The following is a 132,751-nucleotide window of genomic DNA, read 5'->3' on the forward strand; positions in this document are numbered from 1 at the left end:
GTCTAGATCTTCTCTTCTACAAAATAGATTTCTAATTCCACTGCCGCTGCACAGCGTGGTTTTGTGCAGCTTTTATCCCTGTCTCAGTCCGCCCTTCCCTCCTGTTCATTTCCTCATCTATCAGTGTGACTCATATATTATTGTAGTGTTAACGCAGGGAAGCACCCGTCAACCGGAAGATCTGCTTCTGGAGATTGAGCGAGTAACTAAATGACGCTTCCTGTCTCCCAACCCTTATTCCCCTACTAACGTTGCCTACAGAACCATTACATCAACATTAAAAGCATCATGCTATAGCCTTGCTAAATGATTTCTATCAATTTAAACTGTAGATTAGAGCTTTATGCTTATATAACTAACACTGAAAAACAATCATTCGTTATTCATGCTGTAGCAAATGTATTACACAGTCAACCAACTGTACCTGTAGAGTGGCTGGGATGGAAGAAATACTGATATTTTCCGTTGTGGGAACAGCCAAGGTTTGCATATTTTACTAAAAGAAATCATTTGCATGACGAACATTTGTCACATTCAAATGAATCATGACAAAATAAACAGTCGAGGGGAAAGTACAGACTTTGTGAACAGCAAACCTGACGTGAGACACCCTCCTCAGCTCTGCCAAAGACATTTTGCTTACTGACTTTGCCCGCCACTGTCCCTGCAGCAGAATGCCATATGAATCAGAGGTCATGGGTCACAGCAGGTTTGCATTTAAGCAAGCGCAAAATACACCCTAACACATGTTACAGATGTATCCTCCACTTCTCACCACCAATACATCTACATTTACGTCAAGGGATGGAGGAGAAATTCAAGTTTGGGCCAAACAGGGCGGATAATCACAACCAGGCTGGTTTTGTCTGAAAGAATGAGTGAAGGCTCAGACGATGAGGATCAAAGAAGGGGAACAATTGGAAGATGTTGGTCACTTGATATTAAATGGCGGGGTTAAGTGAACTGATGTGCGTGGATAAAAGGTTGGAGCAGCAAATCTGGACCCTTAGCGTTCGTCAGGGTGGGGTCGAGCAGGGGGCACAGGGGGAGCAGGTCTGCAGGATTGAGATAAATTCAGTGGGGAGTCGATAGGAAGTGCTCTCACATCACTTCCTCTCTTTGTTTTAGCCGCTATTTTCAAGGCTTGGAATGTAGTTCCTGTCGAGGTGAAGGAATTCAAAACAATTTCATTAACCTCTGCGTAGGGGAGCATTGAGGTGGGAAAGGACTCTGGGTGTGTGTATGTGTTGTTGTCTTTGTAAATTAACGAGTTTGTGAAGAGGGCATTGACGCGAATACATGTGTTTTCATTGTCTCTGTGGCATTTTAGGTACATTTTCTGTATCAAACTGAAGTGACCCACGTGTAGCTGATTTCTTCACAACCGTGTGTGTCGTATGTCCTGTATGTGTCCCAGGGTCTGTGGGAGAATGAGAAAACTCGAGCACCACACCCTCCTCACATCCTGTGGCAGGCCTGTCTCAGGCCAGGGTCCAGAGACATACCAAAGCCCTGCAGTCCCAGCACACTGACATAAACACTGGCCCTTAAAAGGAAGTCTGTGTGCATGTGCATTTATGTGTGTATTTGCAGAGTACAGTGCAATAAACTACTATCAACTTCACATGTAACATGTACAAGTAACATATTTGTTAACTTCATTCCCATTAAACTAAATCTCATTTGACTCTGGCACCTCAAACACCTGGCACGTCCATTGTGTTGCATCGGTAAAGGCAGGATGTCTGTCATGCTGTGCTCACCAACAGTATGTCTCCAGGCTTTTATTAGTAAGTGGGTAAATCTCTCCAGGGACATCGCAATGATGCCCAGTTCTCTGCACACAGACATCCGGAAATCCACCACTTTTCTCCAGCAAAGACCTCAGTCCCACTAATGACTCTCTAGGAAACTACAGTCAGCAGCAGAGGGATTTAAAGTGAAACACAGCAAACTTTTTCCAAATCCAGTCTAACGACCTCACAGAAATGTGCGCATGAATCCCCAATCTTTTGGGCTTAATACAAAGCAATGTGTACTTGCAACCCCTCATCACAGGTTGTATCAGTTTTGAGCAGTTTAGCTTTAGAAGTTCCAGATAGGCAAATTTGTTACCTTAGGACAGAATCAGGCTAGCTGTTTCCCCCTGCTTTCCGTCTTTATGCTAAGCTACGCTAATTGGCTGCTGGCTAAAGCTTCGTATTTAGCCTATAGACATGAGAGTGGCATCAATCCTCTCATTTAACTCTCAGCAAGAAAGCAAATAAGTGTATTTCCCAAAATGTCAAACTATTTCTTTACAAGACAAAATGGGACAGTAAAAAATAAACACAGGTATGTTGTGAGCCACTACATGTGGCTGCTTTTAGTCTGGCAGCGCTAGATGCATCAAGGGTTTGTACTAAAATCTTTTTATGGCAGAGGAACCCACTTGGAGAAAAAAAAAAACAATTGTTTTGCTGATGGCTTGTTTATCTTGCATGCGAGCTCTGCCTGCCTTCCCTTGTTTTATCACCCTCCCTTGCCTCCATTTATTTCTTCATGCCGTGCTGTTCTTACTTTTCCTCCATGCTCATCTCCTCCTAGTGCCATCAGTACTGTTGAACTGGAGACAGTTTGTTGATGGGGCAATGCCACTGGCACTTTGTGGGCACATTAGGGCCCCACTGCTAATGTCTTTGACATAGTTATGAGAGTGCCTTGCCTCATAAATCCCATGTGCAGCAGCGTGCAGTAGCTGTAAACCTCATCAGAGAGAGGCCCATTTGTCAGGCTTGTTTATTGAAGCATTTTGCTGCTGTGCATGCTGGGCTCATCGAAGGTGGAGAGGTCATGATTTCTATTTTCATGCTCTCTCATTAGAATGATTGACACCGTTAGGGGAGAAGCAAAAACCGTGGTTATATTTTTTGAGTGTTTCCGGTCTGTGGAGATACGGTATCTGATGCCCCTTGTGTTACCCCTCAGTTCAACAGGCACATTTATAGAAATGCTGAACAAACTGTCAGTTTTGATTTGCCTTGATTTGCTCTCCATAGCCACAGTGAAAAATCACATTTATACTAAATAGATGTCAAGGACAGTGAAGCTTTGGATCTCATGCAAAACTGGAGACACACAGGAGATCAAATAGCTGTAATGTTGAGACTGTTGCACAAGGTTCCCAAGTTCAGCTGTTGTTTGACATAAATTTTCTCCAGAGTCTCTGCCTGATATACCATAACTGCTTCTTGGCCATCTGTGCTTGGTTAGTGAGCTAGATACCTTTTTAATGAACCCATCAAGACTATGTAAGACTTTAGGAGAAAGTAACGGCATTGGGCTGGTATGCCCTCTCTGTGGTCCACTGATGGCTCCCCTAAATACAACAATTCAAACAGTACTGTACTTCATTATAGAGCTGCACTGCAAGACTGCGCCTTCCACACAAGCTGTGCTAGTCCATGCTAAGGGGGAAAAAAATCAATACACCACATCAATGAGAATCAAGTTATAACCTGACGGAAAGAGTAGGGTGGGGTCTCATACACACACAGAGCTGGATTCTTATAAACTCATCAGCACAAGGAGCCATGCTGCTCTTCTGACAGCAGTTCACTCTTAACTTACACTCCTGCATGTTTCATCAAATGTTCTCCCTTTTCTCTGAAACTACATGGACATCTGAGAGGAGGCTGAAAATAATCTGCTGCCTGCTGAAGGGAAAGTGTTAAAGCTGAGTAGGGGGAAATGCCTTCTTTTGAAAATTCTACTCTAAAATGCAGAATTACATGAATTTAAATATTTTAGTTATAAAAGTTGCAGATGAAGCAATGTGTAATACCAGAAATCACTGCGATGTAATAACTCAGAAGTTCAAAGCAAAATCCTATGGCCACTTTTATTCTACAATTATAAAGAAAATGTGTATGCACATATCTATTTATCTGTGCGTATCTGACCATGATGTATATAACATCTGAGATATGCAAAATTACAAGTCATGTAATTTACTGGTGCAACAATTAATTGATTAATGAATCAGTCAATCACCAGAGTTAATGGTCAATAATTTTGATAATTGAATATTTGTTTAAGTCATTTATAAAGACACAAGACTAAGAGTCTTCAGCCACCATGCTACCATGCTCATGATGACAATGCTAACATGCTGATGTTAAGCAGGTATAATGTTTACCATGTTCACCATCTTAGTTTAGCATGTAGCATGCTAACATTTGTTTTTTTTATAGCAGTAAACACAAAGAAAAGCTGAGGCTGAATGTTATTAGTTTTGCAGGTACTTGGTCATAAACCACAATTAAAATTTTGACCTGATGATGGCGCTAGAGGGAAAATCAGGCGATCACCAAAGTCAGTAGGACGCATCCTCTGTGCCAAATTTAATAGCAAAAGATGAGTTGAGATATGTCAGTCTGGCCCAAAGTTGTAGACCCACCAACATTGCCATCCCCAGAGCCATGCCACTAATGTGGCTAAGATCCAGTTTTGCAAATATGAAGATTTGCTGCTTTTCTCCGTTATATTTTGGTTGGACAAAACAATCTATTTGAAGACATCATCTTGGGCTCTGGGAAATTTTGCTGGGTGTTTTCCACTATTTTCTCACATTTAATACTGATTAATTGAAAAAACAATTGATAGAATAATTGATAATCAAATAATCGTTGAATGTTTCCCTAATTTAAATATGATCATTTTGTTGACAATTTTGTAAATAAAGCAAAATATGATTGAAGCATGCTTATAAATATCAGTTTTATTGCAAGTTAGTAAGAGGTTGAGTCTTACTTCTTGGGAAGAAGCTGTCGTTGTGTTGGGTGGTCTTGGCGGTACTCTCTCTCCCAGAGGACAGCTCTGGAACAGATGGCTACCTGGTGGAACAGAAACCTTCCTGCTCTCTGCTCCACCCTGATGTCACTCAGTCCCTTTTGATGTAGTATCCCTCTATTCAGCAGTGTGGACAACATACTTGTGGCTGTCATCAGAGCTGCTCCAGACTGGGATGCATCGACAATCTATAAAATTGACTGCTTGGGCTTCTTCATTTGCTGTAGACAGAGAAGCACTTATGTTGAGCCTTTTAGTTAAAGCAATAACAAAGACCTTGCAGGACAGACAAGTTTATGAGGGAATCTATGAGCAGTGAGGAGTTTGGTTAAGAGCTGAGAGGCCCGCATCTCCCACTATGGTTTATACACTGAAATATAAGAGCAGAACAAAACAGGATTGGAGGTAGCTTCGAAAACTAATACAATCAGAATGGAGTAGTAAGCCAAAAGAAGTTATTTTCATGTCCAATTTCAAGAAATGAGCAGTTGAAAATGATTGATTCTTAAGCAAGCATATCTTTAAAAGTCAACCTTAATTTGCTACAATTGCTTTGTAGATGTAGTATACTGACAGAAATGTTCTTAAAAATTCAAATGGAGCTTTGACAGTATTTTTAATTTACTATATACTGTATTTCTTGGCATTTCTGCCTTATTACATAGTAAATTCTGGAGAGTTACAGGAACACTAACATGACATTCAGCACTTTTCTAACTGACAACACTGCACAATTAGCTTGGAGAAACACCAAGAAGCTACATTCTAGCTCTAGAGATGGCAATGTCGAATTGTCAAATATTGAATTGACTGCTATGAAATTTTGACATTTATAGTCCTCACCGGATCCTATTGACTTTGATGATCCCCTGACTTTTCATCTAGCACCATCATCAGGTTAAAGTTTCACTTTGTTCATTACTTACTTATGACCAAATACCTGAAAAACTAATGACATTCCCAACAGCTACAGCTATATTTTGTGTTTAGTGTTAATTACCTATTGTTAGCATGCTAACACGCTAAACTAAGATGGTGAGCATGGTAAACATTATACCTGCTAAACATCAGCATGTTGGCATTGTTATTGAGGGCATGTACGCATGGTGTTGTTAGCATAGTGCTCAAAGCACTGCTGTGACTAAGTACAGCCTCACAGAACCGCTAGCATGGCTGTAGAATCTTGGTCTTGTTAGCTCTACGGATGGCGATTTCAATCTGTCGGTCCACCTCTTTGGTCTTAACTGAAATATCTTGACATGACATTTTGTGCCATTCATGTTCCCAAGATGATGAATCTTAATGAATTTGGTGATCCCCTGATGTTTCATCACAAAATGTGTCCTCAACATTCATGGTTCCAAGGTGATGTATCCTAATGACTTTGGTGATCCCCTGACTTTCCCTCTAGCACCATCATCAGGTCCCTTTTAAAAACTTAATCAGCACAGCACCTTTATATCAAATATATCCGATTTATCATTTATGAAACATACATTTGTTTCATGTCTTTTTAACCATTCTTGAAATGTATAAAGTTCTCATGCCAGCATCACTTCCCTGTTTAGTCTGCAAAAACTGGATAATAATCCACAGAGGAGATCTAAGGATACCCCTCATGGAAACAACACACAAAACAGTTGAATACTGCTGCTGACAAGCCATCATAAAAGTTGGCAACACTATGGTAAATTTCATAGCCAAGAAATATTATATATAAGAAATATTACTCTTCATGTAACAGCTTTCCTTGCTGCGACACCTCAGTGTCTAGGCAATGTATATTTGTGCGGGAACAGAACATTAAATCATTCTGAGACAGGCTGGAGAAAATATTTCAGGATTAGTGTGGCAGCGCGGTGAGTGTCCACACTTAACACTCTTGCAGTCTCAAAGAACAAATCTTGGGAGACGGTGGACCACAGTCGACACGGCCACTGTTCCAAACATTAGCCTCAGAGCAGGAGAATTTGATTACTATGGTAAATAAGCCAATCAGACTCACATGTGTTTCTGAGACGCAGAGTTTGGTGGAATGTGTATAAACTCCCTAATCTCTCCACAATGTTGATGACAGACTGACAAGGAGAGCTGGCAGCAGGAGGACGGAAATACTGTATGAAGGAGGGGAGGCCATTAAAAGGGACATTACAACATGTAGCCGCATACTAAATATGCACATAGGACAAAATTAGTCATGGATATTTTTTGGTTTGTTTGAGTCTCTAAGAATTCTAAAGCATCAGTTTTGAATTATGTATTTTGAAACTCTGGCTGTTGGAGTGGAGCACAGGAAGTGCCAGGACCACCAGCACAACGTAGTTTCAATTCCAGGAGGGCTTTGGATGAGTGCATGCCTCTTGCTTTGTCTAATGCTGAGGGTGACAAGGGAGTGATGCTATTGGTGGCAGGCCTTGGACAACAGGATGTCCTTTTTGGCTGCTCAGCATGGAAATCCTACAGAGCAGAGACACATGCTACACCCCTAGTCACGTCCCCAGGTCACGTGTGTATCAGCAGATCACAATGACACAATTGTAGTTTGGCATTTCAGCATTTATTGAGACAAAGTCTAAGACATTAGACATTAGAGTTCAACTTAATATGAATTCAAAATGAAGGAAATGTGAGGGAAATGTAGAAATATTGCTGCACAACTGCAGTGAGTCTCCATATAGTCATATCCATCTCTGCCTATTTTACAGTAAACCACAAACAAACTCACACAACATTACATCTGGCTTCACTTCTCTAGAAAGCAATGCACGTATAACCATATTAAAGTATCAAATCTCTAAAAGCTGCAGTTATGTAAAACATTGTTCATTCTGCTGACTTCCTCCATTAGTGGTGCTGACTAAATCTAAAACACAACGTAAAATACACACAACACTGATTCAAAACTTAAAGAGGGAAATGAAGGGAAAGAACAAAATTTTTTAAAGTCTAATTGAAACTTGAATTCTCCTCACTTTTTGTGGCAGAAAACTGTAATGATACTACAGGTACTGGGACATATTTGAGGAAACAGAGTGTAAGCTTCAAGCCTCTAGGTGGATGTTTCCCATGACAACGGTTGAGTGACAGCTTAAAGTTGCTAGGAGACACACTGTCAACTTCTGTCCTAAAAACATTGATACAAGTTATTTTTCCCCTTTTCCAAAGAGTCCACATAGCTATTAACCATTAACCATTTAAGCTGCATGTCCCAGCTAGCTAGCTGTCTCTCTTTCATGGGTCCAGACGTGGTGGTGGAAAATGAACAGTCAAATCTCACAGCAAATGGTGGTCCTGTGACTTCCGCGCTCCGTACATTATCTTTTGATTCGAACCATGACCTGGAGTAACATACGAAGTGCTCAAATCACTGATGTGGCTAATCAACGGCTAACAGTGTCGGTGCCCCAGCTGGTTAACTGCCTGTGTGGCCGTAGGAACTGAAGTGATATTACTAAGTATTTTTAGTGCCGGCCCACAGATATCGCACCAATTAAATTACATGACATCGTCAGTAGGTACCAAGCATTTACACTCACTGGCGGGGGCACTATTTCTGCAGAAACATAAACAATATCTAAATTTTAAATAAGTACATGAGTTAAAACAAACACCAAAGATATATACTGATTTCTTAGCAAAAGTGAATTTTAATTTCAGTGCAACTTTAATTTGTTTCTATCATGTGTAGTATATTACTTTTTGCTTTGTGAGGTTATATATATTAATGTTATTATATATTGAAATTTTACTATTTTATATATGACACTTATTGCATGTCTGTACATCCTGATAGAGGGATCCCTCATCTGTCGCTCTTCCTGAGGTTTCTCCCTTTTTTTCATCTTTAAAGGTTTTTTAAGGGAGTTTTTCCTTATCCGAAGCCATAGTCTAAGCATAGAGGGCATCACATGTTGTACAGATTGTGAAGCCCTTTAAGGCAAATCTGTGATTTTGTGGTTGGGAAAACTTGCAAAACAAATGCAGATGCTTCCTCACAAACACACACACACACACACACACACACACACACACACACACGTGCATTGTACAAATTCACGCAAAAACATACTAACAGACTGATGCAAGCGACAAAAACACTCCTTCATGTACATAGACTTCATAGAGACATTAAAAAACATTTAATCTGTATTTTGTCCTCTACCTTTCCCTCTCGCATTTATTATAAAGCTTTGGACGTTACTTATCTTCTGTGCATTCATACAGATGTATCCCTTACATACCTATCTACACAGTTATCTTGAAATCTATAAATTAAAATGTATTCCATGTACTCAAAATTTTTACTTTTTTAATGTTGTTGTTGGGCACAGCTGCCCTCTTGTTCATGCCCTATCCAGGGTCACTGCTACTGCCCTTTAGCAAAATTTGTCAGGCCCTCTTTGACGCAGATCCGTTTCCTGTCAAAGTGAGATTTTTATTGTTCCAAGGGAGCAGCCTCCAGAATCTTGCTCCCCCAGCCTTTTCCTGTTTCCTCTCAAAGAGGAAGTGCTACTTTGCTTCAGTTTTTTTCTCCCTCCCGCATCTTCTCTGGGACAAATCTGGAACACTGACTGCAAAACTTTGCTTGTGTCGGCCAAGTTTTGATTTCAAAGAATGAAAAGAGTTCTTTAAAAAGAGATACCCTCCCACTTCAGTCTCTCGTACACAAGCTTACACACATACAAATGCACACACACCAGCACATTCACAAACAAGCCCACACTGATTTTGCATCCTATATTCTAATGTGCCCCTTCTGAGCGATCAGCCTTGGTGGTGTGTGTTGGTGTGTGGTCACCTGCAACCCCAAAGTGAAGCGTTCCCATGGTGCCTCAGCACATGGGCTCTATGTTATTGCAGAGAAAATTGTTCTTTGTATGCAGGGAGGGTCAGATCATGCATTTAGTCAGTGTGCATGTCACATACTTAGAATGACATGTGTCCTGGTTCTGAGACTGATCTCAGTCAAGCTCAGCTTCAAGGCAGAGGAGGAGCAGCCTGGACATCGGACCATAAACTCTGACTGTGAAAGAAACAAAACAATCCTGCACACTGTGAGGGTCTCCGGACCGAAACGTGAATAAAGTGAGTACAAGTGGTCAACAGTGTGCAGGATGTTTTGGTTCTTTTACTAGTGAATCACTAAAATGTTCAAATTCTTCGTAGGGCCAAGGAATTTCAATGAAAAATTTGAGGTTTAAAGGTAATTCGTGAATTTGGAAACGACAGTTGAGAAAACAATCTCACCACAAGGTTCATTTAGCAGCTGTTCTGTTTTGTTTGAAAGCTCCAGAACAATACTGAACGGACCTCATTATTGATTTCTGAATTTTAAAATTGATTGGATTGGATTATCATGTTTTTTAAGAGTTATTCTAACCACATTATGAAATAAAAAAAATGTGTCACAGGCTAATATCAGGATCAACCCAAGCATATTTTAAAGCTTAATCATGGCTTTCCAATTCACCAAACTGTCTCATAGCCATTAATATAGCGAGGATGAGAGTGACAAAATTAATATTAGATAAGTCTTTTTTTGCGTACCACTCCTCCCACTGAGCTGTACTGAGCTACAATAGAAGCACACAAGCAGAAGGAGGAAAAAGAAACTTATTTCTTATCTTGCAACAATTTGGCTTCAACAAGCTGCAATTTGACAGATTTGATCTCACAGTGACCTTAACCACTGTAAACATGAGCCTATATGAGCTCCCATTGCGCCATCAGCTAAAATATTTTAAATACCAGTTAAGTGGTGTTATATTAAGCTAGGTGTAAGGGTCAGTAAATACAAATAACCTTACAGTACTAATGATTCCTGTGTTTTCCTCTGGACTGCAAAGGTAGCAGAAGGCCATGAGGTAAGAAGGCTGAAGGCACTTGCCCCCTTCAAGATGTCTGCACCACAATGGGGACAGAAAAGTGCTTCAAAATCAGATTCGCAAAGCGGTTTGAGCAGGATGGAGAGTGTTTGTGCAGGAGAGGGGTTTTATCAGCGGCAAACACTCACAGGAATTCCGGTTTGGGATTGTCCATCCAATTCCTGCGTTCCACAGGAAGCGCTGCATAAAAAGCAACTGAAAAACGCCCGAAGACATTTCATTTGGAGGCAGTCGACTCACAGGGAGCACCTTGAATTAACCGCGAGGTTTTTATTTGAAACCACCAACCCCAGCTTTAAAAGAAACTGGCACCATGGAAGAGTCCTCTAATCCACTGGTCCGGCGGCTCGTGCCCATGGCCGCCGCTCAGCCTGCGCGCGCACACGCACCTGATGACCCCATACTGCGAGGGTAAGATTTTTTTTTACACATTTCCAAAGGCCCGAGTGCATGTTCAAGCAAGTAGCTCCTGTACAACTGTGTTTTTAAAATTATTTTTCAGTTTGAATGTTTAATTTCATTTTAATTGTTGAAACTCGAAAGAATCGACTATATAGGCCAATGATGACACGTGCAAGGTAAAAGGATACAAATGCAGAAGTACAGCTAAACAAAGCTAACATGCTAAACAAATATAAACAAATGTAGACTAGACTTTATAACTATTATATACAGGCAAGAACTGGACAACAAACTATCCATATAGCTACGGTTTGGATTGTTACTGTTTGTTGGGGTTACAGGGTAGTGCAAAGAATGCTGTAATAAATACTGTAAGGAGAATAGTAGAGTTGGTTTTATGCGCATGTACTGAGAGTACAGTCAGACTTTTGTATGACAATGAAAGGATCATTATGTGCACAGTGTGTGTTACACTTTAACATATACAGTAGAACAATAAAATGTATCGCAGTGCCTTTCATACTGGGGATATTAGACTTTTTTTTCTTAAAACTCATGCCCATTAGTGATTTCCATACCTTTTTTTTTTAATTGGTAAATTGACAAAACAATAAAATATAGGGTCCATGGCCGTAATCATTTCTTAATGGACTGTCTGCATTACTAATTTAGAGCATGACCTAAACACAGGAATAATTCTTTTTTTTTTCTTTTGGGCTTAATATTATCTTTATTCATCATGTTAGGATAGTGAAATATTGACCTTACCTAGGACATAGCTTCAGAGGAAAGGGATCAGCGCGCTAGTGTTGACAGAATTTATTAAAAGAAAAAACACAATTAAAGTAATTACAATAATTTATGATTTAAAATTTGACACATTTGTTTCTTTTGCACATACAGGAAGGTTTTAAAGTTTTATATAATTTCTTATTTTAAATGAATGAATGAATTGAGTTGTACATTTTTTGCAAAAGCCACTAGGTAGAACGATTTGGGATTCACTAAAACTAGAAAACCTGACCTCAATCAACATTTTCTTTTCCTTATAACTTCCCACACAGCTGCAGTTCTCACGCTTCCTTCAGTTTTCCTTTGACAGTGAACGTCCTGCTTTGTGTTACAATCCTTCCACTGAAACTTATCAAGGAAACTGACTACATTTCGAAATTTCATACTAAAGAGACAGTAACTTTGGAAGATACCCATGATTTGACTAACTCAGACTGCTGAAGCCTCAGATTTTGATTACAGCACCCAGGATCTGTGCCAATGTTCATACTGATACCTGAATGTTATTTGAAGACAGACTTGGAAAAATTGTGAACCTATCCTTTAATTATACCAGCTACCTCTGCAGGGTCTCAACAGTCAGCCGATAAACCCAGTTCGGGAAGTGTATCAGTAGGTTATCTAGTTTAAATAGCCTGTGCCGTGACGTCACACACGGTAACCCAGTGCAGGCAGTCTGAGCTCCGGGACACCCAGCTGGAGGAGTGGGAGGAGGTCCTACCATCACCCCCCATGCTCTCTGACAGTCTTCAGCTCCAGGAGAAACCTGACTAGTAGCGGAGTTTTATCACTGGACTTTGAACTCACTGGCGGAATATAACGGGACTAACTTTTGTTCAAGCCGCGGGCGTTTCTCTACTTCCTGCAGTGTGGGACTGTTTTTTGGGGGGGATTAATCTTAGGAAAGCTGAGTGCACGGTTTGTGGTTATTTTTGTATCCATGCATGCGCCCTTTTTATTGGCTTGTAATGGATTGTGCGTGCATGTTCAGCATCCCCGCTTGTTGTTCAGTTGAGTGTTGAGTGTTGTTTTCTTTGCGTTTATTTCTTTATATGTGGAGTCATCCGTTTAATGTGTGAGCGTGGAACTCTGCATGCGTGTATGCGAGAGTATTACAGACAGAGACGGTGCTTTGAGTGAAGGATGTTGCTCTTAAAAACAGTGATCTCCACAACTGTACAGTGCTGTAAAACAGCGCCCTCTTATGGCGAACGTGAGAAATGTGTCTGCTCAAGTTACTCCTAATGTGTCAGTAGGCCAGAACTTATTACATTATGAAAATTTCACACAAGACACATGCAGATGCAGATACAAACACGTGCTCTGAGCCTTGGGATCACATATTGGATTATAAGCATCATTTTGTATGAATTGTATTTTATTCAAAGTGTTTTTTTGCAAAAACAAAATTAGGTGTATTCAGAATATTTTGGAGGGAATTTACATCTTGCTTGCATAATTAAGCTATCGATCACTTCATCTTTGCAGAGTGAATTGTATATCCCTTGTGTAGACATGGTGGAAATGTTCTTTATGCGGCCCAAAGGAGGAGTTTTTAATATTTTGATAGCTTTTCCTAACATCATAATAAAAAGCTATTATCCAGTCATATCCGACATTTTTGTAGGGACACTGCTATACCACACCCAACTAGTATAAACTTTTTGGACAAGCGTTTTGCTCTGCAGCACCTTCCTCATTGCCAATGTGATGATGCTTTTATTGTCACACGTGCGCACACACACACACACACACGCTGTCTTCAAAGTGGCCCCCTGCTGCGCTAACAGTCACACTCGCTGCCGTGACTTGTGAATGAACACAGGCTTTAGATGTGCGTGTCCTGTCTCTGGGCATCAAGCCAGCAGGGGATCAGAGAGACATGCAAGCTGTCAACCGAGGCTTAGCATCACCTCCAGGACAACTGAAGACTCTCCTGCAGGCTACAGTCCCATACACTGCGATCACAACTGTCTGGCTTTAATGCCCTGTTAAAAGATTTCCCAAGGGTTTAGTATCTGGTCTGTTTAAAAACGTGCCTGTAGGATAGCATCGCAGCAGGAGCAGGTCCAAGCTGACTGTCATGCACTCTGGAACTTCTTCATCATTCTTCCTTGCAAACGGATAGTCTTTCTTTTAATCCTGTACAGTATGTTATAATCCAATATGGTGTGAACGGATAAGTGCACATTTCTGTGAAGGGAGAGTTCTTTGTCCTTTTGCCCTGTCCTTTGTGTTAAAGTCTCAGAGTCCATGCAGGTCAGAGAGAGTTCAACCTGCACTGTCCACAAGAACTCAGAACTGTATATTCAGCACATAAGCACATGTAATGCATAAAAGCCTACAAATGTGGCTGCTTGTGTGGGTTCTATTTGGCTCAGTGAAGTCACTAAGTAAGTTCAGTCTGAGAACCATTAAAACCAGTCCAGTTCCACAGTTCAACTTCACTTTCCAGCAGAGTCCAACATCTATCAAAAAGGCTTTGTGTGTTGTCGGGAACATTAATTTAACATAGTCATGCGTATACACTTGAGATTAACACACAAATCCAAATCTGCAGCGAGAGCAAACTAACCCCTCAATTTAAAGCACAAACAATACATAGGTCGCGTCTTTACTGCTGGTCATAAAAATGTTTTAGGACTTCATCTACAACCCCCACTGCACTCTGTTTTCTGACCTTTAAAGTAACTCACCAGAGAAACACAGTCTATGAGAAAAATAATAGTCAGGAATGTTAATAATAAATATTTTAACATGTCAAACGTTTGAAAATGACAATGCAACAATAACAATGAAACAAAAAACGTCTCCCAGAACTAACATAATTCATTTGTTGGCTGACATTTTAAGGGAACTGTAGTGTAACAACAGAACAGCGTCTCTCCTTTTTTTTATAGACCCACACTGCTCGGCTCAAGAACAGTGCTGAATCTTAATACTTAATTATCTCCCTTCTGTACAGGTAGCTGGAGTCATCCTGCTGGAGGCAAACATACACATTCAGTGTGAGGAGGACTTTGGCTACGATCCACGACCCCCCCTCCCCTTCATCCTCTCCTCTTCCCTCCGACTGGCACAGAGAAGAGTGTGAGAGACCGAGCGAGGGAACGTGGGAAAGTGGAAGACAATGTACCAAACGCTGCTTCTTTCCTCCTCCCTTTTCATCCTTCATGTGATGGGCACTCCGCAGTTCTTCACTCACCATGGGTAACAGCTCACTTAATACTCTTCCTGTGTTTATTATGGCCTGTCATCTGGTCAGCGTGGTCCTTTAGCTACAGATCTCCACTTCAGCTGTCATCTAGACCTGTTTGTTTTAGCGACCTCCTCGCTCGATTTGACATTCTCACCCACTGCGAATGTATACAAATTGGTTAAATGACATTTAAACGTTTAAGAGTGCACTCTCTCAAGACCAAAGCTCTTCCCATATGTCCTAGACTATTAGACGCACACCATTATGAGGGAGTCTGCAGGCTCATCTTGTCATTTTCAGTTGATTTGTGCAAAGACCAAAATAAACTGAAAGCCAAACGAAAGATCAAGTGGAGCCAAAGAGGTCAAAGATCAACTCTTAACTCTGACACATTCAGGAGTGATTACACGGGTCAGTCAGGAGCAATTAGGCTGCACGCCAACTTTTGGTGACAAACAGAAACCTTGAGGCTCAAATCTGGAGTTTTTCAAGCTTTCTGAACCAGATGGGAGCCATTTAAGTCCTTAATATCTCTGTGGAAATTACTTACTAGCACTAAAACTTCTCATCTAAAACCAGCTCTGCTTCCGGTGCAGATGGTCTTTGAAGCTGAAAGTCTGTATTTCAGGCCAGTTTTAATGTTCAATCTCATGTCTCCCTTTTGCAGGAGGAGGGTGTGTGGCCGAGACCTCCGTCACAGCGTTGTCATGGCAACAGAGTCGTACGTCCAGCCGGTGCACAAGCCCTACATCACTCTGTGTCAGGGGCATCGCCTCTGCAGCACATACAAGTGAGTCTACGCGCACACAACAACACACTCCTCAGCGTTTGGTGGGCGAAACACCAGCTGAACCACACAGTCCAGCATTTACATGAGAACTCAGGTCATAGCTGTGTCGAAACAGCGTTCTAATTAAGCCATCACAAGATGTTTATTTCATGAAGGAGTAAACAATGCTTGACATGTTCAGGAATGGAAAGGGTTAGAAGTGCAGTCATAAATAGATCTAGACTTTCTCCCACACACAGACACAAATGCACGTTTTACACAGAACTGGGTCATGGTGGCACATATTTGGGTGGAATCTAAATATCGGGTACATTGTGAAACTACGGGAAATGAACTGCCTGCCCGCAGAGACTGCGGTCATGTTTATTTTGGACTGTGTCTCCCTCCATACTTGCACACTCTCAATCTCTCTCAAGCTCCGATGCTTTCGAGTCCCCCCTTACATTCCCTCCATTTTAATCTTTCTTTTAACTCTTCCCTCACCGCCAAAATTCAGTTTCACTTTTGGACTTTTTTCATTCTTTTTGTTCATTATGTGGGCAGGCCTCAGACAATTACAGGTATCTAACCCCATGGTGTTTCTCATTCATTAAAATGATTTGATCCGTCGCTTTCACTTTGTTTTTAGCCTTTGCCTCAGTTTATCATCTTGTATCGCTCCTTGCGAACCAAACATACCGGAGTCTCTGCAGACTACAGCGAAATCACAGTTTAGATCTGACTTTGCATCTCTTCTCCTGCCTGACCCTTTCTCCCTACCTCCATCCCTATCTCATCTCTGACATACACTTGGAAGTCAGTGGTCCGTGGTTTTAATATTCCACCAAATTCCCATTCTTTCATCAGCGTTCTTTCAGTCTGACAGCACATGAAAAAGACTGGACCGGCTCAACCACACATGAGGGCGACTACAGCATCATGAATAACCAGGAATCCCTGACTGTTTTGTCTCAACAGGACTGTGTACTCAGTGGCGTACCGGCAGGTGAGCAGAGCACCTCCAAAGCATTTATATCCAGAGTGCTGCCCAGGCTGGCGGAGATTTCACTCTCACAACTGCAACCAAGGTAACATGGAGGGTTTATGTGTTGATCAGTTCCTGTATTACCTGCATCTGTGGAAGTGAAAAGCATTTTTCAAATGTTAAAGGAATAGTTCATTTTGGGAAACATGCGTATTCACTTTCTTGCAAAGAGTTAGATGAGAAGATCAATACCGCTCTTCTTTGTGTACGCTATATATTAAGCGACAGCCAGGAGACGCTTAGCTTAGCTTAGCATAGCATAAAGACTGGAAGCAGGGGGAAATAGCTAACCTAGCTCTGTCGAAAAGATTAAGAAAAGTACCAAAACCAAGTGTAAAACAAGACAACTTGTGGTTTTATGGGTGTCTATTTGCTGGACTATTTCTTGGCCGGATGCGGCCAGGCAACCAGTGGAAAGATATATGTAATGTGTAAATTTGTGCTGGATGGCAGATTCTTTTTACCTTTAGACAACCAGGCTAAGCTAACCATCTCCTGGCTGTAGCTTCATATTTAGCGCTCAGGTATGAGAGTGGTATGGATGCCCTCATCTCTCAGCAAGAATGCGAATAAGCATATTTTCCAAAATGTGCATTCGGCCAAGAAATTGTCCAGCACATAACTCCCCATTAAACCACAACCACATTGTTTTTTGTACGGATTAAACAAACTAGATTTAATTTTCTTTAATTAACTCTTGACAAGAAAGCAAATAAGTGGATTTCCCCAAATGTTGAATTACTCCTTTAAATGTCTCTTACAGCTGTGTGTGGACAACCCTGTGTGAATGGAGGTACCTGCTTAAGACCCAACCAGTGTGCGTGTCCGTTAGGCTGGACGGGGCACCAATGCCAAACAGGTAAAAATGTACACACACACACGCACACATTTACCTGCACAACCACACAAATCTCTGTGAGCATATTCTCACACATTTAAACCCATTTCTTTGTCTTTCTTGTGTGTCAGATGTGGATGAGTGTAGCGAGCAGCGGCCGTGCGCTGAGGAGTGCGTGAACACAGCTGGCAGCTATCGATGTGTGTGCAGAGACGGCTTCAGGCTTGCCGGAGATGGCCGTTCCTGTCAAAGCCTCCTTCCTCCTCCTCCTCTTCCTCCTCCTGCCACTCCTCCCTCTCCCACCCAGACCAGCCAGGCAACAGTGGGTGGTCACACTGATGCAGGTAAATGAGCAGAATAGGAGTGTGTGCGTGCGTTCACATAGTATAATTTTGTGTCTTGCAGCAGCAAAGTGTCTGGAGCACAGAAGAAAAGAACATAGCCAGCTTCGCGGTCCATTATTACTTTTGGTACGCGCTATGCCACTCTCAACTCGTACCGTGAGTAATAATGCACTGCGACTGGTGCCGACTCCAGACAGATGTCTTGTGGTCTGGCCCCATGCGGTGAGACTGGGACCAGTTGGTCTTTGATAATGACTCAGTTGACTCCTATGAGTCCTGTGAGTGTAACAAACATCTGACTCTAATAGAGCTCCCATGCTAATACAGACATATCTTTATCCCGCACACTCCATTAGTTCCCTTAAAAATGTTGCAATGTTGTCTCTTACCATGAAAAAGTAGATTTTCGATTGTGTGTGCTTCCTGTATCTTAGCAACACAATAATACAACCCCCCTCCATGTCTACAAATGTGGTCGTTGACCCCAGGACCCTATTCTGTTTCAGCGTTATTGCTTTTTTGGGAATTAATGCAACATGAAACCTTAAAGAAGACTTTCCTTTTCCTGATTTCTCCCAAATCTTAACACCTTTGGGGATTTTTGTGAGTAACCAAACTGTATATCTAAAGGGGATAGTGTCTCATGTACTGTCAGAACATGAATATATATGAATGTGTAAATGTGAGATTGCCAAATTTCTCGGGCTCTGCTCAAAACTCCCTCCTATTTATCAGTGTTTCTGTAGAGAAGAAAGACCAAATTCACACAAAATGGAACTAAAATGAGACCGTTCACTCCCATGGCTCCACATGAGAGTCCTGCAAGTATTGACGAGTCAGCAAAAAGACATGAAGAAAGGTGGATAAAAAGACTAAATATGACTGATTTTTCTACTAGGTGAAAGCAACAGAGGGTTATTTGTGGGAGGGTGCTCAGTTTCACTGCTCAGCTCTCACATTGAAAAATGCAAGGCCAGCAGAGATGTTTTGCTTGAGACTGCATTCCATAATCTGTTCATATGCACACGTCAGAGGGATGTTGATGTAGATCACAGATATAAACACATGTTTAAATGCTCAAAAGGTAGACCATCGCTCTGACTCTGCCAAGCTGAGTGTTGGATTACATTTGTGTATCTCCATCTTCCTCTTTTTTTCCACCCCGTCTCCCCTTTACACTGTGTTCTTGGCCAACACTTTGTGTTCTCATTCCAGCTCCATCAACCCTGTCTGCTGGGGGTCATCGCCAACTCCCCCCTTTTCCTCCCCCACCTCCTCCTCATCCTCTGTCTGAACTCATTCTTGTCTCAGTAATGGACCACATCTGGGAGAAATTGAGCTGCTCTAGGTCTGTCTGCTAAAAGCAGAGCCAGAAAGCAGGGGGTCCCTAATTTTGCATCCCGATCTGGGTCCCACCTGCTCCAGGGACATTCCCCTCGGGTGGAGCCAGGCGGACACTTCCCCATAACGGATGCATGTTCAGAGGAGGGATGAATGAGAGCTCGTCTATTTCTTTTGACCTGTCTTTCAGCTCTTGTATTGGCTTTTTTGGCCGTTCCCATATCCATGATTCCCCCTTGTGCCCTAAATTCCCCCGGCCTCCCTGCAGCTCTGCGGTCCTCTTCCTGGTTTGTGGTTTAGAGACGTTGCTGTGGCCATGAATTATTCGAGGAGAGGGATTGATGAGGGGCAGGATGCTCGAAGTAATCGTCTCAGAAATAAACTTTAGATCTGAGAGAGACAAGACTAAACGCACATCATTCTTGTGGTTGATCTATTCCCTAACCCTTCTCTCCACCCCTCCTCACGTAGTTTCCACAAATTCAAACGCAGTAGCCGCCCCCCTCTGATGTATATTTTTGTATTTGTATGGTTTCTACAGGTGGAAGGTTCACCCTGGTGGAGAATGTGACAGAGGAGGTACAGATCCTGAGGAACAGAGTAGAGCTCCTCGAAAAGGTACAAGAAAAAAACCACATGAACACATGTTCAAACACAAGTGCACACAAATAAAAGCCACCTACCATGATACCTCCCAGCCTCGCTCACCAGGAACACCTCTGGTCCTTGTATGATGTTATGATATAAAATCCTAGTTGCTATTTAATCCCCAAACCACAGTGGCTTTTTAACTTTTTTACCAGTTTTATTAGAATCCTGCCTGTGTTTAGTGAAACAAGCAGAAAGGGTTAATGAAGATCAGCTATTGAAGTATTAATAATGCTGTAGGTCAAATAGATTTTTTGTTTACAAGGTGAGTAATAATCCTTTTGTGCAGCAATTTTCTCTTTTTCCTCATTTCCTCCTTTCTTTCTCTGTGCAGAAGTTGCAGTTGGTGTTGGCCCCCTTCAGCAGCTTCTTCCCACTGTCGCTGGACGAGGGCTTGTCGGAGAAAACTACCTTACTGTCCCACTCCTTCCAACAACTAGACCGCATCGACTCCCTTAGCGAGCAGATAGGCTTTCTGGAGGAGCGCCTCGGCACATGTGAGTGGCTACAGGCTGACCTTTGATTGTTCATAGTTGAAAGCATATGCACTTAGAGGGAAAATCCAATATTTAGTTGAACACCACTGGAACTTTGTGTCCAAGGAAAGCAGGAACAGTTTTGAAACTTCTTCAAAGAGATCAGAGAAAATGTAAAAGCCCAAATGTAACAATTGTCCATAATGTAATAAAATTAAATATATTACAGCTCATATTAACAAAAATCCAATAACATAATAAAATCTTGTGCCTGTAACACAAAAACCTTTTTGGCTATGACATAAGTTCAATGATACAATCAAAGTGGATCAAACTATAAGTGATATAAATGATACATTTTAACCTAATTAAGACATTAAAGATTAGAAAACGAGTCTAAGAGTACTTAAACACAGCAGTGGTTTGAGCTAAATGCAAACATCAGCATGCTAACATGCTGATGTTCAGGAGGTCATTTTTACAATGTTCATCAATGTTTAGCATGTTAGCATGCTAACATTTGCTAATTAGCACTAAACACCAAGTACAGCAGAGGCTGATGGGAATGTCAATAGTTTTACAGTGCTGGACAAATCAAAGTTTGACCTGATGATGGGATCACCAAATACTACAATTCATCCTGAGTGGAACATGAAGTCTGTGCTAAATTTCATGGCATTCCATCCTGTAGTTGTCGAGACATTTCGCTCAACACCACAAATGTCAACCTCATGGTGGTGCTAGAAGAAAAGTCAGGGGATCCATAGCATTCATCTGGGAACCATGAATGTCTATATAAAATGTTATGGCAGTCCATCCAATAATTGCATTTCAGTCTGGACCAAAATGGTCAACCGACCAACAGACCGACATTGCCATCCCTACAGCCACACCACTAGCATTGCTAAAACAATCCTAGTTTGATCAATATCTTTATCACATCTCTGTGCACCATTTATCATTTAGGTTGAGCATTTAAAGTTTAACATATGCACTGATTGCACTGATCAATCATAAGTCACACCTTGAACATATGCACTCTTTGATGTGTTCACCGCAAGCCCTTTATTGCTACATTGCAACTGGAAATCCACAAGACTACACTATTTATTTAAAAAAAAAAGTGTGCAATAAAGTATTATTTGGTAATAATTTTTCTTCATTACCTCTGTCAACAAACTTTCAACTCCCTGTGCTGACTGGAGCACAAACCTACAGTCTCTTGCACATGCCCAGTTGCGCTGTGGCCTTGGAGAGATTGCAGGTCACTGGGTGCATGGTCTTTGATTGACACACTGTCCAGCGCTCAACAGTGACTGCTTATTCCAGTGAAAATATGAATAATAAATAGCATGTACAGTGTAAAGAACAGTGACTATGTCTATCAAACCAAGCTTGTTTTTATCATATTTATTCTTGTCTATAAAATCAGGTTATAATTTTAAAGCACATTAATCAATGCAATTATACCTTCATAAACTTTGTTTTTAAGGGCAAAGGTATTAATTCAAATTTAATTTGAAAATTTCCATTTGCATATCAGACATCCCCACATGGAATCCTGACCGTAACTTTGATAAAGTTCACGTTGGAGATTTTTATTACATTTGGTTTTATTACATTATGGTCAGTGATTAAATTATGGGACTTAAGCTCATGAAGCTTCAACTATGAAAAACTTATGCAACAATCTTTAATTTGTGACTTTGCATCAATTAGGATTACAGTGGGTACAATGAAATCAAAGCCTGGTCTCATGGTATATAACTGATTTCATTAAATTTTAAAATCACTACCATAAAGTATGCAATTTATTTAAAAATGTGTGGACACTGGACAATACATTGTAGTAACTCATTCCACTCTTCTCCCCTGTAGGTTCTTGCCAGGAAAATTAGCCACCGAACATGACCCGCAACATTTCCAGACATCTCCAATGAAGTTAATAATGCCAGAGATTGTACGCACTAAGATGGCTGGCGTTTGTAAGAAAGGGATGAAAGCAGAAACAGCCTCAGTTCTTGTTACCCAATCGTCTGTGATTTCCACTATTCCCAACAGCTTAATTTACTTTTCTTGTTGTATTACTGTCAAATTCTTGATTTTGTAACAGTACCTGTGGCAGGGTCAGTGTCAGCATTGCATCATCCCTGTAACATCTAAATCACACACCCTGTGGGGTCAAAAAGGCCACATTGGCCACTTTGTTTCTGTGTTTGTTTTGCATCAGTGCAGCTGTGTCCTCTGTCAAAGCCCACACTGTCCTGAGGCAGACATGGACATCTGTATTTATCTATTTAAATTATGATTACTTTTAGTTATTTCTCAGTCAATAGACAGTTTTTTTTACCTAGTTTTGTAACATTTTGTAATAAAAAGTCTTAATCAAAAACCCCATGTGTGCTCATATGAAAGGATTACTGAATGTTTGCAGATACATTGTACACTGCTGATATAAGATTGGACAAACTCTCCATTAAGCTAACACAACAGCTCCTGTTGACCTCCTATATGTACTGTAATCAGTAATGGAGGAAGTATTCAGATGCTTTACTTAAGTAAAAGTATCGGTTCATCTTTCTGAAATACTCCATCAAAAGTAAAAGTCCTGCATTTAAAATGTTAAGGGACAGTTCACCCCAAAATCAAAAATACATATTTTTCCTCTTACCTGTCACCACAAGCCGAATGCCATATAGTTCCATTATATAAAAAAAAAAAGTAGACATCCTTACGGCCGATACCTCCAAAACTCTACAACTCACACCAAAACAATCTAGATGGATAAATAGCACTACAGGTGAGAGGAAAAATATATATATATATATGTATTTTTGATTTTTGGGGTGAACTGTCCCTTTTTAAGTAAAAGTGTAGACATATCAAAAGTACAAGTACTCATTATGCAGAATGGCCCTTTTCAAAGCTTTTTTCAAAGCTTTATTATGTTAAATTTTTATCACCTATGCATTAACTTGGAAGCAGCATTTTAATATTAGCTGATCATGGTGGAGCTGATTTTAACAGTGTTATATGATAATCACACTGTTTCTTAATTATTTCAACCCGTTTTTTTTTTGTTTGTTTTTTTTTACAGAAATCAACTTGTTTCAAGAACGTTTTCTAAATGAGTGTCAGAATCTTGAAAGATGACAGAATAAGGGATCACTGCTGTAAAAAATGCCACTTTTTTTCGCTTGTTTTAAGAAAATTTGACTTTTAGGACTTAACAATTGACACAAATTACTTGGTAAGATGAAGATTTTTGCAGTGTTTGCACTACAAAATGTTCATCTACAAAATACACTACAAATAAATGTAGTGGAGTAAAAAGTAGAATATTTCTCTCTGAAATGTAGTGACGTATGCAGAACAAAATGTAGCGTACAAGTACCACTAAAATGTACTTAAGTTACTTTCCACCACTGTACTATAAATCACAGGAGGAAGGCAAAGCAGGCATTTTAGTGCACAACCACGTAAGAAAAAAAAAAAATTTTTATTCTTTTGCAAGGCATTCACGTTTACCCAGAATAGGAGAAATCAAGAACACTACATCATCAATATTAACCAGATGCCATAATGGGCGTCTATACCATGTGTGCATATTTACACACAAATACAATAAGGGACCACACACATACAAGGCTCTGCAGGATGTCAGCTCTGTTCATCTAAAGCTACCACCAATTACACTTTAATAGCTTTGGTGAAAATCAGAGAAAACTTTAAGTCCTTCATTTTTCCACCCAAACTCAGCATGAAAAGTGCTTTATTAAGGTTCAGAATACTTTGAATCTTTTCCAACATCTTACAGTTCGTAAACAACTGCCCAAAACCAACCAGCAGGGTTTTTGCAGAGCCTATTAGCCACCAGGTCAAGCTCATGATACGAAGCTTACAATTCACACTTTTGTATACAAAATAACTGAGAACTGAACAGGAAATAAATGGACTAAACACTCCATTAGCAAAGTTTTTATGGTATAGTTCATATTTTGGAAGAAATAAATTTGGTAGAGTACTTCATAACATTCAAACCACTTGCTGCAAAAGGTAAAATCGGCTCTTACAGATAAGAAAACAGTCAATATTCAAACTAAAAAACAGAATTTGATCAATTAGTATGACTGTAGTAGGGGCATATAATTCCATACTGGCATTAAACATGAACAATGAAACCTTGACCATCACACATGTACTTAAAGCCGAGAGCCCAGCAGGTATCACTAAAACTACTGCTGCACTCAGCCAGCAGTGTACAGACTCAGTACCAAAGTATTGATAAATCCATTCACAAGATGATCTCTTCAGGTTTGTGTGCTCAATAAGTCAGTCTAAATTTAACATTTAATGGTGAAATAAATACATTTCCTAGATTTGATGCTAAGTGTATGCCAGACAACATCCCACTTTAATACAGTAACTAAAAATAAAACAATAAGATGCAATTAGTAGTACACAAATATCCTGCTGAAATACATTCTCAGATGGCGTTTGATGAGCGAAAGCGGCGAAATATGTGTCTTTGCAAACAGTGTAAAGGCAGTGAGCAATGTGAAATGTAAGACCTGGATGTAAACTAAAACAGTTCAGTCAGTTCTATATGGTTATAAGTCATTGTCAGCACATATTACAAAACATAAATTGATCATAAGCAAACTAGCCAAACAAGCCAATGTGCAACAACAACCACCAATCAAACTTAAGGCCAAAATTTCCACAACTTTTTAAATAATCTAATATTCTCCTGTGAGGTTAAGTAATAACTGAATCAGGACATCACAACAAAAACAATGTTATTCACTTTCATAGTGATTAAAAAACAGGGACAACCCTTAAACCCTTCTGAGATGTAGACTTGAGTATGCCAGGTTTGTCAGTAATTAGAGAATCTTCAAGTTAATCAGAACAAATAAAATCAGATCAACTCAAAAAATGCTTGATATAAGTTTAACCCTCTTTCCTACAGCAAGAACTACCTTATATCATTGGTAAAGGGAAATTATATCATTGGTAAAATTAAATCAGTCAGTGGATGACTGATTTAGCGGGCCAGTAAAATAATAATGACTTTTGTCATGGCACAGCAGGTAGCTTGCACTTTGGAACTAACACAGTTTGACATTGCACAATATGAAATCCCCTTTTTGACACATCTTAAAATAGGTTCACTTGTGAGTTCCGTCCGAGGGGCAAAAACGTGTGATCACTTCTAAAAAACAAACAAAAAAAACAAACAAAAAAACACATAAAAACAAGATGAACCGATGTAAAAATAAATAGAAAACAAAAATACAGAATACAGCGAGAAGACACTTGCTGCTCAATGCTGCACACAGGTTATTTCTAATCTTTTGGAGACAAACTGAAAGAATGCACCAACAATGCACAACATTGAAAACTGATCAGTCCACTTAAGTCCATTAATCAGTACAGACGGGTGCTATTGTTTTACACTGTATCTTGTAACCTTGAATTCCTTGCTTTCTGACATCATGGAGCTATTGGTCATTGAGTTGAAGAGCCAATATGGATAGAGTTGAATTCATAGCGTCAGAACTAAAGAAGTCCACGGTCACCCAGTGTCGACCTCTCACCTCCACACACTCCACCTCTCGTGGAGACCCCGCTCCTTTTGTCTTTAGGCAAGAGCCTGGAATGCAGAAAGGGGGAGAACACTCTAAAAGGAAAGAAAGGAAGGAGATGGGGTACTTTGAATATGTGTGTGCATAAGCGTCCAAAGATAATTAAAACAAAAGCAGCATGAGAGGAACACATGAATATCCACTGAAAACAGCAAAGAGAAAATACCAAGGAACAGAAGGCAGACGGAGAAAAAAGGGGAGGAAAAGCCCCCCCCCAAACAAAAAGGTACAAAATGGTGATAAAGTAAGACAATAACAAAGCCAGGCTTCCAAAGCCAAAGAACAAAGCAACGATGAAGGTGGACAGAGCCATCCTAAAGGCATGCATGAAGAACAACACACATCCATACTGTTCGGCTTGCCGTCCGTCACTCCGCTCACGGCGTGCAGAGCAGCGCTGCTGCTGGTGCTGCTGCAGACACAGTGAGGGTCGGGACTGACTGTGCTGTATGGTCAGGCCAGAGGCGGACTGGACCAGGCGTCAACTAGACAAGAAGAGATTTCATGACAAGAGACCTGTGTCATGTTGTTTCCTGGCCAGGTAATGGGACAACCTGGGGAGAGTGGGGAGGGCAGGGGGAGGAATGGGTCTCAGACAGGGACATCGGAGATAAAGAGGTGGGAGTATGGTAAATGTTCAGTGCCTCAACGGCCCGTTGCTCTGGGTTACGGAGTCAGAGATGTTCAGGAAGGCAGAGCGCATCAGGTTGAAGGATTTCTCAGAGAGGGATGATATGTCCTCTGACGTCATCCCCTTTGTCTCAATCTTTGGAAGGATCTTCAATCTGATGGTCCCTGCGGAGGCACAAAACTTCACTGTTACAAGTCTCATCAAGTAGCTTTTTGCATAGAGATACCGATGGCACACACAAGACTGTATAGACTGCTTTCAGCTGAAAAAATTAGGAAAATCGAGCCAAGTTACCTGATTTGAACTGTTTTTCTTTCCGTAGGTAGAAATTGCTGTAGGAGGAGAAAACGATGGGTATGATGGGTACCTGAAAAACAAGGGGAAGCAATCAAGAGAGGACCTAAGGTGAAGATCAAACACACTATTCCAAATATTATCATCAACTCTTAATTCTCCTGTTAAGCACACAAATCTAAAGTAATTTCACTCCTAAACTTTTCATTTGTCCATTTTATTTCTCCTAAGCATGCCAAAAGATGAGAAACAAAACAGACAGAAATGCTTGACTGAACCAACGTCTCACTCACTCACACACACACACACACACAAAAAAAAAAAAAAAAAAATCAGCACAACACTAGCGATTTCCATCTCCTCCACTGCTGCCAATAAAGGCTGCTCTCTTGAGGCACCGAGTGGATCACGGCTTTGCTGCTCTTGCCCACAGTTACCGGCTCATGTGACAGAATTTTAAACTCGGCGATCGGATGTTTCATGTCGAAGTGCACCGTGGGAGTCGTAGTTAACCTAGAAATTTCCCTCTAAGATTCCATCGTAGTATGCCTTGCATCGGCACAACTGCAGCCACAACCATTACCCAGCCCAGCAATGTCACGCTTAAAATCACTGGGTGCTACTGCCAACTGGTGGTATGTAGGCTGTATAGCTACTCAGGCACACAAATCTCCACACATATTTGCAAATCGCCACAGGCATTTGCAGATCTCTGCCACAGCTGAAGTGTAGCAAAAGTCCTGTGTAAAAAGAGCCAATTGAGAGGCCCGCCTGTGTTGTAACTGACGACTTGTCTGTATTTCCAGCTCTTGGAGCTTAATACTTTAATATCGATGTATGTGGTTACAGATTTGTCTACACATTTACAGATCTATGTACGCATTTACAGATTTGACTACGCATTTACAGATCTATGTAAGCATTTAAAAATGTGTCTACCCATTTACAGATCTATGTAAGCATTTAAAAATGTGTCTACACATTTACAGATCTACGTACACATTCACAGATCTGTATACACATTCACAGATCTATGTTCGCATTTACAGATTTGTCTACGCATTTAGAAATCTCGATACACTTGCAAATCTGAATACAGATTTGGAGATTTTTTTATTTTTATTTATTTATTTATTTACACATTTACAAATCTCTACAAATGCACATACCGATTCTGAATACACATTTGCAGATTCCTGTACACATTCACAAATCTCAGTACGCATTTAGAGATTCTCTTGCACATTTACAAATCTGATTACGCATTGAGATACAGTTACACAACCCTCCACTCACATTTGTAAGTAGTTCTGCTACAATAACGGCCCCATACGAGTGGCCCTTCAACAGGACTGGCTGAGCCAAACGTGGCTCCCCCTGGGGGCTGTCCTGCTTCCACTCAATCTGGCCGGCTGGGTACAAATGGAAAGGCTGTGCTATAACTCAGCAGAACCAAACACAGAGAGATAGAAATAGTCTATGTTCACACAGGAATTGTCTGAAGTGTAAAGCAAAGCCAACAGGGAAAACCAAAACACAGATTGTATTCTCCAGACCTCAAATGAAGTCATTCCGCCACCTCACACAGACACACACACACACACACACACACACCACAATGTCAAATCGAGTATGTCTATTAACATCCAAACACTATTGTTATAACATAAGCACATATAAGCAGGCTCTGAACTGTAGAGCTTACAGAAAATATGAATGTGTTTGTTAACAAGGAGCAGCAGGGCTTTATTTTTGTAGCCTCCCAGCCTCAGTGCATATCTGAACCAAACTGATATTAATCTTTAGCAGCAAGTAAAAAATGGGCTCACAGCTATAAACACATACACACACTGCAACAGTTTTGCCTGGGGTGAACCAAGTTGCGGTTTCTGGCTAGATCTTATTCATACAATGTTTTTTTAATTAGTTCCACCTGCCTGACCCGAGTGTGTGCTACGAAACATCAACTCAAGAACAGAGACCTCCCACCTGCATGCATGCAGAGATAAAGCTCATAAACACAATATACAAACTATCACAATTTAAGTGTTCATGTGTAAACAAACCAAACTATTCTGACCATTTCAAAGCATTCCTTGCTAATAACTCTGGCTGATTCAGTGCTGTCTATGCATGCCATCATCTGTATATTGGATATGGTTAAATCATAATGTTGCCTCGTGCCATATATGGTGGGTAGCTCCCCCATGTGTCTAGAATCAGCACATTGCTGGCAACATTACCCCTCACTCTTTTAGGAGACAAGCGTTGGCAGAAGTCTCCTGGAACACAGCCAGTATCATCAGAGCCAGCAGGGTTAAGTGAATGAACAAGATGAGGGTGTGCATTACGGTATGTGAAATGTTGACTGAATTTACATGTATACATAGGATATGAATAGGGTAGCTTACACTTGCTCTACTCAGTACACAGACACCCCGAAAAGAGAGTGAGTTTTAAAGGAGATAAGAGAATAAGTACTCACTTGTGCCTGCACTGCCAGGTGGAAAGCCCCTTTTTTGAAGGGCAGCAGGTCGCCTCTCTGGTTTCGCGTTCCCTCTGGGAACACCCACAGACGAATCTGTGGAGATAAAAGGACAAGGGTTGAAAGGGAAAACGGTGATTTAATCATCCCATGTCATCCCCAAGGTGTCAAAAACCAGAAATGTGACAAATTGCAAAAACAAAAACAAAGAAAACCCACCAAAAACTTCTGAAAAGAGTCAAATAATCTACCCTTAAAAACCAAAAGCATGAAGTACTAGTTCTTCAGGGAGGTAAACACTACAAACCATTTTTGACTGTAACTCAAACTCAGATTCACCGATAAAACGGTATCCTATGTCGACAAGACTCAGATTACCTGGTCGTCCAACATGGTTTTGGCAGCGTCAGTCATGACACTCTTGGCATCACTTGTCTTCTTGCGGTTGATAAAGACGATGCCGCCCAGCCAGCAAATGAGACCTACTGTGCCAGCGTAGATCAACTCCTTCTTGGCAATCATGGTGCAGCGGTCTGGTAAGATCTCCATCAGGCCTGAGAAACAGAGGATAAGAAACTTACTCATCGGTACACAGTATTTTATTTTAACAATGTGCGATAAATGAGACACAAATACTTCATAATTAAAATGTGCTGTAATCATTATCTCCAAGTTAATACATTATTTTAAATAAAGTCATGTCTGTCACTTATGTCTGAATGAGTACAGTATGTGACCACGAGCATGAGAAATAAGACTCAACTAATGAATAAGCTTAGTTTTATAGCATATGAATTCAAAGTAGCAGCAAAGGATAGACATTGAGGTGCTTAGTAATTGAAGATAATCCAAAATTTCTCACGTTACTCGAATAATGCCTAAATAAAAACTGCAAATCTAGGAACACTAACTAAAATATGGCTAAAAATAGTGCTACAAAACATGTGGGATTCACTTTTTTGGAGATTGCCTTTACATCCAAAGTTTATCTTCTATCCAGGTAGCGAAGTATGAATAGAAAATCTTAATTATCATTTTAAACTTTGTTGAGATTCACTTTGAAACTTAAATTATAACTTGGCATTTCTAAAGCAAACATAAGCACTAAAAACTCAAAAAGATGAATTATAAGAAAACCTGTACTTTTGTTCACATAAGCAGTTTTACTCTTTAAGTTTGAGAAATAAGACATTTTAATAGAAGACATTGGATAAATTGTCATCAGGTAGCCCCTATCCTAATATCCAGTTTGACTGCTTTACCATTGGCCATCAAGCCTGAATTATGTAATCATTTGTTTGTATTTTCCACTGAAGATTTGAAGGGGGGAAAAAAACAAAAAAAAACTAGCCCTGGTAAAATGCATAACAGTCAACAACTGAGACACCTTGTCTATAAGGGGGTGTGTTAAATGAAGTCTCTAACATATACAGTAGCAAAACAAATGACTAAATGCATCTTCCATGGGCTCAGTTTGGGATGAGTTTTGGCCTTTCCATCATATCTCTCTATGGGCTTATCAAAACCTGGATTTCATCAGGTATAAAGTCTGCTGATGTAATACATGTGATGATGGTAAAGACATTTCACTTTATTGATGGGAGTTAGCCCCATGAACAGCGCTTACATTATTATGAAACCAGACATGTTTGATTTACCTTCATGCAAAGACAGATGGTGCAGAAGATAGAGCAGTCCACACACACACACACACTATTAAAGAAAGGAAGTCAAAGTGTGTGAAATAAAGGATAGCAAACAGCAGACCATGTAGATGAGTCTATATTAGGGTGAGTAAAATGGAGCAGACAGAACCAAAATTACATCAGAAAGAGTGCTTGAAACCCAGCCCTAGCTATGGAGGTGTTCTTTACGGTCGTATCACATCAGCTCTAGGATGAGCAGCTATTAATGGCTGGGTGTAGCAGTTGGCATGGCAACTTGGACGCCAAATCAGACCCATGCTGAGTTTTCTCAGCACTAATTAGATGCCTAGTTCTCACCCTGGCCTCGAGCCTGCACTCATCACTCACCAGCACTGATGGAGAGAAAACATACCTCTGCTAAGCTAGTGCCTTCAACACCAAAAAGAATGAGGAAATGGTAAAATAAGACACACCCGCATATGCAAAGTCTTAGACAAACAGGAGAATCTGAATCAGAAGTTCAAGTAGATGAAACAACAAAACCTTTCTACAACGTGCTCTTCTGTTTACACTGATTTTTATTGGTATCTAGTAAATTTCTAACAAGCTTTTAATTCAGAGTGGGTCCTGTGAGGTGTGAGAATCAAAAACTTAAGCGAAGATTGCAAACAGGCTTACATTTATACAAAGAAACAGGGACATCAGAAAGAACATCATATACTGAGGACAGTATGTATTATAATAGCCATGAGAGGAGAAGCAGCAGTTGTGGGGAACGAAGCAGAGACTTTAGCAACTTACAAACAGAGGAAATGTAGGATTCCTCCCCTAGGGCGCTGTCACCTCAAGATGGGTGGAATCGTGTGCCAAGAGGCTGGGACCAGCCTGTGCACCAACAAGGGAAAGCCAAGTCTAAACCACGGCTCCCCCCTTTCTTTTTACAACCAGTCATAACTGCACATTTCTATTATAAAACCCTGTATAATGTTAAGAAGAGCACTCTTTCCTAGGATGTTGGCTACAGACTAACAGCTTGCTGACTGTGGTTTACTAAATAGAAAAGATCGTTGTACAAGATATGTTTTGATCCTCCAATACTTTAATAAAAGACAAATTGAGAAATAGACTCTCTCTGGACTGTTCTTCCACAAGCAAACGAACGTGCTGACAGAGGCCAGTGATGTATTTATTTTTTACTGGTGTATGTATTGATCAATGTGTTATTCTATGATTGTCTGTGCCAAATAAACTACAAAACATGATGTTAAAATACTTTCTGTGGTTACACAGTACTCTGCTGCAATTAATTCTCCATCTTGTCAAACACCCTTTGTCAGCACAAAGCTGACATAATCGTTTTAATCTTTTTTTTACATTTATCTAACTTTTAGCAGGACTATTGTTTCACCTACACTGCAATCTGTCTTAGCTACCACAACCAGGAAAGAATACGGAGGAGTTTGAAGTTTGGATGACAGGCATTAACATTTTGGTCAAATAAGTTGTGGCCCAGGTGTGCAAGGTCTGTGCTTACTTTCCCTTACTGAAGTGGGAGAGGTATTAAGTCCTGGAGGGTAGGCAGGGTGGCACCAATGTTGTCTTCAGCAGTCCCGATTGTTCATTGTTTGAGTCTGTTCTTATACTGTTTGGTGGCCGATCCAAACCAGACTGTGACTAACGACCAATACACAGAATCCAGCTGCATCACATTCTGGCTCCGTTGCAGCTTCCTCAGACATCCTGCTCTCTGTGAGCACAAATACTGTGTTTTAATGCAGCCGAATTTACAATACAGTTGTTCTCATTTACATATTTTTATGTTGTCAGACAACGGAACGAGTGTGACATAGCTGCAACTGAGCTGGAGCGCAGCCAGAACTCGACACAGACGGATGCTGTGTACATTCATCGTAATGAATAGACTGAAGGTTGAACTTCTGCTGAGCCTTTCTTTAATTATGGACCCCTCCCCTTGTTTTCCCTGATAGCTCTGAAATGAAGCACGGGGCAGCAGAGACGGAATAATACCTGTTAGTTCCATTGCGCAGAAGCAGCTTGTCCATTTTATTGGCCAAGGAGTCAAGATTTGCCACGTGTATACTTGGGAGTGGATTCAGAAATCCCCCCCGTTGGAGCTTAACCAGCGCAACAGTACACTCCTTTCATCCAGGACTGCTGCTCCTTCAACTTAAATGTCCAGAAAACTCCCCGAGTGTGTCAAATCTGGTGTCAAACTGCTTAGGGTGAACTGCTGCAAGTACATCACCTCTTCCCTGGTAAATCTGATCTTATTTGAGTCGAAGAAGACGAGAGATAAACACAAACAAAACAAAAACTAGTGCTGAGGAAAAGCTGCCATTTGCACAACCATCCTGCATCATTATTAATACGAACCAACAAAATATTTCAGTCAGTCTCAATATTGTTTCAGCCTCACTTTAATTATGCAGGAAAACATTTAATACAACAAGTTCCAATGTTGGCAGCTATCTAAACATCTGATAAGTGTTCAGTTTCAAGGGTATTTCAGGGTTCACACATACCGGGCATCATGGCCTTTTTATACTTAGTCCCTCCAGTGTTTGAACAGTGCAGCATGATAATGATAACAGAATATAGATGTTAACACCCTCAAATTAAAGCTGAAAGTCAGTACTTAGCACCATAGTCATTGTTTAATTTCAGAAATGTATCACTGTCCAAATATGTATGGACTGCATGCAATGTAAGTTTTCTGCAAGCTGACGAGAGGGAAAATTACACTGGTCGTTTTGAGAGTGAAATCAATGTCAAAAATATTTATCTTCATACATATTAGTAGTACTGTACCCACCCAAAACATCCAGGGAGCTCTGGTGGTTGGAGATGATGACATAGGGTCCCTGTGTCTGCAGATGCTCCCAACCGCTCACTTCAAATCGAAGACCCAGGAAATACTTCACATGACGAACCATGAAGCGGATAATCCTGAGAGGAAAAAGGTTAATTACATTCCTGGATAAGTATAGGTTACTGTTCACAGTCATGTGAGTGCAGTAGACTGCATATTCTTAACCAGAACCCTATGTTGAAAGGTTGGAGGTAACAGTGGAATGTATAAAGCCTGTTAAATACTAGGGGTAAGAATGCCAGCTCAGCTATTTAAAATTTGACCTAAATCAAGACAATAGACAATATAGGCCTGACCGTCTTAAAAATACAAGAGATCTGGTAGATTAACCATGTACAACATCCCCATTAGCGTCGCTTGTTTCTTGGTTGGTTAAATAATTGCATGTAGTAGGTACAACGGTCCAATAAGCTTTGAGAAAGAATGTCCTACCATCTGCCTGTCTGCCTCTAGGGAAAAAAAAAAAAAAAAAAAAAAACAAAAATCAAAGTTTACTCTAATTAATACTTTGATTTGTCAGGATCTATGCTCTTAAAAAGTGGGGTGACATTCCACAGCAGTGGATTGGCAAGGCACAATTTGGTTTCTTGTTCAGTCACTCACTTTCAGCTGAGTGGGGGTAAATGGTAAATGCATACTTTATTTTACCAAATAGCCTATTCAAAAAAGAGGCTTTGAACACTTTTTACTATTTTCCAAATACCTAAAATAAAATAATTATAAACAATATGTTAGACATTAGGGCTGAAACTAACAAAATGTTTCATCTATCTGCAAATTATTTTCTCTATTTATTTTTTGTCTAAAAAAATGTCACAAATGTGAAAATGCCATTAATAATTTGAACACCTCAAGGCAAATTTCTTGTTTTATTCAACCAATAGTTCAAATTCCAAAGATATTAAGTTTCCTATCTTATGGGCTATGACAAAGAAAAGCATAAAATCCTCACATTTGAGAGGATGGAACCAGTGAATATTTGTCATTTTTGCTTGAAAAAAGGAGGCAAACAATTGCCTACTTGCATTTAGCAGTTATGAAGCAACATTAGCATTAATTTGATGTATTTCCAGCCATCGGGCAAATCTAAGTCAAATATTCACCTTTCTAGCTCTGTTTAGGTCTCAATCAATGCCTGAAAAAAAAATATCAACCAGACAGTTGCTAACTTTCTGTGCTGTTTGCAGCTAGGAGAGTAGTGTACGGTGGATTTATCAGAGCTTGTTTGCTGACAATAGCTGTGTGCTGCTGCTGAAAACGGTGTTGACATGAACAGCTGACTCTCAACCTTACAGTTAATTGCATGGACCAGAACAACCAAAACAATATGCTTATAGAGGCTAAAAAGCTCTGTGGAGTTACACACTTGTTTATTCTCTGTAACTGTGGCACAATGATTGACACTTTCAGATTACATACAGTCATTTAATTTCATGTTAATGTCAAGTTACGTAATGATAACTGTGTTAAGTTAAATATTCCTAAACCTGATGAAACATAAAAACACATTTTGCCACACTGCCATTTCCTCTTTATACCCTTTCTGTTCAGGGTGTATCTTTTGGCACTTATAAAACTCGACCTTTGTAGAGACAAAGATGATAACAGTTCTGAACTCTGTTAAGACATATCCAAGGTGAACTCTGCCCTGACTTGGAAGTTTCAATGTTATTCTAAACAACCAGCTCCAGGGTGACGCCCATGTCACAATCTGATCACGCAGGTTCACATGCTTTTACTTCCATCAAATGGGATCCTTTTTCACCAGACACTCACACATCCTTGATATTTTCTCTTTGGCCCCTGTAACACTTTGAAAGCGTCAAAACACAATGAGTATGGCTGCCAATTTCAGATTTATCAGAAATCTGGTGTTGATGTGTAATGCTGGAAAAAGAGCCTTGGCCTTTATGTCCAGGCCAATTCCACACAACAATCAGCTACTTAGCTCTCCATTTCTAGCCATTATCTGATCATCATTCGATTCGGACTGATCTCTTTTCCCTCTTGGAGCCACATAATTTAACTCGTACATGAACAAAAATGAACATTTTTCTAATATCATGTCAATTTCTTCTGAACAAAAAATACTGACTACCCCTAAATAAATACATTTGGTGTTCTGTTCCTTCTATTCTAAACTCAATAAGTCTGAAATATCCCTGGACAAAGCAAAATATGAATCTATTTGAATAATATTAATCTTCCCAAACTTGCCCAGGAAGATGTTGATAAACTAAACAGATAACTCTGAATTAATTGAGTAAGGCATAAGTTGATATGAAGAAAGGGAAGTTGCCAGGATGGAATGGGATCCCCCCCCAAGTTCTACTTCAGCTTTTGGGACTAATTAGGGCAATAATTTTAGCCATGCTTTACTCATATTTCGACAGAGGGTCCTTTTCAATGATTTGAATACAGCTTTAATTGCCGTAATACCCAAACCTAATAAAAAGGACCCGACCAATTGTAGCAATTACAGTCTTGAACCACACACCAAAGCTTGTTCACAGTGACCAGACAGTATTCCTAAAATCTCAACTGTCGTCAGATAACATGCGTCAGCTGCTCCATGTGATTTATGCTGCAAAAGGACATCGTCTCTCTCTGTGCGGTATTAAGTCTGGAAGCAGAAAAGGCCTTTGACAGACTAGAATGAGAAACCCTGAAACGCTTTCAATTAGGTCCCAACTTCATCAAATACATTCAACTGTTATGTAATAATCCTTCTGCAATGATACAGAAATGGTATTATATCTGCAAATCTCGTTCCTGTAGTCAGGGCTGTCCCTTAAACCCCTCCCTGTTTATTTTATTATTAGAGCCTCTTTCACAAACAATTCACCAAAACCATCATCCACATCACTTTCAGTAACACCACTCACTCACTCCATATCACTTTTTGCAGACAACATTTTGTTGTTTTTCGATAAGGCAGTTGTCTCAATTCAACGTGTTTCACTTTTGCTACGTTTACATAAAACAGCAAAAACAGTTGATCATACAAAAAGGATGTTTGCCATCTACATCTAATTAATATCTGAATTTCCTTAAGCAGCAGCTAATTGTAGAATGTAGAGATGCTCGAAAGGCATGATGTAGGATTTCTCTAAGATCAGAAAGCTAAACAAAATGAACTGTAGTGATCCTGGAATAACAATTTTCTTTTAAAATTACTTTTCGGGGCGCCCCGTTAGCCTGATGATTATAGCACATACCACATAACCACAACGTCCATGGTTCGACTCCCAGCCAGGGGACCTTTGTTGTCATACCCCTCTCTCTCCCCATGTTTCTGGTCTCTCTATAGACTGACTGTCAAATATATATTAATATGAAATATTAATTAAGGATGCAAATAAACTGAGTGAGTCTGTAAGTGATTAAATGATAAATACTAAAAACAAGAACACACAAGAAAAAATTCCACTCTGCTACCATAGAAATGTCTTAATGATCACACATCTGCACTTGCATTTTAAAAAGGCAAGACAAACTAGCTATTTTTCCTGTGCAACACACCAAAGCTTCTGTTACACCACCAAGTTGAATGACCTTCCCTCTCAGGGAAAACAGAGTCACTCCCCATCTTCTGTCTCAGCCAGAGAAATGATCATGTCAAAAAATACCTCGTGTCCCTTCCTCATCAGTGAATCATATCCCCTCTCAAACTTCTTCCTCCTTTCGTTGTTCTAATATGATCTCATTTTAAAAATTTCAAAATTAACAATCTCCTTGTAATTTAGGGTCTACAGTCAAACTTTGCTTTTCTGTTTGTTATCTAGAGGCCCATGCCTTGCAACCTATGGGAGAAATTTGAGATGACTTAGGGGTTTATGGGTGCAATAGAATATATGGTACTTGGATCCAACAAATGGTTTTTACAAGGGAGAGATTAAGGCTGTGTGTTATTTTGGGTCAACAAGAGCCACCTGTCTGAGGTTGTAGATTAGATGGAAGAGAAGTCCCGGCCTCCTCCTGTTCTGATAGTTAGACACGAGTTAGACATCAGTTTCACAGTTGTCTCCTAATTTATGATATATTACGATGATTTTGCACTATAAGAGTTGAACGTATTTCCATGCAAAGTTAAGTACTGCGTCGGCTGTGCCCATGTGTACATGCTGTCTCAATGCTTCTCTGTCGACAGATCTCTTTGTAATAAATCCATATATTCATGTAACGACAACCGGGGCTCATAGTTATTCTTTTATTCAATTGAGGACATCTCTTCAGTACAAGTTTTTCTTCAACACAACCTTGCATTAATCTGAAGTTAGAGCATCGGGTAAATACCTAGAAAGTTACATGCATATAAACTGTAAATTAAATAAAGCCAACATGTAAAAAAAATTAGACAACTTCCAGCTTTAGTGCACAATGCATGCTGCTACCCCCCAAACAAAATGTTGGAAATAATGGGATCTATGTTTATTGACAGTGTGCAACAGTGAATGGATACAGTAATCAAACATTTCCAATCATCATTTCCAATATTCTGTTCCAAAGGAAAGGAAATTAAATGATCAAGGCTCTTACTGTGGTAATTCTCTGTGGTTACGCTCACTATTATGGGATTGAAAACAGCAAAGCCACTTAGTACATTATAATAGCCTTAATTTCACCCTGATGCCAGAGCTGATTTTTTTTTTTACCCATTCACTGAGGATTTACTGGACATCTTCTGGAAAGGCAGCTTAACTGCTGTAAATGAGGGGAGCAGGGCTTTGCAGTTTTTATGCCACTGTTTGGTCACATGAGTCTGATTTGTCACAAATGAACAAATGACTTTTTTTTTTTTAAACATAATATTTTTGTCTTGTTTTGATGTTTCTGAATTTGTGAAAATGTTTTGGAATATTATGGAAAATAAACAAATACAATTCAAACTGTAATTTCTACTACTACTACTACTACTACTAAGAGCTAACGGAGCTAACAGAGATGATACTAAGGTGTATGTACCAGAATTGTTCATCATAATACAGTAAGTACAGCAGGTAAAAAAGTTGAACCAGGGAGTAAGTTTACAGATTTTAATGGAAGTTTCAAACAGACACTTTGGGTTGGGTTAAAAAAAAAAAAAAAAATCACGTGCCTTAATTTTCCCTTCAAATATAGTAGATGACATGGTTAACTTTTTTCTTTTTTTTTTTTTTAAATGTGTCTGATTGGTTTTTGTTTGCAATGCCCAATGGAGCACATAGCTGAAGGTGTGTTGACTAGAGTCCTAAGAACATAATTTAGCAATTAGGCTAGGAAGTAAGATGTTGTCATAGGGGAAGAGGGGGGGTGACATGCAGCATGGTAAGGACTCAGCCTTGGTACATGGGGCGTACTAGGTGAGCTAACAGGGCGCCCCGATAACCTTGACCTTTAAACTGAAATACAGTCTTTGGGTTATCTTTCGACACAACAGTGCAGTGATAACACGCTACGTCTAGAGCAAAAGCAACTGGTTATGCAATCAGTGTTGCAGCAGTTGTAAGGCTGCTCTAGGGCTGCCATGAGTAGTTGACGTAATCGATGACGTAGACGCTGAAAATGTGTTGACATCAATATTTTTAACCAATGCATGGTTCTTCGTTGTTTTTCTTCAATATCACAAAGTAATTGCTGCGTCATGACAACAGTGTGCCGGTGCTTATTTGTGCCAAAGATACTCTTCAGACCGTAACTGCCGTTAAAAAATCTGATCTGTTATCAGCATAAATTCAATACAATGTGGCTCACAGATAAAAAGGCAAGCCTGACCTGTTATCCCTTTGTACGAACAAACAAAGATACCAGTGCCGAAGCTAATGCAGGTGCTAAAGGTCAGAGGGTTGTTCGAGACAGGGACATCGTCACAGGATCAGAATGACAAAGCAGAGGAGTAATTCATTCAGAAAGTCAAGGACAAGAAAATGAGTAGTTTAAACTATGCAGGCTTTAAAGGTCAGTCACTCAACAATCTAAGTGACAACATTACTGCTTAGTCAAAGAGACAGCTACACTGGTAGTCTCCCACGGATGTTAAAAGCCATTACACAGTATGGAACCTGAGCTCAAGTAACGGTAAGAGAGAAAGCTAAGCCTCTGTCCCTTTATCTGTTGTCATGAGAGCCTGCCTGATAATTAAAGTTGGACCCGTAGCCAAAAGTAGCCATTCACATATGTGACAGGTAAAACTGTGTGTCTGTAGATTCTGCACAAACACTAAAAATAAATTGAAAACCAACAAGAGTGTTTCAGGAAATGCAAGCACAACATTAAAGCTGCAAGCAGGGATGAACGGGGCCACTGCACCTTCCCACATACCTTCCCAATATCACTTCCTGTGTCCGCTATGTGGCACTAGAGAACCAATTACCCACTAATAATACATCATGTTCCAGTATATCAAGTGTAGACCACATCCTGAAATTTCACTTCCTGTTTCTTCGCAAAATATCAAAATTCTACACCACAGAAACACCCTTCAATGAAAACTTTGAAGTCGAGCCAATTAAATCTGTAGGAGGAGGAGGAGTTAAAGTATGGAGCCTGTAAATAGCAAAAAATAGCCTAAAAGTGCACAAATTCAAAACGGCTGACTTCATATTGGGTTGAGGGTATGGGTCCAAGAAGCTTTTTTGTGTCTTGGGGTGATACACGTACCACCCAAATTTCGTGCATGTAGGTGAAACGTGGGGTGGGGGCTGCTTTTTTAAAACAAACAACAACAAAAAAAAAACTTGTAGGGGGCGCTATGGAGCCATTTTTCCACATGCCCAAGACCCACATCAGATTTAGATTTTCGCCACCTCTGACAAGTGTGCAAAGTTTCATGAGTTTCTGAGCACCTTTAACCCCTCAAAAATGCAATTCATTTGGGGGTTGACAAAGAATAATAATTCCTTGCATTACACTAGGGCCTCCGCAGAAGTCGCTGCTCAGGCTCTAATTAACAGTAAAATGAGTTCTATGGATGCTTTTGACTGTGGAGGTCTGTTCTGGTCCACGATAGAGGACTTGAATGTAACACAGTAAACTAAGTTAACTGTGAAGCAAGTATTCAACCCCAGAATTCAGGCCTTTGTGTATCCGTCTGACAGCAAATGTCTGTGACATGACTGTTCTGTCTATGATGAATCATAGCTCTTTCTGCCAGAGCCTGCTAGTGTGTTAAACATGCATCCAAATCCATCGCTATTCACTCCCTGTGTTTTTGTATATTTAAAGGATCCCCATTGGCTGATGCCATGGCAATCAGCTAATCTTCCTGGAGTCCACACTGTGCAAGGTTTGTCATGTTGTCACAGTCAACTGGTCAAGATAACCTTTGAGCTGACATAATGGTACGCTGGTGCAACATGACACCACCAACATAGCCAACGTGACTGCAAAACGGTTATTCCTAGAGCAGCGAGGCAGTAAGGTCTGCTGTTGTAACCAAGAGGGCTGCTGTCAGATCAAGGCCAAGTGAGGTTGCATTGAGGATGGGCCTCATAACTATTCAGTAACCCAACTCTAATCGGGGAGAACTTGCCATCTGGCATCTGTCTTTTCAAGGTAATTACTGGAATGCAGTCATTTGTGTCCAGCAATCCATCCTCACCGTCTAGGTTTAACCACAACAACAAAAATCCCCATGCTACAAAGTGGACACTGACACTAAAGGCGTACTACATTTCTGTCATAACAGGTATCAGTTGACCCGGCATGTGTGTGTGTGTGTGTCCAGTATAAATATCATATTTCCTCCAGTGGTAAGGTTGAGGGGTCATTTCTACAGAGCCAATATCTGAACCTACAGTTTGTTACTGACCATTAGAGAGCTGTAGAGGTTCTGAGTGGTGCTGTATTAGACTGCATTGCATTTAAAGTTGTTTCTACTATTCAGCCCCCAACATGTATGTTAACAGAGGTGGATAAGATATGAGAAACACCTTTTAGTATAATGTTCAACACACTACCACCACCACCATCTATGGCCTCAAGAATTGAAGCACCTCATTTATGCACTTTCAGCAAAAACTTGACATTAAAAGCTTCATAAAGATAGGCTTTACTGCATGCTATTGTGCTGGACTGCATATTTAGAGTGCACAGGAAGCATACCTTAAACGTTCACACTGACAACTCAGTGGATATAGCTACACTTCATTTCAGATGCATTATCAAAATTGTTTCATCAAAAAAGGAGCTCTGATGCCAGAACAAGCGAAACAATGACAGCCCTGTGATGTCCAGAGGCCATGCTTAAGCTATGTGTCAGGCGTGTGCCTGGAGGGGAAGGTATGTGAGCAGAAAATATAATAAAGATAATTACCGTTATTTAAGGCTAACTTAATATTGCTTTACCCTCGGGAACAGTCAGAACATGGTGCACTTCGCTAAGCACTAGGTCAGCTAAACATGAACGTAACGTTAAATATTAATGCTAGCATTCTTGTTTTCAGCTAACGTTAACAAATTCCTACTGCCAATGTGTCAGCGGGGCTAATGTTAGCATGTTCATGATTAAAAATGCATCAAGTATGTATTCATTTTTTGTTTTGTTTTCCTTTCCAATATCAGACAAATTGGTAGACTAGAAGCTCCCTGGCGTTACAGCGCTGTTATGTTAACATAACCATTCGCTGCAATATGACCGGTAATGTTGCTAGCGAGCGTAATCTGAGTGTTTAACATCAACCACGGCTGCTGCTGCTGGAAAGCCAGCTAGCAAGCTAACGCTGGCTAGCTGACAGACGTCGCTGCGAGCGACATTTATTATGCAAACAAACTCACCTCATGTTTTCAACGTCTCTGCCTCCGCTTTTCAATATACACAGAGGAATCGTAATCAGGGCCAAACACATCATCCAGGCGACGTAAAAGCACTTTTTGAAATAAAAAACAAACGTGCTGCTGGTCCACATCAGGACTGGTATCAGCAGCAGCGGTATCATCCACAGCACATCCATAGCGATCCACCACAGAAAGTCACTGTCAGCTATAACACGCGCGGTTTTGATGAGGAAGCCGCTAAAACACTGCCCAGCTACGGTGCAAGGGGCGCGACCCTGACAAACATTACACAGTCAGAAGTATTCCTCCCGGCGATGGCAATGCTTGTCTCTGGCTGCCCAAAATGTAACGTTGCTCATCTGTTGCTAAATGGCACCATGAGGTGGAGTCAAGTCGTCATCGGTTGTGTTTTTTTTATTTCCGGGTGCTGGAGCACTATGTCTGATGCATGGATGTATGGTCTGATGTCACAAGCAACAGCCTAGCAATTCTGTCGGTGCATGTTTATTTTAAAGCCTGTATGAGATTAAATTAGTAAAAGTGTCAAAGGATTAGTTACTGTACAATCATTTCCCCCCACAATCAGAGCTCTTGTAGGATATTGAGTTTTATGTGGCCAAACATCCAAATTTCAGTCTGCTATAATAGGCCTGGGTCATTATACGAAAACGTGCCATTTTGTGTCCCTCAGAAAAAAAAAGCTCTGTAAATCTTAATAAACCATGAAACAAATAAAATATTTTATAATTTAGTTTCCATAATATGTCTCAAAATATAAGAATAAATTAATTTCTGTTTCTTTTGTTTTTAAAGGATTTTAATCACATTTTTGTGCAAAGCATCTTGCAGAAATGTTGAAAATGGCCTGTCCCTCTGTAGGATTTTTCTACTTCTACTTGCTATCGAGGCCAAAAAAGTCAAACTATCATAAAAAAACATATACTTCTATAAAGCCTTAAGTGTCAGTTCATTAGTCATGAATGGATTTTATTCTTAACATGTGTCAAATAAAAAAAAAAATACAATTTAGTCGGGTCCCTAGGTTCTCGTCAACCCTGTTACTTTTTATGAAAACCCCTCTTTAAAGATAATGGACTTTTCCAAAAGTTGCATCAGTTCCAGGAAGTGACATCATCTGCCTTTCATGAAGTTGATGGTAGAAGACAAGGAAGTGTTCTCTTCTTTTTAATGAATTTTCTTTGAGTTTATGTAATGTCTGAAAGACAGGGACACGCTCATTGTGTCAGCCCTGTTACCAGAAAAGCATACGTTAAAAAGTTATTTGTACATATTTAAAAATTTACATATATAACAACATTTAAGCCTCTCATTAAGGCACATAATGTGGTGTCATTACCTATACCTCATGGCTAGTAATGGCCGCCAATAACCTTTTTCGTCAACCCTGTTACCGTCAACCCTGTTACCATTCCAGGGTAACAGGGTTGACGCAAGTATGCTTTTTGTGTGTCTTACCCATGTTGTATACCCAAGAAGGATTAAATCAAGGGCAACTGGACTTGGTACTTCCATATTTGAAGATATTGCCTCTCATCCAAGGGTTTTCTTTAGTTCTAAATGACTGAAAAAGTACCGCATGCAGAAATATGGACAGAGTGCCATTGGTCTTCCAAGAAGAAGGTGGAAGACTTTAGATGGAAATACACTTTCTTTCTCTCGTAAAGAAAAGCTCCGCATTCCAACACATATAAAATCAAGTATCAGAGCATTCTATGACCGGGATGATGTCAGTCGGGTCACCACTGGGAGAAAACAGACAATAACGCTAAACAAAGTAAAAAAACAGAAGAGATTTCTTGTTGATACACTGTTAAACCTTCACAGAAAGCACGGCACGTAGAAATACGGAAAGACATCTGGTCAAAACTTGTTGGGTAGGCAGACAGGAATGTTACATTAAGTGATCATTAGTGATCATTGACTTTTGTTTATTCTGTTAAGGCCAAACATGTTCAACAGTTAGCTTTTCCTTTTGCTCCGGTCCTGAGCGCCAGTACTTAAAACGTTGTTGTGGACGTAGTTGAGGACTAACGACTGTCTACTGGGCGGGAATGGTTAACAAAAGAAATCACTGCATCACCATTCACCTTCAGGATAGAATCAGGAAATGGCCACTCTGAAATGTCGATATGTGTCTAATCTTGAAACCCAATTTCTCTAGACATAAGATTTTTCACCAGTTTACTTCCTCCATGTTACAACACACTTGATCTATGATCTGCATTTTGTTTTTTATACTTTATAGTGGCCTTTAGTAAGTGATCGTTAGTGGTTTTTGCTTATTCTGTTAAGGCCAAACATGTTCAATTGGTCATTTAATTGCAATGTAATGTTAATGTTTTAATGTTAATGTTTTAATAAAACAATTGATTTACATTTACATCCGCAGAATCATCATAATTTTTCATAATTTTTATGCTAAAATATCTCAATAGAGCATTCTACAAAATATGCTAATTAGTCATGTTGAATTAAAGGTTTATGAATGTCCAATTAAGACTCCATTACAACCATAACTGTAACCAATACAGTAACTGTTGTCAACCCTGTTACTGATGTGTCAACCCTGTTACTTGTATAATATTCTAATATCATTTAAAAAATGAAAATAAAAATGTAACCAACTAATTGTAAATGTTTAGTAAGGGAGACTAATAATCCACTCAAAATTGAATTGAGGCGTTTTATTTTTGTTTCCATACATTTTTCTTAAAACAGAAGATGCTGGGAGAGTGTCATTTGTAAATGAATATATTCATCCACTAAAAAAAGATAAAACTTTCAATATTCTCAATTCACAAACACTCTTAATGTAACAATGGGGGGATTGTCTTTCACAGTATATCAGATTTGTTCTATATATGTATTTAAAACCTTTTCAAAAAGTAATTAATATGTCGGTAACAGGGTTGACCAAACACACACATTTATGTTGGTTATATGAAAAAATTATAAAAAATAAGATAGCCTGAGATGGCACGGCACATTTCCCTGAGAGGTAAGGATCTACTTCATCCAAAAAGGGGCTTAAAGATTTTCAAAACAGTACTTTGAAAATCAAACATTAAAAGTGGGAAATGGCACGTTTTCGTATAATGACCCGCCTATGTGGGTCCACTCTCTCCACAGGGTTATCCATAGAATGACACCATTTTGACAGCCGATTACAGCACAACATGTGTAATTGGATTAGTAGTGATAATCCAATCCTTGGCTGTAATCTGACTGTCCAGCAGCCTTGACTATGAAGTTCCAGCCATGTTGAAGAGATCTACTTGACATGATTTGGAAGATTAGGATCAATCAGTCATTAATCCTGATTTAATATGTGCAGTGATCCTAATCATTGGCTGACTTTAAACTTGGCTTCAGTCTACTCGTTCAGAGGCAGTAATGAAATAAAAAATGTAAAATGCACGGAAGCAAAGGATAATATTCAGTGGTCTGTGTGTTGCCAGAATAGAAACCTCAGACTCAAAACAAGTTTTCTAGATTGCTCTTGATTAATGCCCATTTAAATCATGTAGAAGCTTCTTTGTTGGTTTGTCAATATGGGCTGGAATACAGAAAGGTGGACAATATTTTGTTCAGATCCAGGATTCCAATGATGACAGTGGGAGAAAATATGAACATAAGGCTTTTCTTAAAGACTGGAAATAATGCTGCTGCTGCTCCATCATATCCTACTTTAGCACCATCATTCTACTTCTAAAATACATGACATGAATATGCTCATGCAGTTTAAGCATACACTGTACAAAAATATGTTGGTAATGCACTTTTACAATTGATAACACTGTCATACTGACCAACCCGTGTGAAGGACAGTATAAGGGATGATCGAGTGGTTGGTTACATCAAACTGATATTATGTTTTTATTGTGTGATATATGTGATCTGATTTAAATGCCAAATTAACTGGAGGTTTCAGCACGTATGGTTGTGGGTGGGGGTATATTTAACCCTGGTGGTCGTAATTCAGCACTGTAAATTCTATTCTGTGGCGGCATTTGTTAAATGTACTGGTACACTTATTGGTATTGCAGGATAAACATATTCCATTTAAAACAGTGTTTTTATTGTGGATCCATAAAACTTAAATAATTTAACTGGGTTCACCTTTCAGACATGCAATAACCTTCCTCTAGAAGTCAAATCTTTTTGTCCACAGCTCTGAGTTAAGTCTAGCTTCAAGTTGCACCAACTGCAAGGGACTCAGACCAAACATCTGCAGCAGAAACCTCCTTTAATCAGGAACAGGTCAACATCAAGTTGAGAAAGTTTACCTTTGAACTAGTTCGGCATGATGGTATTTAATGTCAACAAAGTGGAGTCATGGGTGTTTGAAATATTTAGCACAACCCAATGGTTCAGTTTTTAGTGGCCTGATACATTCACTATAAGAGAAGCTAGAGGTACCAAGTATACAGATATCTGCACGTATTTATAAAAAAAGACAATGTTTGCTCCCCATTAGATATCTGTTTTGGAGCAAATGCCCCTGATGACCGGTCATCCACAGTCCCGGGTAATCTTTAATTATCTCTTTCCAAACAGTGACTTTACTTTTGTGGGTGGCACGCTGTCAGACCTAGCCATTTCCTAAATTTTTAGCTAGCTAAAGTGTTTATTTTTGAATGAAACAAATGCAAGAGGCATGTTTTGGGTTCTGCTGTTTAAAGACTACTGAGAAGTTGAGGGAGAGTTGATAGAGGGACGGCTGTTGCAGGGGGTTGGAAGATGTGCAGCTAGGAGCAAGCAGGACTGCAGGCTGTTATAGTGTTTGGTGGGACTGGACAGCCTACTCATTTCAAGTACTTGCTTGGGTCATATTGGAGGCCAGAATCCACTGATACTTGGCTTTTAGGACACGTTTTTTATTACTGCAACTTATTGTCAGAAATAAAATAAAACCTCTCTCTGCTTTATTGAAGATGGATTGGCAAAATTAGATGCTAAAGCTACTGTTCTGCTGCTTTGTCTAGAAAAGCAACATGGTTTCACAAATTATTTTGTCGATATCAAGTGCAGCCTGACACAAATGACACAAGTACCCAATAATGTAGGTACACAGTAAACACCCATTTGCTCTGGAGAGATGATAAAGTCTGTTTATTTAGTAACTCGCGTGTCATGACAAGATGTGATACATGGAGAATGGAAGACAGATACAGTACACTGAGTTCTAACAACCAACGCTGGAGATCAGTTGTTTGCATGAGTGTGTTTGTTTTATTGTTAGAGATATGGGTGTATTTTCAATAGTTCCGGTATGTGTGATTGTGATATGTTTGTACTTATGAATGTGTTTGTGTCTTTGGTTGGGGATATGATGCAAATTTAGGGAACAATGCATCCATTTGGTCTATATTCTGAACATTTGTATGTGACTTTTAGAGGATGTCACAAAAGGGCATGTTTAATGTTTAAGGCTGCCACACTGTTTCACTTCTGCTTAGTAAGAGCAAAACTACTACCAGCAAAAATGAAAGCTTGGGAAAGTAATCTTTTACAGGGAAAGTTTACTGAGGAAATTTAGGAGGTATGACTGTTAATGCTACATTTGTGATGTTGTCAATGTTACTCATCACATCAGCATTTCTGCATAAAGAATTCTAAAGTCTTCACCTCTCATGAGTCATTATCAGATCGCTTTGGGTGCCCATTAAAAAAGTGTAAATGTGCAGTTCACCTGGTAAACATGAAATCCCATTCATTTCAGCTGCACATCTTCAAACCATTAAGTCTCCTGACAACAATGTGTTTCAAATGATGATTAATCTCCACCAGTCAAAAGGTGTTCCACAGAGGAATCGGGATGAGGATGCAGAGCTATATGCAACAGTTATCTCTGTTGTGATGTTTGCGGATGACACTACCATTATCAGATTATCAAATAACAATGGGAATTCATATCGCAGAGAACAACCTACTGTTCAGCGTCAACAAAACAAAGGAGCTGATTGTTGATTTTAGAAAAAAGGAGATAAGGACTACATCAGTGGAGCTGAGGTGGAGCAGATAAACACTTTTATGTTTCTGGGAATCGGCATCACAGAGAACCCATCATGGACATCACACAGCTTCACACTGGTCATGAAAGTTCAGGAATTGGTGTATTTCTTAACGAAACTTCGAAAGGCAAAATGCCCGTGCCAAGCTCTTGTTAACTTTTACAGAGGAGCAATAGAGAGCATCCTGACTGGAAACATTATAAATTGGCATTGGATGTGCACGGCCCAGGACAGGAGGGCTCTGCAGCTGGTGATTAAAACCATCCAGAACATCATTCGTACCAACCGACCGAGCATCAGCGATATCGGAGAGGTGAGGTGCCTGCGCAGAGCCCAAAGGATACTAAAAGACAATACCACCTCAGCCACAACCTGTTCACCCTGCTGCCGTCTGGCAAGAGATACAGAAGTATCTGCTGCCGTAACACCAGACTACAGAGCAGCTTCGTTTCTCAGGCTGAGAGACTTCTCAACTCATCCTCTACACTCCACCATAAATAAGAGTTTTGTTTAGTTTTTTGTGTGTGTAGCATGAAGGGACCACAGCTTGGATTTCGTTGTACAACCCTGTGTTGTATAATGATAAATAAATTGTTTCAATTTGCAGAACTCAGTTGTTTTTCCTGCTTTGCTCTGTAGACCGAAGATTTACTAGCAAGGCTGTGTAGGAATAAACCAGTTGAGGCAGGAACGGCTCTGCATCCTGGCCTTGACTCACTTGAAACTTTTTGAAGCCCGTTGGCTCTGAATCAAACTCCTCCATCTGGAGAGTGTACAAACTTAACAGAGGTTTTGAGTACTGAGCAGCCTTCGATGCCCATGTTGGAAACAACTGAGAAACCTTGAGAAGAGAAACAGAGGTTCAGTTCTGTACATGCTTTGTTGTGATTGGACATCTGTGCGAGCCATGCATTGTTCAAGCTAAACATCATGTTCAAAAACACTAGAGGGTTCACAAATGTACATGGTATCAGAGAGCTTGGGCCAAAGGATGATGTTGAATTTGGAGTGGTTTCATCAGACCTGTGCACTTGGATGAATAAAAAGGCTGAGCTGTCAACTGATCACCATCTGGTGGTGTGTTGGATCAGAGGAAAAGCAGAGGCTCGTGATCTCATCTGGTAAACTGCAAGCAGGTGGTAAAAGCTGTTGATATGACCTAAAGTATCTCATGTGGCTGTACTCACTCTCCTTTTAAAGTTGAGACTGGAAGACCTCAGATTCTAGTCACTGCTTCCTCTACAATGAGAGGAGCCAGTACAAGTATTTTGGTATATGGGAAATGACTGGATGCATTAATATTATGATTACCGTTGTGTTGATTTATTGCTTAAGCTCTTAAAAATTGATTTCAGTAGTTTGTGATTTTGTGTATGTAGACTGGTGTCTGACACTGAAGGTCCTTGTGCACCCCCTGGTGGTGAAATTTTATTTCACATGATGTGATGTTTTTGCAGTTCTTTTTTTTTGTAAGGCACAATCCATTTATACAAATGTAAAAGTTGCCCTATTACCTTAGCTTAAAATCAGAAATGGAAACTGCTATGACTCTCAAATTGATTGACAGGTCTTTTAATACATGGACTAGACAGACAGCAGGAAAATCAAAGTTATTAATGGCTTCTAACTCTGTTAAAGGTTCTTTTTTGTTGTTTGTTAACACTATAGTAAAACATACCTATAATTTAAATCATTAACCGTTAAGACAATAACATTCTTAGCTTTCATCATGAAATTAAAATCTTCAATTATATATTGAAACACACCTGTGCTGTATACAATCCACAAAATACAAATACAGACTGAGCCTTTAATGAACATTACTGGTACTTCTGACTCCTTTTATTGTTCATGCACTGCACATGCATGTGCACTCCAGATGCTTTTATCTGGAGAAAGTGGCAGTAAGTCCGACAGTTAGGTACGTTTTTTGTCACCACAGTTAATACCATAGCTAGGTTGGTCATCATGGATAAACAGGCTCAATTGAATCCAGACACTTGTTATATACAATAGGTACAGTATGGTGCCAGCATTTGGCAGGAAGTAAAATCACAAGACACATGAGGAAGCAGAGTCTTTTAAAATAAAACAGGAAATAGCATACATAAACCCTCAAACCATGACAGGCACATTGAGTCCAGTCCAATACTGTGTAGTTTTTGCAGCACAAGCCAAGAAGAAACTGCACACATAACGAATGGTTTGGTCCTACTGAGTAATTATGACAGAACAGCCTACTTTGAACTACATTTCTGTAATATTCAACTAAAAGTGCATACCTTTATTCTATTTGGAGGCTGTCCAAGGATGCTGGGCATAAAATCTTCAAGAAATTCAATAAAAATGGACATCTAGCTGTCTCCCATTGATACATTTAGCTATAAATCACTCAAATACCTAACTTAAAATATTCCCAAATAATACTGGATACACGTGTTTTTAACCACTGCCATTTATATATGCTGCCAACAGATGAACTCAGGAATCTGCTATGTTCTCTAGACGTATTTCACTATAGACCTTTCTCACAGCAGACATTTTCACTTATCACAGTATGAAAAGCACATGTGTAACTAATAAAAGTGTCTCGGTAAGCCATGCAAAATTCCAGGGCCCTGGATCGGTACACCTGAAAAGAATCATGACGTCATTAATGTTATTCATTACACCTGTGTTGGACAAATTAAAACGTTAGTTAGGTCTGGACATTATGATCTGAATAGAATTTTTTGGCAAGCCTTCACTGAAAGGCCTTTACCTCTCTGCATGTCTTTCATCTGCACTTAGTGCCTCCAGTAGTGTCTCTCCATTGTGTATATTTCCAACCACTGGATGGCAGTGTTGTTGAAGCAATACTGGCCATAGCACTGACAACTTCACTTCATAATTTCTAGCTAAACACAAAGGAATTATTGTCATTAAACTTAATGCTTATTTAATGATTCACATAATTAATCACAGTGATCATGATGACCATGATAATGATAACTGCTGATACGGTGAATGTTTTATGTCTGAATGTGATCGGTCAGTATAAATAGAGTATATTGAGGTATCTGACTGGGCTTGCCACAAAATAAGTGTTTTTGTCTTTTTACAACTGTTTTGACTTCCCTTAATAACGAATAAGATTATTTGATGCCTTTAATACAGTTATTTACCTTTTTTAAATTACTAGTGTCAACAGCTGTTTTTACATGTGCTCTATAAATAAACTTTTTCAGGAGAGACCATGGCCAAGAGGGGAGCATCACAACACTATTACAACAATAAATACAAACAACTTAAACAGACTAAGACAACTGTCACACACTACAAAATAGTATACAAAATATCCGGTTAAAATGCAATAAAAGAGTATAGACAAAATCCACTTTTGTCTATTTTCCAGACCAAATCAACAGTCCCTGAGGACTATTGATGTAGAAATGCATTCTGAACTTAGCTGTCATTATAAAGTCAGGAAAGGAATATTATCAATAGGAACAAGATGGAGCCACTATAAGAAGGCAGGGATTGAAAAAAAAAATGTAAATGCACTGATCATTTGCAATCTTGGGATTAATTATGGGGATGCTGGGTGCCTCAAATTTATCCACAATTAGTTTTCCATATAGATTAATAGCTGATATCAGGTCATAATTATGTTAACAGAGCATCCAAAGGTCACCAGTAGGGCTCAAAGTTTTGAATAAACTCATAGTTAAGCTTGTGCAAGGGGCAGAAAGGCAGACTGCCATCACTACATATATTTTTTCCCCTTTTATGATGCTGCCTTCCACCAGCTGAGCAGCAGGTTTTTAGCAGCACTTTTCTATCTTCTGATTCTTTGTGCATCAAAGTTTATAAACCCTGCACCTCCAACACACATCCTGTGGGCAAAGTGGAAGCTTGTGGCTGCTGTGGGGTATGTGTAAAGTAAATCTAGGATGTTCAGCGACATGCATGATTACTTTACGTCTTATCAAAGACAAAGACAGAAAGAGAAAGTAGGGTCGGTTGCCCAGAAGTTTGTTTTAAACCCTCTAGGGGTATTCAATGAAACATCTGCCATGGGTGGTGACCTTTTTGACCCCCCTCCCCATGTTCCTTCAGCATTTAACGCATTTCAAAACATGGCTTCTCATCAGTTCAAACGCACAAGGAAGAGTGGGTGAGCACCGATATTTGTAAAGGCTTTACTGGACTGCCCTGCAGAGACACCCCCCACCATCCTTTTTTTCCCCTTCTTGCCTGTGCGCGCGCAGGAGCAGCTGTCATTGGGTCGAAGCGGGTGCCCGCGCGCTGCATATAGCGAGACTATCCTGTTTGAAGATTATGCTGCAGCTCCTGGCCATCTTGTATCCTTGACAGGATGAGACGTTGAAAAAAATAAATAAAACGAGTATAGGAGGCCCCTTTTTTCGTCGTTGACAGACGAATACCACAAACGCTAAAATCAGGTTTGTGTGTGCTGAAAACACCTCTTACGAGTTGTGGATTATTTCGAGGACATCGTACTGAAACCATGAGCTGGGGGTCAGAGCTATGGGTGAGTCTCACTGCACTTGTATCGTTTGTTCACGCTTTTTATTGAGCTTGTATGGACCTAACGGTTCTCAGATAAAATAAACGTGCGTGTGGCAAGGCGCAGTGGCTACATGTTTGCCGCTAAAACGACGTTTAGTATCCGCTGTTTTGCGCGTGTTCAGCCTCTGACGCTAGCCAACTAATTTGTAGCGGTGTTCACTGAAGCTTAATGTGTGTTTGTTCTGATGTCGGCAACGCTGACTTGTGTTACATTTCGTTTCAATATCAGTAACATGATGTAGCTAGTTGGCAAAGGAGGGTATCCGTGGAAAAGCTAGCTAACCATCCATTTTAGTTTACATTTGAGCATTTTGAACCACGCTTCGCACACACCCCCTCACAATATAACAGCTAACGTTATTCCTGCGGGGCTAAGTTGTTGAATCTGTTCGTGTTACAGTGACACTTGTTTTTTTTTTGTAACGGTTTCATAAATGTTTAACAAGCTGGTAAATTGCGTGCATTTTACAGGTTGTATAATCACTGTCAGTAGAGGAAGTAGATGAGGGTAAGTTCTCTTATTTATCTGCATAACGTTACAAAAGGGTGTTGAAGCACTGCTGTTTTGTAGCAAACAGTGGTGAAAAGTAACTGGTTAACTCACTAGTTATTGCACTGAAGTAACAATTAAATAACTACTTAAATAGCTTGCTAATTTTACTCCAGATACTTTTATCATCAAGATGATTAAAAAAAAGTTGACATTTATGGCAAACATCTTTTATATATATTTTTATTTTATTCACAACATTTGAAATTTAGCATTCAAATCTGGGACTAATAAACTATTTGCATGTCTGATAGGTTAGTCTTAGATGTAGTCTTGACACTAAATCAGGGGGATCTAGGATAACCTTATATCTTATTAATTTTTTGGTTCATCAGGCTACCAAAACGTTTGTGAGCAACAATAGAAGACAAAGTAGCAACCCAGTGACCTTACTACAGTACATTCCTGTGCAATGATGCCACTTTTCGTCCCACTTAAAGTCACCTTTAATGAGTGCCGAACTTGTTATAACCCTGTAGTAGCCCTTATTAAGCCAGTTACTGTATCAGTGTTATTTCCCCATATTCAGACACACAGATACTCAAGCATTCTGGGCAATGTGTTGTAAACAGCATGGGAATAATAAAGGACTGTGTCAAACTATCTTTACGACTTGATAATAAGCAGTTGTGGTGCGTGGAATTCCTGTTGTCAGGGTTTTGTTTCAGTGGCTCGTGGTCTTACTTTGTTGTGGAAAATGATCCACTGGAAAAGCAGTCATTCTGCTGTCCGTGTGCTGACAAACTGCCTGGCAGCGGTGTTGCCTTGTTGTTACAGGATTCATTGCACATTTAGTATGAATGGTGGTATGTTTTCAGTATGTGCGCTGGTGTGTCAGTGCAAGCATGCATGGATGTATGCAAGTTACTACATGGAGTTTCCATTTGAACCTGCAAGTAGGGTCACATTTTATTGACTTAAACTCACGTTGCACCGCTTATAGTGTAAGAATATGACAACAACAACCTTTTTATACATGGTTCAATTTAATGGATCTCTCTTTGCTCAATTTTGCACTGTAGGCCAACAATTCTGCACCTGATCATAATACTTGCAGTGTGGAGCATTTTTTTTCTCTGATAAAACTGCAGTTTTAGCAAAGTCAATATTATGAGTTAGATTTTCTTTTCTTTTCTACCAAGCAGCAAAGTGGTCTGGAGATAGTTAAAACAGGGATGTGTTTTCCTTTCTAAGAATAAAAGGAGGGGGAGGCACTCCCCTGAATTCTCCAGTAATTTACCTGGTCCAAAGTTCACAGAGAAAACCACTAGTACTCCACATTCTTTGCATTTTCCCAGTGATGTCAGTGTATTTTTACTTTACTACTGCAATGCTTGACCGAGAAACACTGCTGCCCATGTAGTCATGCAAAGCGAACATAGCCTGAAGGTATTCTACAGGCTTTTATATGTCTGGAAAACATTTGAAAGTTTTTTAAACAGAGACTGAGCTTTTGCAGAAAATAATGTATTACAACCAGATGCTCGCCTTTTCCCCCTTAGCTGGCTGAATGGAATCCAGACACTTGTTCCTTTAATTTAAGACCCTGCAATAGGACAGCAGACAGAGCACAGCAATACTCTACAGGTGGCTGTTGCCACTGGATAATGCACACAGCTTATTTACTTGTTGTCCCAAACTAGATCAAACAGCAAAACATACGGTCACACTAGCGCTGTTACTGATTCAGCACCCACTCTTGTAAATAGAGCAAGGGCAGGATGTTGTGGGTTAGGCTACAAGTAACCTAGTTATTTGTCCAAGGTGACATCTTCAACTGTCTTGTGTTGTCCAACTAACAGTCCAGGGCAAGATCCAGTATTCTGGACATCAGATTGATTTTTCTGTGTTTATGATCACTTTCTTTGAGGTTAGTTAGCTAAAAAAAATAATATGTTGCAACATGACAGATGAAGGATGAGGCACTACATGCACCACACATTTTGTCATGCTCATTCTCAGGAAGGTAAATGATATTTCAGGAAGTGAAGTCACAGTCGAGCAGCAGTTTCTCAACCTCTCAAGAACACGGCTGCTTTGGTGAGGTAGTGAGAAGCATGGAACTGAATCTTTATTCCAATGGAGACAAGAGAGAGGCTCAAATTATATTGATCAAGTAGTTTACTTGATTTGAAATTGTGAATGTTGAGCAGGTTATGGCTGGAATGGCTATTGTTTAAGCTTTGAGAGTAAAGCACCACAGTCAGTTGATAGACTCCAAAATGTCGAATGCCTTTGGTGCAGCATCATAGCACTGATTATAGTCTTCTTCACCATCCACTTAAAGACAGACTGAAAGAGGAATGTTTGCTGCCATGAAAATTATGAACATCACTGGCCTGTAACATTACCAAAAAGCTACCAACAGCAGTGTCACACAAATAGTATTTGCTTAAAGGTGGGGTATGCGATTCTGGATAAATCCAATACCATGACAAATACCATGATATAGAGCGAACAACGACACAACAAGTAATATAACTAACGTTAGCTAGGTTGTGGGTTAGCAAACTGTTGCTTCAGTTGCTGCTGCGACGCTAACAGCCAGAGAGGAGGAGATGATTTCCCAGAGCCAGCAAACCAGCTCCAGACAGCGATACTCACAACTCTCCTGCTACTGTAGCTAACATCACAACAGCAGCATATCTTGGCAAACTAGAAAGTAAGCTGAATGTCCGTGGGCAAGTCATTTAACGTTACCTGACACACAAATCATGGCTGGAATGGCTGCAGCAGTGTTGTGTGGCCCGGTCCGAGCTACTTTGTTTGTTTAGCATTTAAAGAGCCATGGCTGTGTACACACTGAACAGACAGCTAGCGGACCATGAGGAGCTATTCGCTGAATTTGACAAAAAGATGTGTATTGGATTAGAATCGCATACCCCACCTTTAAAGAGACTCTTGTGCTGCAGAGAAGAGACCAGCTGTGTGCTACGATATTGAATCCAGACAGGGTCCATCTTCCATTCGTAGAAATTTCAGTTGTTTTCTTTTTTGTGCAAGCAGAGAATGAACAAAAAAAAAAGAAGTGAATGGATCATGCACATTAAGGACCCCAAAGAGACATTATGTACAAATGCAACCAAGGAAGAAGGAAGTCAAATGTGGTGAAACGTGTGACTGTTTCTCAGTGGAACAGGGGTCAGAAAAGAAAAAAAAAACTATAAACAACTATTTTATAACGAACTATAGAGGCATTGCACTCTAAATAGCCATTCTAAATCATGTTAGCTGTGCTTGTCGAAAGTTCGAAGAAAGGGAGACCGCAGCATCACAGAAGTATTTCCTCTTGGGGTTCAGATGTCATAGCTAGGACTGGTACTGTTAGCAGCAGAGGTGTCACTAACCAGGCCAAAGTTATCTTGTCAAGGAAGATCAAACAGGCTGGTGGTTATACCACGTACACAACATTCGCTGACTAAATATCAGCAGTACATAAAATGAAAAAAAAAAGCTGAATCTTGTCCTATAGCTTTACATTAAACAAAGTGACTACTACACCTTTCCACAATGAAACACCTTGAATGTTTCACTTCTCTCGTGCTTTATTTAGGAACTGGATGTAAGCAACGTTTCTCACAGTTGAACACAGGAGTCCACTAAGTCTTCATAGTCTGTAGGATGTAAAAGTATCTTTTACTGTCCCACAACTTATTGATGAGACAACATGGACAAGGTTGAAACTCTACTCAAGGAGCAGCAGCTTAAGGTGAGTTGAACTGCATATGGCTTTAGAATAGCAGGCAAAATGTGTGGGCCCTGACTGAACCATGCTTTGCCAGTTACATTGTTCAAATGGTGCGTTACTTTGTTTATTCAATGTCAGTCAAGGCGTGAATATCTGTAGTTGTCTTGTCATTGGGGACAGCTTGAGAAATGAATGCTCTAGTTTGTCTTGTATTTTTAACTGTGGACACACGCGTATCTGTTAGCCATCGCCCCTAATGTAATTGAGAAGGGAAAGTGGTATTGTCTGGAGAGGCCTTTCAAACGTCACTTATTGTCTCACATGTCGTTAAGTGGTGCTCCAGACTTTGCCAGAGGGGCACAGACAGAAAAGTTCAATCAAAGCCTCATGGTCTTGTTTTTGTGGATTTCAGTCATGCATTCACAGCAGTGAGATACCAGGGCAGATCTCCTGGTAGTGTTGTTTTGAGTTCAAAACAGCCTGACGTTAGTCTGAGATTTCATCAGTGTTTTCTGCTGTTGTATCTCATCTTGGCTCCGACTCCCCCAGGGTCCAGCCTCATCCCCTGCTGTTCACTTGACATGCAGGGACTTCCAGGATTGAAACTTGAGCTAGTTTGTTTCCTTCTGTCAGTGTGCTGGAGTAAGGGGGGTCAGAGACTGAAACCTTTGGCAGACTACAACTGACATCCCTGCCCCCCATTAAATCTTATACTCATTGCCACCCACCTGCTGACTCAGTGATACCACCCCAAGCCCATTTTCTTTTCACCTCTTTCTTTGAACCTTCATGACAGTAAAATGGTGATGAATGGATCCACATCTAATCTGTAGCCCCCAGACTTCACCAAGGGGAGTGAGAAGCAGAAAGAAAGGAAGACAAGGGGTGAGGGTGTGTTCAAGCAGAGTAGGTTCACATTGACATATGTAATTTATTTGGCATATGGCATTTCTGTTTTGTCCAGCTCTTTGTTAGCCTATCCTTATAGACTACTTCTGCCTTTAAATTTGGCTAGAAATACATCCTATTGAACAAGGTTTGGTGGAGGTATAGGGGTTCACAAATTACAGTTTGGAATAGTTTTGTTTATTATCCTTTTGGAAATTATCTTTGTGTCTGTGGTAACTGTCAGACAACAACAACAACAAAAGACATTACAGTTAAAGACATCAATCAGCAGAGTGCTCCACAATGACCTCACCAATAATCCAGAATAAAGTACAACAAAATGCAAATGTCACCTATTGTATCACAAGGATTTGTATGAATGTACCTGGTTTTCAGTATATTTTTAGTAAACACACCTGTACATCATGGCTTTCTGTTTAACTAAACTGCATTCAATTAATTATCCACTGACGTTTCTATCTAGAGCTGCAACAATTAGTCGATTAATCGATAGACCATCGATAGAAAATTAATCTGCAATTATTTTTATAATCGATTAATCATTAAGTCATTTTTGAAAGCAAAAATGCCAAACATTTAATAGCCTCTCAAATGTAGGAATTTCAGACTGGGTTTACTTAGGCTCCAAGAAATTGTAACATTTTCACAGTTGTTTTATGTTTTATACACCAAAGGATTAATTGAGATGTTCTGTCTCGGGCGTTTTCTGACCACAAGTATAGTCCTTTCACTTATTCAGAACTGGATAGCAACAGTCTCTTTTGTCATCTTGTCCATGAAAAGGTGACTCAATCCTTCCCACCACAGGCTGTTGCAGCCTCTAATCTTTAGTCATTGCCTCTTCTGTTATTTGTAAAGTCAGCCTCTAATCACTGCTGTGAAATTATACTGCTGTTGGGTCTCAGTCACATGAGCTCTGACATATTGTCACCTGACCCTCATAGCCTTTCATGTTCTCCTAATTACTGCTATATTGTACTACATACTGTAAGTGCCATTTGTTCTTTAGGCTGTGACAGCTTTGAGTGTTGGAGTAACTCTAGCACCGAGACTGCCTGCACATTTAGCTGTTTTACGACTATTCAAGGTGAAGGATGGTGAACAAAGGGCCCAACCTCCTTTCTTTGCAACATCTCCATTGAAACTACAAATATGTTCAAGCCTAAATGTGCCTCTTTGTAGGCAAAACTATGTAGCTTATAAACAAGTAGTGATAGCAGTGATAGCATGCACATAGAAAGACAGAAGTATCTACTGTAAAGCTACCCAAAAGAGCCTTAGCAGGTGGCACATAATTAAAAGAGGTCTCTTGAAGAAAACATAAATAAATGTAATCATGCAATTTTACTTATTCTTTGATTTTTGTTTGAAAAATTATGTTGAATTCTTAAGAAATTCTACCATTGAGCTCTGTGTTATCACATATAACCACTAACTTGAAATGAGCTCATACCTACCTGTACAAAACAACTAATAAACAAGAGACATCACAGTGTGCTTCTGGAAATGATAAAAATATATGTTCTGACTGAATACAAAGAGAATTTTAATTTTCTTTTATTTGTGCAGATTTCACCTCTGGAATATTTTCACAGTCTGTGTTTATTATCCTCAAAGAGCAAAAGGATTTGACAGCACAGATGTTTGCTGCAGCTAACTAGCACCCACACCAACTGCATGTGTGTGTGTTAAAGTGCTAACGATGCTACTGTTAATTTTATCGGCTCTGTTTTCTCAGTTCTCCATCTGTCCTCTTTTGTGATCATGAAGTAGGGGGACATTTCTGAGGCCAAGAAACAGTGGGTTTGCTGCTTGAGGGACAGTAGTGGTCTGTTATTTTGCTTCCTGAAATCTCTTCCTTTTTAAGGGATACCAGATGTGGTCAGTAGACGCATGGTCGGACTCAGTACCATGTGAACCTTTTTAGCAGTTACTTTATGCCTGCTTAATGTGAAATGATTCAAAGCCATAATGAAAACTGGCTTGTACAGCCATGCAGTTACCACACGTTTGTCTTCCACTGCTTGCAAATATTCTAACTGCTGAAGAAAGGTCCAGCTTTCACTCCAGCCCACTCTTTCCTTTTTTTACATTTTTACATTTTCTCATTTGCTCTGTTGTTCTTTTCTTCTCTCTGCTTCCATCACACTGACTCACTGGCTTTCCCCTCTCCTGTAATTGCCTCTGTGAGACTGATGTTAATGGATAAAAATAAAATAAAATAAAGCTTGTTTGCAATGAACTTGGTTGTTCAATGTTTCTCATCTTAGATTGTTCCTCATACAGTGGAAGAACTAACCTCACATTTTTGTGATTATTGAGAGGCTGTGTGGGTTTGAGGAGGCTTCCTGTCATGATAGTACATCATTGCTCTCTTACTGCTCTCAGATCTGCAGGATGCTGTATCAAAACCTTTTTGCTTTAGCAAAAATTTTTAATTTAGTTATTTACAATAGTATGTGGGGGGCATGTGGAGATTTATTAATGTGCATGATGCCAGACAGAGAGGATGGAGGTCAAATGGTTTTGGCAATAAATGGCATTTGAAATTATATCCATCACTTCCTCTAGCGAGGTCTGGCTTCAGTCAATAGCAAAGACAGACTTCCTCCCAAACTTAATATATTTACATGTCTCCCAGAGTAGGTGTTACCTCTCAGTATGTTGTAGAAAACACTGGGTACTGTAACACATACTGGTGTATTACTGAGAGATCTGAGTCTTTCCGAGATGAGTAACCTCCATGCTGTGTCAGGCAGCCTCCTAAGAAGTGCCATCTTTACTCATATCCTAAGATGAGACATGTCAGGGTGGTGTGAAAGTGCTGCCACACTATTAAGAGAAACTGCACGAAAAACTGTTAGTAATGCAAGCAAAAAAAAGGACCACCCAGAGATTTCAGCTCATTTTGATGATACAGTTAAAGTACTTATGTATTCTAAGTCCTATGAGGCCTTTCTCCCCCCCCAAAAAATGATTGTAAATATTCTAGCATCAGCATAAAACCTTTTGTTGTGTGCAAGAGAGAATAAAGCTACTGTCTCAAAGTCCTTGTGGGCTGTTAGCAGGTTAAAGTGCTGTCTTTTCATCCAGTAGATGAGTTGTTTAGTAGGTAAATACTGTATCAGCAACACAAAGGGTGCCACACACTCGTGTTTACCTGGAGAGAAAAACAAGTGGTCTGAGACCCAAAAGAGAAATGTAATTCATTGTTGGCGCATAGCCAAATGGAGTCCTACTGTGGTATGATTTGATCTTGAAGGGAGAAATTTGACTCTTGTCATCTGAAGCTAATTTATTAAGCTATAGCTGTAGTGAGTGAAGAGCCATTGCAAGAAGAGAAACCTTACACGACACTGACAAAAAAGGACTGCACGTCACACAGATCTATTTATGAACTGAAAATCTAAGCAAGACTGACAGTTGGGTCTAAGTGTTAAACACATAAAATACAAATATGTTTAATCTAGTCTCTCATTTACCACCATGACGTTTGCCAGCAGACTTAATTATATGCTGGTGCTGTTTGTTTGTATGTCATTTTTTCCTCTCAATGTTAAGTTCCATGGCAGCTACAGTATAATTAAATTTAGAGACTGACACCTATTGGCAAGGAAATATAGTAATCATAAAGGTATTATTTTGACCCACTGCAAGAGAACATGTAGTTAATATATTCAAATCATGGTTGTTCTTTAGCGGAAAAGGTCTACATTGAGACATGTCCTGGCAGCACATAGCTTGAGTGCCTTTGCAAGAGATTCACCTGAACCATGTATAGCATCTGTACTATTAGTAGACAGCTGAGCAGGGGTGTCATTTACAGTAACACTGAAGTCAGTGTAACTTTCATGCCATGTGTTAACGTTTACCTACTGGACAACAAGAACATGGTATAGCCCGACCGATAACTGGATTTTTGAGGCCAATACTGATATTGCTATTTGGGAGTTTAAAAAATCCGATAATAATATATTGGCCAATAGTAATTATTATTATTATTTTTTTTACATAAACACATAACATAAACAGACAACCTTGATTCGGATCCCTAAGATTTGTTTTTCTAAAGAATTGTGACCAAGATACATATTGAGCAGGATGTTTTGCAGTTGAAAAATAAACTTGTCAGTGCTGTCTGGTGGATAAACTATGTAATGATGACACTGCTTCAAAATGACCTCAAACCCACTCTGGCATTGCAAATTCTTGTTACTTATCGGCCAACATATACACCGATACCAATATCTGCAATAAGCTAATATTGGCCAATATTAGCTTTAGAACATGGACTTGAAAACTAACTTTTTAGAAATTGTAGACTTTTGTGTACAAACACTCATCAAGTCAGTCAGTGCCATTGTGCTCACATGGATTAATTTCTCCATCAGTACCACACTTGCTTCAGCCGTCCATATCCATATAATGTTCTCAAGTTTATAGGCTAAGAGATGGCCTATCTCAGGCAAATGTGGATTGCTTCCAATTTGTTCACTGAATGAATCAGGGATTCAATTCAACTGAAGTCAACAGCTTGCTATGTTGTAGTGTCATTGCAGTTCTCTAATATTGGGCATATTCTAAAGTCCAAAGTTTTCCTTAAATTCCAGAGAATGTGTTATATAAGAGTTAAAGAGCTTTACCCTTCAGAACGAACAAAAACAGCTCAACAAGAACAATGGCTAATGTGTGTTTGCTGGCCTTGCATAATTAATCCACAGAACAGTGGCGGCCTATTGAGTGGTAATGGTAGTTAGAAGGGAGGTGTAGTAATAAGATTAATAACAACGTCATTTAATCAAGTTCTGTGCTGCTTACAACATTTCTGTTCCCTTTCATTATACTTTTTGCTCTGCCTGCATTTGGTGTGCTTCGATTGATGAATATGTTCTTGGATTAAGCATTACCAAGATATATGGTGTGTTTGGATCCAATCTTTGCATTACTATATGCAGGATCTTAAATCTATTAATGCTGTGCTTCTTGACCAAGACTTGTTCTTCTATCGTATTTTACTCCCCTGTGAAGGATTAACTTTGTTCGGGGCTCCTTTTTTCTACTTTGTTGTCGCATGAAAACCGCGACCATGTTGCGCAGAAGAAGTGAGTTTTTCGTTTTCCTGGACAGTGTTCGTTCTGTGAAATCGGAAAAAGAAGAGCAAAAGGAAGAGCCCCAGCTGAGCCCTTATGAAGAGTATCTGCAGGTGCTACTGAAGATGAAGATGACAAGTGATGTATGTGAGCAGAGAAGTAAAATGATTCTTGCAGAATTTTTCTTTCCATTTAAACATATAGTATCATTAGTTAAACAAGAGCAACAAAGGCTGTGTGCCATTCATAGAATGTCTGTGGTATATACCATTGTACTAGCCTGGGAACCAGATGAATCTGCCGAGCTCATGTTTCATTTGCTCTGGCCCCTCTCCCATTCAAACAGATTTCCACCCGTCCTGGATTCGGTCGGGGCAATCACAGCCATTCATCTAATATGCGGCCGGTTTGATATGATGACTGACAGAGTAGCATTACCGGTCCAGATTTGGAGTCACATGTTTCGTTGCTCTGATTGGTTGATAGAGTGCAAGGAACTAGGCTGACGAAACTCAGATCAACGTGTCAAACTAGGCAGTGCTGATCAAATATGAATCAAGATCGTGTTACTGCATTGCCTATTTCCCACCTCAAATATTTTCAGAAACACATTTTAGTGTACTGTTTAGCTGTAATTTGAGAAAGTTTGTGACCAGGCCTCCATTTTCTCCTGCTTGAGAACGGACCAAGCATCGCCCCAACTTGCATGTGTCGCTCAGCACGTTTCGTTGCTCTGATTGGTTGTAGGTCTTTCCAATTGCGTCCTGAGGCATTCTGGCATACCCCCATTGCTAACGCCCCTTGGAAATCGAAAATAAAGTGAGAGGTTCCAGACTAATATGCATTTGCGAATTAGTCTGATGATGCCAGGCTACCATTATGAGAAGAAAGATTTTCCGCCTTGTAAAATTAAGAACTTGTTAGATGCCAGTTTAGTGGACTTTTACAAGGGCAGAGCCTAGAAGAATGCTGCAGTAAAAGTTTCTTTTTGATGTCCATGAATGAGTTGACCACCCTTTCAGTTACTATGACTCAACTGAGAGGCAGCAATTTCCTGTTGCTTAACCGCCGCAATAAGGGTGGGTTTTTTTAATGGAGTGGAGTGACTACTCATACATCATACTGTTCACGACTGTTACGTGACATGGGCAGAGATAGAGTGATTAAATAGCAACTGGGATTGTGCACAGGCAGGCAAGGAGAAGAAATGTCTTATGAGCACGAAAGTATGATACACCAACACACATTCTTAAATTTCAGACCAGCAGAGGCGTTATTTCTATAAATATCTACATGGCATGCAAACAAGACCTATTACACATAAGTTCACCTACTGTGTCAAACAGCTGTTCATATTTTGCAGAAAGTTGGCGTGTGTAAGTCTGTACATTTGTGTATTTTCCTGTGGGCATGTGTTTTTTTTCCCTTCTTTCAGAGGAATATTTTGCCAACATTTAATCAACCAACATCAGGCAGTTGATGATCCTTAATAGTGATAGTGAAATTCTCTTCACAAATGTCAGTTCAGTTATTAGTTGTTGGCCTATATTTAGCAAAATTACAGTAATCCAGTCCTTAATTAGCGTATGAGACAGCAAAAACTGGAATCAAAAGGTTACTTAAAAATCCATGCAGGAAGATAGATTTATTTGCTGTATTGGCTTTTTTTGACAAATTGTCTGAGCCTGTCACATGAAGAGATAATTTGTTTGCATTCATGTGTTAAATCCTCATTTAGGGTGGGCAGGCAGGGGGCTGACAAACCATTCTCAACCTTTAATAACCCAAAGAGAAATAGCTGAGGGCAGCTATTCAGTGGTCGTGTCGAGCACATGATCATCAGTCTTTGTTTATGTGTGTGCACGAGCGTGTTTGTGTGTGTGAGGCTGCTGTCCCTTTTTTTGTGACTCCTCTGTGACACAGGGGTTACACCGGGCTATGGAGGCATTGTTCCGCCCTGCTTTCTTGTACAAAGCCTGGTGTGTGTTTGAGAGAGGGTTTGGCATCTCCCCCCAAATATTTGTTCTTGCTGCTGGACGCCCACTGTCGCGAGACACAGTGAAGTGCTGTATTGACCAACTCATGGACGACAGTAGAGTTCAGTGGCTCTGCTTTACTGAGCACACTGCTTCTCTGAGTCATCTCTCTGTTGTGTCTTGCCTGCTATGGTTTGTAAGAAGCAGTATAATTTTGGAACTTTGGATAATCACTAGAAGAACAACTCCAGAGCATCAGACATTTTCTACCACTTTGCTTTATTCGATAAGGCAGGGCTAGTTTTGCTAGAACAATTGGGCTATTTGTTTATTATTTGACTTGGCAGGACCGTCACAGCTTAATGAACAGTTTTGGATGAATGCAGTTCCTTCTTCATCCTTCTCATTCTCACTGCAGTTGGGGGTTTGTTAGCTAATGACTAATAGAGTATAAAAAACACACCAAAACCACCATCTCTTTTTTTTTTTTTTACTAATCAGACTAAATAGGAATACGGGTATGACTCAATCAGTACTTACAGTCATAGCTTCTAACACATCACTTTTTCTCCAATCTCAGACAACTAATCAGTATGGACTCCAGGTCAGTACATGCTCTCCATGGGACAGTGAGGTATATGGGGTTTCAGTCAGTCTTAGATGTTTTAAGCACACCCACCAACCTAATCTACTGTCCTTGCTCCTTGCTCAACAAATTGAACCATAAAAAAAAAGACAAAAGCATCTATAGGCCTCTTCTCCTATTGTCCTCCTTCCAGCAGAACATCTGTCCCCTCAGCCACTGTGGATTCCCCCCTACTCTGGTGTGACATCTGCTTTTCCTTGTCTCAACAGATTTCCTGTCAGGGGCTAAACTATAGACACCACTGACACAATCTGAAAGCCTGATGCTAAGTTTGGAAAGTATAAATTTAGTTGTGAGAACTCGAAGCCAAGTTTGAGAAGGTTAAAGTTGATTTTTTTTTTTAGCCCTTGCAGGAAATTCATACTACTGCATCCAATTTCATAGTTGCAATTAGGGCACAATATGGTAAAAACAATCATATTGCAATTATTTTGACAGAAATTGTGGTTGCGATATGATTCATGATTAGAGGGAATGATCATTTTTGCATCACACTTCTCATTTTCACTGAAAAAAAATCATGACGATGTGACATTTGTTGGGGTCTGTACCAAACATGTTTTCTTACATCTGGAGAACAAGATTTGTAGCCCAGGGCATCTCTGCAGCACTACAATATTTCATTGTAATGCTGTTTTGTCACACATTTTACCTTTATCAAAAAATTGCAGCTTCTACGATTTGAAAAATAAAGGTTATAAAATTTCTGATTACATTTAAAAAAAAAAATGTTTTGCTTTTTGCAGGCATCTTTTATGGGGACATGTGGAAACTTTTTTTATTTTAAAGTAGGGCTGGGTGATATATCGAATATATTCAAATATTAATTAATGTGCAATATAGTAGATAACCATATTATTTGAGTGTTTTCACTGGGTGCCGCTGAGGGTAGTTACATTACTTTAGTCAGTCATAAAGTCTGTAGATAAGCTCAGGTTGCAGTATAATGGTTACTGAAAGGCTGTGTGTTGTGTTTGCTAGCACAGAAAATAAATAAAAAGCCCCTGTTTATGTAATGTTATTACGGCATCTTCTACTTTTCGCACCATAGACTGTATATAAAGATGGACGACGTGTCACCACTTCCTGCCACTGTACAAAAATGAAGCCAAAGTATCCTGGATACAGGAGCTGCCATCTTGCACTTTTGATGTCATTTGGAGACAGAGTCTGCGCTGTAGCGATCGGGATTGGAGCCACGGTATCGAGGTCCCGCCCATACACCCGGGCGAATCAATCAGGAGCCGGCCTCAGCTGTTAATCATGACGTGAAACCCTGTTTTTATAGCATCAAATAACCAATTAAAACCAAACTTTTAAGAAAAACAAACACTTGAACATACATCAGTGTGGTAAGATCTACCTAAAATGATAGAAACCATCTTTAGGGAAAACATTTTTGACGTGTACTTAAGAGTTTTTAGTTTGGCTCGTGTCCCATCCGCTAACATGGAGGGGGTGGGGTTTATGACCTATACCACAGTCAGCCACCAGTGGGTAATCAAGATGTTTTGGTTTCACTTTTAGAGAGCTGACATGTCGTCCATCTTTATATATAGTCTGTGGTCCAGACTGTGAACAGCTAGCTAGTTAACAGCTAACTTTACGAGTGATTTTTTTCACTGTAATGGAAAAAAAGCACGAGATTACTCTACCCGCAGCTTCCAGCTCCAAAACTTAAACTCAAAACTTATTTGGGAGCTGCAGTTTTAGACTATTTTAATTGACTTTAGCCTGATTCCAAAGTCCAGACTGTGAACTAGATAGCTGTTCACAGTCTGGAGCAACTCCGCTGTGAAGAGTAACGTTACAAGAAGACTCCGTAGCACCGTTATATAAAGAGGGACTTTTTATTTATTTTCTGTGGCATCAAACACAACACACAGCTGTCCAGTAACAATTATACTGCAACCTGTGCTCATTTACGCACTTTATGGTTGACTAAATGAATGTAAGGGTAAGGCTCACAACAACACCACAACATCACCACAAGGCTACCTTGGGGAAGGCTCGGCCAGTAATGCAGGCCGTGGTGGGTGTGCTAACCAGCAGTGGAAGAAGTATTCAGGTCCATTACTTAAACAAAAATATTAATACCAACCCCACTGTGAACATAATCTACTACATGTAAAAGTTCTGCATTCTAAACCTTACTATGGTAAAAATATGTAAGTATTGAAGCAACATTTACATAAAGTACTCACTGTGCAGTAAAATGATCCCTGTCAATGTTTTACTATTATATATGATGTTTCTGGATTAATAGTACTGCTGCATTATTGTGTATGTTGCATTTTACTGCTGTAGATGTTTAAGTTTGTGCTAATTTTAACTACTTTATATACTGTTGGGTTGTTTAATCAACAGCAATGCATCATATTTTACAAAATTGTCATATGTTTGCACTATTTGAGAATGTTATTTTAGAGAAAATGTATATATCGAGATATATATTGTATATTTCGGTATAGCTTAAAAATATCGAGATGTCATTTATAAGCCATATCACCATGCCCTATTTTAAAGGCTATGTATGTATTAGATTTGAGTGTTTTTATTGATGGCTGAATCACATCTTCATTTACATCTTTTTAACTTAGTCAGCGATTTCTGGTTATCTGTTCATTCCCCTAGGTCTACCAATGAAAGAACTCCCTTTTTCCTCTTCTCTTGTGTTTCTAATGGTGTATTGATTTTTGCTGTAATCATCAGAGCAGCAAACCGACCTCTGCAGAGGTGCTAAGGATCTAATAAAACAAGAAGCGTCCCCAGGAGCGTTTGTTCTGATGTTTTAAAAACAGTGCAGTCCTGTTATCACCAACCTTGTTGTAAAGTGGTTCTGCTCACTTTGCTGCTCACCTTCTTTGTGTCTGGCAACCTAACACTGGATCTGTCTGTTTTTGAAGTTCTTGATCCGTGATCTCATTATCTTGCCTTTATCTTCCCCAAAGCATAGATGACCATGTCAAATGGTTCTTATTTATTTTCTGCATTCCTGCATCATGAATCAACTTGCTTCTGAGGTTTACAGGTGCATTATTATGTGAAACACATCTGTAATTTGTAGAGGACATTTCTGGTCAGGTCACAGAACAGTTCTTCCACATGCTCCATTTATTGCAGACTTTGTGTCTTTGAAACCTACTGGGGATATAAAAAAAACACACAACATCAACAGCAGTGCCATGAGAGCTATTTAATGTGCCAGAAATGTGTTTTGTCATTAAGTTGATTGTCATCCCTTAGTCATTTGCTCGAAGAAGATCATATTCTCCATAATAGATCATTTCCTCACTATAACCCCTGCTGATATTGACCTGTCACCATTAGTAGTGTTATTGCTCTCTACTGCCTTCTGTGGTAGAAAGGAGAAGAACAGGAAGCAACATAATTTACATAATTTTATTGTGGTACTCAGACATTGCATTTGGTGTACATTTTTCTGACAATGAAGAATACACAGACTGTTAAGGGTACTGGTGTATTTTATAATTGATAAGCTATGAATAGAAATGAAAGGAAGTTACAAATATTTCAACATCTTCAGATGTAATAGATGGATTTCAAAGTAAGTGCAATACATCCAGCTGTATTTAGATTCCAGCATTAGATATTCTGTAGTGGTTAAATTTCACAATCTGCTATTCCGTTGCTTCAAAGATTCAAATCCTTACAGCCTTTCCTTGCTTCTATAGGAAATGACCAGGACATGGGATTAATATGAGACTGCGTCTGCCTGCACCAGGCTTACCTCTGTCGTATGCTTCTCCTTGTGTTTGTGCTCTGTCTATGTTAAACAGAGAGGAAAGAGAAAACCTCTGTGTTGTAGGGATGCAGGTCAATGGGCCCTCAGCGTGGGTGTGATCAAGAGATCTGATCTGGAATGGTAGCTAAATAATGTGCATTAGTTCAGATTAACTGGCAGTCTAATACATTAAACTGCACCATAATCTCCATCACCAGTTGGGAAGGGTTGGAGGTCAGGAGGCTGATCCTTAAACAAGCATGTGTTTGTTTTCTTACAGCACATGAGCAACCTACATATATTCATTAAGTGTCTCCTTTGTTCTCTGTTTGAACCTGTTTCCCATTTCCTGCATAATAGAAAATATTTAGCCACGCAGTTCTATTTATTTTCTTTCATGTACTACCACAATAGTACATGCATCACAGTGAGTGGGACTGTGTCCTGAAATAACAAGCAGAGTGAGGCTGGTTCGTCTCCTGAAAGGGTCCCCCACTTATTCCCTCCTGCAGGAACAAGGTCAGGTGTCAGAGGCCGCAGATGACAGAATGGAAGTCTAGAGTTTGAGCAGGAGTTATTAGTCTTCAGTACGGGGGCCATAGGAGGAGGTTTTACAAAAGTTCCTTTGCAGGTTTGAATATGAGTCTAGTAATTGTTCAAAGAGGATTCATTTTACACAGTGAGATTTTTTAAATTCGTCTTTTCCTACTCAAAATATTTTTACCAAAAAGAATGAGAATGGTCAAATCTATTATTGGCATCCTGCTGCTTTACAGTTTCTACAGGGATACAAGTATTGAAATCACTTTGTCTTTACCTTACCTATATATACTTTATATTCATAGTCAAGATCATAGCCAGAAATACAACTAAAGATGTTGGAGGACTACATCAAAGCATGTGAATGGATTTATATTTCATTTCTGTTAAATGTTTTCTTTACAAACTATCACAGATACTAAAAAAAACTCCCATCGTTACTTGCATCATTTCAACCTAGAATTTGTGGTGTGTTAGGGCTGAAACTAAGGATTATTTTCTGTATTGATTAATCTGCCGATTATTTTCTCGATTAACAGTTAATCGCTTGGTCAATAAGATGTTAGAAATATGCCCAAAACATATTGAAATTGTTTGTATTGTCCAACCAACAGTCCAATACCCAAAGCTATTCAGTTTATGATCACAGAAGACAACCCCCCCCCCACATATATTCACATTTGACATTTGAATGTATGGCATTTATGCTTAAAAAAAATGACTTAAATTATTTAACAATTATCAAAATAGCTGCTGTCTTTTTGACGATTGACTAATTCTCCCCCACTTCACATGCTTGCCTGCTTTGCTTTTCTTTGTTTACAGATTCACGCCATTGGATCTGTTTTCTATGGCCAGTGCCAAATTATTTATATTTATAAAATGTACAGGGCTAGGTATTTTACAAGTTGGAATGGCAGGAGTTTGATGTAGCATGGAGACTGTATGCTCGCGGCTGACACACTTTCACATAATGTATTGTTGTCTTTGATATTTGCCTCTCTCCGATTCATAATTTATTAATCTACTCTTTCTCTTATAGCTGGAGAATTGCTTTGTTGATGACTTCCATTTTACTCGAGCCAACTGCCTCTTCTATCCCATCTGATATTAGTAAAGATTCATGAGCTTAGAATGACTCATCATATTACAGATCATAACCTTTATTTTATATATATTTTATTGGATTTTAGAAATGGTAGTGAAGAGTTTTTGAGGTCCCAGCAGTGTAGGATTGTCCCCCTTTCATGTAATCCCGCCTCTTCTGTCATTTCTACTCCTTTCAAGCCCCCTCCCTCTCTTTTTCCGCTCTCTCTCACTATCCTCCTCTCCCATCCCACTTATTCCACCTTACGCCTGATGGAGCATTAAGCCTGAATGCTGTGGGCAGCCGTGGCCTCAGCTTCAGAGTGTGTGTGTGTGTGAGTGAGTGAGCCAGTGCTGCATCGGTTCTTCCCCTGCTCTCTGGGACTCGTTCTCCTTTCAGACTATTGGGAATTACTTGCTACAACTGTGCAGTTTCGTTGTTATTGTGTGGGAGTGGGGTCAGCGGACATTGTTCCCAACCCAAGCACGCTCTCACTAATTTGTACTTGCTCCGCTTTGGATACCTGGGAAATGGTTTTGTGGATGCCTTCTAAAACCTAACCTCAGCCTTTTGTTGTGCTGCTTTGGAAGGGGGGGGCCGAGTTGGATGGACATTTTCTGGATTTGGATATTTCAAAAGGGTACACATTCCACACGGAGACACGCTGGATAAGATGGTGCCCCTGCAAAAAAGGGTAATCTGAGTTATGCGTGTGGAGGAGTGTGTGTTAGAGAGAGGAGGGTTTTATGTGCATGATGTGGCTGCAGTGACGTGTGCTGATTGTTTTCTTTCAAGAATGGTTGGTGCCTACTAGTGATGATGAAGTAAATGCTGTTTGATTGCTTTAATTGGCACATAGGTATGAGAGTGAGCGTGCTGTTGGGCATTAAAGGGGAAGGGAAGCTTGTTGTAGAAACTAGAAAAACAGTGGATAGGTGTCTGAGGGCAGAGAAACTGAGGGAGATAAACAAAGACAACTGACAAGGCTGAAGAGTTTCCTCATTATTTCAGTAAAGTGTCTAATTGTTTGGTTTTATCTTGTCATTCTTCTGTTGAGTGGCTTGTTGATGAGTGATTGCTCTTTGAAACTGACTAACAATGCAGACTGGAAAGTCCCTCTCACTCAAAGTATTCTCTATTGTTGTCCTTGAGTGCTTCAATGGGAAGTTGTTTAATTTGTGAATGCTGTTTCAAAGGTGTTTGAGAGATTTTATTACGCTTAATACGACATGATGAGACTTCAATAAAGCTACAATAGTATATTTTCCTAAATTATCAGCATGCTCTAATTCTAACAAAAAGGTCAGTTACATTTTTAAAATACCTCAAAGTGCTGCACAGTTGTGTAGGGTAACTCTCTAACTTTTCATCACCACAACCTCTTCCTGTGTCTGTGATATGTAAATGCTTTTAGTGCAGAGATGCTCCAAGCAGTCATAGAGTACATTGCATGGTTTGCTCAGACAAAGCTTTTTGAGCCAACACTTCACATGCTTAGTGTGTCGTGCTAGAGGAACTATTAGCTGGACTCAGGAAGACTCCAGACATGGTAGAGGAGAGGATGGGGGACTGTTGGAGCTACACAAAGGTCGTTTTTTTTTTTTTTTTTTTTTTTTTTTGGTTCATCTTTAAAATTACACTGACACTGTTGAAAGAAGATTGTTCGAAAGTAGCCATATGATCGTCAGTAAATATTAGCTGTGGCCTGTGTGTGTGTTCATTGGTATTCCAATTGCTCTTTTTTCTGAACTGATGAATTTCAAGATGTGACCTCAGCCAACTAGAGACACATTTTTTCCTCACAAGTCATGAACAAATCATGAATAATGAGTTCAGCCCCAACAGCTGTATTTGGTTATCAGTAGTGGAGGCTGTTAGTGCCTGTTTTTACTATGAACCACACTTACCCTCTGTGACAGACCTCACTTTAAGATGATATTAAGGGTATCAAGGGAAAACTTTAAAAGGTGTTTAATGTGCGAATTGTAGCCATGCGAGTAGGTCAGATGCTTTTGTTTGATCAGTGGCTGAGAATAAACACGTTGACTGACACATATGCATACTGTATGCCTAATTACTTTGGTTGAGGAGCCACAAGAAATAAGGCGCAAGGCTGAGTATAAGCTGAATTTTTAGAGGACTGTTTTTATGATTAGTAAGAATCTGTATAGGCTATGCTCAAATACTAAGATGGATACTTGGTAATATTTGACATAAACCTCCACTTACCGTGGCATTTCATGTGAATTAGGTCCTGCAGTATATACAATACAATGTCCGAATTAAGTTGATTTAATCTTTCATTATGCTTGACTTCTCTTCCATTTTTCTGTATAGGGTACTTGATCATGATAGATTGCTATCTCCCTTGTATTTGAATGATTTAATCATTACATCTTCTTCTTCTCTGCAGGATCAGTTTGACAACTTGGAGAAGCATACACAATGGGGGATCGAATATGTGGAGAAGTACACCAAATTTGTCAAGGAGAGATCAGAGATTGAAACCAACTATGCAAAACAAATTAGGTGAGTTCTCAAGCTGACTTATGATTCATATTCAGGGTTGCAGGGCTGTAATTAGGGTGACTGTTTTCCATCCAGGTGGCTTAGATAAGGAAACCCCCCTCTACAGCAGGATTTGACCTACTGAAACAAGAGACTAGATCCTTACCGGCTTGTTAAGTAGCTGACTGTGACCTCTGACCTCCCTCTGGGGGAAACTGAAACGAGAATTCCCATGTGGGAAATAGTACATTAGCAGTGTTATATTAATTATCAAAAAATCATCATATTTTCATAAAGGCATTGTTGTTTCTCTTCAGGGAGGTATAATTGCTTTATGCAAGTGTAGAGCTAAATCAACAGACTTGAAGAGGATGTCTATTCCCCCCTCCACTTTCTCTCTTTCTTTGTCCATAAAGAGTCTCTCTGTCTGCCTCTCTCTCACTCTCTCGTGCACGCATGCTGTCCGTTGTTGCTGGCTTCTGCTTCAGGCAAGAGGAAGTCAGGTTGTGGGGGGATGGGGTGGTGCTTGTGTTTCCATAGAGACTAGAAGGTATCAGCATTATCAACCCCAGGTCTGACCCAGATTTTTTTTTTTCCTCCAACCACAAGTGTCGGCCCCGCCCCCTCCTATTCTCCACACACAAACTCTGTTTAGGTGCATTCACTGAATTTCAAAGGCAGTGATGGGAGCATGAGCAGCACTGAGAGGATCTCCTAAGGCCTCTTGCATCCCAACACAGTAGGGGATACCCCCCAAATCCACAATCCTCATCTTTAAAGAGGCCTGGCAATATGGCTAATGCTCTTAAGTATTGACCCCAACCCCCAATTTCATAGTGACTAGCCAATACCAATCCAGTATTCACATAGCAACCCCCTGTAACAGATCCTCTACAGACCAGACCACTCCTTTTTGAGAATTAAGTCAGCTTGAGATAATGGGACTGGTAGTCTGTGTTTACATACATGCATTACTCATACAGCATATCCCTGCACCCATGAACCCATTTCACACTTAACGGCGCTTATCAAAGAGAAATATATATTTTTCACCCAAATGCTGTTTTATATTTGTGGATTGTTTTGATATCTCTTGATTTTGTTTTGTTCTTTCTCTTTCTATACATTTGCTGAGACATCTGAATTAAAGTATGCGATTCTGGATAAATCCAATACCATGACAAATACCATGATATAGAGCGAACAACGACACAGCAAGTAATGTAAGTAACGTTAGTGGGTTAACATGTGGGTTAGCAAACTGTCTCTACAGTTGCTGCTGCGAAGCTAACAGCCAGAGAGGAGGAGACGGTTTCCCAGAGCCAGCAAACCAGCTCCAGACAGCGATACTCACAACTCTCCTGCTACTATAGCAAACATCACAACAACAGCATATCTTGGCAAACTAGAAAGTAAGCTGAATGTCCATGGGCAAGTCATTTAATGTTACCTGACACACAAATCATGGCTGGAATAGTGTTGTGTAGCTCGGCCCGAGCCACTTTGTTTTTTCCCCATTTACAGAGCCATGGCTGTGTACAAACACCAGATTTTTTTTCAGCGCACACACAGAACGGACAGCTAGCTTAACGTGAGGAGATATTTGCTGAATTTGACAAAAAGACATGTATTGGATTAGAAACACATACCCCACCTTTAAGAGACACAATGTCAAATGTCCTTTTCATCATGTGTACAACTTGATAATTGATATTGATAATTCTTAATTTTATCCAAAATACATTGCTTTAAAGCCAAATTAAAGCAGTGTTTTTAACAAATATTATGGCCCAAAAACACACGCATTCACAGATTTGTACTTGCATTTGAACACACAGATATCCCATAATTCAATTAGTCAGTATCTTTCTCCAGTATGTTTCACAAAAGAACGGAGGTAGACCCATCTTGCCATGGCAGGTTGGCTTTTATTGAACTTCAGGCTCCACAGATGGTGCGGATGTTTTCAGTCACTGTGCTTAATTAATACAGAGGGCCCGCTGTCACACACGCACACACACATTGGCACACTTTTCAGAAAAGGCTAAAATGAGGAAAGGATGTACAGACAGGACAGTTTGAGTCATAGGGTTTTCCTGTGTACCCAACACACTGTGCTTCTTTGTTATGGTGCTACTTGGCCATAACTCAGGACAAATTATCCATTGTAATCAACTTAGCTTATGAAATCAGGTTTAAACAGGCACACTCAAACCAAAAGAAATGCAAGGCTGTTAGACGTAATAAAGTAATTGAATTGGCCCTTTGTTCTAGTACTCTTTTCTCTTATCTGTGTTGTTGGGGAGATTGTCCCTTCTGTTTCCTTTCCTTACAGGGGTAACAGGCCTTCATAACACGTAAAGCACAGGTGTATTTAAAAACGTTAATTCCATATAACTATGCAAGTTTCACAGCCTTGTTTTAGCTAATGCTGTCTTACTGGCATGGCTCACTGGGACAATTAATTGAGTCCTGAAATGATTAGTCGATTAATTAATCATTAGTCATTTGGCAGAAAGACAGAACTGGGCCAGTTCGAGGATAGTAATTATTGATCACTAGCTACATAAGTGAGGTTCAACAATTATCATACAACTATTTTACATAGTTTTTTTTTATACTATATGAAATAGCCTACATTCCTCACCAATTGAATGTCATTTGTGGCTATTGCACTACTTTGTGCCATTTCTATCATCATACCAACCACACACTGCACTAATCCATGAATAATCCTCTTCCACTGCATGGGTGTAAACATGCACAATGCTTCAGTCTAGTCATTACAGGGCAATGCATTAATGCTTCCTCCTCCTCCTCCTCCCCCAAATTCCAGTCTGGCATAATCCATAACACAGTGTGAATAAAGTCCTGCTAACAAAAGAGACGGGTGAGGGTGAGGGTGAAAAAAGTGTCTGTCTTTACTGTGGTTTCGGGATTTACCAGTATGTAGCAGTCAAGCACTCATGCGGTATCATCTTCCAGACAGACGCACACATACACACAGACATAACCAGACACACATACACAAACATGCGCCTAACATTGCTTGTTTAATTCTCCTAATTAAGTGCTAGTTGCTACCCTAATTTTGACAAGTTTGTTAAATATGTTATTGAGGTGAGCGTGCAAATACAATATGACATATTACATCTGGCTGTGAGTGAATGAATGAGTTAGTGTGAACTAGCACTATAATTAGAGATGGGATGAGAAGGACAGGGAGAGGGATAGACAGATAGATCTGCCTAGCAACAGTGCAAACACCACTGGGGAAGAGAGGCGTGGGGGATGTCAGCAGATGCTGGAAGGAGTGCAGACACACATTACATGTAGTTTTTTTTAACACGTGCATTATTTATTTCAGCAGGAATTTTGCATGCTCTTTGATGACATGTACATGCTGAGGCATTTAGATTCTGTCAGTGAATACAGTGCTAAAATCTCAAAACAAGGGCAACTACCACTGACTGTTATCAGCTCTTTTAAAGCAATTGGCATTGACTTACAATAATAATTTTGATTCTGAAATGAAAAGTGGACAGGAGAATTGTATTTTTAATGATGTACTAATAATTATACAAATTAGCATGATGTTTATTATAGATTTGGTCTCAACATACATTTCTAATAAGCACACATTTGCTCTGTCTTACTGAAAATATGAAAGGCTTGTCTTGTTTGGATGTTTTGGTCTGTTTTTTGTGTATGTACACCACTTGGTTGTTCAATTTCACTTGACAGCAGTGCTCTTTAATTAGTTAAAAGATCCTGAAGGCTTAAGTACACTTTGGATTTGCACCCAAATCCATCAGAACATAGTGCATGTTATTATGTTCTGTTGACAGAGCAGCCGTCAAACAGTGCATCAGAGGTTGTGAGTGTGTCACACTGTCATGATAAAACAAATATGACATTACTGTAGCCTGTCAACAGTTGCTAGGTTGAGAGGACATTGAAAGAGTGTCATAACCATAATAAAGTTTGTTATTCGCAGCTGATTCCGAACAATACCCATTCACCTACAGCTAGTACATTGACTCTGTATACTATTCATCTCATTTTTGCTTCTTCTCCTCATCTCGTGCCACTAACATGCAGCCAGAGTAAAAACAAGGGCAATGGCTGCATAAGAAAGGTGTGCTTGTTTCTGGTGACTGGTTCTGCATGCATACTCTTGGGGGCAATGATTTATGACCTGAGGAGAGGAAAGGGGATGTAGTAGCAGGAGCAAAAAGCACTCTGCTGGATTGAATGGTGTACTGGATGATCCTTTGGCAGATCCATAAGGGCAGTGTCAGGGAAATATAATGGGAACGTGCACTACCCATCTGCAGACAGTGCTCTTAAGAAATATACTGTAAGAGTTGTCTGACAAGGCTGAACTCTTTGTCCTTACAGGAATTTATCAAAGAAGTATCAACCCAAGAAGAACTCACGAGAAGAGGAAGAGAGCAAGTAAGTTAAAGGATCTTGCGCACAAAATAAATTAAAGGGATATTTGGACATTTTGGAAAATACACTTACAAGTATTCACTATCTGGCAGAAAGTTAGATGAGTCAAGAAATAGTCCGGCACATAACCCCCGTAACTGGCATTTTTACACTTTGGTTTTTATATGGATTAAACAAATGTGATTTAACATGTTAATTAGTGAGCGTTAGAGGTACTGCTAAGTGGACTTGTTATCATTGGACAGGACCAGGCTAGCTTCCCCCCCTTTCCAGTCTTTATGCTAAGCGAAGCTAACCAGATGCTAGCTGTAGCCTTGTATTTAACAGACAGATATGAGAGTGGTATTGATCTTCTCACCTTACTCTCCGCCAGAAAATGAATAAGTGTATTTCCCAAAATGCTACTACTTTTACTTAGCCTGGCATTGCCAGACTAATTCACATTTGAATTGCAAATTTGTGTGGAACCTCTCAGATAATTTTCGATTTCCAAGGGACCTACGGGCGCAGACCAAAATGCCTCTGGATGCAATTGGATAGGTCTACAACCAATCAGAGTAACAAAATGTGCGATGAAGTGTAGTTGGTAAATTAAACTTACCAAATCAGAAGTACGGCAAACACATCTTTATTATCAACAAAAGCTTTAAGTGCAGTTATTTGTCCTTTTTTTTTTTTTTTTTGAGAAAATTTGTTTAATACTGACGTGCTCCTCTGTACAGTCATCATATCAAAACCGCCCCATATTAGATAAACGGTTGTGATTGGCCTGACCAGATTCAGGACAGGTGGAAATCTGTCTGAATGGGAGAGGGACCAGACGCATCTTCCATAGCAAATAAAACATGACCTTGCAGATTCGTCTAGTTCCCTGGCTAACTTTTCTATTATTTCTGAACAAATAGTGTTGGCATCTGTGTTGGCAACTATACCATCTTTTACCATCACTTCCTGTGTCTCACCAGGTACACCTTCTGTCGAGCCTTCCTGATGACACTTAATGAGTTAAATGACTACGCGGGTCAACACGAGGTTATAGCGGAGAACTTGACATCTCAAATCATCACCGAGCTTTCACGCTACCTGCAGGAGGTCAAGGCCGAGAGAAAATCGGTGAGACATCGTTTTATATTCACACTGAGTTGCGCTCCTTCCACATCCAATGTTTTATTTCTAGTTCGTTATCTCAATTTTGTCCACATCATCATCATTCGTTGTCATTCTCCCCTTGCCAGTGCTTTAAATTGAACATTTACTTTAGATAGTAGGACAAGGATTCTGTAAAAACTGAGGAAAACAGACACACTGGCCTACAAGAAATTAAGTAGCCTGTTCTCTCTGCCTATTCTATTCTGCATGAACTGAGGTCATCGCTGAGTAAATATAGATACACCCAAAGGCTCGCCAGAGTCCTTTTTATGGAACAAAGTCATCGCCTCTCTATCATTACAGGCTTATTTCTCCCTTTTAAGCCAACTTACAAAAGATTGGTGCACCGCACACTATTCTTAAATGTTGAAGTCACTTTCTTCCTCGCCATTATAAAGTGACTTGGAAGAGCGGTGGACCTACAGCGCATGATTCATAGATAACAGTGTGGTGCCCATTAAATCCAAAGAGTTGGTGGAGGAGCAGAGACAAAGCTACCCAGCTGGAAAAAAGTACTTTATGAAAAATCTGTCATGGACTCTTGTGTCACGGAAGTCCAGCTGAGAGAACTGGAGTGGAAAACCAAAACCAGAGGGCTGCTCAAAGGCACAGTGACCTTTTTTAGAGTATATGTTCATGTGCACAACTGGTGACATCCATGTTGCTGAATTCACTACTCTACCTAAATACATGAAGCGCTGGGTCACACTATTAGTGATCAGTTTTGATTTTCAACTCGGTTCTAGTCGCAGCAAACACAGAGAGAAAGGGGATTTCCAGCGCTTCGGAAGGGGAATCATCCACCCCCTCCGGGCCTGTTTTGCTCTTTTGGCTTGGTTTGGCTTGGCATAGCATCTCTCTAGTCTATCTCTCTAGTGTCCAGATAGAGGGTCCATGGACATACCCCTGCTGCCCACAGGCTGCAGGATGTCACTTTGACACCGCTCTTCCTCTTCATTTCTCTGCACCTTTCCTCTTCTTTTCCTCTATTTTATTTATAAATATCTCTATTTCTCTCTTTCATCCCTCTGTCCTTCTCATTATCTCCCCATAGTGTCTCCTTCACAACCTTTGCACCCTACGGTTTCTCAGTTTTCTCAGCATCTTTTTTTGCAGCTGATACTGTGAATAGTTTGTCATGTGCTTGACTGTCTTGATTAAAGAATACCCACAACAGTGTTTCTTCAGTTAGCCAGTGCAGGGGGCTTTCCCTTCATAGCATGACCCCATAACTTACAGTATCTTTTCAGAACAGAGGATCGTTTCATCTAAAGGCATTGAGCAAATAGTTTCCTCAGTCGTAACCAGAAGGGTGTCCTTGTAGGGTAGCCTTTATCTCTTTTTTTGTGTCTTTTTTTCAGTTTTGATTAAAAAAACCACTTGCGCCCTCAACACACACACACAGAATGCAACTCTTTGAGATGTTCAAGTGTTGAAAAGGCTACTGAGAATACCAACAACCCTAAGCTACAAAGAAAAAGACCTTCATTAAAATTTGCCTTTTTTTTCACATAATAACACTCAGCTTCCCAGCTTCCCGTTATTCTTTTCTCTGGTTTCATTCACATGCATATTTAAGCACCACTCAATGCTCTTTCTGTTGTAGCTTTTTGATTTGTGTCTATGTCAGACAGTCCCAGACAGTGGGATTACAGGAGGGTCAGGGCCTGTCCCCTCCTGGGTTTCAGGGATCTTACTGGACAGGTAAAATCCACGCTACAAAGCAGAAGGAGAAAAACAATAATATCTCATTAGTTTCTCATGTGGGGTTGTTTTGTAACTCTCCCCACCTTCCTTTGCTGTTTCCCTGAGTGAACCTCCTGCTAAGCTCAGCATGGGATGGTATAGGAGGTGAGGCCAAGAATGTCGTCTTAAAGGATTTTATTTCAGAGCAGATATACTTGTTTTTACAAAATAAAAATAGGTCAGACTATTCGTTTTAATGTGTTATGCAAACATTTTATTCATTAGATTTAGATTATAAAGGCACAGGAAGAAATATCAAAATACATCATGACCTCAAGAAGATGCCAACTCATTTGCCAGGCATTGCTTGTTTATGGTCAGTATAATAGGCAATGATAAAGAGCAGGCAGGGTTAATATGGGATGAAGAGCCTAAGTCTCTGTGATTGTGCTGAGGAATCATAATAAGGTGTTCAGTCAGCATACTGCTGTCCTCACTAGGCCTCTGATCACAGGGCTTAGGTATCCTCTCTAATGAGGTCTGATAAAGACCCTTAAACACTAAGACCTCCAGAGACTGCCCATTTACTGTAACACTTGTAACATTTCTAAATGTCACTATACTGTATTTACTGTATATATCGACATGTGTTACTGAAGTAGTCCACTTGAGGGATAGTTCAGTGTGTGCTCTTTTGTATCCACTTGTACCCGCAGCACAGCACATAATTATATCTTTTGGTGTTGGGGGAAGGTCTATCTGTCTTATCCTGCTGCGATGTGGCAAGTTCAACCAGCTAGAAAAAGTGAAAAAAAGAATACATCTTCACCTGGCAGGGCCAGGAAAATAAGCACTGAATTTAGTCAAAAGTCGGCTGAAAACCATAATGCACTATAAAACATCTTTAGGTGGGTTTGGCAGGGAATACTGCCCTCATTTATCTCCTGGAGGCAGAGAAGAGAGGTGCATCCACAGTGTAACAGTGTAAGAACAATGTGTCTCTCTGCAGTGGCCTCACATGCCTTCTTGTGTTGAGTGGAAAGACAAACAGGAAGCAGGGAGGGAGAATTGATCGTTGGATCTTCCCATCGTTGCTGCATGCACATCTCAATCCAGAATGCAATATCACTCTGTTTGAATTGTTGCCTAATGGTTTAAACATGAGGAGAAAAATCTCAGTGGAGCTTCCATGCGGTTTAATCATCTCTCTAGTCTCTAGATCTTGTATGACTTGTATACCTAATGATTATATGTGTGTTGACAAGTGTACAGGACTGCAGGTGCACATTCCTATGAATGACTAACAGAGCAGTTGGAGCTTGCATGTCCATACAGATGTACATATGCACATATGCATAAGTGTAAATGCGGTGCTGGAGCGGAGTTTTCGTTCCTCTTCTTATTTGTCAGAAGCAGAAGGTGTTTGTTGATTCTTTGTTTTGCTTGAAACTTATTACGCAGTTTATGAATGTGTATGTGGAGGGGACAGCTTGTGAAATATAAATGGACTGTACTTATATAACATAGCTATATGCTATAATCTCAGTTTCTGACTGCTCAAAGCTACATATCACATTCACACACATTCATACACCGATGACAGAACTGCTCACAAAAAAAAAACAAAACATACACGCCAAATGTATAGCCCTCGAGCAATTTGGGGTTCAGTGTCTTTCCTAAGGACACTTCTACACGTGGGGGAAGCCGGGATCAAACCGCCGACCTTCCGATTGGTGGACGACCCGCTCTACCACCAAGCCACAGTCAGCACATGTCACACGTGTCTGTCTCACCTCAGCTCAGTCTGGTACAAGGATGACACTGGAAAGTAGAGAGGCAGACAAGGTAGACAGCAGATAGTAGTCACTTCATGCACAAGACCATAATACACACCTGTTAAAGTAGTATTGTTTGTATGTGTGTATTCAGAGAAAGATTCTGTCTTTTGGAATTGTATTGATTTGTATTGATCAGAAGCAGAAGGTGTTTGTTGATTCTTTATTTTTGCTCGATACTTATTAAGCAGTTTATGAATGTATACGTGGACAGCTTGTGAGTCACACAGGGTGTATGTCACACTCAGCCCAACCAGAGCATGTCTGTCTCACCTCAGCACAGTCTGGTACAAGGATGACACTGGAAAGTAGAGAGGCAGATAAGGTAGACAGCAGATAGTAGCCACTTAATGCATGAGCTCAAAATACACACCTGTTAAAGTAGTATTGTTTGTATGTGTCTTTTGGAATTGTATTGATTGAAATCTGTCAAAACAAAAGTCCACTGAATCACAGTTGCCTATAACCTCATCCTTTACTACACCTATGTTCTTTCAGTTTTACATGCCTTGGTTCTGTTTCAAGTGTTATGGTACCTGGAGGGAGTCTGTGTTGTACCAGGAGGTGCATAAGAGCAGGGGCTAGCATGAGAAATTCCTTTGTCTAGAAAAATGTAGTCATTGCACAGAGAGAAGTCATTGCACAGCGAGCAGTCCTGCTTCACATTATTAAGTAAATATTAAATCTGCTGTCTCTGATCTAATGTGCCTGGATGGATAATGATCATATTTTCCAAACCCACTTTTATTACAGTTAATATATTGACGTAGTTAAAGTTTGGAGTCCGGGTCAAGAATGTGTTAGCGTGTTAAGTCCAGCTTTTTCTCTCTCTCACTGTGTCTTTCAAATGCCTGAGTTACTGAGAGTGGCAGCTTCAGGTCACCGACCTGTTGAAGTACCCCAGATGTCCCTGACAGTGCCAGCAGTCACATGCTGTTGCTGAGAGGGACGTGTGGGAGAAAGGTGGGGCTACTCACATGTCTACTCCTTCTTGTGTTGAATATCAGAGCTGGATGGACCAAGAGTGTATCTCTGCAGGCTATAAATTTAAACAGAGAGACACTGTGCAAAATTGCTGAACATCTGCCTAAATGGCTGCAGAATTTATACCTGCATCATAGATGGAGGTTAGTCACAAATGATGATGCACTCTTTTTTTAATCGTATTTGAAAGTGAATGAGCTCATGTGTCTTGGTTAGGTAACACAAACACGATGTGGTCGGATCTTTATCCTCCAGCAGGATCTTGTGAATCTGGTGGAGCTGTTTGAGGAAGACTGTCAGTGTAGTTTGTTTATCTTTGCAGTGATGGAAGATTTGTTGATGCAGACAGCATGAGAAGCTGAATATATTTTTCAGATATGTTGTTATGGAGACAAATATTTGGTTGAAAGAATGCTCCACAGTAACAATGATGTCACCCAGTCTGGTGCGGTATGTTGTGAAAAGGCTTTATGGTATCTTGACTGTATCTTATCGTCATTTAGTGAGACATATTTTTAAAGTTCATCACTGAATAAGATTGTTCTTATCAAACAGGAATTTGAAGGTCAGGGTCTTAACAGCAGGCTCCACAATGTCTCATTTTCTGTTAGAGCTCGAATACTTCCTCTGAAACACTGCAGCACTTCCTTATTTTACTCAGCTTCCCTTGAAACTTTGGGAAATGAGAAGTGTGACTACCTGAGGTAAACCAGGTCACATTCTCACTAACTACTCTCATGTCCAGTGTTATTCAGGTGAGATTAACCTTTTAGGTCTTCTGCATCAGTCTTAATTTCACATCTTTTGCTTGTGTGTTAGTACATAGAATACTGAGGACTTCCTTGTGCTGTCCAAAGCGCTGAAATGCAAGAGAAGTACAAGCAACAGCATTCTGTTCTTTATAATGACCAGGGTCCTTTTGAATGGCAGCATCGATATTCAGCTCAGCTACCGACCCTAGCTTCCGCAGTCTGCGTAACCAGGGGATACCACATTGATAGTCAAGTCTCTATGTAATTTTCATTTTAATTTGATTCTTTTTGGATTCTTTAGCAGATGAATGTGACTGCAGGCAGTGGAGGAATTATTTGTATGCTTTATAAGTAATCACATTCTAATTTCAAAACAACAAAGGTTTAAAATTGGTGCTCTGTTTCCAGGGGATCTGGCTGGGATCCATACAGAGAGCTGTAGAGAGATGTGCTCTGCCTCCGGGCCAAGTGCTGTGGTCCCCTGGAGCGAGACAGGCCAAGTGAGGCCTTTTACAAAAACAGTTCAGACCAGCAACTGCCACCTAGCCTTGTCTAATATGCCACACTTGGCAGCGCCAAATTCCATTGTGACCTGTCTGTCTCCCCCTAGATTACAATATCTGGCTCTTCATACACTTCCATGTTTTATCTCATGACATGTTCACTATAAGCTTCTCATTTCATTTTCAACCATTGTTCTTACTGTATCAGTTAGCCCCTCTCTGTTTCATATTCTGCTTTCTCATCTAACAGTTGTAACTGTCACGTTCCAGATATTTTCTATCTCTTTGGTTACTCTTATACTGTAGCATAAATCAAATGGAGATGTTTATTCAGGGGCAGGCCAAAATCAAGCTAATGAAAAATCCCACAGAGAAGTTAATACTGTAGTATTAGCAGTCAGAACATGTGTGTTTTTTATTTAACAAGAGTTAAATGTTAACATGCTCACGTTGACGGTATAATGCTTACCATTCTTGTTGTTGAGTTGTTTCTTGTAACATGTCTTCCTACTGAAAAGTGGTTCTTTGCCTTTTGGACTAAATACATTTTTCTTGCATCTTGCAAATCTCTTCTGTGTAGATATTTCCTTGTTAAAGAATTGTGCAGATTTCATTCACATCACTGAGTTCATGAAAGTAGAGCACCTTCAATGTGTGCATGAGGTCCTAGCAGAAAGCACGGAGGACTGTTTTCTCAACACACAAATCTTGCCGTTGGCTCCATGCTCTGTACATGACATGTGACTTTGCAGCTTCATAAAAACAGCGTCTGTTCAGCCTTACCACACTGTTATTGGTCCCTTGGTTGTCATTGTTACCTAATCTACAGTATGTTTGACCTTTTATTTTACTGGAATTTCTACTTTGTATAAAGCTTTCATTCAGTTGATTTTTAGGATTGATGCTTAATGTATGTTTCTCTAGAGCTGTAAAACACCCAGTGTTAGTGCACCTGTGTTGAACTGGTGGGCTATGACTGGTTGATCTTTAATCAAATAGATTAAAGTTATAGCCATTTGCTCAAACTTCTGAGAGACTGTGGGTTATGTGGTCATGGTCATCATTTTTAATGTAGCTACAGTATAGTGTTTATTTGAATTTGCCCTACTTTCTCAGTTCATACATTCCTATCACAGTGTGAGTAATATTCATAGTGTTTAATGGTATGGTTGAGACTCTCACTTCAACTGCTTCTAATTTATTATCCTACTATGTCAAGGTCAGTTTCACCTGCTTTTAAATCCCTTAAGCTTGTGAATAGTGCGATAATATTTAAATTCTTTTCCTCCATTCCCAACCTTTCTGACAGCACTTCCATGATGGGCGTAAGGCACAGCAGCACATTGAGAGCTTGTGGAAACAGCTGGAATCGGTAAGTGACTGCATTAATGTGCAGTACCACAATTGTTCACTAGTAGCAGTTGCCATTGGTCACAGTTGATAGTTGATAGTAGAACATAATAATCTCATGTCATAACCAATTACCTCATGATTTACTTCTGCAGTTCACTCTTGACTGAGAGACGCTTTGATTGCATTTGATGCGATGCAATCAGTTCAATCAATCTTGGTCCTTTTGAACTTCAAAAACCCAGTTCATTCGCGGCAGTAGAGCGGTGTTACAGAGTGATGTTTCTTTTCACTCACAAACAGCCTTTGGCTGAGAACAGATACTGGCTTTCAGAGTGCACATTAAACAGCCTAAAGTTTCATTTAGTCATTAAGGAATTAATGTTGATTAGCTACAGCTTATACAGTATATAATAATATAATCTGGTGCAGGTGACATATGCCATTTTCAATGATGAACGCGACAGTCAGTGCCAGCTAAAAATAAGAAGTTTGCTAACATTACCTGAATGTTTTCTACATTGCTATTTGGTATTGGAGGGATGAGAGTTGAAAGAGTTGATAAGAGATATCTGGATTTGTTAGCTCCTAACAAATGCGTGTGATTGCCATTTTCCAAAATGGAACCGACTATCAGAACCCAACCTTAGTCATGACATTAAATGTAGAACACCATACAAGACTACAGTAATTAAATTTTAGCTATATGCTTTCAGTTGCTATAGGTATTCATCAAATTATCCATCAAATACAAGAAGGTCTACTATTGCAGAAAAGGGATAAAAACCTATATAAAGCTGTGCAGAGATGGTCTATTGACTGTAATCACTTACAATCAATCATCAACATCAACGCCACATGATACTAAAGCACATTCTGCAACAGACAGTTAAGGAGGAGCCCCATGTGACTATTAAATACATCATCATCAAAAACATACAGGAGGTGTCAAACAGTACATTTCTATATGAAAAACACAACTTCAGCAGAGGGCTGTGCATAGAGCCCTGAGGGACCTCCTGTTCTGTCTTCACCAGAAACCTTAAACAATGTGCTGTTTCTTTTGCTTGAAATGTATGGGATGAATATCCAGAACAGTCTCTTACATCAGGATGGAATTATAATAGATAAATAATGTTGCTTTAAAGCTTACTGATGCTTTTAATGAATGTGTTATTGCATAATTTATCATGTTGTTGTTATCATCTCCTTAAGTGGCAGGCTGATAATGTTAAGAAAGTTAAAAATCTGTCTGTTAAAAATCAGACAGACAGAAAATACGTAGAAATAAGTAGAAGTTTCACTTGAACATCAGTTTTGCATACTTTTAGTTGTCAGCATTAGGCCAGAGGAACATCAGTTTAGAATACATTACTTTATAATTCCAGGCATTATTAAAAACCTAAATAAGTTCACATCCAGGAGTGTCTGTTTTATTTGTGAAGGATCTAAAAGAGAGATTGCACAGAATAACACTTCTTATCTCTGCCTGGCCCCTTTGACGGGGGAGAGAAAGAGTTTGAGAGGGATACATAACTGCCTTGTCCTCCTCGAACTTCTCTGTGCGTTCAATGATCCCATTGTGTGTGAGGCAGATAGGCATAGTTCAGAGTGCACGCTGGCCCAACAAACACTGATTGTTCAGTTAGAGGGGTCGAAAGAGGGTTGGATGAATGGTTGTTTTTCTGTACACAAATGACCACTATGAACATTTGTTTAATCCGCAGGCTGCAGACTTTGACAGACCCCATTGCTGTGTCAATGACATAAACTGACCTCTGTCGCACAAAATGCTGTGCCTGAAATATATATGACGTATATGCACATGTTTTGACATTCATTACTGTGCTTATTTAAAGGTCAAGTTATATGGTGTTTCCTGCTACAGCTCATGGCAGGAAATTACTGATGCAATGTCTGTGATCATATTAAATTTGGTTTTCTCTCTTTTTTAGAGTAAAAAAAGATTTGAGAGAGAGTGTAAAGAGGCAGACAGAGCACAGCAATACTTTGAGAAGATGGATGCTGACATTAACGTGACTAAGGCTGACGTGGAAAAGGTATGTGTCATCTTACTCCCATACAGCGGCCACCAATCATGCAAGCTCGTCCTATTTCCTCCATGCTTAACACAATTGCCTGGCCTTCCTCACCCTCCCACCTAGCACCCCACCCCCCGCCTTTTCTCTCGACATTTTCTTTTAAATTTTTCCCCCCCTTCCATGCCCCCCAGCCTTGACTACTCATTCCACTGAGCCGGAAAGACAGCAAAGATTGAGTGACCATGTGTTTGATGCCAGCTACTGTGTGTAAAAGCTGGCATTGTCTCAGCGGCACAGTGATCTGCTGCTACACAAAGCTGATAGCAGCACCGAGTCCTCATTATCACTGTAGCGCAGCCACCAAACATTCTGCTGTGCTGTACGGGCCTTAGCAACAGAGAGGACTGTGTGTCCATGGTGGTGTTTGTGTGTGTTTGGATTATACATATCAGTTGCCTTTGCTTTTTCTTTTTCATAGTGAAGAATCTAAATGTGTAGTTTGGTCTTTCTGTGAAGTCCTCTTCGTCAATAAATCAACACATGCAGCGATCATCCAATTCTCAGGACTTGTAGACCAGAGCCCCCTGGGGCCTGTAGCTGATGTCATTTCCTGTTGTCATAACCAATTAAAAGAGCCCTCAAAATCTCAGCCTTTAACCCACACAGCTCCCACGCCCGCAAGGCATCATGGGTCAGCAGCGCGTGCTCCTGCTGTTTCATCAGCTGTTGGAGCAGAGCTCAGGCTCAGAGTTGACACAGTTCAGACCCGATTATTATGCAAATATAGGCTGGAATAAAGAGCCTTTCTGCACTCTGGACATACAGCCAAAGTGCTACAATAGGCTTAGGCTAACACTGAACTCACACAGCACAGCAGTTCAAGAAAGTAGTCTTGAAACAAGAGTGGTGTTGTGTCTGAATACAGTTATTTCATTTATTGAAGCATGAAATACTCATACATTACACAGAAGTCAGTGCTGTATTTTTTTCTCTCATTTTTAATATTGCTTTTCATGTAAAGCGTGTTACAGATAGAAGGGCAGGAGACACCGAGGTGGAGACACAGATGGTTTTTATTGACAATGGTAAAACAGGCAGAGAGTTACTGAGTAGGTGGTGGTTACTGATACCATCCTTTGTGAACTGTGGTCGGAGATCGGGAACAGGAAACACACGTTGGAGATTGGCGATCACAGGAGACACAGTCGAGGAGACACACACGGGGATAGGACTGAGTCCGAAGGCGTTGTCTGATATGGCGAGGAATAACGTCCATGTAGAAACGAGACCGGACACTGACTGAGGTGAGTGGGGTGTTTATATACTGGAGTTGATGTGGTGCAGATGAAGGTCAGGTGTGTGATTGGAAACAGGTGTGTAATTAGAATTCTGAAGAGGGAGTGCGTTGTGATTGTGAGGTTGTGGAGCCTGGCGTGTCCGTGACAGTACCCCCCCTCCACGGCCCACACCTGAGGGCCAAGGACCCTGACGTCGTGGTGGCTGTCCTCTTCCACGAGAGGCAGGTCGGTTTGGATGGTCTGTGTGGAAGGTGTCAAGTAGAGAGGGATCGAGGATGTCGTGTCTGGGGACCCATGATCTTTCTTCGGGACCATACCCCTCCCAGTCCACCAGGTACTCCAGGATGCCACCACGGCGCCGGGAGTCCAGGATCTCATTCACGTGGTAGGTGGCTCCTTCTTCCAGGATGACGCGTAGGGGGGGCTCGGTAGTTGTGCCAGGCTCTGTGGAGACATGAACAGAAGGGTGGTGAGGCTTAAGAAGGGATACATGAAAAGTAGGATGGATTTTGTATTGTGCAGGTGGTTGAAGTTTATACGTGACTGGGTTTATCCATTTGATGATGGTGAAGGGGCCAATGAATGTGGGACTGAGCTTTCAGCAGGGCAGGCGCATCCTGATGTCTCGGGTGGACAGCCAGACCTTCTGACCAGGTTGGTACTCAGGTGCAGTAGATCGTCTGTGGTCGGCTGTTAGTCTGCGCCTCCAGAGTGCCCGTTGCAGTTGATGGTGGGCTGCGTCCCAGACCCTCTCACTTTCTGGGAACCAGTAGTTGACCGCAGCCACCTCTGAAGGTTCCCCCGACCATGGGAAATGAGGGGGTTGGTAACCGAGTATGCACTGGAAGGGAGTGAATCCAGTGGTAGGTTGGCGTAGGGAGTTCTGAGCATACTCGGCCCAACCCAGGAACTGGTTCCAAGAGTCCTGATGGCCATGGCAGAAGGTACGCAGGAAGCGCCCAATTTCTTGGATCTTCCTTTCAGTCTGTCCGTTTGTTTGTGGGTGGTAACCGGACGAGAGACTGATGGTCACACCTAGGAGCAAAAAGAATGCTTTCCATACCCGTGAGATGAACTGGGGCCCTCTGTCGGACACGATGTCCTCTGGGATACCGTAACACCTGAAGATGTGGTTAAACAGTAGTTCTGCGGTTTCCATGGCTGTGGGTAGTCCTCTGAGGGGGAGTAGAACCTGTCCACGACCACCAGTTCATGTGTTGTTGTCTGAGGCGGGTAGGTCGATGATGAAGTCTACTCCTAGGTGTGACCAAAGTCAGTTGGGAGTGGGCAGTGGACAAAGTTTACTGGATGGAAGATGGATGGAAGCGTGGGCTTTTTGCGATGGCGCATTCCTGACATCCCTGTACGTACCTTCTCACATCCCTGGCCATATTTGGCCACCAGAAGCGTTCTCGTAGCAGAGAGAGGGTTTCATTGGCCCCGGGGTGACCAGTGCCCAGAGATGTGTGGGAGGAATGGACTAGGGCGGTGTGTTGAGTTCGTGGGACATACTGTAGGTTTGGGGGGCAGCCCGGCGGAGCGTTGGTGGAGGCATTGGAGGAAGGCATGGAAGTCTCGGACCACTGGATGGGGTTCACGATGATCTGTTTGGGGAGAATGGTTTCAGGTTCGTCGGTGAGTTCGCCTGGGGCATATAACCGGGATAGTGCGTCTGCTTTACCGTTCCGGGAGCCGGGGCGATAGGAGATGTTGAGGTTGAAACGAGTGAAGAAGAGGGCCCAACGAGCTTGACAGGGGGTTCAACCGTTTGGCTTCCCAGAGGTACTCTAAGTTCTTGTGGTCGGTTAGTACTGTGAAGGGATGTTTAGCACCCTCCAGCAAATGCCTCCACACTTCCAGGGCCAGTTTGACGGCTAGGAGTTCAGTTGCCAATGTCATAGTTTCTCTCTGCCGGGCTGAGTTTCCGGAAGAAGTAAGCACATGGATGGAGTTTGGCAGGAGTACCCTGTGATTGGGAAAGCACCGCTCCTACTCCGGTGGTAGAGGCGTCCACCTCTACCAGGAATGGTCGTTCCAGATCGGGGTGAACCAGGGGCGGTGCACTGGTGAATGCTTCCTTCAAGACTGTGAAGGCCTCATGGGCAGCGGGTGGCCAGGACAGAGACTTGATCTTGTTGCAGAGGAGATCAGTCAGAGGTTGGACTATGATACTGTAACCTTGAATGAAGCGACGATAAAAATTGGCAAAACCCAGGAATCTTTGTAGTTCTTTAATGGTGGTAGGTGTGGGCCAGGTCCGAATGGCTTCGACTTTCCCCTCGTCCATCTGGATGCCACTGCTACTGATGTTATAGCCGAGGAACTGCATTGAGGTCTGATGAAATGAGCATTTCTCTGCTTTGAGGAAGAGTTGGAATTCCCTCAGGCGTTCCAGGACCTCCGCAACGTGGTGGCGATGTTCGGCCAGACTCCGGGAGTAGATGAAGATGTCATCGATGTAGACTAGGACTGACTTGTGGAGGAACTCCCGGAGCACCCCATGGATAAAGTCCTGGAATACGGAGGGGGCGTTGGCCAAGCCATATGGCATGACTAAGCATTTGTAGTGGCCAGTGGGTGTTACGAAGGCGGTCTTCCACTCGTCCCCCTCGCGTATCCGGATGAGGTTGTACACGCTGCAGAGGTCCAGCTTGGCGTAGACAGTGGCACCACGAAGCTGTTCCAGAGTTGCCGGGACGAGGGGAAGAGGATACCTGAATTTGATGGTGATGTGATTGAGTCCCCGGTAATCCACACAAGGCCGCAAGCCTCCGTCCTTTTTGGCCACAAAAAAGAAACTGGATGCAGCAGGGGAGGTAGAAGGTCGGATGTATCCCTGGGCTAAGGCCTCCTCTATGTACTCCTCCATGGCACTTTGCTCGGGGATAGACAGGGGGTAGATTTTCCCACGGGGCACTGGTTCGCCCGGTATAAAGGTCGATGGCACAGTCCCATGGCTGGTGTGGTGGTAATCTGGAGGCTCTCCTAGGGCAGAAGACATCCCTGTAGGCGGCGTAGCAGGCTGGGATGTCCACAGACTGTTTCTCCCACGGGCTCTCGATGGATGTGGTGCAGACCGGAAGTTCCTTTGGCTGGGATGGGATGGTGAAGGCAGGCGAGGGAAACAGTGTGGGTGGCAGGAACGACCCCACCGTAACACCTCGCCGGTGGTCCACGAAATGATGGGGTTGTGTTGTTCCAGCCAGGGGCGCCCTAAGATTACCTCCGCGGTCAAGCCCTCCAGAACCAGCCGATGTTGTTGCTCCTCATGCAGCACTCCCACTCGGATGGTGATGGGACCAGCAGCCCTATGGACACGGGCGTGGCTGAGGGGTCTTCTCTTTACTGCGTGGATTTGGTAAATGGAGGGCGTGGCTGTGGTCTTGAGGCTGAGCTGGCGGCAGAGGGCACCAGAGATAAAGTTGCCGGCTAACCCAGAGTCGATGAGGGCTTGTACTGGTAGAGATATTTCGGGAGTAATCAAGGTTATCAAGGTGGAAAGTGGTTTTATATTGTTAATGGTAGGAATAATGGCACTCACCAGGGGCACGAGGAAATGCTGTGACCTGACCCGATTGAATCCCCGGTCCGTCTTGGGCCCAGATGGATTCAGCCCATTAAAGTGCCCGCCCCTGGAGCTGGGAGATAATAAAAGCTACCTTCGATCGTCCGGTCGGATAGAGGGAAGGCTGCATCTCCAGGACCAGCGAACACTGAAGTAGGAAGCCGTTGCAATCCTCCGCCGAGCCAGAGAAGGTTGTGGGTTTGGCCATGGGACTGGCGTATCCCGGAGATGGTGGAATTGCGGTGGCGGATGCAGAAGTGGAGGGAGGCGTGGATACGGGTGGCGAAGCGCTGAGGCCACGGCCCAGGATGTCCACCAGCTCCTGGAATGGGTCCGTGGCACTCATGTTGTCATCCTACGACGGGTCCGGTCTTCTTTTACGGACAGAAGGGCAGGAGACACCGAGGTGGAGACACAGATGGTTTTTATTGACAATGGTAAAACAGGCAGAGAGTTACTGAGTAGGTGGTGGTTACTGATACCATCCTTTGTAAACTGTGGTCGGAGATCGGGAACAGGAAACACACGTTGGAGATTGGAGATCACAGGAGACACACACGGGGATAGGATTGAGTCCGAAGGCGTTGTCTGATATGGCGAGGAATAACGTCCATGTAGAAACGAGACCGGACACTGACTGAGGTGAGTGGGGTGTTTATATACTGGAGTTGATGTGGTGCAGATGAAGGTCAGGTGTGTGATTGGAAACAGGTGTGTAATTAGAATTCTGGAGAGGGAGTGCTTTGTGGTTGTGAGGTTGTGGAGCCTGGCGTGTCCCTGACAAAGTGATAATGTAAATCCACTCAACCCTAAAGGATCAAACTGTGGTTTTGCTTTTGTTAACGCCAAAATATGTACATTTACATTTCTGCTGACCATTTTCTACTGACTTTTAGTTTCCACTGAAATTCATCTTCAGTTAAATTCCTGTCGGTGCTTTAAGGATGCTCTGACATTGAATATTTGATACAAAACAGCTACTTACTATTAAGCAAAAAACAACCGATTTAAACTACCACATTATACTTTTTACAATGTCCTTATTTTTTTCTTCCTTTCTTTTTCCTTTAAAGGAAAATTGCGGTATTTTCCAACCTGGTCTTACTCTTACCATTGTGGCCATTCTGACTACTGGTCATAATGATTTTGCACTCACCACTTTTGTTTCGGAAGACACGGACTCAGGGATAAGCATTTGAAATGCTTATGTAAAACTGAAGTTTACTTGGAAGGCTTTAGGAGACTCACACTGCTTGCCCCGATATAAGCTCTTTTGCTCGAGTCCACGCTTTCTAAATCTCCATAATGAAGATGGTGAAGTTATAATGAGGCATTGTCAGAATGTCCACAATTATAAGAATAAGACCCATGTTGAAAAATACTGCAATTTTCCTTTAAGGTTTGATTTTCATAACTGGTGAATGTGATGCTTTTCAATATCTCACTCTCAGATAGGCCTCTGATTTATCCTAGAACAAACTGAGTTTTCCTGAAAACTTTTACAAAGTATAGGTGATAAATAGTACCTTACCATGAGTGATTATATACATTACATTATCTCAAGGAAGTCTCTGTTGATTTTCATAATGTAATAAATGGATGCTAATGGCTGCAATGAAAGTGGGAAATAAATCTAAAATCCTTTGTTGTTCGTTAGAAAGTGGCAAGCAGTAATGTGGACTATATGAGAATCTGCACGAGGAAAAAAAGTTTTTTCATTTGCTGTTCCTTTCTGTGTCGGTTTTTTGACCGACCTCAGCTCTCTTTTTCATCTACTCACATTTCCATTGTTCAGAAATGGAGAACTTATAATACAAAAAGTCTGGATTCAGACACTGTGGAGGATGATTGGATTTTCTTCCCACACATTCTTTAGAATTCTTCCCTTAAGACGGTGTAGTCCCTCATTCGTCCAGGAGTGTTCTATCGTAGAAAAGGTTTCAGTCGTAGTCATCTGGACACTGTTTTCAGAATCAAGACGTTTGGCTCCCATCCGAAGTCATTCTGAATTGTGAATGACTTCGGATGGGAGCCAAACGTCTTGATTCTGAAAACAGTGTCCAGATGACTACGACTGAAACCTTTTCTACAATTCTTCCCTTACTTGTGTTTTTCTATACTTTAGATACTTTATTGGTGTATGTTTTCCCATATTGTATCTGTGATTTTGTAACTGGAGTCTAAAAAAGTTGTGTGAATATGCGCGTTTGAAAAAAGAGAAAGGGAGTGTGTGTGGGTTTGTGTGTGTGTGGTTTAGACACACTTCTGTCATTACATTTGCAACATACTTTCAACATCAAAAGTAATTTGCAAAAGTCAAATGTTATTTTTGCAAGCGGCATAGAAAAAAACAGGTTGTGTGATCTTTGCAGAAGCATATTCCCATTATTAGAGGGCCTCTGAGTATTCCGGAAGGAATGACATGTTACAACCTCAGCCTAGTGTGTGTTTGGGTTTTAGTCATAGTTAAAGCCTTGGGTTGTAAGTAGGTCTGGGTTGGACAGAACAGATGAATGATAGGAGAAGAACAAAAGAGGAGAAGAAACAAATAGGAGAAGACGAAAAGAGAAGAAGAAACAGAGTTTATACATGTTTGTAGTCATAGTTGTGTGTGTACCTGTGTCTGTGTACATTAGTATTCTGCAGCTAAAGGCCACCTTTGGGTTTGATAAGTTACTAATGAAGAAATTAACTTTCTCAGTTAAGTTACCTGTCAATAGCAATACAAAAAAAATTTGCCAATATTTGACATAGATATATTTTGTCAAGTTCCAGGCCTTTTCTCTGTGATGTGATGTCTCCATGTAATTCAAAGAAGCTGCTGTTTGTTGAGCTGAGGTATTGTGGTTTTCTCTGCAGCTGTAGCAAACCTCTAACTGTTCCCTCTCCTCCTCTGGCAAACATATCCCTCAATTTGGGGTTTGGATTCACAGCCCAGATATCCACAAAGCCTGTTACAGTTCTTTGAGGGGCCCCCAGCCCTCACACACCCTCATAGACTTCTCTATTGTGGAAATCCTCAGTCATAAAGCATTAGAGAAATAACACCTCTCCACCTATGTTCTGCCTCTACTAATAGCATAACAATATGCATAATGCATTAACAATACCAGTATTTCCATGGTGATTGTGTTTGTTAACAGTGATACCAACTTCCCCTTTTTAGTGATGACACGCCTGGTGGTCCAGGAAGTGTATCTATGGCAACTTCTTGTTTAGCTGGAAACGGCTAACAATCCTTTTTTTTGTTTGTGTGTGTTTGTATATGTATTTTATTCCATGCCTTGAAGCGAAGTTCCCACAAGGTAGGTCCAGCGGACAGAGAGCTCGTTATATCTGTGGGAACACACACTGTCTCGACTTGTGTCTCTATAAACACATACATACTCTCCTGTAGAGTCTGACATACAGCCTCAATCAGATCACTCTTAACACATCCTGTCCTGTTTGACTGTGATCTGCTCCCCGTACAGTGGCTTGTCTCGCTGTTTTCTGCTGAACACTTTCTCAATCTGAGGTTTATATGTGTGATGTAAAAAAAATGTAATGAGAGAAATGCCAAATATGTTGCATAGGGCAACGGCTTTCATACTAACTTTCATTTGGATTTTTGTACCTCATTCTCATTTTTGTTCGTAATCCTCCTTAAGAAATGTATTTCATAGATAGATAGATATTTAAATAGATGAAAATTTATATATAGACACACACATGTATATGTACACAGAGGTGAATAAAACAGGTAATTTACAGAAAATGACAACAGGATGTCATGTGGCTGCAGGCACCTCAGCTTGTTATGAGGTTTCACTATCTGCCAAGTTACCATGGCAATGACGTGTACATCATTTCCTAACACATTCAGCACACTGCATATTGCACATTGCATGCACCTACACATGCATAGCACATATCCATAAATGCATGCTCACAGGCCTGCACAGATTTTAAACAGCTGGACTTTCACATGTGCTTTTCAGCTTTTCTCTGGATTTACTTTTTTTTGTAGGCTGTGACTATCATTTTCCACCGAGGTATTAACTGTCATCTCTCCTGTGCTGGAAATAATGTACCTTTGTGTCTGACGAGTGTCTCCGCTCTGATGTCCTCCTTTTCCTCTAGTATGTCATCTATTACTTACCCATATGTGTGTGTGAGAGACTCAACTCTTGCCTCAGTTTGGTGTGTGGGTGAAAACTGGATGAAGTCCTTTAAATGTTTCCCTCAAGACTATGATAGATCAGGGTTATGTTCCTTCTCCTGCCCCGCACAGTTACAGTGGTGGCAGTTTTTTCTGTGCATCTGCATTCAGTTGACTAAATGCAATCACAGGTTCATAAGGTGATCCTTTGTTATAGATGGCCCAATGAAACCACTATTTATGTGTGGGACAGGCCTCAGATCTGATGGAAAGAGGAAACAGATATGAGTACTTAGCTACACAAACATACACACACAATGCACATACACACCACACACACCCCACATGCTGTCTAGCTGAGATAATCTCATCTCCATCTGCTTGCCTTGGATCTGTAATAGGCTGCTCCTGCTGCGTTTCTGAATGCCTGTCTTCCCTCCCTGAGACTGAACTAGCTTAAAATAATCAACATTATCGACAGTAGAGATAGGCCAGACTGGGCGGACAATCAAAATCCAAATCCCTCCATTCTGCAGCCAGTGCAGGCTGTTGTTTCTCTTTTTATATGTTTGTTCTGGCCTACATACAGTACAGTCTAATGCCAATGGCTGCTGTTGCTGCCCGACTTGGACTTGCACCTGTGACCGTGCGTCCACGAGTTCTATGTTTATGTGTGTACATGTGCATGCATGAACACTCGTATGCACAAATATGTCAACTCATGTAGGTTTTTATGCTTTGTGTGTGTGTGTGTGTGTGTGTGTGTAACCTATATGTCTGTGTTAATCAGGGGACCCTGAGGTTTAGTGTGGAGAGCGTGTCTGATGTGCATGTTTGTTTTTCTTCAGGCACGACAGCAAGCTCAGATGAGGCACCAGATGGCTGCTGACAGTAAGAGCGATTACTCCTCCTACCTGCAAAAGTTCAACCAGGAGCAGAATGAACATTACTTTACAGTTATCCCCAGCATATTCCAGGTAAATACAACAGCACCCCAACATATGGCCTATTTCATCTGATTTGTTGTTGCAGGTAATTGCACTTCGAAAGTTGTTAAACAAACCTACACATTTTAGGTAACCAGTGTTTCCCATACATCAAATTAATTTAGGTCACCACTCAAAAATGTTTGCCTCCACCCAGAAATATTTTTTTGTATTTTGTGTTTGTCATTTCTGTCTTTAAAAACGGTGTGCAAATGCAGCTAAAAGTGCCAACTGATTGAAAAGTTTGCCCGAATGGTGCATTCATGTGCAATCATTACTTAGCTCGTGAATTCAATACTGTTTGCAGCCCACCACACCCACTCCCCTTTGGGTCGCCTGCTAAAAATATATTCTCATGAGTGCAGTTATTTTATATTTGAGTTTTCACTTCTCTAGAGCTGTTTTTTGAAAGTGCATAAGAGATTTCCCGGATAGTGTTTCAGATCTTTGATGCTCAACATCAAATGAATGCTCTGTCAGACAGTTTGATTCCAAACACAGTGTATCATTTTCAACACAAGCCCTACCCACTCAACTCTTATTCTATAACACAAGGTAGTAAAGCTTGTATTTACGTATGAATATGCCTGCATTTTTATGTAGAAACTTCAAGACATGGAGGAGAAAAGAATTGAGAGGCTAGGAGTGTGCATGAAGATATTTGCAGAAGTGGACCGCCAAGTGCTGCCCATCGTGGGGAAATGTTTAGACGGCATGACGAATGCCGCTGAGTCCATCGACCCCAAGACTGTGAGTATACAGAATAAGATATACTATGTGCACACACACCACCATATGGGACATATTACTCACTCAGCCAGGGTGTCAGTCATAGCCCACACACTACACATTAGGCTTTCATTTAAGCAACAAGTGTGCCGGTGGGCTGGTATTCTAGGGGGGGCATTTTGAAAATAAAAACAGCCAACCTGTAAACAACAAAGTGCTGTGGGAGGACAGTGTTGGTGAACAAAATGATTCAATTTATAGTAAGAACACCAATGAGTTATGAGCACACGTTGTATTATCCGCATGAAGGGCTTTGTGTCGCCTAAAAATACCATAATTCCCCTCAACAATAAATGACAAATAAGTTATATGTGAATGCATGAATGATTTCCCCTTGAGTGCCAATAAATGAGCTGCAACTGCCTGATTTTCACCCTTAAATGATATTACAGTGGTATTAATATAATAATATTTTTTTTATATATATATATATATATATATATATATATATATATATATATATAAATGGAAGGCAGCATTCGCCTTAATGATAAAGAGAAAATGAGCCTATGACAAAAATCAAGACTGCCCCCAGAGATCGCATAGTGTGTGTGTGTGTGTGTGACTAGCTGTGTGTGCATGGCCCAGCTCCAGGGAGATGACTCCAGACTGTGACTGGCTGCTGCAGTAAACAATGACGGGGATAACATATCACATGCTCCATCCCTCTCTCTGTCTCTCTTCCTCTCATAGTCGTCTCTCATGTATACAGCAGATCTTTGACCCCTGATCCTTACTCCAAACAGACCCTCTGCCCTTATCAGATAGGCCGACGCACACTGCACGTGATTAATGTGCTTCTTCCTGTGTCTGATGAGCGTGGCTGTGTCCCCAACCTCAGTGATTTTGTCATAACTCCTGCCTGACAGATTTAGGTCTTTTCCTCTTTCTTCTGTGCCCCACAAACAGTGGGAATAACAACAGTCTCTCTCCTTTTACTTTCATGACGCACTCATGAACTGTTATCAGACAAAGACTACTACTAACAAGAGAGTCACCAGGCCACTATTGTGTTGCATGTCATCTGGACAATCTAAACAAACAGAGATCCCCCTTGTAGTCATTGCTTTGCTTTTTATGATTCTTCCATTGATATTTAAATTAAAAAGTGGATAAAAATGTATCAAGGATTAGGCTATCACTGATTGCTGCAACCACTCTTCCCCCACTAGGACTCGAAGCAGGTGGTGGAGTCCTATAAGTCCGGGTTCGAGCCCCAAGGAGATGTGGAGTTTGAGGATTACAGCCAGGCCATGAAGAGGACAGCGTCTGAGACCAGCCTTTCCAACTCCAGAGAGGCCAAGGAGAAGCCTGCTGGCAAGAGCAAGGGCAAACTGTGGCCTTTCATTAAGAACAAGAACAAGGTAACGCATGAATGCACATTTAACACAGGGCCACATTTACACTCAAACGTACACCAAAGCCCCGCTGGTTTTAGTGTATTTTGTTTACAAGATTTTCCTCATGTGGCGGTCACCTTGCACTTTGGGGAGATTTTTGTTGGGGTGGGGTGGAGGGCTGGAGGGATATTATAGGTTGTATTATGTTATGTTGGTTCTGTCTTGTAATACAGTGGCTATAGAAATATATGTGTTCAATGTCACATTTGCAGTATCTGTTACATTTCTAGCACTGGTTATGTATTAATTTTGGTTTCATTTTTGTGTAGATTCTTTGGCTAGTTTGGCTTTGTTGCTAGTTTATGTTACTACTGCCATTTTTGTTGTTATTATTCACCACCCGTTTCCCCCTCCCTGGCAATCATCCTCACCGATTTGGGAGCCTCCCTTCTGTAACACACACTAATGCATTTCTACCTTCACCCTGTGAACGGACTCAACTGGCAGATATTAACCTGATCTGAAGTAACAGTCTCCCTTCACCGTTCCATTGACTGGTGATCAACCTGGCGTAGCCTTCTTCAGTTTCCTACTTTTGAACAGCAAAACTGATCTCTGACTGTCTTATGGGCTGGTGGCACTGTTGGTATTGAATTAGACCACAGCACGAGTGAGTACTTGGGTGTGGGTGTGTGGGAGAGAAAGGCTGGAAGCAAGTGTGTGCAATGCTAAATGAGAAATCCTAGCGAACTGACTGTATGTGTACAGAAAATGGTGTTTGAACTCACTGTATCCACTGTGTGCATACTCCCAAAACTAAGGCATACTTTTTCAGAACAGTATGTTTCTGTTATCTTTGCTCGATGCACTCAGGATTAATTTTCTATAGAAAGTGTTTGGGAGCACAAACAGCCATACAAAGAGGAATTTCTACAGTAAATGCACACTCACACACATGCATGCAAGCATAACAGAAACGCACACCACAATAAAACATTATATAGATATTTCAGTAGAAAAGCACCATTATTGCTTTGCAGAATCAGGGTTTTAGTGATTTGTGTTTGAAAGAAGGGTTTCTGAAACACTTGCATGCGCATTGTGTGGTGCCTTAGAACTCATCACTGCTTCATTCTCCAACCCCTCAACTACTGGTTGATGAATTATGCAGATTTTTTAGGACAGTGATAAGCAATTAGATTCCCCTGATGATGACCTCAAATTCAGCTGCTGATATCCGTGGGGATGTGGTGAATTTCTTGTCCCAGCTGGCATGTGATGAGGTCGAGAAAGAGAAAAAAAGGAAAAGGGTTTCCAAAATGGAAGCCTGCATGCGCTTTGTCTGAAACTCTTTGCTGTTTGCTTTGTTGCAGCCGCTTGCTTTAACACATTTTACGCTTCCTACTCACTCTGGTTGTTTTCTTCTTTTTAACAGTTTTTTGTGTTTTGTATGTTTGACATTTTTTTCCACAACATAACAACTGATACAGTAGGTTTGACATCCCTTTGGTTGTCTTTTATGTTCTGTTTGGGTTTTCTGTTGTGTGTTTATTTTTTAATATTTGTAGGAGGCTTATTTATTTCGTTTTGTGTTCCCTCCTCCTTTTCCTTGTCTTTTTTCGTTGGATTCTTGCCCCCTTCTTCTTCTTCTTCTTCTTCTTCCATGTTTTTCCTCCTCCTCCTCTCCATCATGGCTCCCTCTCTTACTGGTAGCTTATGTCCCTGTTAACGTCCCCCCACCAGCCCCCACCTGCCCCCCCAGCCTCATCCCCGCCCTCACCCTCTGCTGTTCCCAACGACCCCCAGTCTCCCAAGCAGCACAAGGAGCCCCTCTCCCACCGCCTCAACGACTTCATGACCTCCAAACCCAAAATGCACTGCCTCCGGAGCCTGAGGCGAGGGGTAAGTGTGTGTGTCCAGCAAGCTTTGTGCATGTGTGTGTTTGTCTCTACACCTGTATCTGAGCCGTGTATCTGCTACACTGTATGGGTGAAGTAATACAAAGGTAGAATCTTTGTGTCTATGCTTTACATCTGTTTTGAAGGTCATAATGTCTACATGGTATCATCATATAGCAGGTGATTGAACATGACCAGTAACTAAATGCATCTATATGTAGGCAATGTGACCTCATTTAGAAAACAGTGCTCTCATTGGCCCATTAAAACTTTCCTTTTCACATTTTGTTTTTCAGAACTGCCTTCAAAATTGGTACTATAATTACAAAAGACTAAAATACCAGCAGTACAACAGGCCTTCACTCATACAGTGCTCAGCATTTTTGCTTCTCTAGCATGCTTATGTAGCGCATAACTATGAATCCATGGTACTTGTCTGACTCAGCAGCAGTCTCTCCATCTTGTCCCTTCATTCTTCATATTAACTCTGTGCTCACAATGACAGCCCCTCTCACCCACCTTCCCCCTTTGACAGAAATTAGCAAGACGCCTTAGCAGTCTTGGCAGTAGCATGGAGACTGCAGTGGCTCCCTGCGCACTTCTCTGCAGTCTATGCTGGAAGCAAATTGTTTTTGTTTTTGCATGTGATACAAGGAAAAGAACCTCACAATATGAACAAAGTAATGGGTTGTGGATATGGCAGCAGGCTGACTGAGTCACTCCATGTGGAGGGAGAAGGCCAGTAGAGTAATTTTAGAAGGCTTCCTGGAGGGTGGCTTTATCAGTCCAGCCTGTGTTGTAATGGAGTTGCTGGGCCGGGGCAGGTCATAGCACACTTTCCCATAATGCACTTCACCCTCCAGTTCTCCCTGAACTCAGGAATGGGCGGTAACTCACGTGTTCCTTCCGGACCCCACAAATATAGTTTTTGTTTACGCTCATATTTTTAAAGGGCAGCAGTTACTCAAAGTAAAAACATTTGTATGAATTGGTGCTAACATGACATCTGAAAAGGCAAAAGAACAATACAGTGCAAAAGTGCAGTGTGTGAGCATATAGTAGATGAAATGATTGAAGGTCAGCAAAAAAAATGGGAAGTGTGTATTTTTTCTAGCGCCGGACAGATCTAGCAGGAAGTGCACGTTTCTGAAAGCGGAAGAGCTGAAACAGCTCTCAAGAAGAGTGATAAAAAAATGACACAGTTAAATCAGATGCATTGTTCTCGAGTATACACAGATGGAAGATTTGACCTTACTGTAACATTTCATAGCACAAGAGAACGGTTGAATTGTTGACGTTTTTGAGTCTATGAAAGGTTAGAAACTGTATCAGAGTAGAAAGCCTTTAGAGAATCAAAGATTTCATTTAAATTAATCTGCACTCCTTTCCATACCTCATGACAATACATTTAATTAATTTGTACATCTTTTCATGTCTCATGGCAGTAACCTGTTTATGTTTTTTACATATATAGATGTTGTTTGGTTTAGAGTACAGTTTTCGAGTATATTTTCTTTCTTTTTGGAATAAATCTACAATATATTAAAGGTAACAGAAGGTTAATCCAGCAGAATAACAAGTCTTTTAGGGACACCAGCCCTACTGCCTTACTGACACAGGCAGTTTGAGCTAATACCTCTGAACAGCTGCTGGTAGAGATTCAGGGCAATTCCTCAGCTCTTTCACAAACCTGCCTGCATCCAAGCTAACTAGCAACACTTTATCACCAGTACTACAGTGTCTATGCTCATTTGGAGAAGGAAGGCATATCTTTAATGGGGTATCTGCAGGTCTCGAAAAGTCTTGTAGAGCTTTTCCTTCAGTTTCCTCAACAACAAAAAAAGTCTTAGTTTTAATTTCCAAATGTCTTGAATATTTTCTCTTGCTTGGCTGCCGTAGGAAGTAATGTTAGTTATAAAATGGTTTTGTATCCAATTGCGGGCTGTCAGGAAACTTTAAATTAAAAGTGAGATTGGTGCAACGTTATATTGTACGTATAGGAGGCTGTTTAATCCTTTTTTATGGCATTTCAGTTGGAACCATCAGACCTAAGCTTCCTAGCTGCTAGCTACAACAGCTTGGAAGCTTATTGTGTCATAATAGGAAAGAAAACTTAAAAGAATGAATAATTTTTAATTGGTTAATTTTGGCCAGTATGATCGTGAAACAGGTATTCAGTTGCATTCTATGTGGTATTAAAAGTCGTAAACTTAACTTGGTGAATCCTGCAGAAACCCTGTTTAAAGATATAACAGAGCAAAAGCGAGACATTAAACCTACTTAGATCAAGAAAATACAATTGTGTTCCTCCCCCACCTCCTGCAAGGGGAACATATTATCACATTAGGGATTAGAGTAGTTGTGCCAGTGGAGGTGGGTGTTGTGTCTCTCTGCACAGTGGAGGGATGTCTACCCCTGTAGGGGTAGCCTTTATGTGGTGTATATTAGCTGTCTAATCCATCCACAGTAACTGTGTATGTGCGCGTGTATGTGTTTTGTGCGGGAGGAAAAAGAGAAAGCGTATGTGTTTTGGGAGTCAAATTAAGACCATATACAGTATAAGAGCTTTAAGACATCTGTGCTTAGTTCTCATTGACAAAGCTGTATTCTCTCTGACAACCACCACAGCAGCAATCCCCACATTCGCTCGTTTGTCACAAAGAGCTTATGAAGAGGACTCTGGGCCGACCCACATATGCTTTCGAAGCAAGGCAATATGTTGTAAGTGTGTGTGTGGTGGGCGTCAGTGAGTACCAGTGGTGTGTGTGTGTTTCTGCGAGCGTGAGCAGGTACATGGTTGGAAGTAGGGATGGGACGATATACGATTTTATCGCAGAAAAAACACTCAAGATAAGTTGATCGTGGTGAATTTCCATTATCGGGATAATCGTGAATATCCTCACTTGAAAAAGCTGTCTAGCTCGCTAACGTACAGTCCGATATTGATTTCCTGATTTATTTTGAATTGCCAAGGTTTGGCATGTCTCACTCTCTTGGCCACAAGGCTAGCAGTACTGTTTGATGACAGAAAAGTGCCACAGTGTTGTTCACGTTTTTTTTTTACTAAAACAGGTCCAAAATAGTACAGTTTGACTTTATGCTACAATGCCAGTTAGACTTTATTTTTGATGAAGGATAATTACTGTATTTCTTAAGTCAGGGGTAAATTATATATACTGATGCAATTGATGAAATTGTTGTCTGTACCATTTGACATCACGGTAGAGAAGTGAAAAATAGAGCCTGATTTTAAATAAATACATGAATTATCATGTAAGAAAGAACAGACTCACACAATGTTGCTATTTTTCGATTATTTCTTTATCCTTTATTTATGCAGGGGGGCCTTATGATTTATGATTATCTTATTTCAGATTGGTGTTTGTTTTCCCGAAAATTGTGATGCAATAAAAATGTAAGGTAATGTGATTCCAATATGTTTTAGTGTTTTAAGCATTTTAAGCATATTTTGATGATTATCATAATAATATCATGAATCGCAATTATTTTGGCCAGGATAATCGTGACATGAAATTTTCATATCGTCCCATGCCTAGTTGGAAGACAGTATGAATGAATATTGAATGTGTGTGGATGTGTGTGATTACTAAAAGCCATGTACAACACATGCAGTAGCCTCCTTAATAATAATTTGTTATGTGACACATTCAGTCTCTACGAGGAGATTGTTTGTCACAGTAAATGAGGCAAAATTTCCTCACAAAGGAGGCTAGTGTCTGTGCCTGGCTCAGTATTGATCACATGGCTCTGACACGTGTAGAAACAGGGCGAATGATCGGAGAAGATGATGACTTCATCCCACATCACATGTATCAGCTTGAGGTTTCTTGTTGCTCACTGTTGTCCTGCAGCTGTTTCAGGGCTTCCCCACTGAGCATCTACTAGGGGTCAATTCACAAAGTGTCACAAGCACCTGAGGCTGTGGGGGATTATGGGTGTGAGGATACTATTCATCCCAGCAATCACCCCTACTTGCTATTTAAATCTCACTGTCAGGTGGATGTAACATTAGGCGAGGTGTTGGTCACACTTTGGATCTGGGTTCAGCCTAAAGTACCCAGAATTCACCCCTCCAGGGCTTTGTTTGTGCTGGTGTGCCATACTGCAGCGATGTTAACTGTCTGTAAGGGCCATATTATACCTGTATATCTATGTCTGTCTTGGTGGTTGGAAAGAGTCCAGGTAGATCTATGAACCAGGGCCCGTATTTATCAAACACTAATCATCACACTAAAGAAGGAGTAAAAAAATCTTCGCTGAAAGTCGAGAATAAAACACATTTATCATGCGACTTAATCCCACTTACAGTAAAGTGCAGCTCTCAAGTGATCGCATGATTTATCACACGTATACTCAGAGCAGGACTACCCAATCAGGGACTCTGCATCTGCCCCAGTGTTCATTCTTTAAAAAAAATCCTTTTTAATAAGTTATATTTTATTCCACAAAAACATATGTGATTTAAATTTAAAAGTTTAATTTATTTGTGTGAAGGTCTTAATGCTTGTAGTAGTAATTAACATGCGAAATTGACAGCAATCCAATATATTTATAATAAATAAATATACAAATATGGATGAAACAATGTGAAATTGGCTGAAATGGAAACAAAAGGAAAACCAAAGTGGAGCAGAAAAGAAAGAGTGTAGCCCACCTCTGTCTCTGTACTGCAGTCATCTAAGATCTACTCTTAACCAACTTCAGAGACCTCTGGAGCTCTTTTAAATTTAAGAGCATTTTTAAGTTGTAAGAAATGTGATAAATAATAGCTTTTACTTAATTTCTCTTATACCCAGATTCATTAGAATATAGTCCATATCTGAACCACTACAAACAGAAAAAAGGCCCAAACGAGATCCTAACCTAGAGTTTATGAAGCATTTTTATTACTTATACTAACACAAAAAATACTCTCAGTGATATGCATGCATGTATGTAAGTGAAGCTTCACACATGTGGAAATGTAACAATGTAACGCCTCCCTCTCGCCTCTCTGGGAGGTGAGAGGGAGGATCACAAGGCGTCATAGTGAGGACCATAACAGGCCATTCCAGGTGGATGACTTGATTAGTGGACTAAAGTGAGTAGAGCTCCACAGTGCACCAGCCTGTGAGCCTCTAACAGGATTACAAGTCATCTGCTCCAGCTCTACCGGCCAAAGATTGTTAACCTGCTCTCTACTCTGTTCTTTGTATTCAAAACATAACCACATCCTCTCAAAAATCACTCAGCAGATGGTGTAAATGAGCTGTTAAAACACTTTTACAACCATGTCTTTTGTTCTTTTTGCTTGTTCTTTTACTCTACTTGCCTTTTAGTTCATAATTACTCTTTATTTGTTTTGTATCTTCATTCAGCCACTTTCATTTGAGATATATATATATATATATATATATATATATATATATATATATATATATATATATATATATATATATACCTGGATATGTGTAGATTTTTCTTCGTTACAAGTGAGTTTTGATACTTTGGTTTTGAAGGGGTCTCTCCAGCTTGTCTGCGTTCAGTATCTGCCTTCATGTCAACGTATGGATCTGCTAATGTCATACATGCTTTTGGCGCCCTCTGCTGTCTCTTGCGTGTCATTGTAATGGCAGCAGAGAGGGATCAAGAAGTAAAGGGTACATCCGTCCTTGTCGCAGTCATTATCCCTCTACTTCTTTCTTTACATTTATTTTCACTTGTCTTCCCTTAATTTTTTTCTCATTCAGTACTTCATGCTTGTGCAGTTGGTTGGCCTTTTTGCCAATTTATTTCTCATTTTTCAGTAACCCATCATTATACAAATGTTAAACTTCACCACATTAGAAAAGAATGGGGAGTTTATAGCTGAAACTGTTGCTGAAAGAGCTTTTTCATAATTGAACTAGCATATAAATCCTGATCCTTCAGATACCCTCTTTTCCTTAGATGGTGAAGTTTGGCAAAGCAAAGCGATATCATAAAATACATGTAAACAGTTTTTGTTTAAAGGAAAATGAAACAAATGGCCGTAATATTCTCCTGATGTTGACTTTTGTCTGTTGTCTCTTTCTCTCTCCTGCTCCTCGCCATTTCTCTCTTCTCTCCTCCCATGAAGCTTTCTCTCAAGCTGGTAAGCATGACCGTATAACTGCACGACCATAGCGGCATGACCATAGCACGCATGTCACGTCCTCCCAGTAACACGTTGTTAATAACGTTCTGTACGCCGTTATGTTTTTGTTGTGCTCTCTTTTTTATTTTTGGATTTAATTTAATAATTTAATTTTTGCTGTGACACAACGATGGACCTCAGACTCATGTCGTTGTCTCATTTGTATGTTATTTTGTTGTTTGTTTGTTTTTATGTCGTGGTTGTGTTACCGTCATGTCTCTCCCAAACTGTGTCTGTGGTCTCTGTGGTGCAGATCACACTCAATTCCCACGTCCGGAATCTCATTGAGGTGATCAGATTTACTCTATGTTTTATCTGTCCGTCTCTTAGTCTCACTGGTAGTTCTTCTTGTCTCAACAAATCGTATGTACTTGTAACAAATACTAATCTGATCTTATGTTGTAGTTGCTCACTCATGTCCTTACACTGCATGCCAATTTCATTATATTATATTATTTATAGAATGCTGTTCTGTAGAGCTAACATACTGTAAGTGAACTGTATGATGGGCCTCCACAGAATCTCAACTATTCATTAATATCTTCCTCAGAACGAGAGGCACTTTGAGTATTAAAGGAATAGTTTAACATTTTGGGATATAAACGTATTCACATTCTTGCTGAGACTTAAATAAGAAGGTTGATATAACTCTCATATCTGTGCACTAAATATAAAGCTACAGCCAGCAGATACTTAGCTTAGCTTAGCATTAACACTGGAAACGGGGAAACAGCTAGCCTGGCGCACTCCAAAGGTATAAAAATGTGTCTACCAGAACCTCACCAGAAACTCACTTAGCATGTTATAGCTTGTTACCTTGCACCATTTTATTCGAGTGTCCAAATTCTGACTGTGAAATGTATACTCCGTATATAGCCCTATATAAAAATGTGTATATGTTATAAAATAATTCCAACAATGGAACAAAAAAAGTAGTGTCCAAGGCATGTACACTGCTTTCTGATAACAGTCCCACAATTCAACGCATAGCAATTCATAGATGTGAAGATTACCGTTGTGCGACTCTACACCTGTCAGTGATGATGCAAAATGATGATTAATAAGTGTCCGAAATCTCAATTTACTGCTTACAACTGAGTACATTACTAAGTGTTCAGGAAATGAGCAGGATGTCACTTCTCCCGGTTCACCTTTGGGCAGAGCCAGGCCAGCTGTTTCCCCCTGCTTCCAGTCGTTATGCTAAGCTAAGCTGACTGTCAGCTGGCTTCATATTTAGCGTGCAGACATTTGATTGTCTCTCTGCAAGAAAGTGAATATGCGTATTTCCCAAAATGTACTAACTAAGCTGACATTGTAATGAAAATTAGGCCTTTTCATGATTTTTGGTAATTTCAATATTTTCTATTAAGTTTTTATTTTTCTAAATTTATACCTGATTCTATACAGAACAATCAATTTGTAAATTCTTATCCATCCTAAATGTATCATACTACAAAAAACAAATTACCTAATGTTTGCCCATAGTTTTATTTTTTCTTGGGGTACATAGAGAATGCAAAGACTAATACATGACTTCTGTACTGTAACTTCACTCAGAAAGGAGCATTTCTCTGCATGGTGATTGACAAATCTTTCTTATGTTGCATGCCTGGTAAGTGTTGCGTGCTGATACAGGGAGAAGGGGTAAGGTGGCCATGGTAACCTATCTGCTGTGTTTGACCTGGCTCATGTGCAGTGAATCCTGACCTCAAGTCTGTAGCTCCAGCAGATATATCCTGTGGTGCCGCCGTGACCAATCTCAATGAGATCCAATCAGGCCTTGACCTATTCAGTCCAGCACGTTTTTTCTTAATTGACAGGACTAAAGCAACAGTGCAATAACACAATTTTCTTTCTTTTTCAATGACAGACCCTATGGACCCTATGGAGCCCCAAAGAGTTCAATATTGAATAGACAAATAAGACTTTCTGAAATAAATTCTTCATAATGTAAGATGTTATAATGATAAATGATTAAAATTCAACTCATTATTATGTTAATGTTATTTCATCATTATTATTTCTATAATAACATGGTTTTATTGGAGTTCATTTCTATCAGCCATTATCAGCAAGCAGTGTGGCTCTCGGGATGGCAATGTCAGTCGGTCCGGTGAAATATTTTGTACAGATATTCATGGTCAGAGGATGTAGCCCACTGACTTCGGTGATCCCCTGACTTTTCACCTAGTGCACCATCAGGTCAAAAATGTAATTACTTACTTACTTTGATTTATGACCAAACACCTGCAAAACTAATGACATTCCCATCATCCCATCAACTGTACTTTATGTTTAGTGCTAATTAGAAAACTAAGATGATGACCATGAAATAAAACCAGAATTCTGAAAGATCTATAATGTAATAAAAATGAACTCCAGCAAAACTCTGTTAATATAAGAAAATAAGTTATGAAATACATTTCATAATAACGAGTTGAGTTTTCATTTATATATTTAACTTTATTTCATTTATATATTTATTCATATGATTATTTATTTCATGATTATGTTTTTATTTATTTTTTAACTCTTTGGGGCTCCATACAGACCAGCTAGCACTATGGTAAAGCAAGTTTCAGAATATTGATTATGTCATTATGTCCACAGAAAGTTCGAGAGACTCCCGAGAAGTGTGACTCATCAGTTCAGTGTTACAGACTGGAAACTTTCTCATCAGGAAATATGACTGTTGGCCAGCCAAAAAACCTCTCACTCTCACAACCTCCATTTTAAGAACACACAGTCCTGTTGGAGAACAGTCAGACATCTTTAGACCCATTAGCTAGCTCACACTGAAACACTATATGAGCAATAATAGGATGTAGCAAATACTTTATTACATTTTCGATGCATTCACAGAGAGCACTAGATTAGGCGCGGCGACTGAATGGGTGAAAGTCTTTACACAGACAAACATCCCAACTCTCAGTGAGTGTGTGTTAGAGAGCGGGTTGCAGTATCTCCTTCAGGTGAATTATGTGGTTAGAACATAACCGGAGGCTCCATTTATGGAGCTGTTATCCATTTATCCCTGAATCTTGATTCACGGGCTTTACAGCAAAGGGAGATACTGCACCTAACTAGAAAAGATCCCTGTTAAAACAGCAACTCAACAAATGAGTTATGAAAGTTGCATTTCCTTATCTTATGGTTTCTCTCTATCTCTTTCCCATTTGTGTTTCTTTGTTCTGCCTCTCTTCCTCCCTTTTGTTCTCTCAGGGCTCTGGACCAGAGGACTTCAGCCACCTGCCACCAGAACAGAGGAGGAAGAAGCTGCAGGGAAAGCTAGATGAACTGAATAAGGACATTCAAAAAGAAATGGACCAGAGGTAAATTTAAAATTACATTTACATTACATTTTCCCTCCTGTATATGACAAGCGGTATTTGTGTTTACCCCGTTATCATGCAACACAAATACTGACTTCAGTCATTTCTTCTCCCAGGGACGCTCTAACTAAGATGAAAGACGTGTACGTGAAGAACCCTCAGATGGGAGACCCAGCCAGCGTAGACCCCCGGCTATCAGAAATAGCCCAGAACATCGAGAAGCTCCAGTTTGAAGTTCAGAAATTTGAGGTTAGTTCAGTGCCAGTCTGAGCTCTCGTTTCTGCACGAGTGTTTGTGTTGGCGAATCCATCTTGTTTGGTTTATATGAGACAGTAAATAATGAGGAGTTCAAACACACAACTCCAGCTGGGGTAGTTCCAAAGACGTCTGCCACTCGTCCATATTAGGAGAAGATGTGTTGCAGCTGGAGGGGCTGGCTGCATGTTCCAGCTCTGTGAAAGGAGAGAGGAGTCTCAGAACAATGGTCTGGTTTAACCCTGTATATAAATGGCAAACACACTGGAGTGTAAGGCAGAGGTGTTCCTCCTGTGAAGGTTCTTGCCAAATGTAAAGGCCATCTGATTCACAGGAGAAAAAAAGTATTCCACGATGCTTGAAATAAATTTCAAGTCGTCACGTAGGAAAAAAGATAAGCTCCAGCCAACACATACATAACGACTGTGTGTGTTTCAGGGCTGGTTAGTTGAGGTGGCGGAAAGGATGCCATCCAAGAGTGATACACATCGAAGAAGTGGACTCTATGAGACCCAGAATAACACAACAGTGGGCAACATCACAACAGTGGGCAACAACTGTGCACAGGACAGAGAGAGGTATGGTATACTCAAACAAACGACTAAACACTTACATGAAACTTCAATCCCAGACCACACAGTTGTTACACACCTTAGTTTTTCGGAAGAAAACTATGTATGTTTTCACAGTATATTTACTGTGTGTGTGTTGGCCCTTGAGCAGCCCGGATGGCAGCTATACAGAGGAGCAGAATTCAGAGACTCAGGTCAAAGCCAACATCAACCCCAACCCCACCTCCACCACGCCAGAGTTCGACGATGAGTTTGACGATGAGGAGACCCTGCCCACCATCGGCACCTGCAAAGCCTTGTACCCATTTGAAGGTAACTACAACCACAAATGTTGTAAACAACAAGAGTCAAACCCCACACAACGAGCTCAACAATTTTGCTAATTTTAAATATTTCAACGAACATTTGCCTTTTATTAGTCAGCTGCTGCTGGTAAGATCTTTCTGGAAACAGGTTGAACAGGGACCTGACGTTTGTGGATGCAGGGGGAGGAATGTGATTACTCTGAATGAGGAGTAGTAGAGGTGTGACCTTTCTGAGGAAATGTGTGGAGGAGGAGAGTGGACAGAAATATACTAATTTCCCCGGTACACTATTATACAAAATCGAATCTGATCGAACTCAAAATCTTTTTGATCTTTTTTTGTGACTAATTTTTTAAATTAAGTTTAACGTAATGTATAGTAATAAAGAGGGATGGATTTTGTACACAGGGCCATGTAGTCAATCACCCAAAGACAGCAAAGGAAAGCCAACAAATCGGCAACAACAAGAAATACAAGCACAAGCAAGAGAGGTCATGACTCTAGATGGCCCTGTTTCCTGGTCTAGATTATCAAAGCCTCTAAGCATTACAGAGTCAGCATAAAAGGAAAAAAGAAGTATAGCCTTAAAATGAAGCAATTGTGACCCCCCTCGTGACCTTAGTGTGGTCGAGGGTTGTGAGCAGTGATTTTCCATCTCTCATTTGAAGGAATTTTAGAGGCCTGAAAAGGTGAAAGTATCCAGTATTTTACTTTTTGTTAAGGATTTGAATAGGCCCTAAAAGGTAAAGTCATCAAGTATTTTACATAGCCTATTTTAAGGATTTTTAGAGACCGAAAAGGTTAAAATATCTAGTATTTTACAAGAAAAAAAGCAAAAATTAGAGAAAAAAATAAACAATTTTCTGTAACAGATTGTTTTCGTTATACCTTTAATCATGTGGTAATCCCTAAGATTTATCTTGGGACCCCTTTGGGGGTTCCTGACCCCCAGGGTGGGAACCTCTGGTCCAATGTTCAATTTAATATTCGGTAGGGTTAGAACCATGAAGTCCTGCAGTTGCTAATTCAAAATTTAAAATATCCAAAAATTAAAACAAACATTCTCTTACCTGCTGTTGTACCAATAAATAATACATGTTTTTTCACAACTTTTTCAATACTGTCGTAGTTTTTTCACTACGACAGATTAAATGAAGACGTGTCATTAAGTAGTAAGACTGATTGTGAGCATGCGATAGTTTTGCCCAAAACTGGTGTTAAAAAAGTCGCGACTTCCTTCCATAAGAGGTGGCCTGGAGGCTAATTTTGCAGATTGATGTTATGCTTTCATTGATATACAGACTACTGTGGTTTATGTACAGGTTAGTCTACTTACTCTGAAGGCTAATGCAGTTTTCCGAGCAGCATAATGACTATCTTGCAGTATTAGCAGCAGTTTTTTGCTTTGTTTTCAGGAAACCTGATTTACAAATGAAGCTCTTATCTACGTTCAAGGTAGTTCCTGCAAGTGTACAGGGTAGACATTTCTTATTCGCTGTATTCATTTCTCGTATCTTGCCTTTTCTCTTATTTCTCTTTTGTTTCCCCCCTCTTGCAGGTCATAATGAGGGTACTATCGCCGTGGCAGAGGGCGAGCTGTTGTACGTCATAGAAGAAGACAAAGGAGACGGCTGGACACGAGTGCGCAGGAATGAGGACGAGGAGGGATACGTCCCCACATCCTACGTTGAGGTTTTTTTGGAAACAAATGCCAAAGGTGCTATGACATACATTTAACTCAGCAAGTGTGTTTTTGTTACTTTGAGTCAGTTTCCATTCACTGCTATATGAGTGGGCCAAGTTATGGACATTGTTACTGGTAGTTCAGATAAGAGAATACCCCCCACACACACGCACACACACACACACTTCCTGTCTCTCCCAGAGGGAAGGACCAATCAGATTTGTCAATTTTGAGTTGGAACAGTTGTGGCAGATAGTGTGAGTGTTTGTGACTGTATACTATTCTTGAACTCTGAACAAAACATTTCGTAATGTTTAGGAAATTACACTGAATGCTAGCTGAGCCAGATGGATGTACAAGAGGAGTGTGGAAAGAAGCTTGTAGGTCCTCACCTCCCATTCACTGCAGCACCACCTAGTGGCCATACAAAATAAATAATGACACCCCCCCAGTCAAAGCTTAGCATGATGGGACGAATCACCCACTGACAATGATTACATGTACATTTCAAACGCACAGTACTTGATTTTTTGTTTTGTTTTTTAATGTTTTTTGTTCTTCTTCAGATTATTGTGTTCCACTCAAATTAACATTAATCGAGATCTGATCCACAACCTTATTCAAATATTTGATTCAGTATGGTATTATATCAGTAAACTCAGCTAAGTGAATGTATGCACCATCTGAAGTGACAATGAACATCAAGTGAAAGTCATCACGCAAGTTATTGTGTTTTGGTCACTTGTACCTAAAAAGAAAGCATGCTCGATGTGCAATCATGCAAATGTAATTTAAATCTGCTGTAAAATATGAATACATTTAAAAAAATATTTTTGTAGGCTAAACAGAAAAAAAATTGTTGCATGCTGTAGATTAATCACAGTGCCGTAACAACATCAAAAAGTTGTTAAAGAAAGTATTCTCCCCTGGTTAGGGCTAATTTTATAAAAATTATTGATCAAATTAGTAAATAATAGCCCCCTTAAATTGTGTTTTCTTTTCTTTTTTAATCCACCTTTTGATAATGATAGTGTTCGGCTGTTCTGGTCCTTTTTTCCAGGCCAGTGGTAAAGCAATAAAGGACTGAGAGTTAGCTGTACTAAGCTATATGGTGAGACTGGGCTGAAATATGGAGCTGGTCACGACTTTTAAGCTTTGTGGTTTCTTGCATGGGTCTCTAAGCAGCACCTCTCTGAATGGTGCATTTACTGTAAAAGCATGGTGTGTGTGGCCTCTGTGTCATTTCACTTTACTGCTACAATAAGGCATTCTGATTGGCATTGACTCAGAAATCATCTCTTTCATAACTCATTGAGTAAGCCTTTGTTTAACTTGCGTTCACACTTTTTAATCAGCTTTGATAGCTTATTACTGGCACAGCATGGGGTTCTTATGTGCAGGATGTCATTTTACATCAGTGCTGTAAATACACGTTTCATGCCTCCTGTAATTTTAATTGAAGAATGTTTGCAATGCGGTGCATGGTGCAGCATTTGTGGGATGTTTGTCCTTGTCATGACATGTTTTCAGCATGTTGTGACAAAGTAAAGTGGCTGCATTCTAATATGCATTCAAGTCAGATGAAAACTAAAGTGGAATAAGCTGAAAGGTTCTTAGATAAACAGACACATCTTCGGGTTAATGGAGGTCTTTCACACATACAGTATGTGCAGATTACATTCATTCTGACACCACAGTATTGTCTGTCAGTTCAAAGTAGTTTCATATAGGCAATGACTTCTTTCTTCCTCCTCTCCATATCTGAGTATTTGGGTTGCTGTCTTTTACTCGGTTTTCCTTTAAAGCTATCTAACTTTTCTTTTTGTCATTTTTCTTTTGTTTGTTTGTTCAGATTTCCTTTTTTGAATTGCAGATTCCTAAAAGTGTGAGGCTGGCTGAGGAATGGGCAGGGCAAGCAGCCTCGGAGAAACCACCATGTTCCTCATGCGCTCACAGAATCAGAGAGAGAAAGTGAAAGATGACCTGAATCTAAAAGAGAGTGACGGCCGATTAGAACGCATCTCAATTTTTCAAACCATTACAAAAATATATATATATATCGGCAGTGTTGCGCTTCCTCTGCAGAACTCTGCGATGTGAAGCGACGATAAGAGAAATCCATTAAAATTTTAGCGCTCATAACCCATTCCATTCTTAACACCCATACAGCAGCCACAACCACAGTATACAATTTGCTGTTTGTTGTTTTTAGCAAAGCTTTGCTTCTTAATGTAACTAACTCCGCTTGCACCACCCGCGGTCATGAATGTGGCTGTTGGCTTCCTCACTCTGTTTTTCCTTACCTTTGCCCCCATTGCACACACACACACACACACACACACACACACACACACATGGCAGAGGGTGTGGTCAGAGACAGGACGGCGACCAGCAGGAGCCTACAGACAAAAGGCCAGCTGTCAGACACATTCATCCAGTGGTGTGTGAGTCGTGAACTCACTCACTCACTCAGAAGAGAATCATCCTGGGCTCATCTACCTGCATCTGGTTCTTAAAAAGCTCATGTCCACCCCTCCCACTAAAATCAGCTCCATATTTGCAGGTTTCACCCAACTGGAAATGGAAGAAGTGATGGTGCTAATCATCTGTTTGTATGCTATGTGCTTCTGGTTTATGTTGTGTGTTTGTTTGATCCGAATGCTTGTACGTATGTCTTATTTTAAAGGTCTTGTGTGTTGTAATGTCCCATTTTCTCCGCAACACGATCACCCCCACATATCCAGGACCAACTGGAGGGAAAAGAGATGGATGATGGGTCATCACTCGCCATCACTCATCCTACAAATTCTTGTCTTGTCACTGGTGCCTGTTCCTCTCTCTGACCACAACCCCCTCCCTCCCCCCCACCTCGACGGCCCTTCCTTCCTCAGGCGGCTCAGGCTATCCCTCGGCTGCTTTGAGCCCCCCTTTTTTTTGCAACAGCTCTGGGCGGGGGGCCTCTCAGCGTTGTGGTGTGCTGCATGCTTGCCCTGTCTTCCTCCTCGCCCCTCTGCTGGCAACCTGGAGAAGGTGGTGGGGGTGTTTGGTAAGCTTACGCCCCCTTGCCTCCAGCCTTTCTATTCAGTTAACCCTCATTGCCTGGTCATACTGTTTGAATTAACCTGAATGCTACTGTTTGGGTTCAGTGCCTGTGGTTCATTATCTTTTTTCTTTTGTTGGTTCAGAAAGCATGTTTTCCTGTTTTTAACAGCGAGTGAGTGATCTCCTCCTCCCAGAGTTCCCCAGTTTAATCTCAAAACTGTCAGTAAAGGATGATAGGGACCCGAAATGTTGTTTTCTGAATGATCTTATGCATAGGTAGGTCATGGATGTCTTGTGCATTTGTTTTACTGTAAGTACACAGTACAGTATGTATGTAAAAATGTTATGTGTTTTGATCTGAGTGTCTAACGCAAGTTGTTGTTAGTTTACAGTTAATCACCTTGTGGAAATATCTCCACTCGATCCAAGCAACAGTTTACCCAAAAATAAAACCTATGAAGATATGATTTACACCTGATGTTTTTAGGATGGTCCACTTAACTGTCTACTGTATATGAAAATATACTGTGATACACATTTTCCTGTGAGTTTGTGACTGAAATGTGACCCAGAAACACCTGTTGTGGGCCTTAACTGGGTTTCTGAGGGTAAGAATGATGCTGATGTTAGCTGTGGTATGGTGAAAGGATTAAGATGCGATTATCTCAAAAGTTTTGGGGGCAAATTTGAGAGTTTTTATAATCATGAAACTGTCAGACGAGAGAAATTATGTCCACTGATTCTCCCCTGCTCAATGGCACATAATGTACGTGATTTTAACATTTTTGCTTTATATTTGCTGATGTTGAGTTTGGATTCAGCTAATTTTCTTTCTTTTTTTTTTAAGATGGAAATCTTTGTTGTAGCTTATTCTGCCTGAATGGGACTAAAATCCCTTAAATGCAAATATGAGTAAGAATTACATTGTTTTGGATGAAGCCATTCTTAAACATTCATCTGATGCGGCATATTATGAATACTTGTTAAATGGAGGAGTGATGAACATATTGACCATTTGGACTCGTGATGGAAGGAATGATCAAGTCTCTGCTGAATCAAGCTTAAAAATACCACGTTTACTTTTTACCACCCATCGCTCGATATGTCAAGATATCAAGCCACTTTTGTTTCTTTAATTGTTTTCAGCGATAAATGACAAGATAAATCTGATGAGGCACAGATCACTGCTTTGAGGGCAGCGGTAGCTTTATAGTAGCCATCTGCCTGCCAGTTCTCTGCAGTGAGACCACCACAAACCTTTTAGTGGATGCCCCGGAATAACCTGCCTGTACAGTGGAAATGGCACGTTGGAATTAGAGAGAATATATATGAATATATAAATAAAGTTTAAAAAGGAAAAACATCTATTTTAACTATTGGGAGTCTTACCATTACTTTATCTGCTTTGCAAAGTAAGACTTCTTTTCCTTTGTAAGGTCTACCAAATGGTGTGTTTTGCACTTTTTTGTTTGTGTTCCATTTGGTAGCCCATGCTTGTGTTTTGGAGCACTGAATACTTTGTATTGTGTTTACTGTGCCAATTAAATATGCCTGAAAAGTTAATGATGTGTTTCTTGTGTCTTTGTTTTCCTTCCCTTGGGTATTTAGACACAATCAAGAGCCACGATCCCAAGGTATCAATAATGTCCAACAGCAAGAAAAATTATCAACAATTATTAATTTGTGTTTATGAGAACACACTATAGATGTTTGTAGACCGAGTAATCAAGTCTGATTATAAAGGTTTGTGATTTAATTAAGTGGAGATTACTCTTAACAAAAATTCCCCAAATGTCCCTACTCTTTAGGTCTCTCTTGTATATGTGCTGCTACAAAAAATAAATATTAATGGTTAATCTGTCAATCATTTTTTATTAATGTATTACTTGTTTAGTGTATTACTTCTTTTAGTAGTTCTGAAAGTCCAAGGTGACGTCTTTACATGTCCAAAACTCAAAGATAGTCCATTTAAATTCATGTTTGAGACTCACAATAGTTGCCTGTTTATTTTCTGTTTAATGACAAATGGATTAATTGACAAATTATTTCAGTTCTAGTAGTAAACATACACAGTTGGTAAGAACATAGGCTTACTGCGTTGTTGACAGGTTATATAAATACATACATCTTCCATTCATATGATGAAAGGGCTAACACTGACATTAACATTAATCTATACAGTCAAAATAACTAATGCACAAAACTGTTTTCCATAGAACTTCACTGATTTTAAATTCACAGCTGCCTGTAGTTTACCTCATTTCTACTTTTTAGCCGTCATTAGCAGGTCACTCGCTTGAATTTTGTTCAGAAAAAGCAAATCAAATAAACAGTCTACATCTACTGTATAGAGCTTACAGTTTACAGTATCTCAATGTATCAATCAATTGTATTATACTGTAATAGATCGATATGGTTATAGAAGGCTTTGTAAACAGAAACAAATGAGTGTCATGAAATGTAGCTTAGGGATTTAATTCTGAAGGCATCGCTTTTGACACTAAATACCTGACTATATACTGTGTGGTTGAAGCAGCAAACTCAGGATGAACGTGATTTGGATGCAGTTCCCCCTCTTGGCCATCAGATGGTAGTCACGTTCCACCAAAAGTTGTAACCTTGATAACTACAAAGGAGTATCCAAGTGCTTTTTTTTCTTTTTATTGCACTATTTTTCAGTGACAATGCAGCGCTTTTTCAGGCACTGACATGACAAAACTACCAGAAGTGGTTATTGAATTATGCAAACTGCACCTCAAACAAGCTAGCTCTTACCTCTGTGTTTGGTTTCAGTTGGCTTTCATTTTAGTCTGTTAATTATGTTTAAGTCTCACTAAAAGTCTCCTTCAAAGTGTCTTTCTCATACACATTGACATTATTCTTGCTAACCACTCTACTGTTGTTAGATTGAATTTGACCATCAGACAACACAGCAGTCACATGTATTGATCTGGCCACCAGAGAGATCTGGATTGCCAATTGATTCTGGCCCACTGAGCTGCAGCTGTAGTCCCAGCCCCACAGAAATATGCAGGCGCATGCTATGCAGCAGATGCAGCACCCACCTCCTCCAACACACTTTCAAACAGCCTAATTGGCCTTTGCTCCCTGGAACCCAACATGCTGCACTGTACAGTGGCTCAAAATGGCTAAAGATAATGAATTGTTTCAGTGAATCCTGTGGGGCGAGTGAATTTCCCTTTCCAAAATGATTCAGAGCTATTTTCACTTTTTCTACTCATCACTTTACATTATTTGCAGGAGTTAGCCTAGAATGGCACATTTCCATCGGTGGTCCCTGGTCAGTTATTAAAGATAGCAGAGGTAAAATGAATATTTAAACTCTATGAATACAGTTTGCAATAATCAAACTTTATGAAGACATTCACAAACGTGCGACATCTTTGAAGGCATCGAAGTGCTAAAATAGACACCAAAGAGATGAAACAGACAAGCAGAGATCAGTAAGAGGGTTGGAAAATACAAAACACCACTGTAACAAGCAGGTATATAAACTAAATTTAAGCTGGCTGACAGCCAATTCCTCTTAGTCCTACACCTTGAGCGGTTCAGTATCTACTTCATCTGTTCTGTGTAAAGATGAACAGGTCATCCCACAGCAACAAGCTCCTTCTCTAAAAGAGGACACTGCTTACAACTTCACTTTGAGGATTGATTAAATCTGCCTCAGATTAATCTTCCATCTGTCTTTAGGCCCAAATAAGTCAGAGAACAATCTCTGCAGACGAGTAAGTATCATTCCACCGCCGATGGATCATTCACACCCTTGTAGATGGCCTTTTAAGTATTATTGGACCCGCAGAGACATGTTCAAGATGTTCGTTATTGTTTTGCTGTTTCTTACTTGAGGCAAGTATAAACCAAATAATGATATTTTGCCTTTAGTTCTAAGATTGTGGCTGCACATTTAAACAGCTACAGGCGATCATACACTTACTCCAGGTATACGCATTGAAGTAGAGACAACAAATACATTTATGATGAACTTTCTCAGTATCTTCAGTGTAAAGTCATTATATTCTTATGTCACTGACACTGTTTAAGTGTCTGGGCAGAGTGCTGTTCTTTTTACTGTTTGCCTCACAGTTGTTGCGATTTTTCCTCAGTGTGTTGGGAGGGCAGTGTTGAGGCCAAAGGCTTCAGGTAAAATGAACATACAGGTTAAAAGGTCTGTTGCACTGTAGAATATGAATAACCTGCAGACATTGAGGGTACACTGAGCTCGTCGGCATTGATAGCCATCACTCAGTGTACAAGCTCCATGTCCAAAAAAATAATAATCTGACAAGAAAAAACATCCTGGAGAAGGAGAGTGGAGGATAGCAGTTTTCCTACCTGGACATGAATTGGATTGTGACAGTGGACTAAATGTGGAGCTTTTAAGCCACACTAGCAGCATGACTCTAGGAGTGGCAATGCTGATCTGTCAGTCTGTCTATTGATCCGGTCGGCCTACCACAGCCAAGATTGAAATACTCAACAACTATTAGATGGATTGCCATGACATTTTGTATAGACATCCATGCCGCCCAGAGGATGAATCCTACTCACTTTCATGTTTCTGTAAATTCTCTAAAAATTATTTTGCTTCACGTAGTTCAGTTTTTATTTTGCTGCAAACTTCATGATTGTGGTTTGTGATTTTTATAAAGTTACATCTAGATCCCTGTTAAGTCCTTTCAAGCATGCTTTGTCATGAGGGGCTATATGAATATACTTGAGATCATCTGAGATTAATTAAGTATTGATTGAACAATTTGCTGCATATTATAATACTGTGAACAACTGATAATATGCATGTTTTGGGGTTTTTTGTACTGATAACTACATCATGGAGCTTTGTTACATACAGCAGCTGCCAGAGAAGCGGACTGATGCCACATGACTTGCACTTGAGTCTACCTCAAACCACAAATTTGATGACTTCAGACTGAACTCCACAAAATCCAAAAAGGACTCGACTCTTCACTCAGACTTAGGACTGATGACTTGAAAGATTTAAGACCCTTCTCAAGCCCAAAGTGGAAGGATCTTGGCTGGACCAGCAGCATATTCATACAGTCCCTAAAATTATCTTAATTTCATTTTCACAACCAACAATTCCTAAAAGACAAAATAGAAGGAAATCTTGGGCATTTATGCATTTTAGACTCAAAGGCTGAATTTGCATCAGCTTCAGTTACTTTTAAACTTTCCTCGACACATGATGAATCAACACAGATTTTTTGAAGACATTCTTACCTGAAGTCATTGTTCAGCTTTCTCAGTGAATCAATTAAACTTCAGCACCGGTTTTAAGGTTGTAATAGATTTTTGGCTGGTCAACGCAGTGTGTTTTACCTGCTGGTTTCAGTATGTTCCATTACTGGTATGTTCCTGTCTGGCCTGGTGTGAAAGCAGGCAGCCTGATGGGGAAAGCATACCTCTGGAGATCAGCCCAGTCTGCCCCGTCATTAAGGGCCGGTGGGGGCTGGTGTCTGCCTGTGAAACGCATCAAGGGCCGTCACCTTATGCCCTGTGTGTAATGGTAGAATCGTACACAACTTGTTTTTTTGTTTTTTTTCCTGGAGTGAATTTAAGATTTAGTTTCACAGCGTCCCTAAAATTTTGAACTCTGTTAAAGCTACTTTGATGCGTGCAGGCATTTTACACCACAAGTTAGTTGAACTTCCTGAATGGAGCTGTCACTACATATGATCAAACTCTAATCAATGATGATTAATATGATTCCATGCTCTTCATGTCTTGTGTTACCCAGAAGACCCTGAGGGCCTTGTGGACCTCTTTTCCAGTTATTGTAATGTTACAGCATAGATACAGTACAGGTGTGCAGAATTAGGAAGGTTTTTAATTCAGTCTTTGTGATGGCAACGTCAAATCAAGCCTGGAATGAGTAAACATCTTTCAACACTGAACAGCACTCAGCTGCTGGCCTATTGCAGCTTCGTCTTCTTCACTGGAAGATCTTCAACTTCGGTGAATATTTTCAGAGCTAAACTATGTTGAATCTACCCTCAAAGTATGAGAACTGTGGAAAAGAAAGACACAAACTACCAGTCAACAAAAGACACTTGGCCACCTCAGGCTGCCTGGATGCATGTTAAGCTTCACAGTCACAGAAAGACATACCGTTAATAAGCCATGCTTTAATATTAGAGACAAACACAATGACATCCACAATGACATTTCCAAAAATGAAAGCAGACATTTTGCCAGTGTAACAAAGAAGGTTTCTGAAAACCAAGACAAATGAAAAATGTGAAAAAAGAGGTCAGAGGGAAGCTGGTTCCTCCATCTGGAATAGATATGCTGTCAGCAGGCCGTGAGCTGTGCTGAGATAATACTTGGACTGAAGCTTCGGTTTTCTATAATATTCTGCACATTATGGTCCCAACTGACAACTCAGCACTGTACAATCGACTCACAACAATACCACTGTGACCTTCTGGCAGTAAGTCCTCAATATTGTCAACAAATAACTTTTTTTAAAAGTATAAAGGATAACAAATTTGGTTCAAGAAAGGATATGGGTTGTTTTGAATGTGCTCTTGAATCGATTCATGACACGTACCAATTTCAGCAGTCATAACTTTCTCGGAGCTGTAACTGAAGGGTGTTAAGGCACTATTGCTGTGTGCTATACTGTATGTTTACACTGAGCCTGGGGGCGTGGCAGCAGATACTTTTAACTTTCCCTGCAGCAAGCCCGGCCGGTGCTAGCCACTCATCTCTGCTCTTTAATTAGCTGCTGCTGATTAGAGATGAAGGCGTACAACGTGGGTCAGAGACCATAAAACACCTCACAATCTACCAGAAAATCTCTCTTGCTCTGTGTGTCCTTTCCTTCTCACTTTCCTTTTCTTTTTTTTTTGTTCTCTCCAGGCATCAGCAAAATTATGATGGATCCCATTTATTCTTTGGCGCAATAGTGGAAAATATGCTGCCACTGAGTTTGGAAAACTTGAGCTACAGTAGGAAAAGCTCCCTTCCAGAGTGGCAAGCTCAGCAGTGCTTCATTTGTGTTCAAATTAAATTTAAAGTATTTCTCTGAATGATCTGAATGCACTCTATTAACAGAAGCTTGTTCTTTGGATTAAGTATCAAGTAACCAAAGGTGACAAGACTCTGACACAGTGATTCACAAAACGTCCATGTGCCATTATTTTTCTGTTTTTGATAGATTTCAGAAATGCTTATTTTCTGGGGTCAGTAACCTGATCCCCATATATTTTCATTCATAGCTCGCTGGATGTTTAAGTCCCCTCTCTGTGTGGTTTTGGAAATGTGTGCTTGGGAGTTCCTGTGAGAAAGAAGGCAAATAGTAAGCTAGTTGTCACCTTTAAAGAAACCCCCACCTACTTTGGTTTCAACAGTGGCTCAGAGCTACATGGTCGGATTGCAGGGTGATATTTTTACCACAATTCATATGCCCCCCCAGTGGCATCATCCTCTTTTAGATCCCACAATAAATCACGCACACAAACACACACACACCACTCTGGAAAATGACATTTGGAAACAAATTCACAGTGAATACCACAGCGTGTAAGGAATGCCTTCACCGCAGGACAAAGGAACGTCTGTTCCTCCAGTAGCCCTTTGTAATCTTTGGACAATTTCATAAGGTCTTTTTCTACCCGGTGTGACTGCAGCTGTGGCAAACGTCCAGACCATTTGACCACCTCTGACTCAAAGCAGCCGTACCACAGAGAACTCATCCCACAACCAGAGATGGTCCAACCACGCTCATATGGAGCCAGAAACGAACCCAAGGTAATTAAGTGCATAGATCCTCCCCAACCCTTCAAAACCAAGGACACGGATACACATAGACAGGCAAAACCCTAATGGAGATGAGGCTTGTATACAAAACTCTTTTCCTTTCTTCCATCAAAGTTTATCCCAGATCAAATACTTTATATAAACCACAAACTCAATTTAACACCTTTCTGATGCAGTCAAAATAAGAATTTGGAATTATAAGCTTCACTGGATTGCATTAGATTCTACAGGTGTTCATGTTATTGTGTCCACCTTGTAAATTGAAACACAAATGACACAAATAATACCTAATTGGCATTTTTAACATTCAGTTAACTTGTTGCTGATGTTATTTTGCTTGACGCTGTTCCAATTATATTCTGTTATCTTCCCAGTAAAATAGTTAACAGGCCTGTTGGGTGGACAATGTCCTATATTCAGGAGTCCTATGGGAAATTATATTGGTGTAACAAAATACCAAAGAAGTGAACGTGACCAAATAGGTGCTTTTAGAGATGACTCAGGATTGCTGTTATGAATTATATACTAAAGCTGGATGCCAGTCCAGCTTCTGAGGGAGTCTCTGTCTACTACTGAGAGATGGCCTCCACCCTGGATGACCCAAAAACACAATTTAATTAAGAGGCCCTGTCACCGATGAAATCCCAGGGTGCCCGAAGGACAGCAGATCTCATTTCTTCTCCAGTTAATTCATGAGATGACTCTTACTGCGGGGTTTATCTCATTTCTGAACTGATTACCAATCACAGACTGAATTCCCTAGGCTCCACTAATGAAAATCTGGCTGAAAGCAAATGACTACATGCATTTAAATGAGGGATTACTTATTTTTTATTACTCTCTGTCCTTTGAGAGTCAAAGAGAGGAAAGGTTGGTTATATGATTTAGAATATGTCTAAACATTATCCCTATATCTGATACCTGCATTGGCTCTTCCTCATTCTCTCACATAGCTTCCATGTCCAGCATTCTTTGTAAATGGCCTCCACACCACCTTTCTCAAGGACTTGCTGGTGACGATTTTACTTGAAGCTGAATGTGAATGTTTATAATACAGCCTGTGATTCATAATATAATTCACCAGTAAAATATTTAACATATCATAATGGTACTTAAATGCACTGTATGTAGAGTGGAAGAAAACAAGATTATGGGGAACAAGGGTATTTTAGAGCAAAGGACAAATAAATTATACTTACCTATGGTGTACTTGTTCCCTAGTGTCTTGTTTTCTTCCACTGTACCTACATTTAAGTATGTTACATTTAAGTAAGGCTGAATTATAAAGTGTTACCAATATTTACTATTTCAGCTTCAGGTCAATATCCCAGGACCTATATTCAGATGAGTTTTGTAGTTTTTTACATTTATTTTAAGCTGCATCAAATTACTTTGGGCCAATTCATGGCACAACAAGAAGTAAAGACAACACTGACATATTGTCACATTGCAAAGTCATGGCAAACTGTAAGCAAACAGTTGCCTATTTACATGTCCAGCAGGCATGTAGCAACATTGGCATTCATTTGGAGTCATATTTCTGGCCACCGGGCAAATTAAATTCAGTCAGTCTTCTTTTAGCTCTTTTTTGGTCTTCACCTATGAAGACCAAAATTAATTTCCTAGGCTGAGAGCAAATGATGAGGCTAAAGATGAGGGACCTATCTTTAGCTGCTAAATGCTTCACTATGTTCACCAGCTAGTTGCTAACTTTGTCTGTCTACCATTTGGTTCCACAGTGATGTTACACACTGTCTTTTTAATATAAATAAATATTAAGTGCAGATTCAAATTTTAAAAAGGCAAGTCAAAATAAGTAAAAAGAAATACCTTAGCTAGATATAGATGTTGTTGAAGTATGCCCATCTTTCAGTAGGCATTTGCCTCAGCAGACATTTGACAAGTCATAGCAGGAAAAGCACAGGTGTAATTAATTATCACTAACTGCTTACTGGAACACCTACATGGAACAGAGCCACAATTAACGTTATTAGTTGCACCTGTGCTTTCCCTGCTATAAAAAGTTAAAATATCACAGAATGGCCTTCACAGGCATCCTGTAAAAAAACAACACAACCTGTTTCCCATCTTTGGTAATGCTTTGACTGAAAAATGAGCAATAGATTCAAATCCCCCTCCTTGTTGATTAAATATTTGTTTATTCTGAGATGTATCTGAATTTTCACTCATGCGTTATCTATGAAGTGTCTATAAAGATGGTGTTCTCTTCTATTCTTATGCAGATGACACACAACTTTACACAGCAATAAAACCTGATAATATGACAGCTTCATTTTGGACATCAAAACATAAATAAATAATTCACAAAACTTCCTCACTCTTAATGTAGGTGAGCTTTTTGAGGCTTGATCCATATTTCTTCTTTGACAGTCACATAAAGGCAAAATCCAAAACAAACACATTTTCCATCTGGGAAGTGTCTCCAGGAATACATGTTTCCTCTTCTTTACTGACCTAGAAAAAGTGATTCATGTTTTTGTTTCTTCCAGAATCTCAAACAGAGCAATGTCTCTGGCTGAGCAGTCGTCTGTGTCAGAAATGTCAAACCTAGTCAAGATTTAGGAGCATTGTAAGATTACTCAGCAGTGTAGGAAACATAAACGCATTTCCCTCCTGTCTCAGCCTTAAGAACTATTTCATCAGTGGGTTACAACAAACATCCACCTTGTCTTCCACCTCACTCAGCAGTATCCCTGTGTCGGGTTCCCTGCTATCTTCGCTTTTCTTCTGTCTCCTACTGAGTCTTGTGGTGTTGAATTCTGGCTTCATAGCACTTCAAATGTGGGACATGTACAACACCCAAACATGAGGGCATACTGTAAATTGCAGTATGTGTGTGCAAACAGGTCTTTCTGATGATTATTAACTTTAACTTTATTTTATTTACAGGGACAATGCACATTGATTGGCATCCCTGTAAATGTGCCAGTGTTAACGGCTAATTTTGTTGTTGTCCCTTGGCCAGATGTTAAATTAAGCATTAAAAAACAATAAAACACACAACATGTAAAATTACAGCAGGAAAAAGCTAACCATGAAGAGCTGAACAGGATAAAGAGCTTGGAGGAGTAAAGCAGCATCACGCAAAGTAGGACCTGTGAAATGCAGGCAATTAATACAAAGTAATGTTAAGCAGACAACCAGCACAGGCAGTTAAAACCAGAAGGGAAGCAATCTGACAAACTCAAACAAAAAGCCAAGCAAATGAGAGCAAGCAAGGAAAGCATGCAGTGACTCTATATGATGGTAGGCCTGGTTGCTTTTTAACCAAGTTTTAAGATTATATGCAAAGGAACGATAAGAGTTGCTATATCGTATATTTAACAGAAGGATGTTCCAAAACTGGGAAGCCCTTACTGTAAAGGCTATCTGGCTGAAATATGTTTTCCTCCTTGGGACAGCTATATCCCCTCTTATTCTTGATCTTGTTAATCTAACCCCGGCATTTTTCTGAACGATGAATCTGGTAAAAGGAGGAGGTGCTAATCCATTAATCCATGTTGTATAGTAAGCAAGCACTGTGAAATGTAATACGATTTTCCCAGCAAAGGAATGAATGGTCAGCCCTTTTCTATTTTTCACTGGGGTTCAACATCTCTTTGACTTTGTTCATGGAAGTTTAAAGGCACCCTGTGGACTTTTCTTGCCAACACATTAAGTTATATTTACATTCACTGTTTCTCACCAAAACACATTGTCTGTATTCTTGAGGTCTAACAAACATGTTGAATGCAGTTCTTTCCTCATAAAACATTTGCAAAGCCGTTTTTGTGGATATTTTGGAACAAGTATTGTTTACATCCATGTTTATTAGCCAGTCTTTGCCGTCTAATCCTTCATTTTTTGCTGGCACATTGCTATGTTTCTTAGCACGTTACCGCCACTAACTGTCGATCAGTGACATAGTGCAAAACCATCGGCGGGAATGTGTATCACATTTGCTACTTGCACAAGCGTCCGTGTGCATGTGCACGAGACAAAAACAAAATGGGACCCACTCTTAAAAACATTAGTGAAAAAGTCTACTAGGTAGCTTTAACTCAGCCATTAGATTTTATTCCAGCTAAAGAGCTCTGTTGCTGTATTCTTTGTTTTCTATAAAAAAATATGTAGACAAACATGCTCATTTCAAGTGAAGAAAAATTGAAGCACATTATTATCTTACGTTTCTGTAAAAAGATTCGAAATTACCTGACAGCATACTGGATGATGTGAATACTTGGAGGAGACTACAAAAAGTTAACCTAATGGTAAAAACTATTCCCAGCGTAGGAGTCTGACATTCATGAATGCTGCCATTGTAACACTATAATTACAATTACAAGTGTGGTGAATGTGATTCAAGTTGAAATGTCACAACATTGTAATTGACAAGAGTGCCATGTGAGTAAAACAAATGTTTGTAATTGAAATGGCTTTTTGTACAAAAAAATATTGCATCAGATCCCGGCCTATTTGAAAAAGTTAATATGTGAACTATTGATATTGGCACATATTTTGAAACTGTCTGACCAGAATGGCTGTCTTCTTATTTTACATCTAAATGTTTTCTTCCCTCTAAAAATACAGGCAAGTGTTATTAAATGGAGCAAGACTGGCTACTTGAGACTGTTTGGAAAGATTTCAAATGGCCTCTCAATAATATATCACATATATATGAAGCTTGCTGTGATTGTGTTTGCTTAAAGAAAGCATGGTGAAAGTGCCCCAGTGGTTCTTCACCTCATGCTTGATACAATCGCTAGTACAGTAGTGATTTTCTCAGCCTGACTCCATGAGGTTTGAACTTCAAAGGCAGATTTTGGCCGTCGCTTGAATTCATTATTCACTATCACAGGAAACTAAAGCCAGGTGTGAGAGTCTCCCCTTTTTTCATCTCTGAAACTTTGGACAATAAAGCAGCCATCATGTCGGAGAGGGATTCAGAGATCTTAAATCAATTGAATACCAAAATATCATTTGATTATGAGCTGTAGCTGAGAATAACAGAGTACCCAAAAGTGCCACACAGATCAGGACAGATTAGCCTCAGCTGGGAGATCTGTCACACTGCCTTTGTAGTGAAACCACCCAGCAGAGAAAAACAGAGAGGGGATTTGGATTTAGGGGAAATGAAGCCAAGATTTGGTCTTATTTTTAATCACAACAGAGAATCAAAAGCAATTGTCTGTGGGCTGGTTGGATCATTTGGTTTGAGTTTTATGTCCTCACAAGATCTTTTTCTAGAGAAAGAGGAGAGTTTCAGATGCAGACTGAGCGTGTGTTGTATGTGGGTGGGCTAGGGACCTAAGCTTCGTGGCTAAAGTGAAGTAATCTGATTAAAGTTAGCGATTAGCTGCTAAATTGATCTACTCAGCTAATACAGAGTCATGTGCCAGTGCTACATCACATTGTTAACACTGTAGTCAGAAAGTGATACAGAATTCACTTTTCCTAAGAAATTTGGAGGGTACGCTACAATGTTATTAAGACTAAACAGAATCAAAACTCAAGATGTTTTTTGTATTTTTATGGCAGAGAGTCTGACTGGTGGTGGGGGAGGCACAGGTGTGACTAATGACATTAATGATCCATCTTTTCCATTAGGTGTCCCATACCAGCGAGTCATCATGCACAATACCAGAGCCCTAGAACTGGAACACCTAAATGAACTACAACCATTGTTAATGGTATAAGCTGCACCTCTGGCTGACAGGTTGGTTGTCCCAATTCTATACTACATACTACTTACTTTGTGCTATATACTAAATGTCATAGTATTCAGGTAAAATCAGGATATGCTTTCAGATAAAAATGTGTTTTGAGAAGAGACTTAAATGAAGACACTGACTCAGACAACCTAATATCTTCTACACATAAGTGTACAGTATTTTCTCTGATGTCCTGTTTTAGTTGACACACAGGACTTGAAAGTCTTTTTGTCTTTACGGTCACACTTTTCTTGCAAGAGTGTGACAGGATGGTAGGTGAGTTTCTTCCTTACAGCTTGTGCCTGAGGCCCAAATTCCAGTCCAGATGGGGTGTATAACAGGGTTAGGGACAGCTCATGTTATTCCTCACGAGTCATCCCCCTTTTCATGATCCCCCAGAGATCTCAGACAAGCCTCACACTGAGGACCAGAGTTTACATGGCCCTTTTTTTCCCCTATTGCAATTTATTTACGCTGCAGTCGTCTAGCAACCACCACAACACTCAACAACTCCTCCTCCTCTTATACTCTCTGTCATTGGTAGTTAACCCTCTTTTGAACAAAGCCACATCTGCTGAGGGCTGATGTACACATGTTTTGGGATGTTCAGGTACCATTGGTAGTCCAGGGGTGTGTTAAGCGCAAAAAGGAAGAAATAGACATGTAGGGTCAGATGGTGGATAACCTTGGTAGGAGTTCAAACAGGCTATGACTCAGAAAAACCTACCCACTCGACTAATCAGTGGGAAATAGCTCTGATTTAAGCATTGTAAACTCACAATGTTGTCTGGGCACTTATCAACGGTTCACTCTTCCGCCTCATGCTCCCTCCT

The 132,751-nt window shown here is 40.3% G+C and overlaps 3 protein-coding genes across 48 annotated transcripts; 2 read left to right on the forward strand and 1 right to left on the reverse strand.

Moving 5' to 3' along the window:
- The first annotated feature begins 10,917 nt into the window (after positions 1-10,917).
- Positions 10,918-22,961, forward strand: egfl7 (EGF-like-domain, multiple 7). 3 transcript variants are annotated; one of them, XM_044175372.1, is made up of 9 exons: positions 10,918-11,126; positions 14,875-15,119; positions 15,776-15,898; positions 16,856-16,965; positions 17,686-17,781; positions 17,892-18,104; positions 19,987-20,063; positions 20,428-20,590; positions 22,448-22,961. In XM_044175372.1, exons 2-9 carry the CDS (start codon positions 15,040-15,042, stop codon positions 22,465-22,467), a joined length of 882 nt encoding a protein of 293 aa, XP_044031307.1. In that variant the 5' UTR covers positions 10,918-11,126; positions 14,875-15,039; the 3' UTR covers positions 22,468-22,961. The 3 variants fall into 3 exon arrangements, with proteins under 3 accessions (XP_044031307.1, XP_044031310.1, XP_044031308.1); XM_044175375.1 differs by lacking the exon at positions 10,918-11,126 and adding an exon at positions 11,159-11,293; XM_044175373.1 differs by lacking the exon at positions 10,918-11,126 and adding an exon at positions 12,659-12,827.
- A 1,088-nt stretch (positions 22,962-24,049) lies between these two features.
- On the reverse strand, positions 24,050-43,339 carry agpat2 (1-acylglycerol-3-phosphate O-acyltransferase 2 (lysophosphatidic acid acyltransferase, beta)). 4 transcript variants are annotated; one of them, XR_006375613.1, is made up of 7 exons: positions 42,918-43,335; positions 34,107-34,240; positions 30,006-30,181; positions 29,628-29,723; positions 27,143-27,215; positions 26,568-27,012; positions 24,050-26,225 (listed from the first exon to the last, which is right to left on the reverse strand). XR_006375613.1 is itself a non-coding variant. In XM_044175376.1 (6 exons), exons 1-6 carry the CDS (start codon positions 43,091-43,093, stop codon positions 26,855-26,857), a joined length of 813 nt encoding a protein of 270 aa, XP_044031311.1. In that variant the 5' UTR covers positions 43,094-43,337; the 3' UTR covers positions 24,050-26,854. The 4 variants fall into 4 exon arrangements, 1 of the variants encoding a protein (XP_044031311.1); XR_006375612.1 differs by having other exon boundaries at positions 24,050-26,252; XR_006375614.1 differs by lacking the exon at positions 24,050-26,225 and adding an exon at positions 28,439-28,554 and having other exon boundaries at positions 26,970-27,012; positions 42,918-43,339.
- Positions 43,340-53,094: 9,755 nt separating this feature from the next.
- Positions 53,095-119,967, forward strand: LOC122866136 (formin-binding protein 1). 41 transcript variants are annotated; one of them, XM_044175382.1, is made up of 20 exons: positions 73,201-73,343; positions 74,169-74,284; positions 78,665-78,721; positions 79,684-79,831; positions 86,940-87,002; positions 88,936-89,040; positions 97,176-97,190; positions 98,875-99,003; positions 99,616-99,762; positions 100,974-101,165; positions 102,855-103,043; positions 105,668-105,760; positions 109,158-109,172; positions 109,468-109,503; positions 112,437-112,546; positions 112,663-112,795; positions 113,240-113,379; positions 113,513-113,685; positions 115,237-115,395; positions 117,236-119,967. In XM_044175382.1, the coding sequence occupies exons 1-20, from the start codon at positions 73,302-73,304 to the stop codon at positions 117,241-117,243; spliced, it is 2,070 nt and encodes a 689-aa protein (XP_044031317.1). In that variant the 5' UTR covers positions 73,201-73,301; the 3' UTR covers positions 117,244-119,967. The 41 variants fall into 41 exon arrangements, with proteins under 41 accessions (XP_044031320.1, XP_044031324.1, XP_044031357.1 ...); XM_044175386.1 differs by having other exon boundaries at positions 113,522-113,685; XM_044175385.1 differs by lacking the exons at positions 73,201-73,343; positions 117,236-119,967 and adding an exon at positions 53,095-53,486 and having other exon boundaries at positions 115,237-117,229.
- Positions 119,968-132,751: the final 12,784 nt, after the last annotated feature.

The sequence above is a fragment of the Siniperca chuatsi genome, linkage group LG18 (genome assembly GCF_020085105.1).
Source record: "Siniperca chuatsi isolate FFG_IHB_CAS linkage group LG18, ASM2008510v1, whole genome shotgun sequence".
In the NCBI taxonomy this organism is placed as follows: domain Eukaryota; kingdom Metazoa; phylum Chordata; class Actinopteri; order Centrarchiformes; family Sinipercidae; genus Siniperca; species Siniperca chuatsi.

Excerpts from the sequence above, each read along its gene's own strand:
- egfl7 (XM_044175372.1), top strand. The coding sequence starts at position 15,040 with ATGTACCAAACGCTGCTTCTTTCCTCCTCCCTTTTCATCCTTCATGTG. Across the intron at positions 15,899-16,855 it reads CGCCTCTGCAGCACATACAA|GACTGTGTACTCAGTGGCGT; the intron begins GTGAGTCTACGC and ends TTGTCTCAACAG. Across the intron at positions 18,105-19,986 it reads GGGTGGTCACACTGATGCAG|GTGGAAGGTTCACCCTGGTG; the intron begins GTAAATGAGCAG and ends TGGTTTCTACAG.
- agpat2 (XM_044175376.1), bottom strand. The coding sequence starts at position 43,093 with ATGGATGTGCTGTGGATGATACCGCTGCTGCTGATACCAGTCCTGATG. Across the intron at positions 30,182-34,106 it reads GAGCTCCCTGGATGTTTTGG|GCCTGATGGAGATCTTACCA; the intron begins GTGGGTACAGTA and ends TCTGTTTCTCAG. Across the intron at positions 27,216-29,627 it reads ACCTGGCAGTGCAGGCACAA|GTACCCATCATACCCATCGT; the intron begins GTGAGTACTTAT and ends CTTGTTTTTCAG.
- LOC122866136 (XM_044175380.1), top strand. The coding sequence starts at position 57,742 with ATGGACAAGGTTGAAACTCTACTCAAGGAGCAGCAGCTTAAG. Across the intron at positions 101,166-102,854 it reads TCATTAAGAACAAGAACAAG|CTTATGTCCCTGTTAACGTC; the intron begins GTAACGCATGAA and ends TCTTACTGGTAG. Across the intron at positions 113,686-115,236 it reads AGCCTTGTACCCATTTGAAG|GTCATAATGAGGGTACTATC; the intron begins GTAACTACAACC and ends CCCCTCTTGCAG.